Raw genomic sequence first — 144,179 nt, 5'->3', positions numbered from 1 at the left:
CATGCTAAAAAACTAAAAATTAGGATGAAGCCTACCTAAGCAACTATGGGAAAGCTGTTGTTATATGTAATGGGTAAAGGCTCTAGATATTATATAAAACACACCCCTCCAGAAACAAAATTCTTACAACAAATGGTATATTTATTTGTTACTGTTGGATTTCAGACCTGGGATAAGGAGCTGAGGTGCATAATTTATATACTAAGGCAGGCCTGGCCTCCAGGTTGTCCCAGCATTCCTCAGTCCCTATCTGGTATACCCTGTTCCCAACCCTGACCTCTCCAGTCCAGGGGCAAGTATGCCTGTCCCTCCCACCCCAGAGACTCTTCCCTATATAGTCCAGACATTTTTTGTCTCCCTCTGTTGCTTTCTTTCCACCCCACTTCTGTCACTTTCTCTCTCTCTCTTTCCCCTCCCCTCTCTCCCTCTTCTTGGCAGCTTCCCTGGCTTCAGTCCTTGGAGGCCAGTGAACTTGCCCAAGAGCGGTTTCCTAATAAACTGGCATTATATATATTTAAATCTGGCTTGAATAGGTTCATTTCAACAACAGAGAAATAATTTATCAGTGCCCCATATTATTTCAACTAAAAAAAGGTTTATACAACAATTAGCATGGTTAAATATAATTGTCGATGTCCAGCTCTTTGGCTTCTGCCCCTTTCTTGGTTCCTGTTTACAAAATTGTTCCCTCGCTCAAGATAATGGATACTCAAACTTTTGCTAAAACAGAAACTTTCTTTCTCAGGATCTGTAAGACCATTTCAAGGTGAGGGTGCGGAGGACCTATAAAATTCCAAGCAAAAACTTTAGCTTAAAATTTTTAATAAAAAGGTTAATAATTAAAAATAGGGCTGGGTGTGGTGACTCACGCCTTTAATCCCAGCACTTGGGAGGCAGAGGCAGGCAGATTTCTGAGTTCGAGGCCAGCCTGGTCTACAAAGTGAGTTCCAGGACAGCCAGAGCTATACAGAGAAACCCTGTCTTGAAAAACAAAAACAAACAAACAAACAAAAAATTAAAAATAGGTAATCATAATTTGCTATTCATGCTTATATGTAACTTGAAATCAATTCTGGTCATCTTTCTAGACTAAGGAGACAGCTACAGGTCCCTAAGATATTTTGGATTAGGATAGATTTTTATGTGATAATTTTTGTCTTAAAATTTTAAAATAAAAAATATATATGTTTAACAAATAAGATATATTTGATAAATAAGGTTCATAAATTCCAAGGTTCTGTCTACCCAGATTAACAATAACTGAAATAAAGATGTAGACCTAGCTTCTTTATCTTTGCTAACTTCATTAAGCCTTAATTATTTGGATAAACTGAGTCATACAAAAAAGTATAATAGTTTGTAATGGTGTACTATGAAAGAATAAAAAAAAATACAAAAATCAAAATAAGGTTTCCGATCTCTCTATAAATTACATTTATAGTTTTTAAATCCCCAGTCTCTCTATGGGCTACATTTATGACTTACATTTCATTTTGATACTAAGAAAGCTTCCATTCAAAAATTATAATTTCTGAGACTAAAACTTAACATGGATAAGACTGTCAAATCTTAATCTTATTAAAGCGGCTAACATCTAATAAACTATTAAGCATAATTAGGGCATGGAAGTTAATATTCAGTCATCTTATAAATGATCACATTCTTTAATGTGCTCAAAACTATGTTTGTAATCATGCTAAGTACAATTGTAATTCATTTTCAGGGACAAGCTTTTAATTTAGCTCTCTGCATTAAACCTTAAGCAAGTAACTAAAAACAAAAAAGTTTGTTTAGCTCATATATACTTAATAGATAATGGTACTCAGACTTCTCAGAGAGCTACTGAATATTGCATTTAAAATGTTTAATGAAAAAAGCTTACTATGAAAGACAGACTCCAGTTCCTAGCAGTGACCCCAAGGTCTCTAAAGAAGGGGGCACAATGACTCCACCAGGATTATGGCAACGCTAACCATTGGATTAAACTGCCTCAAGTGCCTTACTGGCCACCAGGACCCAGCCCAAACTTTGGAGAGTTGATCACAGCACTTTGCCTATAAAAGGTGAGTCAGTCTTCCAAGTCCCTTCTCCACAGGAAAGCCTCTCAGATCTTCTGGGCCTGGCAGCCAAAGACTGCCACTGTCCTGGGACCTCTGCCCACAGTGAAGCACCACTGGAGCCTGATGGGGTGACTGTCTAGGTAATGGACAAGTCTCTGTCATTTTAACTGGTATATGGGCCTTTTGGATTATGCTTCCTGCTATAATTTATTCTTCTCAGATCTCTGATGGCTAACTGAGCTTTGTTAGTTTAACAGCAACAGGCAACCTGCTCCTTTCCCCAAGGCTGCAGTCCGCTAAGTTCATTTCATATGTAAAAATCAGGCCTTGCTGTCTCCTAGGAGCTACTATGTCTCCTGCTGAGAAAGGTTGGTAGGTTTGCCTTGCTAACAGTCTTCATATTAAAGGATAAACAGGTTCCAGATGTAGCGCTTTACTGCTCCTTTATTTAAAAAGAACTTGCTTTGCAGTGGCTGCTCTCAGTAATAACTACTCATGTCTGATAAATGATTAGATAAAAAATGGTTAAAAGTCTACAAGTTCTGAGTGTCCAAGGAAGTGTGTTAAGGAGTATAAAGGTCTGTAGATATGAACACTTAAGGAAGTTCCCTGGGGGTCTGAGAAAATGATTTAAAGTATGTAAAAGCAAATTGTAACAGTATAAGAAAAAGATTTAAGGTATACAGAAAAATAGAAAATATTTTTGATTTCTTACTCCGTTCTATGGTATACTTTACTAAGACTTCAAAAGTTGAGAGTTTTAATATTCGTCAGTGGAGTTCTGATAAGCTGGTAGGGCACTGACTCCTTACTATTCAGTCACAAGCTCAAGATTTTAATTTGTCTTTGGTTGTCTTCTAAATATAGACATAAGGGTGCTTCTCATTGGCTAAAAACATCTCTACAATCTCTATATTTCTAGCTCTCTGGACAATGGAAAAAATCTTCATGTTTTTAACCCAAAGCCACAGCTTTAGCTGTGACTCAAACGTGTGAGTCTACTCTGGCTGTCTTACAGAGGCCTGTTAGCTGATTTTCCTATAATGTGGACTTAGTACAGGTTACAAACAGTGGTAATGCTAATAGAGCTAAAACGTTTATCTCTTTTTGTGAACTAAAAACAATCACAATCACGTAAGCTTCAAGAAATTGTGGGAGTCCTCGTAAGCCTTGGGTCTGCCTCTCACAGGTTTAATGGGCTCCAGCTAAGTTCCCCAGCTGCCTGTCCCTGAGGGTAGGATCTCTCTCCAACTCTCCTGTAGTCTCAGGACTCCTCCACTCCCCCAACTACCAGGATAATGGGCCTAAAATGTCCAAATGTAGGATTTTCCTTTAAGTTCTTAAGCTTTAACTTCTCTTCCTAAGGAAGTCTATATAATTGTTCCAGTAGATTTCCAATCAACTAAGCCTCCAAACTGCTCCAAACATACCAGCCTCAGGTGGCCCTTCCAAACCAGCAAGTGCCTGGGCTTGAAGTCAATGTAAGCCCGATACTTCTGACAAAACTTCCTACCAGTTGAGCCCTAGCTTTGGACCAGCATTTCATACTATTCCAAAGCCACCCATACTTCACTAGCCTCAGATGGCCCAACAAAACCTGTACAACAAACCAGATGTCCCCTGGCCCCCTCCAGGCCTTTGTCCATCATCCCAGCCTTTCTGGGCCTGACGATGTCCTAGATGAGGACTACATCATCCTTTATCATTAACAAAAGTCTGAAATGTTAGGTCCAAAGAAAACCAGTTCCCCTCTACCAAAGAAGACATGTTCCTATCACTGTCAAAAGAAACAAATGGCTGTCTACAGTGCTCAGCACATCAAAGCTCATGCTGGCCTCTAGACACCTTCAAATACCTGTTAAAATTGGAGAGTTATAAAAAGGGTTACTTAAGATGTAAGGGAGCTTAGATCTGATTGACTGACAATTAAAATATCAGTCTTTATCCCTACATAAATGTGAACCAATGATTTGATTCATATGATTTAGAGATAGTAGGAAATGATGTGGCTAAAGAAACTCCATTTTATGCTAGGCATCCATCTTGGTATTTTTGAATACCAAATGGCTTTTGAGCCATTTTCCTCTGACTTCAGTCCCTGGAAGATAACTTCCTTGTAATTCTGATTCAGTGTCCCCCTCCTCCAAAAAAGTACAGCTGTGACTATCTATTGTTAGGACTAACTACTTTTTGCTTCTGTAACTTGCTTATACATACCCAAAGGCTATCTTAAGTTGCCTTAACTACTTAAGTTAGCAAAACAGAAGTTTTTACTTTCTTGTATAGATACTGAAGGTCTTCACATGGTTCCCCTCCTTAAATCACTGAAGGTCTTCACATGGTTCCCCCCCTTAAATCACTGAAGGTCTTCACATGGTCCCCCCCTTAAATCACTGAAGGTCTTCACATGGTTCCCCCCCTTAAATCACTGAAGGTCTTCACATGGTTCCCCCCCTCTTTAAATGTTATTCCCTGTTGTAGTAATATTTAACCTCAATCGGAGGTTTCTATCTCACCTTGATCATTCAGTTCCCAGTAAAAGACAACACAACTTTTATATTTATGACAAGCCTTTAATCAGCACTGGAGCTGGGCAGATAGCTATGCTCTAAGCTATTAAATCTACTTTCCCATCAATAACCCCAAGTTATAACTTGCCATGTTCCATCTGGGCAGCTCTTAACTCCCAATTACTCAGTCCTCATGGTCATATTTTCAGGATTCCTACACCATGGCGTCTTTTTTCACTTTCCACCTTCTTCCTCTTCCTCCTGGTCTCTCCTAGGACCCCAAGCCCAGAAGCCAAACACTCTTCTGCCCAGCTATAGGCTGTAGGCATCTTTATTCAACAATCAGGGATAAATTGGGGGTGGGGGCAAAGTTACATAGCATCACTTAGGTCTATGTGCAGATTCTCTCAGCCCTGGGGGCAGCCAGGCCTGAGGGCAGGTACTTAGCACTATAGTACATAGCAGAAGACCAAACCTCAACAATTCCCCACACCCCTTCTTCATGGAAACTGCAAAATTGACTTAGAGATTGTTCATCCTGATAGCAGCTAATCAATAAATCGTTTAATTATAATTGGATTTAGTCTTGTCTTTTCCCAGGGGTCACACTCCATTGCAGCTCCCATGATAGCAGCTAGCTAGAAGAGAGGGAGAAAGACTTCATCATGTCCTGATTTTCTTCATTGCTCCATTTTTTTCTATTGGGGTAACAAAACTATGGGATGATGCCACCCACTTTCAGGGTAGATGCCATGCCTTTAGTTGATCCTCTGTGCAAACACTCTCCCATCCGGGTTTTTCTTATCTCCTAGGTGCTAGTCAGTCCAGCAAAAAATAACAACCCAAAGTCACCATTACAAGCCCCACTCCTCCTCAACTTGACACCTAAGCCCTTCTCCTTAGATTGTGACCAAAACCACTGAATACAGAGAAGAGAAAGACTTTCTAGTCTGATGCTTCACTAGACTTTGGGTCAGTTAGTTGACCCATGAATGGTTTGAAAAAGGAATGAAAAAGGAATAAGTGGGTTTAGACATATCAGCTCTGGCCTCTCTGCAGGTAGCTGGAAAATGCCACAGAACAGGTGTAACCCCCACCAAATAAGAGAGTAGAAATCATGAGTAGAAATAAAGGCAGCCACTGTGTCAGAGGCTGAGCAGAGCTGCCTGGCTGCGTTCTTCAGCTCCTCCACTGACAGAGGGACAACTGTCTCAGGACATGAACCTGTGCTGACATCTGGGACCCAAGCCACCTGACAGATACCAACATCAGGAATGTGCCCCAGAGAAGAAAGGAAAGGCAACCACCTCAGCAAAGAACAGGGGAAGGGGAAGGTAATTAGTTTTTGTGGAACAGAAGACCTGGCCTATTTCTTGCTCTGGATTTAATCAACTCAATGCCTGAAAGGTTGGGAAATGATAGAAGTGGGGAAAAAGAAACCATTACAAATGAAGGCTGCTTCTCCGGGGATCCAGCTGGCCCTGAAGGCAAAGCAAGCCAATGCCTGGGTTGCGGCTCATGGCACAGCTGTTGAACAAGAATGAATCTCTGGTCCTGAAGGGAGGCAGGGGAGGGAGAGCCGAGGCCCAAGAAGGAGCTTGAGCTGGGAATTCTTGGTGGAGGTCAGTGGTATAACCATCCACTTGGGATAGTTACTGCCAGCAGCACCGAGTAGGCCAATGAAAAGTTTTAAGTCCTTTTTCTTGATGGCCAGACCAAGAGCAGACTTGAGCCTTCAAAAAGTATCTTTGTGTTTAAATTTAGGAATATAGCATTTTAAAAGAAAAAAAAAAACACAAAGATACATCAGTTAGACAAGGGTCAGGGTAACCTTGAAATGTTCATTTCTGGCAGAGCAAGAGCATAGTGAGTATTTTAGATACAACTTGCCAATTATTCTGGCTAATATATCTATAGCGTAGTCAGTGCCATGGAAATCTCAGGTGTACTGCCAAGGCAGGTGTGGCCGTTGTGGGAAGCATAGAGGGTGGAGACACAACAGTCTAAGCAGACACAACATGGAAACAGGACAGAATGGTCTTACCTTGATCATTTCATTTCCCCATTTTTTTAAAGTTATTTTCAAACCTCTGATCTCGGCTAAGGGGTAAATACCGAGTCCTGAGGGTAATTAGCTTAACAGAAGTAATTTACTATACATGGCCCCAGAGTAGGTCTTATAAGTAATTTACTATACATGGCCCCACAGTAGGTCTTATAAAAAGGCAGCATAAGGGGCCAGCCAGGCCAGTAAGGAGGCTTATGAGCCATGATTCTAATTCAACATTTTATCGTACCAGAAATTAATCTATGCTCAGGTTGTCTTTTGTTTTTGTTTTTTTGTTTTGGTGTTTTTTTTTTTTTTTTTTTTTTTTTTTTTTTTTTTTTTTTTTTTGGTTTTTTGAGAGACAGGGTTTCTCTGTATAGCCCTGGCTGTCCTGGAACTCACTTTGTAGACCAGGCTGGCCTCGAACTCAGAAATCTGCCTGCCTCTGCCTCCCAAGAGCTGGGATTAAAGGTGTGCGCCACCACGCCCAGCTTCAGGTTGTCTTTTATCTAAATCATTTTTAACTTTTTGTAAAGTCTCTTTGTTTGATAACTCCTGATTTGTTAGTACAGAAACAACAATCCTCTCCCAATGTCAAGTAAAGTCCTCTCTGGAACGTGAAAATAGAGGCTAAGCCTAACTGGTGTGGGAAGATACTTCTGTCAGAGATTCTACCTGTACATGGAGCAGAGAGAGAGAGAGAGAGAGAGAGAGAGAGAGAGAGAGAGAGAACTGAAGGAGCCTGAGGTCTGCTTCTATCTGATAACTTCTCTGTTGTGGGCCCATTTCCCCCAATTAGGGCCTTAGAATTTGAGGCAGCAGTCCCTGCAGCATTTCTATCATCACTGGAATGAGGAGAGGGAACTCTCTCCTGTCCAAATGGGGAATAAAAGGCCCCCTCTGATCCTGAATAAAAATTCTCTTGGGGTTCACACACAACAATACTTAATACTGGATTGTTATACGGATGTTCTGAGGCCATACAGCAGGTGAGACCCATGGTACAGGCAAACTAAGTTCCTATGGGAGCAAAATAAGTTTCTGAGTTAAGAGTAACTGTGAGAGTATCATTACAAGAGGCAGAAAAGGGGGGAGCTGTATATAACTAATCATGTGTTCTACTGTGAGAGAGTCTTAGCCTGAATAGATCTGGTCCAGATGAGACAGTCCATTTCTGGTCCTGGTCTGGAGCAGGCTTGGCAAGGGAGTGGTGAATCCAGGCAGATATCCCTCCACCTTGATTGCATTTGGTGTTGTCAGGATGACAGCATGAAGTCTTTTCCAGGCAGGTGTCAATCCATTTTTCTGAAACTTCTTAATGTTGGTCCCTGGATCAAAATGAATGATGAGGCACTGCAGAAGGATCTGGAAAAATGTCTCCATCCCTAGAATGGACTGTAGTTTGGACCTGTTGGAGAGACTTGAAAAGTGACTGATCTCAATGATAGGATCTCTTAAACAGGGCAACAAGGGAATGGCTTTCCAAACATATTCTCACAGTGGGTGAATTCTGCCTTATAGGGAATCCATCTTGTCCTAAGAAAAGCCAGAGGTAACAGGTTGGACCAGTTTTCACCAGTTTCCAAAATCAATTTAGAGAAGTTTAACCTGTCCAGAGCTCTGAGGTTGGTAGGAACAGTGGAACTCCTAGATTACATTTAAGGACTTACTGACTGCTTGGCTATGGTGAAAGTGAAGACAGACCATTATCTGATCCAATAGACAGGAGCAGCCTGAGTGTAGCAATGATCACGTGGAAAGGAGTCATGACCATTGTCAGAGCATCTTCCCTCCAGGTAGCAAAGGCTTTTATTCATTCCAAGAAGGTGTCCACAAACATTAACATTGCCTTATGTGGGAAGCCTTCATCTCTGTGAAATCAGCTTTCCACTTCTCACCAGGGGCTAGCCTCTTCAGAGAAACGGTGGGGAATCCTTTGGTCTTTGCATTGGATTAACCTGTGTTCAGGAGTGATATTAAGAGGCACCCTGAGCAGCCATCTCTCAGAGATGTAGAATCTGGTACCTGGAAGATAATCACTCAGTCTGGTAAGATCCCTGGTCCAGTTGTATCTTGTTTAGTATTTCTAGGGACTGTTCCTGTCCCCTTCTTCCTGGGATTAGATGGATGGGGGAAGGAGCTGGGTACCAGGAAAAGCAATGGGCAAGACAGAAAGGGGCTCTGCAGAAATCTCTGCTGCTTTAGTTGGGCTGCCTCATCTGCCCTGTGATTGCTTTGGGCTTCAAGTGTGTTGGCTGCTTGATGCACCTTGCAATAGATAACAGCCACCTCCTTGGGGAGTCAGATTGCTTTAAGGAAAGCAACAATTTTGTCTTTGTTTTTTTAACCGTCTTTCCTTCAGCTGCCAGTAGGTCTCTGCCTCAAGTAGGGGAGTGTCCTAGAGGTCTGGGTGGCTAGCCTGACATATGTCCAGCAAGTTCCCACAGTCAGGGAGGAGGACCTCAGGGTTGTCATCAGGCATCAATGTCACAGGGTTGAGACTATACCCCAGGAAAAGTGAGATGGAGCTGATGAAGCAGTAGACTCTGGTATTGACTGATGAGAGTACTTGACACCCACTAGTCATTTGTCCCTTTGGGAGGGCTCCTGCAGCATGGGGAGCCGTTAAAGTCAGGTTCTGGCTCAAGGTGAGCTTGTCAGTATCCCTTACTTGTGTAGCAGTTGTGGCTATGCTGTGCAAACAAGATGGCACTACGGGCCTTAGCCAGAGTGCCAGGGTGTGAATCAAAACATCCTTTGAGTCTCATGAATGAGAAGGTGGAATGGTTTAGTGATATCTGGTGGCTAAAGCTGAAGTTTGGGTTAGAGTCTGTGTTAGGTCCCCAAAAGCTTGTTCCTCTGTTTCAGTCTGTTTCAAAGGCAGATCTGTCCAGTAACAAAATACAGGGTCTGAGTTATTTCACCCAACTCAAGAATCCAGAGCCTGAAATACCTACTATGGCCAGCAATTATCTTAATTGCTTCTTGGTTTGGGGGACATGGATTCCTTCTGGGTGGTGCTGAAAGTTCTCCTACCTTGTGGAGTGGTCTTGTCTTTGTTTGGCAGAGTGAGCCTTTTTCTTGGAGATGAAATGTCTGGAGCAGTTGGAGCAAGTCTTTGTGACTTTGAAACAGATGGCAGTGTTTAGTGCCTGTCAATAGAATATCATCTACATACTGGAGCAGAGTTGACCTGCGTTGTGACACCCGGAATCCTGTTAAGTCTTTTTTGTAATGTCTTTTTGGAGTGTAGGGGGCTTTTTGAACTCTTTAGGTAGTCATGTCCAGGTTATCTGGCTAGTCTCACTACAGATTGGATTAGACCATTTAAAGGCAAACATGGGCTGGCTAACTGGCACCAGGGCAATAGAGAAAGAAGTAAGCATTCTTGTTGTTCTTTTTTTTTTTTGTTTTTCGAGACAGGGTTTCTCTGTGTAGCCCTGGCTGTCCTGGCACTCACTTTGTAGACCAGGCTGGCCTCGAACTCAGAAATTCGCCTGCCTCTGCCTCCCGAGTGCTGGGATTAAAGGCGTGTGCCACCACGCCCGGCAGAAGTAAGCATTCTTAAGGCTTACTTCTGTATAGACCTGGTAGTCTGGTGAGATTTGGAACTGTAAGAGGAATGATTTCTGTCCATTTATTTGCTTCTTGGAGATATTAAACTGACTGATAACCTGAGGTCTCTGGTTTATGCACATGCAGGAAAGGTAAATTCCAAGCCAACTGCCATGGGGGTAAGGTAATTACTTTCAAACAGCCTCTTGATAGGTGGAGCAATTTCTGGTCTAGCTTTTGGCTTCCAAGGATATCACCAGACTCTCACTGATGTGGCTGTAGTGAAGAGACTTACCAGAACTGGTGGGTGGTGTGGTGCCATGCCAGGAGGACTTCTCTCAGCCTGTATCTTAGGGAATTGTTGTTGCAAATCCTGGAGCAGGGTCCTTGGGCCTGGATTTGTTTCTGCTGTGGCATCCGGGAGAACTAGAAGATATTCTTTATACAGAGAGCAGTTCAGCTGAATTGGTAGGCAGGGGTAAAGAAAATCTGAGTTTCTTGAAGAGTAAAGGTGATGATGGTGTCATGGAGTTCAAGAACACCCAGAAAAGATCCCTAGACTCAATTCAGATTTTAATTAATCAAATTTATTAAAGCCACCGGCAGGGTCACCCACAGTCTTTGGCCCAAATCAGAGACATGCTAGCCAGAGGCAGGTGAAAGAAGGGTGAAATCCAGAAGAGCTTTCCCTCTCTGCCAAGATTAGATGCTCAAGGTGACTGCAAAACAGTCCGTGAATGTCTGAATGAGCAGGTTATAAAAACCAAAACCAGCCATTAGTCATATCATAACAAGCAGATGGCCATAGTTGTACATTTCTGGGCAGGGGATTAAGGAGTCAGGGTTCCCAAGAATTTATTTTCTAGGAACTTGAGTCGGGGAAAACCAGCTATTCGGTACCAAGATGGATGCCTAGCATGAACATGGAATTTCTTTAGCTATCACAATGGTACCTAATTTTCAAAGAATATCTCTGCCCAAAAAGAGAAAGAGCAGTCCGAGTCCACCACAAAGGAGCGAGTCACCACCTGCCTGTGGCTCCCTGTATTGGCATCATTACATTGGTAAATTTGGTTTGTTTGTTTGTTTGAGGATCATTCCCTTGGATACAGAACAGTGCAGTATGAGCTGTAGGGCCTCAGAGTGAGCTGACTGGAATGCAGTCAGCATAAACCTTGCTTGCCTTCATGCAGCTCAGCAGCAGCCAAGGCATCTTGCCTGTCCTCTGCTGTAGAGTCTCAGTTATTAACTTTTACCTTGATGGACTGAGATGTCTTCATCCCTGAAAAGCCCTCTAGTTTTTGGAGATTTTCTTATGGGTGTCCAGAGCTGACTGAGTGACAAAAGCCAAATTTTACACTCTAACTTTTTTTTTTTTTTTTTGAGCTAATGAATAAAGAGATGTAAGATCTGAAGGTTTCTTCCAATCTTCAAGAAATGCCCCAGGAGACTCTTCTGGGCCTCAGTAGTTTTAGACAAATTAGTGGTGGCAAGCTGCACCCTGAATTCCAGTCATAAGATTCTGGTGACAAGTGTCCACAGCCTGGGAACCTGCATATGTATTGGGGTCCCAATCGGGCCATTTGGATGGAAACACTGCTTCAAATCGAGTAGCGTTTTAAAAGCATTCATACCAGCAGCTGAGGCCCCCCAAAAAACCTTTATCTCAATTCAGTTCTATGCCCCATGTATCCCTTTTCCTTTAGGAGTAACTGGTCAGAAGGAGTTACTGACAAAATTCCAGGTAGGGAAACGGGTGCACGGGACAGATTCCAGAAGAGAGCTGGGGGCTTGGGCTTATCAGAAAAAGGGACTCTGTGTCTTCCAGTTATGCAGATCTGAAGTAGAGAAAGGGGTATAGAGATCAAGGAAAAGGTGACGCCCTTCTTTAAACCACTGCCCTCCTGCCTCTGGAGGGAGAAGCGTCCTATGTGACAGAAAAACAGATGCTGGGACTTGAATCCAGTATGGGGCATGGTGGGCCCTTAAGCTGGGAAGCCAAAGGTGCCTTAGAAGCTGGCAGGGCAGTAGGTGAAGAGAGCAGCAGCCTCCCTGCACGGGTGCACGAAGGCCACTGTCCATGCCCAGGCTCCACTCAGAGCCAAGAGGAGTGAAGGGCTCCATCCCGCACCCTCGCTAGAGCCCACAGAGAATCCAGCCTACCCAGGCCCCGGGGGACATTGCCACATGAAGAAGGCCAGGGCTAGGGACAGACCCCCAACTGTAGGGCCTGGGTAAGAGAAGCACTGGGGTGCAAATCAAAAGACAAGGAGCTAACATCGGCAGAGGGTGCCACCTATTGGCAGAATACGGGAAAACAGCAGAATTTTAAACAGTTGGACAGACATCAGATCCGGTTTGGGACAAAACAAAAACACCAACAGCAAAATCAAGAAATCAATTAAACAAATCCCAAACGTGCCTGTCACACGTTCAATCAGCTCTCTGGGCCAGACTTGCCTTTCATGCATTCAATAATCCACAGAGTTGGCCAGTCACTCATTCAAGCAAAACCGAAACCAGACCTCACATGAGAGGCTGAACCAGGATTCAGAGTCCCCACTCTTGACAGTCCAATTTAGTGTGGAAGGGGGACTAGGAAAGAGTTTCCTGTCGAATATTGTCTTCCTAAACCAGGACGAGGGCCTTAAATATCCATCCATTTTACCCAGAAGAGACCCCCTTTTCGGGGCCTATCTCTCTTATCCAGAAGGCTTCCATGGGGGCACATGCTCACCACCCATAATTCAGTCTACAGAGTCACCTCCTACCAGTGACAGAAGGATTCCTCGCTGGGAACACAGCAGTCACTCCGGACCTCTCCGGACTCAATGAGAGGTGTGGGGTCCTGGAATGCTCGGGGAAGGAGCCTCCCCTGCAGCCTCTCCTGCACCAGGAACACCAGGAGCAAGGTTGAGTCTCATGGAGCAGAGGGTGGGAAATCTCGTGTGGCCTCCAATGTTATGATCCACGTGAGATACTTATTGACAGCCATACTGATTTAGACAATAATTTTAAGTCCTTTTATTAATAGCCAGACCAAAGAGGGGCTTGAGCCCTTCAAAATGTTTCTCGGTGCCTGAGCTCAGGGATACAGAGCTTTTAAGGCAAAGCCACACAGATACATCAGTTAGATGAGTGTCAGAGTAAACTTGAAACATTCACTCCTGGCAGAGCTTAATAGGTATTTTAGACATAACGGGCCAATTACTCTGTTCAGCACATCTGGACCATAGTCAAGGCCATGGAGATCTCAAACGTGTTGCCAAGGTATACGTGGCTTTTGTGGGAAGGGCTGAGAACCGTCTAAGGACACACAAAATGGAATCAGAACAGGGTAGTGTCACCTTTGTCTTTTCAATGGGAAGCTCACCCAGCTTGTGGTAGCCATTCTCCAGCCTGTGGCCCAGGTTTCATTTAACAAGTCTGAGGTGTGGTGGAGGCTGGGGAGTGGGTACTTTTTCACTTCATTTTTTCAGGCAGGGTTTTGCTGCTCAAAGCTGACCTTAAACTCAGAATCCTCCTGCCTCAGCCTCCTGTGTGCGTGCTGGTATTATAGGGGTACGTCACTATGTCCAGCTTGAAAATGTGTGGTTCTGATGGGTTTCTGGCAGTTCTGAGGCATCTGTTCCCGGTGCCATGGATTTCTGACACCTGCAAAGGACAAGGGTTCACGCCATAGTCCAGTGGTTCGTCCTCTCTCTCTCTCTCTCTTGGTTTTTCAAGACAGGGTTTCTCTGTGTAGCCCTGCCCGTTCTGGAACTCACTCTGTAGACCAGGCTGGCCTCGAACTCAGAAATCTGCCTGTCTCTGCCTCCCGAGTGCTGGGATTAAAGGCATGGGCCACCATGCCCGGCTCCAGTGGTTCTCAACCTTCCCAATGATGCAACTCTTTAATACAGCTCCGCACAGTGCGATGATCCCTACCATAAAGTTAATTTCTCTGCTACTCCATAACTATAATTTTGCTACTGTTACAAACTATAATGTAAATATTTTTTTGGAGCTAGAGGGTTGCCAAAAGGGTTGTGACCTGCAGACTGAGAGCTGTTGTTACACAGCTGAATCTTATGGCAGCTGTGCATGCATCCTCAGATCCTGTGCAAAGTATTAGCTGCATAAAAACCAGAATGTTGACACTATTGTTTGGTATATAGGGATAGTAGGTATAAATAAAAGAGAGAAAATTAAACAAACATTAAGTATTCATGTAGATAAGATGTAAACATAGCTCGGTATGGTGGTGCATGCTTTTAAATCCAAATACTTGGGAGATAGAGGTGGGCAACTCTCTGTAAGTTCAAGGCCAGCCTGATCTACGTATAGAGCTGTGGACCAGCTAGAGCTACATAGTGAAACTGTCTCAAAAACAAAGAAAACAAAACTAACAAAAAAAAGTGAATATAGGAATTTTCAGCTATACAAATTAGTAATATTAGTTAAATATGCAAATAAAGTGAGGGTAAAAATAATTGGGGTGTAGCTCCATGAGGTAGAGTACCTGAGGCCTGGGTTCCTCTCCAGCACCAAAGCATACCATAAAAAAGTAAGGAAGCCTCGATTAACAAAAGCAGGAGTTCACCATCTGCCTTCCCTCCGGGAGCATGCCCACAGGCGGATGGGGGATGAGCAAAATATGCTCTGATTGGGAGTGAGGGCCGAGAACGAGGGGCTAGAGGGAAGAGAGCCTTCCTCGGGAGTCTTAGGCATGGCTCTTTAGTCAAAGGCCTTCCCCACAGCGATCCATAATGAAGCAGTTCTCTGAGATGATCCTTCCTTGTTCTTATTGCTTTGTTTTTATGGTGGATGTGAATGCATACACTTTATACAGGGTGAACCAGGGATTAAATGCCCTTGGTGGAGGGATACCCAGGAAGGGAAGCTCATTAGCTGAAGGCTTAAGTCTGTTTAGATACCTCATTAGTGTGGAGAAGAACTCCCGGTGTTACACTATGTGACTGAGTGTCCATGGTCCTCTCAGTGAGGTGTGGTTTCAAGTTTCAGAGCAGGTGCAGAGACAGGCAGGGAGGGAATGGCTCCACTCCTGCTGTCAAATCTTGGAGATATTTCCCCAGCCCCTGTCCCCTTCCCCTGGGTTTGAGCTCATTCAACCTTACCAGTTCTTATGCCTGTTTGTTAGCGTGGTCCCACATGTCTTACCTCTATTTCTTAATATTGAGATGAGATGAGATGATACAAAATGAGACTAGGAAGGTGGAGATAGCCGCAGACCTGGAAGTCCTTAGACACTGACTTAGGGTTTCTGTGGCTATGATAAAGCCATGACTTAAGCAACTTGGGAAGGAAGCTCCTTTCTGTCAGTGGGGTTAGCCTGTAATGGGAAAGTACCTAATTAACTAATGCTCACAATAGTTAACAAAGTGGAAGGGCAGACCAGGTTTGATAAGAGTGTGCGATGGGGTTCAGGCTGTTCTGAGTAGCTTGGGCAGCTTCTCAGGGTAAGGGGAGTGTTCTCTAGGTGTTTAGGCACCAGACAGAGGGAAGTGGGGAGGGGGATGTTGTGAATTTGGTCTAATGCCACTTGTATTATGTTTATCTGGTCCCCAAAACTACACAAGAATCCATATATCCACATGTAGGAAACTGAGGGAACCCTGCCCCCAGTTAGTTTTGATTGATAAATAAAGTTGCCCGGCATGGAGACAGGCCAGACTTTTGGGATTCCTGGGCAAGGGACCAAAGAGGAGGGAGAGATATAGCCACCCTGTCAGGGAAGGAAGAGAGACATCAGGCCTGAGAGGTGCAGAAAGACAGAGAGATAGTCATTATGTAGGTGTGGGAAAATGCAGCAAAGGGACTAGAGGTCTGGGTCCAGAGCAGCAAAGATGGAATATAGATTTTAGTCAGTAATAACTCAGGAATATCGGTTGAGAGTGTGTTAGCCTTGTGGAGGGTTAGTAAGTGACTCAGTCATTGAGAGTGCGTGTGGATGTGCGTGTGCGTGTGCGTGTGCGTGTGTGTGTGTGTGTGTGTGTGTGTGTGTTTAATTCTGGAACCCAGAACATTGGGGCAGGTAGTAAGGAGCACTGCCACTGCCGCTGGGGTTGATTTGAGTAGTATTAATTGGGTTCTGCTACAGGGAGACGTTAGAGGCAGACAGAACTGAAGGTGCCATGGTATCTTGTATCAGAGAAGTGATATTTATAGAATAGATCTGGGAAGAGAAAAACAAAAGAAATGGACTTGTTTCAGTTGCTGGGGTTAAGATACCAACAAGGCACCGAACGGCAGTGTTCCAGGGGCAATGGAGTTTATGGGTTGAATACAATGATCCACACTTAAGATCTGGGAATCTTCAGCAAACATAGAATATCCAAAACTATCAGGATGGACAAGATCTGAGGTCAGTATTTAATGACAGAGGGAAAATGGCTGCACATGGTTCTCCGCTATTAAGGTAAGGAGGCAGAGATTTACCATCGTGGAGCAGAAAGGAAACACCAGCCATAAGCTGCTGCGTGTGGGACATTCTTAACTCCTATCATTTGCACATCCTGGCTGAATGCTGGTTCTCACACTCACAAAGAGCCTCATGCAGAGACTTTTGACTTCTATGTAAGGCAATGAGGTATATATATGCACATTCCCATGCATGCACCAAGCATATGCACTTGTGTGGTATCTGTGTATCCTTGTGATAAAAGTGTCCATTTGCTATTAAATATATACATATATATATATATATCACAAATTGTTTTGAAATGATAACTTATAAATACTAAGCTGGCTTTGAACTTGCTATATAGAAGGAGATGGCCTTGAACTATGGATCTGTCCACCTGAGTGCTAGGGTTACGGGTGTGTGCCACCACACTTAGTTTTATGAGGTGCTGAGGATCAAGCTCCAAGCTTTGTGCATGCTAAGCAAGCTCTCTGACCTACTAAGCTACACCCCTAGCCCATCATACTACAACTCTCTCTACAAGGTTTAATGTTCCTTCCTTTCAAAAACAAACCTGAAATCTTAAGAAGTAGCAACAGTAACAGTCTGACCTCCAACTTCGGAGAAGAACTGAGTGTGGAGGTCAGATTCTGCATGTGCCCCCAGTGACCCTGCTAAGATGGCTGTGATGAACATGCTGGAGTTTTTGAAGTCATTCTTTTTCAAGGATGGTCTTTGGGGTCAGATGAAGTGTCTCCAGCATCCCCTAGAATAGCCTTTTGGGATCTCTAAAGAGTTCTAATTAAAAAAAATTGTTTGTTTGTTTGTTTGTTTATTTATTATGTACACAGTGTTCTGTCTGCATGTATGCCTGCATGCCTTAAGAGGGAGCCAGACCTCATTATAGATGGTTGTGAGCCACCATGTGGTTGCCGGGAATTGAACTCAGGACCTCTGGAAGAGCAGTCAGTGCTCTTAACCTCTGAGCCATCTCTCCAACCCAAGTCCTAATTTTTAAGCTAGGAAAACAACCAGGAAATTTCAAGTTTGGGGTGAAGGAACACTGTGTCCAAACATGGATTCTAATCCTAGAACCTTCTGTGTGCTTGCTCAAAATGCACGTGAGCCAGGCACTCGGAATAGGGTAGGATATTCAGGTGGTTTCCCTTGGCAACAGCCAGGAGAGCTGAGTGTAGGGGGTTCTTTATAGTAAACAGCTCGAGTCTTATGGCTAAATTAGTGAAGATTTGTAGAGTAGAATTGAGCTCAATGGCATCCTTGAGCTTCTTTATTGAACAAGAAAAAACTCAATTGAGCAGCTTTAAGTTTGGACATTTGCTTTATGACTTAATATCATTTCCTGTTGCTGTGATAAAATATCCTGACCAAAGCAACTTAATCAGGGAAATTATGCCCCCAAATGATAACAAAGGTGTCGAGGAAAGAGAGGCTGAACCGTGATGGGAATGGCACAAGCAGACACAAAAGTGAAGAGGTCTGGGAGTCTTTGAGGACCATGCTCATGGTAGATACTCCTCTATGATGAGAATACTGCAGACACTGACAGTTAAATAGAATCATACAGTGACTTAATGGAGCCATTTTATTTCTTTTAAAACTAATATAAAGTTGGGCCTGTATCTGTGTATGTGTTTTATTTCTGTTTTCTGGTTTTACACTTTATATTTCAGTTTCTCCATCCCACTCAGCCCTGCCTTTATCTGTAGTTTCTCTTTCTGAACTTTCAGTTATATTCCCTCAAATGTGATTTGACAATGTTAAATGGAAAATTCCAGAAATAAGCAATTCATGACTTTTCAATTGAACGTGTCTTTAAGTAGTGTGATTATCTCACAGTGTCCTCTGTCCCACCTGACTCATCCTGGATCCCTTTACCCAGGCTATCCATGTTATGTGCACTACCAGCCCCTTAATTAGTAACTGCCTTGGTATCAATAATTGTCTATTACAGTGCTTGCATTCAAGAAATCCTTATTTAACTTAATGATGTCCCCACAGAGCTCGTGTAATGAGAGGAGACACCAGGGCACTGAACTTGGACAGATTAATTTTGGTACCGTGTGGCAATGATGTAGTACATACAGGAAAACATAGAGGGCCAGCAAGATGTCTCTCAGCAGGTAAGGGTACTTGACATTCAATCCTGATAACCTGAATTTAGGCCTCAGGACCCATTTAAAGGAGGAAGGAGAGAAATGACTCCAGAAAGATATCTTCTGTCCTCTACACATGAGCCCTAGCATGTAAGTGCCTCCATCCATAATCTATATGATTATACATATAGATGCAATAATAATAACAGTGATAATAAATAAAATGAAGTGTATTGTGAATGTGTTGCAAGGTGTGTGTGTGAGTGTGCTTGTGAGTATGCACATGTGTGTGTGTATGTGTTTGTGTGTGTATGTGCACATGCTCGAGTGGAAAGATCCATGGGGGGAGGGGCAGGGGGAAAAGGTGGAATGTGTCCTCCATGGATAAAAAGGGACTTCTGTGTTTTACAAATTTTTGATCTGTGACAGATTGACCAGTTTAAAGCTGGTCCCACATCATGGGTGGTCTGAGAAGTACCACGGTGAGGGAATACAGACTCTTGCTCCATGCAGTATGGAAGCTTGTACAGAGCTGGAACACACTTGCACTGGCAGTTTGAAGCTGACTGTGTGTTATGGGAGTAAGGGTGTAAGTGGTGTGTCTATTATGGCTTCAGAGACATCCAGGGAGAGATGGGGAAGATGGGAGGGTGTAAAATGTATGCACTCAGAGAGGGTGTAAATGTATGCACTCAGAGTTATGAAGACAGGTTTTACTTTTTAGGATTTTCCCCACACCAGCTCAGATCAAACAGAAACACATGTGGGTTACCCACTTGTGATCTTTAAGGCAATCAGCATGGGGCTGAGCTCCTCAGTGTCACGTGTCACATGTCACAGGGAGCAATGTCTCCTGGCCCTGGAGACCACAGGTCCTGAAATCCTATTACCTGGATGGTGTAGGAGCAGTGCCATGTTCCTGTGAGGTTGATGGCAGTGACCTGCACCCCAACAGCCATGAACTAGATAGAAGAAAAAACAGCCCAACTGATACCAGAGAGGGGCCATGCAGACTGACTCTAAACCATGCAGTCCCCAATACCTTCCCCTGGATCCTTGGCATTGCAGAATTTCCCCTAAATTTACTTGCAAACACTAGAAAAGAGATCAACAATGGAGAATCATAACGCTACGGTGACTTAAGCCTGTGGCTATGTGTACAGAGAAGGTCCAATATAGAAATCCAGCTCAGCACTGTGCACTGGTTCCTCATGCGCTCCAGGGAGGATTTGAGTGAAAAAAGCAGGTGAGACCTACATTCATTCTCCCAGGACCTCATCAAAGATGGCCCACTCTCAAGTCTATCCTGCTTGGACTTTTTAGTGGGGGGTTTATTATTGCACTAGAACTGGTTCTTGTATAACCCAGGCTGGCCACAGACTCACATATAGCTAATAATACTTCTATATTCTTTCAAAAACTAAATCCCACAGTTTCTCAGCTGTGAAGAGCTGGCAGCAAAAGCAGGAGCACTGCAGATGGACGCTGCACTCTATGAGCTGTCAAGACTACAGCTGCAGAAAGCTGGGTTCGGGGGTGGGGGAATCCCTCAAACCCTCACCAGCAATTTGAATTATTTAGTTCTACACGATCATTAGTGGGACCAATAAGATCAGGCTTCAGGTTTCTCCAACATCATCTGGGAAGCCATGTGATTAAAGTGGCAAAGGAAGAAGACCGTGGAAGCCATTTGGATCTCTGCATTTGCTGACACCTGGGAACGTGACACCTAGACACTGATAGAAGTTGAAGAAGGCTGGCCTTATTTGCTGATGTGAAATAGGATGACCCAGGAAACAGGAAAAATCGAGAGACATAGGATCTAAGTGGCTAAAAGAACAGTGTTCTGCAGTGTGATTAAACCCCAACACGAGAGTATGCTTAGTTCCCATTTTAGACGAAAAGTCTATACACCCAGTATTTTTCTGTGCTAAGGAGAGGAATCTGGCTCAATGTCTCACTGGACAATCAAAAAAATCTGTTTGTTATTGTTGTTCCGTGTTGTTGTTTTGTTTTGTTTGTTGAGAGAGAGGTTCTTGCTCTGGAGCTATGTCTTGTTTGGAATTCTCTGATAATCTTAAAACTTGGGTCAAACCTCCCATCTCTGTTTCCTGAATGCTGGGATTACAGATGTGAGCTGTGACACCCAGCCAGGAAAAAAAAAATCTATGTGAATTGCAATGAATCTGTCTTACAGCAATGACTCCTCAGGCAAAGCTATGGACGGAGAGTGGCTACACTTCTTTTTTTCTGATGTATTCTTTCAGCCTTGTGATTTATTTTTCTGTATTGAAAATTTATCCAAGCCAGGTGGTGGTAGTGGAACACCTTTAATCCCAGCACTGAGGAGAAAGATGCAGGCGGATTTCTGAGTTTGTGGATAACCTACAGAGTAAGTTCCAAGACAGTCAGGGATACACAGAGAAACTCTGTCTTGAAAAACTGAAAGAAAAAAGAAAAAAGAAACATTATCCAGATAGCTGTCAACATCTTCCAAGGATGCTGAGAAGAGAGAGGTGTGAAGGAGAACACACACACCTATGTAGGAATACTGACAAGAAAGAGGTGTGAAATACACACACACACACACACACACACCTACCTCTGCATACATCAAGCTGCTCTACTTGATGCTCAAAGCTCACATCCTCCCTGACCCACACCTACCACAGCAAGCCTCCTGAACTACCTTCCATCTTCCCACTCAATCCCTGCCGGCTCCATTATCCTCCATAAGGATATCATAATTCAAGTCACAATTTGCCAACCCCCAAACCTTCAGTGGCTTTCTGTTGAACACTGAATCAAGCCCATTGCACCCAGTGCCGCCTTGGTCTTTTCTTTCACTGTGAGTGAGGAATATCTAACCCAAAAGCAAACAAACAAATAAAGCCTGAAATGCTCAAAAATCTGAAACTTCTGGAACACTAACTTGAAATTAACATCACACTACTGGGAAACTCCATCCCTAGCCTCCCAGAGCAGGTGACAATAAAATACAGACATTCTAAAGACACTGTGCAATGCTAACCTCAGGTCGTGAGTACAAAGCATGTATTGAAACACGAATGGGTTGCTTGTTTAGGATTGATTCCATCCTAAGGTTCCTCCTTTGAATGTACAGATACTTAAAACATCCAAAAGATCTGAAATCTGAAGCTCTGGTCAGTGAAAGACTGTCTCAAAAACTAAGATGACTAAGGAAGACATGGGACACCAGCCTCTAACCGTCACATGCCTCTCACATGTGCATACTTACACTGGCACTCACAATCTGCAGGTCTAAGAGCCAGGGCAGAACTGCAGGGCTTCACTGTCCCTCGGAAGCTTGCAGGATGGATTCACGGGGAGCAGTCCCAGGAAGCCTCATTCCAGACTAAGCCTGAACATAGAGCGCAGCTGTCAGAATCCTGCCTTTTTACTCGTTAGCCAGAGGTTCTCTGGGGACCCAGACCTCTTCACACTTCTAATGTGAAGCTTCCCTACCTAACTACTGGCCTCTGGGAGAAAGGCCCGTTCTCAGAATTCAAAACAAAAAGAAATAGCCAAACCTTTGCAAGCTTCAGAGCTAGGAAACCTGTCTAAGAAGCTCCCCCCAGTGCTGGGTAAAAGGGAAGAGAGAGCAGGAACGTGCACAGAAGGTGTGCAAAGCAGGATGGAGAAGGCTGGCTGCATGTTGGTCAGACTTATGGGATGTGGTCCTCTCTGGATCATTCACTGCCTGCTTCTGCATCTTCAGAAGTGACTTCCTTGATATTTGGAAGGCTTCACAGAAATTTATCCATTGAACATCCACCTCCATTTCTGCACCTTCAACTGTCCCCTTAAAGCCTTCTCCATTTTCTGGGACACTACATATGCCTTGTTCTCTCAGTACTTCCAATCATATCTTCCCACACTCCATGATGCTTCCTCTCGCTCCACTTGGACATGAACACTGTCTTCTAAGACATGTCCTCACCCTCTGTCCTCTCCCTGCTCTGATGTGGCACACATCCAGACAGTTGCAACTACAGCTTCCTACTGGGGCATCTCTAGCCTTGTCCCTTCACTCATGCTCAGCAGGGATGCTGGAATACAGCTGCCATTACCTCGAAATCACAGGTCCCATACCTGATCCCTCAGCTGCTACACCCGGGCTCCCTTTCACCAGCACGATTTCCTCTATTCATAGCTTCACTCAAGGGTCTAATCTTGATGTATCTCCTGTCTTCTACTCACCCTATGTAGAGTCCCACTGATTCTGTGGACCATTTGTTTGAACCCTCTCTGGGGTTTGTTCTCAGCTTAGGAGGATTTCCATTGTGACTGGCTCAGTCACTGAAGGGAGTTATGGGCATCTGCAAAGCTGGTGGCTCCACACAAGACATTTTCCAGAACGTCCAGTCCCTACTGTGCATCTGTTTTCTTTTTGTAGAATTGAATGTGGGAGATGGATGGTTTATGCTTTCTGTGTGATGAGAATTCTTAGTCATGCACACTCCATTTCCACAATAAAATGTAGTTCTCCTTAGATGTTCTTCAGTTTCTTGGAGTCCCTTCAGATATAACAGAAAGGGTCTCAGAAAGAAATGAAGATGCTCAGGAGGCTCTCTGTAGGAGAGGGACCTCTCTACAGTACACAATTTAAGAAAAATCTGATTTCCTAAGGTGTGCAATTGGTAACATTTATCAGAATATAAAAGCACTGTTGTTTGCAATATAGAAGCTGTTGTGAATGTTTCTAAATGTTACCAATTTGTTTTGCTCACTTTTTGGAAGAATAACTGAACAAAGATTTAGAGAACTTGGTAGCTTTAGAAATTTGACAGGTTAAGCTGGGCTTAGTGGAGTACACCTTTAATCCCAGCACTTGGCAGAGGCAGAGGCAGAGGCAGGAGGCAGGAGGCAGGAGGCAGGAGGCAGGAGGCAGGAGGCAGGAGGCAGGAGGCAGGAGGCAGGAGGCAGGAGGCAGGAGGCAGGAGGCAGGAGGCAGGAGGCAGGAGGCAGGAGGCAGGAGGCAGGAGGCAGGAGGCAGGAGGCAGGAGGCAGGAGGCAGGAGGCAGGAGGCAGGAGGCAGGAGGCAGGAGGCAGGAGGCAGGAGGCAGGAGGCAGGAGGCAGGAGGCAGGAGGCAGGAGGCAGGAGGCAGGAGGCAGGAGGCAGGAGGCAGGAGGCAGGAGGCAGGAGGCAGGAGGCAGGAGGCAGGAGGCAGGAGGCAGGAGGCAGGAGGCAGGAGGCAGGAGGCAGGAGGCAGGAGGCAGGAGGCAGGAGGCAGGAGGCAGGAGGCAGGAGGCAGGAGGCAGGAGGCAGGAGGCAGGAGGCAGGAGGCAGGAGGCAGGAGGCAGGAGGCAGGAGGCAGGAGGCAGGAGGCAGGAGGCAGGAGGCAGGAGGCAGGAGGCAGGAGGCAGGAGGCAGGAGGCAGGAGGCAGGAGGCAGGAGGCAGGAGGCAGGAGGCAGGAGGCAGGAGGCAGGAGGCAGGAGGCAGGAGGCAGGAGGCAGGAGGCAGGAGGCAGGAGGCAGGAGGCAGGAGGCAGGAGGCAGGAGGCAGGAGGCAGGAGGCAGGAGGCAGGAGGCAGGAGGCAGGAGGCAGGAGGCAGGAGGCAGGAGGCAGGAGGCAGGAGGCAGGAGGCAGGAGGCAGGAGGCAGGAGGCAGGAGGCAGGAGGCAGGAGGCAGGAGGCAGGAGGCAGGAGGCAGGAGGCAGGAGGCAGGAGGCAGGAGGCAGGAGGCAGGAGGCAGGAGGCAGGAGGCAGGAGGCAGGAGGCAGGAGGCAGGAGGCAGGAGGCAGGAGGCAGGAGGCAGGAGGCAGGAGGCAGGAGGCAGGAGGCAGGAGGCAGGAGGCAGGAGGCAGGAGGCAGGAGGCAGGAGGCAGGAGGCAGGAGGCAGGAGGCAGGAGGCAGGAGGCAGGAGGCAGGAGGCAGGAGGCAGGAGGCAGGAGGCAGGAGGCAGGAGGCAGGAGGCAGGAGGCAGGAGGCAGGAGGCAGGAGGCAGGAGGCAGGAGGCAGGAGGCAGGAGGCAGGAGGCAGGAGGCAGGAGGCAGGAGGCAGGAGGCAGGAGGCAGGAGGCAGGAGGCAGGAGGCAGGAGGCAGGAGGCAGGAGGCAGGAGGCAGGAGGCAGGAGGCAGGAGGCAGGAGGCAGGAGGCAGGAGGCAGGAGGCAGGAGGCAGGAGGCAGGAGGCAGGAGGCAGGAGGCAGGAGGCAGGAGGCAGGAGGCAGGAGGCAGGAGGCAGGAGGCAGGAGGCAGGAGGCAGGAGGCAGGAGGCAGGAGGCAGGAGGCAGGAGGCAGGAGGCAGGAGGCAGGAGGCAGGAGGCAGGAGGCAGGAGGCAGGAGGCAGGAGGCAGGAGGCAGGAGGCAGGAGGCAGGAGGCAGGAGGCAGGAGGCAGGAGGCAGGAGGCAGGAGGCAGGAGGCAGGAGGCAGGAGGCAGGAGGCAGGAGGCAGGAGGCAGGAGGCAGGAGGCAGGAGGCAGGAGGCAGGAGGCAGGAGGCAGGAGGCAGGAGGCAGGAGGCAGGAGGCAGGAGGCAGGAGGCAGGAGGCAGGAGGCAGGAGGCAGGAGGCAGGAGGCAGGAGGCAGGAGGCAGGAGGCAGGAGGCAGGAGGCAGGAGGCAGGAGGCAGGAGGCAGGAGGCAGGAGGCAGGAGGCAGGAGGCAGGAGGCAGGAGGCAGGAGGCAGGAGGCAGGAGGCAGGAGGCAGGAGGCAGGAGGCAGGAGGCAGGAGGCAGGAGGCAGGAGGCAGGAGGCAGGAGGCAGGAGGCAGGAGGCAGGAGGCAGGAGGCAGGAGGCAGGAGGCAGGAGGCAGGAGGCAGGAGGCAGGAGGCAGGAGGCAGGAGGCAGGAGGCAGGAGGCAGGAGGCAGGAGGCAGGAGGCAGGAGGCAGGAGGCAGGAGGCAGGAGGCAGGAGGCAGGAGGCAGGAGGCAGGAGGCAGGAGGCAGGAGGCAGGAGGCAGGAGGCAGGAGGCAGGAGGCAGGAGGCAGGAGGCAGGAGGCAGGAGGCAGGAGGCAGGAGGCAGGAGGCAGGAGGCAGGAGGCAGGAGGCAGGAGGCAGGAGGCAGGAGGCAGGAGGCAGGAGGCAGGAGGCAGGAGGCAGGAGGCAGGAGGCAGGAGGCAGGAGGCAGGAGGCAGGAGGCAGGAGGCAGGAGGCAGGAGGCAGGAGGCAGGAGGCAGGAGGCAGGAGGCAGGAGGCAGGAGGCAGGAGGCAGGAGGCAGGAGGCAGGAGGCAGGAGGCAGGAGGCAGGAGGCAGGAGGCAGGAGGCAGGAGGCAGGAGGCAGGAGGCAGGAGGCAGGAGGCAGGAGGCAGGAGGCAGGAGGCAGGAGGCAGGAGGCAGGAGGCAGGAGGCAGGAGGCAGGAGGCAGGAGGCAGGAGGCAGGAGGCAGGAGGCAGGAGGCAGGAGGCAGGAGGCAGGAGGCAGGAGGCAGGAGGCAGGAGGCAGGAGGCAGGAGGCAGGAGGCAGGAGGCAGGAGGCAGGAGGCAGGAGGCAGGAGGCAGGAGGCAGGAGGCAGGAGGCAGGAGGCAGGAGGCAGGAGGCAGGAGGCAGGAGGCAGGAGGCAGGAGGCAGGAGGCAGGAGGCAGGAGGCAGGAGGCAGGAGGCAGGAGGCAGGAGGCAGGAGGCAGGAGGCAGGAGGCAGGAGGCAGGAGGCAGGAGGCAGGAGGCAGGAGGCAGGAGGCAGGAGGCAGGAGGCAGGAGGCAGGAGGCAGGAGGCAGGAGGCAGGAGGCAGGAGGCAGGAGGCAGGAGGCAGGAGGCAGGAGGCAGGAGGCAGGAGGCAGGAGGCAGGAGGCAGGAGGCAGGAGGCAGGAGGCAGGAGGCAGGAGGCAGGAGGCAGGAGGCAGGAGGCAGGAGGCAGGAGGCAGGAGGCAGGAGGCAGGAGGCAGGAGGCAGGAGGCAGGAGGCAGGAGGCAGGAGGCAGGAGGCAGGAGGCAGGAGGCAGGAGGCAGGAGGCAGGAGGCAGGAGGCAGGAGGCAGGAGGCAGGAGGCAGGAGGCAGGAGGCAGGAGGCAGGAGGCAGGAGGCAGGAGGCAGGAGGCAGGAGGCAGGAGGCAGGAGGCAGGAGGCAGGAGGCAGGAGGCAGGAGGCAGGAGGCAGGAGGCAGGAGGCAGGAGGCAGGAGGCAGGAGGCAGGAGGCAGGAGGCAGGAGGCAGGAGGCAGGAGGCAGGAGGCAGGAGGCAGGAGGCAGGAGGCAGGAGGCAGGAGGCAGGAGGCAGGAGGCAGGAGGCAGGAGGCAGGAGGCAGGAGGCAGGAGGCAGGAGGCAGGAGGCAGGAGGCAGGAGGCAGGAGGCAGGAGGCAGGAGGCAGGAGGCAGGAGGCAGGAGGCAGGAGGCAGGAGGCAGGAGGCAGGAGGCAGGAGGCAGGAGGCAGGAGGCAGGAGGCAGGAGGCAGGAGGCAGGAGGCAGGAGGCAGGAGGCAGGAGGCAGGAGGCAGGAGGCAGGAGGCAGGAGGCAGGAGGCAGGAGGCAGGAGGCAGGAGGCAGGAGGCAGAGGCAGATGGATCTCTGTGAATTTAAGGCCAGCATGACCTATGTAGTGAGTTCCTTCCCAAAAAAGGAAGGAAGGAAGGAACAAACAGAAAGATTTCAACAAGCTTCAGTGTGAAATGTCTACCTCTGATGGTTATCTTACTTAAGATGCGTTGTCCTTAGTGATGCTGGCATTGCCATCCCCATGAGACTGAACCACTACATACCTTGAAGATACTGCAGATTTTGTGAGCCTTATACATTGAATCTATTCAACTTGTTCATTGATGCAGTCAAGTCAACCAATAAGCAAATGGACAGGGCTGTGTTGAAACAGAACTTTGTTTAGAGACGTTGAGATTGGAATTGCATATACACTTCACGCGTCATCTGTTTCTCGTCTTCTGCGATACTTGTATGGCTAACCCCTTAGCTCCTGCAAGTCTTTCTTTACATTTCACCTTCTCAGTGAAGCCCTACCCAGACAGATCATTCTGCCCCAAACAGCAAGTGACACCAAGTCCCCCCACTCATTGTCCTCACCCATTTTTACCTTCCTCCTCATCTCGTGACTTCCCATAGCACTTAGGGCCTTTCAAACATAATACATAATTTACATATGTATGTTTATACTGTTCGTCCTCCCTTGCCAGATAGAAAGCTTCTCACTTGTAGAGTTTGTTGTTTATGACTTTACAGAGCCCTCCGAAGGGCCCAGAAGACTTCGAGTCACAACTGACACGGAAAGATTTGGTTGAATAATTCAATGGATGGATGAGTGGCTTGTGAAACTCTCAATTGACCACTGGTTGGGGTTCAGGTCGTTTGATACTAAAATGTTTCTCCATTATGTGGGCTTGGCCTTTAGAAATGAGGTTGTATACCTTCTATTTCAAAGGCCCTGTGGTGGTTTGAATGAGATGGTCCCCCACCCCCACCCCATAGGCTTATATATCCTCATAGGCTCGAGTCCCCAGTTGATTAGGTGTTTGGAAAGACTGGGGTGTGTGCTCTTGTTTAGAAGAGTTGTATCACTGGGGGAGGGGGGGCTTTGAGGTTTCAAAAACCCAAGCCAGGCCCAGTGTCTCTCCGCCTGATTCCTCTGAAACTGTCACCAAGCCTACATTAATCACCTTCACCTTCTTCTTCTTCTTCTTCTTCTTCTTCTTCTTCTTCTTCTTCTTCTTCTTCTTCTTCTTCTTCTTCTTCTTCTTCTTCTTCTTCTTCTTCTCCTCCTCCTCCTCTTCCTCCTCCTCCTCCTCCTCCTCCTTCTGTTTAAAGATTTATTTATTTTATGTATGTGAGTACACTGTAGCTGTCTTCAGACACAGCAGAAGAGGGCATCAGATCCTACTACCTATGTTTGTGAGCCACCCTGTGGTTGCTGGGAATTGAACTCAGGATCTCTGAAAGAGCAGTCAGTGCTCTTAACTGCTGAGCCATCTCTCCAGCACCTGCCCTTGCTTTTCCTGATTCATTTGGTATTAAACTTAACTGAGAAAACATGAATTGTCTCTGGGAGCCCGCTTAAAACTGCACTCGAGCCTGCGGAACGTTCGAAGCTTCTCATTATGCATGTGTCCCTTTCTGGCTCCAGACTAGAAGCATCTACTCTAAGCATCTGTGTTGATTATTACATTTAAACCCCCTGAAATTAGACACTGCAGTTTCTTCATTTGTATGCCCCACAGATGCAAACACTGTTTAATGACCGGCTCCTGAACTAAAATGAAACCTACAGTTGGCTTAGCTCCAAGAGCTTCAATAACGCCCCTCAGCTTGCCATGAAAGGCCTTTCTTGATCAAGCGCCTGCCTTTGTCCACAGTCTCGCCAGCTGTCACCTCCTTCCTCCAGCTTCCATAAGTGTTTCTCTCTCGGCCCTATTGTTCATTTCTTGCCTTTGTGTATCTGTTTCCAGCACAATCAGTTATCATGTTGACTGCGAGTGAACTCCTCACTATCTCCAAGCCACTGTTTCTCTCTTTTGTCCCTCCCACACTCCCTTTTTGGTCTTTTAAATGGAATCAAAGTAGACAGCCAGTCTGTCCTGCTCATCACTGCTCGCCTGTATCTGGAAAACAATTTGTAACAGAATGGGAAGGGTCTTAAATCCAGTAGGAACATTTGATTGTCTCTAGAGCACAGCAGGCAGTTCCTGAAGCAGGCAAGCATGGGAGAGAGGATAGCTTGGAACCCCAATTTGTTTCTGGTTATTCACATAGCCCCTCTTACAATGATGCTCTTGGCAGCCTTGTTCCTTCACTGGTAAGTCACACACACACACACACACACACACACACACACACACAAACAAAAAACTATTCTCCAAACAATTTACCTGGCACCTCAGAACTCCCTTAACCTCCCCAGATTATATATACTTCTCCATCTAAATAATAATATTTCTTCACCCCGAGTACCAATCACACCTACACAGCTTTTATTCAAGTATATTCTCAATGTATGGGGTATACAGATTAGAAGGGTCAAGACAGCCTGAACTTGCTTGGGGTACAGGCACAATTAAGGGGAAACTATGTCCTCTAGTAAGCTTTTAAGAAGAATCTATTTACTATCATATACCTGTGCATGTGATTAAAGCCTGATGCATTATTGGAAGGGACATGAGCAGTACTGAAATGATCGTATAACCTGATCTATCAATTGAAATAAAGGATCATTCACATTAGCAACCAGCGCCTCCTTTTTCTTGACCGGTGAAGAGACCCAGGCTGTAGCCTGAGGTACTTGGTACTTTTGTTCGCGTTGCCTGCTGTCATTCTGTAACTCTGCGCTATAGCATTGCTTCAAATAAAACTATTTTGCTTTTGCAAATTTGGATAAGAGGCCAAAAACCTGGAAGCATGCAACTTAGATCATAAGCACAGACAGCTTTGCTAAAAGATAAGAAGAAAGTTTCAAATGGGCGCTTAGATTATCAGTCGCGTTACAGAGTGGGGAAAATACATCAGGAAAGGCAAGAAAGGATGAGAGAGAAGAGATGGCAGGGCTTAGTGGCCCACTGAAGGTAGTGACTGAGAGGTTTGAGGAGAAGGAAACGCAGGTTCCCGGTTTCTGACTTCACTGTTTGGCGACAAACTGAAATATGGCATGGGGATTGTATCTAATCTCCACATCACTCCAATTAGTCCGAAAGATTATCCTGCAGGGACCGTTCTTTTCGATCTTTGTATTACCAGCGTTCAAAGACGAGCAATTAATACGCTCAAAATATTAAACAGCAACTCTGAGCCAATAAGAGCTATAGCCGACTGAAGAAAGCGTACAGATTTTTTTTTTTTTTTTTTGATTTGGTTTTGGGTTTTGGTTTTGCCTACTGTTGCAAAAAAGGAGTTAGATCCACGAATCGCAGCTTCAGACCTGCTTTCGGTCCATTGTACAACTAGGAAGCTGACAATAAAGTTTATTTGAGCGTCGACGTGCCCCGACGTGGCCCCGCCTCCTAAGCAAGCAGCGATGATTGGCCAGCGCTTGCGGGCTGAGGGCGTTCCTAAGCTGCGATTGGCTCCGTCCGCCGTCCGTCGGAGCGTCGGTCACCGCCCCGCCCCCTCGCCGCGTCGCCGGTGCCTGCGCTGCCCGCCTCACCTCGCTTCTCCTGTCCCGGCGGAGGCCCGGGCGGCCAGCGCGAGCAGCGGGGACCATGTTCCGACGCAAGCTCACGGCTCTGGATTACCACAACCCCTCAGGCTTCAACTGCAAAGGTGGGTGGCGGCCGCGGGGTTCGGCGACGGCACCTCCCCAGCCTGCCCGGACCCGGACCCGGACCCGGCAGCCGCTGCCCGGCGGCGCTCGGCAGGCTTCCCGGCCCCGGGGCGGCTCGGCGGGCACCTGCGGGGTAGGGGAAGGAGCCGGGGATGCCCTTCGGGGCGCGCAGAAAGTTCGTGGCCGGCTGCCAGGGAAGTGGAACCGTTCAGAAAAAAAGATATTCAAGTCCGGCGGGCCATTGGGAAACTGGGAGTGAGGCGGGGACCAGGGCCTCATTCCGCTGTGCAGGACGCACAGGTAGAAGCGGGGTGGCAGCGTTTGGTCTCCAGAAGCATATCAGGGTCTGTCCTGGTTTTTACTTGGCTTTTGACTCAAGTTTGCTGGGTGGCGGTAGAGCCGAAATTGGGGGTTGAGACCTCAGTTTTCTGACGTGTAAAATGAGGATCTTTCCTGAGGGTTTTTTGTTTTTTTGGAGGGGGACGATCTAAGAAAGCAGATGCATCCCGGTAACTGTACACTGTCCCCTAGCTTTCAATTTTTAATATTTGTATTCAGGGTGTTTTAATCGTTTATTTCTTGTTTATTTTATTCTATTGGCTTGCTTTAAAGTTTTTACCTGCCCAGTGCCTCTTAAACTCTAAAGGAACCAGAGTTCTAATAAAACATAGGAAACACTGTGCCCTGCATGTTTAATTCATTTAATACTCAAAACATCCCCACGAAGTAAGTTCCGTTTTCCTCATCTTGTATCTGAAGAATCTGAAGCTTAGAAAGTGTATCCGGTTTTCTGAGGCTCATCCAGAATTTGAGTCTATTGCGGTGAGCCAGGTATCTATGGCTCTGCAGCCTGAACTTTGAACTCTTGCTGACTTCTCTCGGGGTCAGTTAACGTAGTGTTTGCAGGTTAGAAAGCCACCAAGGATCACGAGGGCTTTTAGTGACTCGATATATGATGTTTCGTTGCAGATGAAACAGAATTTAGAAACTTTATCGTTTGGCTTGAAGACCAGAAAATCAGACACTACAAGATTGAAGACAGAGGTAACTTGAGAAACATCCACAGCAGTGAGTGGCCCAAGTTCTTTGAAAAGGTAATGAATCAGGAAGTAGAAGGAAGCACAGAGAACTTCTGTAAAAGTTGTACGAGGTTGAGTTGAAAATTCCTATATTCTTTTAAGACATAATAATGATCAGTGTAAATAAAGCTAATTCCATGGATTCAAACTCTGCTGTTTTGATTTTTAAAGCAAATTATATTATCTCCAACCAAGCTGTCAGTATTTGGATTAAACATCATTTTCTAAATGTCACGGCATTCCTTAGTAGGATCGTCTACATAATTTGTATGTATGTATGTATGCATGTATGTGTGTGTTTATATGTATGTCGGGTATCCGCAGAGGCCAGAAGAGCACAGCACGTCTCTTGGAGCTTTAGTTACATTAGATACGAAAATGCAGGAATATACTTTTGAGTCCTTGTCTTAGTTACATTTCTATTCTGTGAAGAGATACCATGGCTAAGCAGCTTCTAACAGAGAGCACTTACCTTGAGATTTCCCTACAGTTTCAGAGGGTGAGTCCATGACCATTATGTGCGGAGTGTGGCACCAGGCAGGCAGGCAGAGCACTGGAGCCATAGCTGAGAACTCACATGCTTATCTGCAAGGAGGAGTCAGAGAGCTCACTGGGAATTGTGGGAAGGGAAAAGATGTGGGGTGGGTTTGGCTTCTGAAACCTCAAAGCTCACCTTCGGTGACACATCTCCACCAACAAGGCCACATCTCCTAATCCTTCCCAAACAGTTCTACCAACTGGGGACCAAACATTCAAATCTCTGAGCCATGGGGGCCATTCTCATTCAAACTAGCACATACTCATTAAGAGACATCATTTCCATGCCTGAAACTTGAAACTGTCATGTTTATTCTTATAGGTAAGGTACAGATGCCCCTAAAAGCTCTCTGTGAATCATTTTGTGACTAGAATCGTTTCACATTGATTTATTTTAATTTTAGTAATATTCTTTCAGGAGTAATTGTTTCCAAACTCTATAAAAAGCCACATCATGTCATTACAGTGTCGTCAACAAATGGGAATGACAGTGGCAGCTGTTTCTGTTCTGTGTGTGTGTTTTGGTTTTTGTAGACAGGGTCTCTCTGTGTAGCCTTGGCTGTCCTGGAACTCACTTTCTACACCAGGCTGGCCTTGAACTCAGAAATCTGCCTGCCTCTGCCTCCCAAGTGCTGGGATTAAAAGTGTGCGCCACCACTGCCCGGCAGCTGTCTCCGTTCTTGTTCAGAAGCCACGTACCTGATATGCCTCTCCCATAAATGTTGACCCAGGCCTAATGCTCCTTGCCACTGCAGCTACTTCTAGTGCTTTATCTTTATTTACCCTTAAACTCTTTTCAGTTTTCAGTGGGCTTTTAAAGATCTTAAAATATAGTGCTAGTATTTTCTGTTGGTTCACTTGTAAATGAAAAAGTATGCAGAGATTAGAGACACTTGCTTGCTTAAAAGATCCTGACAGGTAGTAAACTAATCATAAATCATACGTCACCCAAATACTATTAGAAATGTTGTTTAAGGTATCTTAGGAAACACCTATTTGGTAATTAATATAGATTTTAAGTTACTAATTTGCATTCAGTACTCACAAGTGGTTTTTGATCGTGGCCAAATCTAATGAATGAGACTTGTTTGCTTTATTAAAGGAATAAAATTTTTGGTTAGAAAATGAATTTTTACTAAAACATATTAATTTACAAATTATCCCTGAAGTTTTCACTGAAAGGTTTTTTGTTAGGGTCTACTTTCAGCTCCTGAGAGACTGAAGGGTCAGCTTATTTGCCTAAAGGACTTGGCTGTAACTGACACACCAGTTCCATGGCTTGCTCTGTTATGCATTTGCATATTCCATTTGCATATGAATGATAAACTTCTAGTAATTGATTGAATTGCCCTTCTTTTAAAAGTTGCACTTTTTTTTTCTTAAGATTTATTTATTTATTATATGTAAGTACACTGTAGCTGTCTTCAGACACTCCAGAAGAGGGAGTCAGATCTCGTTACAGATGGTTGTGAGCCACCATGTGCTTGCTGGGATTTGAACTCTGGACCTTTGGAAAAGCAGTCGGGTGCTCTTACCCACTGAGCCATGTCACCAGCCCTAAAAGTTGCACTTTTATCTAACTGCCCTGTGCATTGGGACCTGGAGTCAAAGCTAAGGTTCTGCTCCCAGATCTAAGTGGTGTAGCCAGTGTTGAGTATCAGATTTTTGTAGGTTGTAGTTTCATTGTCTAAATGAGATTATTCTTGTATCTTGTCCTACCTGGGATCTCCAGTTACAAATATTTTAAAAAGGAGTATTTGATTGTCTTCCCTGTATAATTACATCAGAGGTTTAATAATGATAGATGTGGTGGTGCACACTGAAATCCTGGCACCAGGAAGGTGGAGGGGAGAGAATCAGGAGTCCTGGATATCTGGGATTCAAGGCCAGCCTGGAAGAAATTCTTACAGCTCCAAACTGAGGCCTCTGTCGGTCTGCTGTTCTGTGTTCTGTGGCTCTATGATAATGAAATAGATTTTTTTCCCCCTCTTTCCCTTCGCAGTATCTCAAAGATGTTAACTGTCCTTTCAAGATTCAGGATCGGCAAGAAGCAATTGACTGGCTTCTTGGTTTAGCTGTTAGACTTGAATATGGAGATAACGGTATGTTTTGTGCGGGATATAGGGTGGGTGTTGGCTTATGGGGCTTCTTAAAAGATTTTTATTTTTAATTGTATATGTATTATATGCATTCCTACTGTATTCAGAAGCCAGGAAAGGATATCAGATCTGCTGGAGCTAGAGTTACAACTGTGAACTCCCATGTGGGTACTGGGAATCTAATCTAGGTCCTTTGCCAGGGCTTTAACTGCTGAGACAGCGCTCGCTCCAGCTCATCTTTAGTTCACTGTTGTGGATAGTTTTTAGATGAGAAAGAAGGCTGTGGGAAGAGGTTTCTTATCTTGTATTTGCTCTTGGTTTATTTTATTACAAAAAGTGGACCCTGCTTTGTCTCTGATGCTTCCATTTTCTTTTAGATTGGAAGTTGTTTTCTGAAAAAGGTTAATAGAATTCCTTAACAAAGGAATGTTACTTGGTTAATTTGCCAGCTTCCACTGCAACTAAGCCATTGACACTGCTGCCAGCATCAGAGCCCTTGGGGTTTGGAGTATTGGTTACAGCAGCTATTTCACAGGAGATAGAAACATACTGGTGTGTCTAGTGCCAGTGCACATTAAGACAGTGTAGGCCAACATGTATGTGTAGTGTTTAATCTTCCTCAGCTATGGACAGTCTTCTGCTATCTGAAGCTTTTGAATTTGGTGCCAGTGGAAGAGGTGCCTCATTGCACTGCTTCCTTTCATCAGACACCTCAGCTTCAGGCCGAGCATCCTGCTTCACTTCCATCCTTGGGTTTGTGATTTTCCTTCATGATGCCTGTCACTTTCAGGTCCTAGGTGTGTGCTCTTGAAACCTGTCTGATATGTGTAGCTTCTCTGCCCCACCCATCCCGTTACCATTAGTCTTTGTCTGAGTCTGCTGTGTCACCTCTGTTTCTGCTGCTGCCACCCTGCAGGCTTCAGCTCTTGTCACCTTCTTCTAGTATAGGGTGGTGCCACACCCTGTTCTCAGCTGCATGTCCTCTGGCTAACTTTCTGAACTATGTTTTAGAATCTGATTCAAATTTCACTACTTTTTAAAAGTTTAGGTTGATAGAAAAATTATAACAGTACAAAGAGTGTTCTTATATCAAGATCTGAGGAGCCATTTTGGCAGTAAGTTTATTCATTACTTTTAAAATATTTTTTCAAGCTGGTCTTTCTAAAGACCAGCTCTAGTTGCACTTTCTAATCTAAAGCATTGTCACTTTCCCATGTTCATAAAATCACTCTCATTTTTATTTGAAAGAACAAAGCAAGCAGCCCTGTGGTTTCTTTCCACGATGGAATATATGGGAATGTAGGCCTTGTGACCGCAGCCTTGCTGATGTTTGGGGCCTTTAGAAGGGTCTTTCTGTCTCCTGCTCTGGCTTGGTAGCCACTGTGTGGGAGGTTGTTTGCAACAGAGTATCCTGGGGTCCTGGACCCTAGGCTGATCTTCCGCTGCTCCCTGATGGATTGATTCCTAGCCATCCTCCATGTCTTTTCTCACCACATTGGCTCCATTTTATACTTGGCTTCAGGGTTGTTTCCTGTATCCCAGCACAGTGCATTCATTAGCACATGCATTTGTTTCTCAAAGTTTCAATAAAAACTTGTGTATTAAGTGGGGTATTTCTACATTGGGAAAAGGAAAGTTGAAAGATGAATGGTATAAAAGGTATATTACAAATCTCAACTAGCCAGCATGCTTTGTTTACTCTTCAGTTTCAGCATTGCGGGAGCAGGCACCAAGCTGATTAAGGTAGCAGTGCTGGCCTTAACCTGCAGGAGGCGCTGGGGTGCTTGCCATTAAACATCTTACATGTGTTGAAATCATTGAGAATTTTTGCTTGCTCTTCCATTACTTAAGAAAACTTTATTCATATGCCAATTAATGTTATTAAAATCTGATTCAAAGTTCACTACTTTTTAAAAGTTTAGGTTGATAGAAAAATTATAACAGTACAAAGAGTTTTCTTATATCAAGATCTGAGGAGCCATTTTTGGCAGTAAGTTTATTCATTACTTTTAAAATATTTTTCAAGTGAAAACAACATGCCTTCAGAGTTTTTAATCTCCATGACATCTTAAATCCGCGTACGATACGTTTTAAGATACTGTGATTTTTGTGTTGAAAGCAGTATTTTACATATTGAAAAGACTTGGGAAGATTTGGTTTTAGTGTCTATCCAATACGTTTTTTAAACTTATCTTTCTTTTTATTTATTTATTTATTTTTATTTTTAGAATTTGAGACAGGCTTTTGACAAGCTGCCCATTGTCCCTGGATTTAATTTATAGCTCAGGCAGGTGCGTGACTTGTGGTTGTCCTGCTTGGCTTCTGTAACTGGGACCGTGCCCTGCTTCTGTTTAATTTCTAGGTACCTCATAGTTGTGCCCTGTCGTCCCTCCATCTGCCATCTGCCCCTCCCCTCTTCACCTGTTGTTCAGTTCTTCAGTCCCAAACTTAAGAGAGGTCTAAAAGACTATATTTCCTAATCTTTTGGGAAGTAGAGGAGGAGGAGGGTCAAAGGTCAGGGCCAGCCTTTGGTACATTAAAGCTTATCTCAGAAACATTACTGAGAAGACCCTTGTGTCGAGTGTACCAGTAAGGACTTGAGCTTCATCAAAAAGTTACATTTTTTTTTTTGAAGTTTTAATTGTAGTGAAGTATAATTTTTGAGTGGATGTCATAATCTGGCTAAACTACATTCAGTAAATAAGCAATATTTATCTTAATCTTAAGTTGTTATTTTACCTTGTTGCTTGTTTTTTTTTTTTTTTTTTATAGCTGAAAAATACAAGGACTTAGTACCTGATAACAGGAAAAATACTGACAACGCAGCTAAAAATGCAGAGCCACTGATCAACTTGGATGGTGAGTGTGGTGCATATGGGTGGCAGCCCTGGTTTCGTAGCTGCTTCCCACTCATATGCTGAGTGTAAGCCTGACAGGAGTGCAGAGCAGCCTCTCTCCCGCTAGAGACTCAGTTGCAGTGAGCTTCCCCTCTCCCCATCCCCTCAACACAGAATATTTGAATGTTAAAAGCAATGGTGTTTATGTTTTTGCTTCAAGTAATTTGGATTTTGATTTCTTGCTCATTGTGACACTCATTGGTCACCTTCCTGGCAATATAATTTATTTTTTTTAATCTAGTGACAAATGGTAAAATGTTTCTTTATTACAAGTCCCACATACCCTTTTAGCAATTTCTATTTAAAGCCTGAAGATTATGGAAATCACCTGAGTATAGTGTGTTAAATAAGGGTTCACCGACTGTTGCATTGTGACCTGCAGTAAGCTATTGTTAGAGCGAATGAGCTTGCATACTCCAAAGCCTCTGTGACAGGAAAGCACATCTGGGGAGAACTACCCATTGAGTGCACCTGTATTAAAATTAACAGCTTTGGGGAGAAACACTAAAAGGTGTCCTCCGTAGCTGGGCCTCGCAGACTGCTGCAAGGCAAGCTCGCCGGGAGTCAGGTTAGTCATTTATGCAGTTCTCCATGTGGCTGGTGCAGTTAGCAAGGAGGCTTCCCCCAGACTTGAACTTGCTTTATGTCGGTCCTAGAAAGTTGCTCCTTCTGTAAGCTCCTGTGTTCAGACAAGCAATTAGGATGTTTGTAGAGTTGGGTTTTGCTTATTCACTTTTAATCTTTTATAGTAAATAATCCCGATTTTAAGGCGGGTGTCATGGCTCTGGCTAACCTCCTTCAGATTCAGCGTCATGATGACTACTTGGTAATGCTTAAGGTAAGCTGCCCATTTTATTCTTGTCAGAGACTGCACATGGAGAAAAACCTTCCCCTTCCTATATGCTATCTGTTTTTATTTACATTTATAATGGGCTGGTGAATAGAAATTCAGAAAAATGTGGGACCTAGAGCACACACATTATTATTTTATGTTTCACATTATCCAGCAGTAAGCTGATATCTGAGCATTAACTGCACACCAGTGTGTTTTGTCTTTGCAGAGATAAAATGTCACTCAATCCTATTAACAATCATGCTGAGAAATACTAACAAGCCTGGGGCCTAGGGAGCTGGCTCTGGTGGTAAAGGGTTAAGCCTAAGGACCTGGGTTTGGAACTCAAAACCCCCGTATCAAACCAAACACAGTGACAACTCTAACCCCAGTGCTGGGAGGGCAGACACCTGGATCTCCAGGCAAGATGGCCAGCTGGCCTAGCCAAGACAGTGTGAGGTGCATCATACGCATCACTGCCCTCCTTTTGTTTTTGACAGATTTATCTAATTTAGCAGAGAAGGGCTAATTTGAGAAAAGGTAGAGAACAACTGGGTAACCAGCAGTGCCGACCTTTAATCTCCACACCACTGGCGCACACACCTATATCCACAGGTTTGCATGAACGTGTGTACACCTCACATCCAAAGAAGATGTTTATCAGGAAACAGATCTAGAAGTTAATGAACATGCAAGACACAGAGTGATAGAGACGGCCGACTGCTCAGTCTGCGACTTCAGTCTGTGTTATGGGGGAAATGCCAAATCCCTAATGGTGAATTTAGCCACTTTAGCAAACACATGCTCTCATCTTCAGCATCTTTCCTTTCTTGGAATACACCTCTATATCAAGGAACGCAGCTCTCTGAAAGAACTTTTCATTCTGAGAAAGGAAAACATTTCATCAACTTTCTGCTGTGGATGTGCAGTGGGGTGTGGCAGGAGGATGCAGCCTTGGAGACTTAGATATGGCTGTTCCAGATCTCGAGTGAAGCTTACTATAAACTGCTTCATAATAAATTGAATAGACTTCCCTCTACCCAGAAGGGGTTATAATTTATCCTTCTTATTAGAATTGTATGGGTTATGTGGACAGTTTTAACAACAAAAGTAGTGTTCTTAGCTTAATAGAATATTCATGTTGAATCCAGATGGACCTTTCTCACCCAGCTTGGATGCCAAAGACATCAAGTTGTTGTTAGTAAAATCCAGCTGTTTCAAAGTTTTATTTTTTGCTCAATCTAGTATGCAAATATTTCCTAGGGACAGGCCCACATAAGTTTCGATCATAAACTAAGGAAAACAGAGAATGCAGTATATTTGGGATGACTTTTACGAAACTTTGAAACTGAGGAGGACTTAAACTTACAGTAGCTTTATCAGAAAGCTTTGTACAGTCCTAGGTCTAATACATAATTATCCTGTTTGGCATTCAAGTAATCATGGTTCTATATGGAGGATATCTTAGGTTTGCCAGGCACAGAAGTGAGCATGTTAAGGCTCAGTGGTAGCGTGCTCTCTTTGTGTGCATTAGAGCTTGGGTCTAATCCCAGGGGCAGGGATGGACATTTGTGTATTAGTAATTTGGCAAAATAGTAAGTTTGGTCTTTATTGGGTTTCCTAGGCAATTCGCATTTTGGTTCAGGAACGTCTAACACAGGATGCAGTTGCTAAAGCAAATCAAACAAAAGAGGTACGTGTGTTTCTCAGATTCTAAGCCAGTTAATGGAAACTCCCTCTGGTATTGCATGCATTTAAACTTGTTATTTACACATTCTGGGCTCGGTATGATGGCACACACTTTTAATCCCAGTACTCTGGAGTCAGAGGCAGGCAGAGCTCTTGAGTATAAAGCCAGTTGGTACACATATAGAGTTCCAGGACAGCCAGGACTACATAGAGAACTGCTCCCCGCCCCCCACACACCCCAACACCCACAAAAGATGCCCATTCTGTTGGAACCGGAGGAGAAAGGTAGCTGGCTTATATGTGAATTGAACTTGATTCTTAAGTAGTGTGTTCAGTAACTGAGGTTCAGACAACTGGGTGAACAGTGAATTTCATGTCTGACGGTCACATTTCACACTCTAGAGAATCTACTAGTCCATTCTGTCTGTAAACTTGAGGCAAGTGCCAAGGGATTTAGCCTTGTGAAATGTGTTGGATTGTTGGCTACATGGTAGAGAAAGGCAGGACACACTTACTCCTTTCATGTTAGATCTAGATCTCATACTCACACTTGGGATTCTTTGTAATTTATCTCCTTTTGCTCAGTATGTCATGGCTACCTCCCCGTGAAGAATACTACTGGAATATTCTTAACCATGCCATCAATACAGATAATCCTGAAAATATCAGGTGTGGAGATACAAGTATTTAATCCTAGTGCTAGGAGGCAGGATGTCTCTGATTTCAAAGCCAGCCTGGACTCTGAAGTTAAAAAAAAAAAAAGAAAGAAAGAAAGAAAAGAAAGGAAAAATTGAATCTCCCCAAAGCCACAATGCTGAGAATGTTGTTGGGTAAGGAGGGCCAGCTGCAGTTATCAATAATGGTCTCTTCTCACTGAGGATTATGGCCCCTCCTTTTCTTCCCTCTCCCCCAAGTCCTCCAATGCCCTTTGTCCTCTGACCCCTTTAGTAAGTCCAGTAGTGATGAAGAGCCGCTGATGCAGTATAGGCCCTCTGAAACACGCTCTGCTTTCTACTAAGGGTTCTTACTAGCTTAATTATGTATGAATTGGCCACTGGAAATTGGATCAAAGATCAGCTTATTTCACCCACACTACAGAACAAGCAGCAAATTGTTCTGCTATAATAGTCGTTCATTTACCAAAATGATGTCTTTGGTTTGGAGGCCATGCTGACCAGTGCTGAGCCAGAGCTCTCTGCTTCTGTTTGCAAAGTAGAATCTAGCTTTTCATTGCTGCAGTTTATAACTTCATATTACTATTCTTTGTAGCCATTCCTGACTGTTTGAGGGATATGGTGGATTTCAGGGATAGCTGTTCCTTGGTGGTCTGTTGGCAGACAAAAAGAACCCCAGTCTGTGGTGCCAGGTGACATATAAAACCACTCAACTACAAGTCTGCTGGTGACTTTGTTCTCTGAACTTCAGGTCATCTAAGTTATTAGCTCTGTGAGAGAGCCAAGGTGGAGCATATTAGTAGGTTAGGCAAGAATTTAGCAGTAGCTAATTACTGCTAATTTCAGCAGATAGCCCAGACTTCTGAAGAGTGTAGTTTGGTATTATCATCCTTGACTAAAAGTAACTTCTATAATAAAATAATAACATTTAAATACTCTGGTAAACAAGCTGGCTGAAAAACTTCTATGTCTTAGATACGTTTGCATACTTTGTAGTTTCATTTGTAATCTGATTTGCACAGCACTTGCTTAGCTGCCAGCCCTTCTTCCTTAGCCACATTAAGTGCTTTTGCATGGGCCTGGTGTAAAAGGTTGGTGTCTCTGGTACATGTGAAGAGAACTCTTTCCTGGGTGGCTGGAAAGCTAGCTCATCACAAGGTAAATCATACTAGTCCCTAACCAAATAGCCAAGTTTCAAATGAGAAAAGTGACCCTTAACTAAATGATCTTGTTTTGTTTTAAAGGGCTTACCTGTTGCTTTAGAGAAACATATTCTTGGCTTTGACACAGGCGGTAAGTTATTTTCATGAAGTCAAGCTATTTTGAGGGACTTACTGAGGTGTAAGTGGGTGGCTGGAAGCCCAGAAATCATGCATACAGATGCAATGTTCTTGTCTTGTGATAGATGCAGTTCTTAATGAAGCTGCTCAGATCCTGCGATTGCTGCACATAGAAGAGCTCAGAGAGCTACAGACAAAAATTAATGAAGCCATAGTAGCTGTCCAGGCCATCATTGCTGATCCAAAGACAGACCACAGACTGGGGAAAGTTGGGAGATGAGCACATGAGGATGTCAGCTTCTCACCTGCTTAGTGATGGGAACCATTACACCAGCATGTGCTTGGAAATGAGATGTCTCACACTTGGAAGGGAGAACCCCAGGAGATTGACCATGTTCTAGAGATTCACCACCACTGCTTTTTCTTTAATAAAGTTGGGGAAGGAAAAGGCTTGCTTGTTTTGCTCTGTTTTGAGTCAGTGTATTCTGTTTCTACAATTATTATGCACCCTTTATGGTTACATTCACCCCAGCCCTTGACTTCGTCCTGGAGACAATATAGATATTTAGACCACAAGAAAGCTTTAAAATATTTTATTGGAATTATATAGAAAATTGAAGAACTGCTGCATCTTTGGTGTTTTACCCGGAGTACTTTTGAGGGATGCTTCTGTAGAGGCACTTGGGGAATCTTTGTAGCACCTTAGTATAAATAAAGTCTGAGGACTTCACTGGGCAGTATAAATAGGCTGGCCAACCCCATGGTCCGGCTGTGACGGGCCTCAGTGGGCTTCAGGAATAAGTTCTCATAGCCATCTGTTTGCTTTACTTTTCTTGGCCAGGTAGAATCCATGGCAAACAAAAATCAGATTCAGTGTCTTTGCTCTAGTTGGTTCTATGTTGAATGAATTTGGCCTTTTAAATAACTGTTTACAAAAGCTGATTTAATAAGCAATGATTAAAATTCTATTTTAAACTTGTGATAACCTTTGTTTTTAAAAATACAGTAGTAAAGATTGAGGTATACATTTCACAAAATATACTTGAGTCTCACTGCACTGAAAATGCTCACTTGTGTGCCAAGAGCTCATAATGGCCAATTCCTTTTCCACTGTCTTTGCCTTCGTAGCAAATATTCTTAGGACAAGATTCTTGTAAACTTGAAATCCTCCTATACATTTAGTGTTCATTTTCTTCCTGTGAGGGGAGTGGACAGCAGTGTATCATTAGTTAAGGAACGCAGCGCTGACAGTTACCTTCTCTACCCCCTGGTCCAAGGAAGCCTCATGATGCACTTTGATGGACTCACCTGTCGGACAGTACGGGTAGACTGCAGTGATCCCGTAGAGATGAGACCGCTGCTCAGGGAGATACTCATCAGTAAACTGGCCACTGTCTTTATTCACTGATATAACACCATCCCTAGTGAAAGAAGGAAGGAGGGATTCATGGATGGTCAGTCACAAGGTCAAGTTTCAGTAGGTAACAACTGGGCACTTTTCCATAAAACATTAAAAAACAATTCCGCTAAATGTGTTTTGACTCAGTTTGTCTATACCAATGATTCTAGATGTAGCCCAGTATCACTAGTATCCACCAGTATCAACTAGGTACTTACAGGAAACACAAACTACTGTTCCTTCTCCCTGGCCATTCTCTAAGTCAAAACCCTGGAACAGCACAAAGAATGTATTTAATGTTCTGTGGCCATAGGAACTAGTGGTTAAATCAGTTCCCAATTCTGGCTAGGCCTATGGGATTTATTCAAGTACTACCGTTAGGTCTTGTCAAAACTGTAGGAAGGGAAGAAAGGATTCAGACATGCACCTATGTTCTGTTTTGAAGTGTTCTTAGCGGGGAGTCAAACAGCATTTTTTAGTCTTTAAGGAAAACATTTATTATTATCTATAATTTGTTTTTCAAGACAGGATTCCTCTATGTAGTCCTGGCTGTGTAGACCAGGCACACCTCGAACTCCAGCGATCACCCTGCCTCTGCCTTTCTAGTGCTGGGATTAAAGGCACGCACCACCATGTCCTGCTTATTGATATTTTTAAAACGGAAAATTCAACTTAAAACTTCATACTGCTTAAAACTCATTCTCTAAGAACATATTTAAATACATGTTTCTTATTAGTTACTACCAAATTTCTTCAGTTTAAATGCTGCCTGCAAGCAACACCAGTAAACCTGCGGATGAAATGCTGGGATGATTTCAAGTCATAGCCCTGCAAGACGGATGTCTACTGACAGACAGAGTCCAACAGGGCTTCCAACCAAAGCTGCTGACTGTCAGACAGCATGTTCTGCAGAACCCGTTGCCCTTGCAGGCTGCTGCAGGGTGCTCACCTCCGCCAGTCCGTGTGGTAGAAGTGATCTGCGTAGCTGACGATGCTGAAGGGGTAATTGAGGTGGTTTTGGATGACGCGTCGTCCAGTTCCATCAGGCAGTGTACACTCCAGTTTTTTGGTTCCTTTTAAGACATCCAAGAAAGAAAATGAGTTCCCTTCATGCCCTGAGCAAACCACTGGTAAAAATGAGCTGCCACGTCCTTTTCCAGGGAACAGAGGCAGAATTTCAACATGTGGCATTTTATGCCCATTGCAGTCCACATTAGCATCTGTAAATCCTGCCCTAGGACTCCTCTCCACCTGGTACAGCAGAACTCTAGTTTTGAGAGTCAAACTTCGATCTTTTTGTGGAAGAATCTAATATATTGAAATCTGGCAGTGTCTTTCCAAGGGACAGGGGTCACTAAAGATAAGAATTTTTATAATTTTAAGTCTAAATTTCTAAGTTGAAAACATAACATCCAGATTGGCCAAAATATATATTTATAAATTCTAGGTATAAGAAAAAGATAATGGTAGTGGTTATTTTTACATGGTAATCCTTTGAATTTTTGAAAAAAAAAACCCTATAGAATTCAAGAATTTTCAAATTTCATATTTCTTATGAAGACTGAATTTCATATACCTTTTTAAAATGTAATATTCTGACAGCTGGATTGTGAAAAACGCCCAGCTACATATTTTGTAAATTTGAGAACTTTCTTCCTTTCTTTAGTAGAATGAGAGACACACACACACACACACACACACAGTGTCTTTAAGGGTTTTTGGTAATGCAAAGTACACCACAGAATAGATAATCCTGGGGTTAAGCAAAGGCAATCCTGAGGGAGGACATCCTCTCTCAGCATCTGTCAAAGGATCGCAGCACACCAAGTGATAACAATGGCCCAGAAGGGAGGCTAACCTCAGCTCAAGACAAGTGGCAACAGCGGCCATGACGTCAGACTTCAAAGTTTCCAGGTATTCAGTGGGGTCAGAGGGCAGGAGAGACATGCTACACAGTGGGGTCAGGGGGCAGGACAGACATGCTACACAGTCCAGCCTCCTCCCTAAGCCCCAGAAAATTCACTGTAAGAATCACTGTAAAAGGTTCTTTGAAAGCTTACAGATCTGGTATTCTGTGCTGACTGAAATTTAAACCAAAGGATGTAAAGATGGGCAAGATCTGGTTTGTAGTGATATTCCCATAGTGCTCACACTGCTTGCTGTAAGGGAAGCTTATCTTTCTCCACATCACCAGTATTACCTGCATCTGCCCAGCAGAGCAGTTTGGAGAAAGGGTCAAAGGTTAATCCATTGGGTAATCCAATATCTTTGTTGATCAGAATCCTTCTGTTTTCGCCATCTAAAGATGATGTTTCAATTTTAGGAGCTTCTCTATTCCAGTCTGTCCAGTACAAGTTGCTGTGGATAAATTTTAAGATTGTTATGAACAACTGTGCAGGGGTTGTGGCATATAGCTTAGTAGCAGGGCTCTTGTTTAGAATGTATAACCTTCAGCATCGCCCCCTGCCTCACACCCTGTGCATCAGCCACAGTGGCCACCGCTGGCTGATCATCCCCTCCTGGTATTCTCGGCCTTAATTTCCTTGAATTTGGCTGAGTTTGGTGTCTTGCTCCTGGTGAACAGTATGGTAGAAGTCATAAAATCACTTTCACTAATTTGTTTGTTTTGTTTTGTTTTTTTAATTTAATGGCTTCTGTCCAGTGCCTTTTCTTGCTCCCCAGGGGAAGTTGGATTTTATACAGCAAGCTACCTCTTGCCCAATGGCCAACAATACCCTGGGGCCTGCCAGAGTCCACACAAGAGTTTGGAAAGGGACCTTTCTAAGAAAGTCTGGATCATGCTGGCCTTGCCTGGCTAGTACCTTTGGCTATTGCTTTTTGACATTACCTCACCCAGATACCTCACTCACAGTTAATAATGTTGTCTTAGACTGCCATGGCTTTCTGACAATCATAACAGAAACTGTCTAGATCCTTGCCTCTTACAAACCTAATGCATTTGCCCAGAAACCCTTAATTTGTTGAAATCTTGAATTAGATCTTGGGCCTAGAATCCAAAGAAATGTATTTGTTAGAAAAAGTCTGTGGTAGAAGCTATAGGACCTGTTATAAGAAACTGGGTGGGATCGAGGGAGAGTTTCCTGGGACAACACTAAGTGTTTGAAGGGAAACTTAGCTATCCTATACCTGGCAATGACCTGGACAGAGAGACTCTGACCTAACATACAAAATACTCAGAAAGTAGGATCTCATTAATTGGAAATAAGTTATGCATATGGAAACAGGGTTACAGAGCAGAAACAGTGACACTTCCATGAAAGCCATAGATATCTTTTGGTTGAACCACTGGGAGCCCTAGCAAAAGGGAGAGAAACAGTTTCCTCTGCTGTGGCAGTCACTCCTTGTGGGTGACAGTAAGAGCCAGAGAGCAGTTTCTACTTGTGGCAGGCCGAGATCCACACAGTGAGCAGTCTCCTTGGAGGGGAGTGGCTAACCCTCTGAGAAGCTGTGAGGAGGGCTCACATAACATGCTCGAGCACTGGTATGACATTGTCCTCTCAACTCTAGATCTTGGAGCCTAATGACTGAACAAGGTGCCATTGTTCAGTCCCTGACTGGTCAGACTAAGTACCAGGGACTGTCAAAGAGGAGCCTCAAGGGTTAATTAAGTCCTGCGGATAAGGAACCTTCCTGTGTAGTAGCAAACCACCTTTCGGGAAGAACCTTCAGTGCCTTGAAGGGTTTCTCTGTAACTGTGTGTGTGGACGTTGCATCTCAGTAATCCTGGGGACCTCTGACCTAGGCCTGACACCCCAGTTGACGGCCTTGGCAGCTGCCACAGAGAGAACATTTTTATCTTGACGTTGTACACTCTACATCCAGAAAAAAAAGAAACAAAAAACCAAAGACCCTGCTGTGGTGTTTCTGCTCAAGGAACTGCTGAAGGAAACAACTCCTTCCTGCAGACCCATCCTTTTCTAAGGCCCTGCCTAATGATCATCTGACCCAGGCATCCTCTGGATTCTCCAGTGATGGGGTCTGGATTCTCTGTGTGACACATCCCATCCCAGGCTAACTAACATCCTTACTGAATGTCATCTTACTTCCTGCCTTGTACAATGCATGCAAGCTCAAACAAACAAACAAAAAACCTGATTTTTGCCTACAAGAATGCTTGACACCCAGCAGCGGGTCTACATATCTGGTGAATTACTGTATTTGAGTTTTTAATTCTGGTCTATCTAGACCTTCTAGACCTTCCCATGACATATATAAGAGCCAGGGTCTCCAAAACAGATCTACATGAGAGATCAAAGAAAGCCAGCTAACCCTCGGATTGGATCCACAGTGATGGCTCGTGGATTCACCAGATCTGTGTGGAAGAGGACTTTCCGCTCGGAACCATCCAGTCCGGCCCGCTCTATCTTATCCAGGCCACTATCTGTCCAGTACATTGTTCTACGGAAGTGGTCAATGGCAAGTCCTTCTGGGCTTATCAAACCTGGAAATAAAGGTAAGACAGGAGCATTGGCTGGTGTAGAAGGCGAAATCAGGTTCCTTGTCTGCTGAGCAGCTTACAGAATCCAGAGCATAAAACATAAAAGCCTTAAGCCCCAGGACAAAGGCTAACTTTTTAAACCATATCCAGTCTCTCCTGTGCTGGACCTTGCTGCCCTGATGGCACCTGGCATCAGTGGTGCTAGGGACAGGTAATATAAACTGCCAGACCCTGCAGTCTTACTGTGAACTACTCTTGGAGTGGCACTTCATTCATCCCATCCTAAACCACCTTTCTAAAGTCATCTGCACAGAATTTAACCTTCCCTTTAGATGAGCATAGGAGAACCAGGACAAAACAGGCCAATGGAAGTAACACAAAAGGTACCGCAAGTATCCATGGGAAGGAGCTGCTGACCTGAGGTAATGATGGTCTCGGGTTCGGCTCCTGCCTCCAAGCTGGCGCGGCTGATGGTCCGACCAGCAACGTCTGTCCAGTAGACCATCCTCTCCCGGCAGTCATAGTCAATCCCCACAACTATGGAGCCCTTTGAGGACCAATGGTGACATCAGAAGGATTAGGATTCCTGAATCCCTAGCCCTAAGTTCACGGCTACACAGCACTACTGTGAACAACCTGCGCTGTGGTGGTGCGGTGCTGGTAGAGCCTCCTCCCTCAGGTCAGAGACAGGCTCAGCCATTTAACCTGTATGCTTTCATTTTCTCCAACACGGCAGTCAGTAAGGCATTTATAAAGAGCCCCACTGACTACCTCCAGACAGTAAGCCCCTACAGTACTGTTAGCACTGGCTGTGAACATGGTCATTTCATGAGAAAAACCAGCCCTTTCACTGATGAGAGGAGCATCCTGCTAGGTAAGCCCTTAATATTTAATGGTGCAAAAGATGGACGCTTCCAAGTGTTACTGGCACTTTCTTAAAGAACCTTTCTAAAATCTGCTAACACATGTCAACAAGATTGCCCTACTGGGTGAATAGAATGAAACCCTCCCCAGCCCCAGGTGTAATCACCCCTGCCTCTTAATATAAGCACTTAGTTGTGCAGTATACAAGAGAGCCTGTAATTTAACAATTTGGGAGGACTGTGGTCGCCAGCCTTTGGCTGGTACAGTTTCTCCCTTTCCTTCGTGATGAATGACCGTCTTATTCAAAACCCTGAATCTGCGATGTTCCCGCTTGAGCTCCACACAGGCCTTGCTTCTTTCCATTTCTAACCCAGTTTCTTGCTGTGAAACCCCCAGCAGACACAGAGTTCAACACAGGCCACACCAGTCCCCGCCTTGCCTAGGAAAACCTCCTAGGGCTTGGCCTAAAGTAGTCACCACGAGACACTGTTGTGTGAAGAATCTGGCTCCTGTAGAAAAGCTAGCATTTATATGGGGGGACCTAAGGTCAATGGCACTTTTATTTGAAAATTAAACTTAAAAAGTCCTCCCTTCTTCTGAAGCAAGGGCACACATTCATGTAGGTGGCAATGAGCCCAGGGACTCACGGGATTCATAAACCAAGCTTCTTGGTATGAAGGTCACATTTTAGGTAAATTGCCCTACAGAGTGCTTATAATTCCCTGTTCTCCTTCAGTTCTACTATAACCATCTCCTCCCTGCCCATTTAGACATGTTCAGAAATGCAATCAAGCCATCTGGTGTGGCTACAACACAAGACGGTTAGCATGGAGAAACTTATAAAGCACTACACTCTTAAAAAGCAGGATCAGGGACAGAGCCTCGAATCTCGAAGAAAAAGGCCCTCTTTTCATCATAAGCTGGCTGCTTTGAAGCTTTCTTAGGAACAGTAGTTCAAGAACAGAAGTAAACAGAGAGAACTCTGCCCTGTACGAAATGTCTGCTCAGTGTACATTGAAGACAAGATCTGACCAGCTTCCATGGTAGCTATCAGTCTCTCTTGTCCCCACTTCAGAGAAGAAATCCCTCCTTCCACATGGAAGTGCCTTGCAAGCTCAAGAGATAAGTATACCCAGGGGCGGGGCTGCGGGACAGGGTGGGGGTGGGGCTGAATAGGCAGCACACATTCCCCAAAGCTGTACAATGGGCCAGGCAGAGCCAGGAAAAGAGTGAGTCAAAGAGACAGAAGGAAAATGAAAGGGGACAGCCTGACAAGTGGTCCTGATTTCTACCCTGATGTCTCAAATGACCACCTCCTCTGTGGTTTTTTGTTTGTTTGTTTTGTTTTGTTTTGACTTCCAAATGTCTGTGACCAGAACAGAACCCCCAGGAACCTGAGGTAACAATGATCTTCCCATAAACAGCCAACAGCTCTGAAATTCTTCTGCTATCTGGACTTTCATGATGCCCTCAGGATATAGCGGCTAGAGTGGGTTAGACATGATTTCCAGCAACTGAGCCCCACTAAAGCAGATGATGCCCAGAGGCAGGCATGCCAGGAGTCCCTGCATTGCACTGCATTTCCCTCTGAAAACCACAAAGCTCAGTTCCTCCAGGCCCACAAGCCTGAAGGCAACCTCATCCCAAACCCCACCCTCCTCATCCCAGACCCCGCCCTCCTCATCCCAGACCCCACCCTCCTCATGGAACCCAGCCCTCCTGGAGAAACCCAGTTTACATGTAGTGACAGCAGGGTCCGGGCTGCGTCCTTCTGAAGCCTGCTGCCATTGAGGGGCAAGTGGCCAATCTGTTGGCCCTGGGCATAGAGCAGGAAGGTGCCCACAGATGGAGGAGTCACATCGGGCCGGGGTGTGGGCCGGACCACGGGTGGAGCGACGGTGGGTATGCCTGTTTGTGGGAAGGTGGACAGAGGAAGGAAAAGTTACCCCTGTTCGTAAGAACCTCCACAATTACCCAGTTCTTCCTGGAACATATTTCAAAGAAAGCCTGGTTTCTGAGGGGTTTTGTTTTTTCCTGAAGATTAATTACTCATATTTCTGCCATTTACTCAAAAGATAAAGATAACTAGCCTCCTAACAAAGTGCAGAGTTTTAGGATGTGGTAATGGCAGCCAAATGTTCCCTGGGGCCCTAGGGTGGTACTGTCCCCTTTCACCCAGGGCTGGAGGGCAAAATAGCCTCACTCTGGCCTGAGGCGAGGTATTCTTATAACAGTGGCAAAGCCAGCGTTAAATCCAGATTGGGATCCTGAGATACCCTGATGATAAGTCAACCCAGCAAATTGATGAGGTGACTTTATTCCCACCTCAGAAACCCCAACAGAAAGCCCTCAGTGACACACAGGAGAGCCTGGGGCATCCTATACTTACATGCAGGCCTGGTGCCTGGCTGTGAGCGTGTGCCCGGCAGCTCTCTGCCATCCTTGTCCACACACCAACAGAAATCACTCTTTCCATGGCACTGCAGGGGGATGAAGTGGCCCAGGTCGTCACACTGGGGCACATACTGGTCATCCCTGGGTGTGCCTCCGTAGTGTTCCAGCAGGCTTTCCCTCCAACGCTCACAGACAGTCCGAGGTCTCTGGGTGGGCTCTGAGATGGAGAAACAAAACCTTGGATGGCCAATCAAGATCAGTAGAGCTCCAGGTCCCACCTCCTGATCTCCTAGCCTTCCTTTTCCTCTGGTCAAGGCCTTGGCCATGCCCCTGGACACTGGGCCAAGGAAGCACATTGTTCTCAGAAGTTCTCTGTGGAAACCCAGAAAAGAAGTCACCCTGATGTTCCTTGATGCTCCCATCTCCCAAGGCCAGGAGGACCTGGCACGGAGGCCCAGCCACATCAAGACAAGAACAAGGAGACAAGCAAGCTCATCCATGCACCTCACTCAGGCCAGTGAGATACATGCACATGGGCATCTGGCTATGTGCCAGGGCTCCTCTGATGGCAGAACACTGTGCAGACTCTCTGAAGCCTCGGTGACCCATGACACTTTAAAGCAACTCTTTTCCACCTGTCTCAAGTTCTTCGCCATCATAGGCTGACCTATGTGCCCTAGAAAAAGAGTCTGAAGCTGAGCTGTACATAGCCCTACGTTTCAGTGGCCAGTTACAAGGTGCAAGGGTGATGGGACACTGCATATGGCACAGCAGAGGTGGCATTGAGCAATGGGGAACTGCTTCTTGGACTATCCGGCTTCAAGAATTCACTGCTGTTGTATTGCTGGCACTATCTCAAAGCTGAGCCTTTCTGCCAAGCTCTTCTGTCACAATACCATCCTGTTTTCTCTAGGACTCCACACCCCCAACCGCCCTCGGATCCTCGGGCTTCTGGTTCCACCATGATTAAAGAAAGACCTGCTGGTTTCTGATGTATGCCAGTCCCTCTCACCCTGCAACTTTCTGCTAGGCTGCTGCCCCAGGGTCACAGAGGTTCTGCCCTCCATGTGAGGATGGATCTACAAAGGCTCCATCATCAGCTGTTGAAATCACTTCTTCACTGCAGTTAGATGGCCTGCAGAGCATAACTAAAGGCATTTCTGGTTCTGTCTTCATTGCTGCACCTCAAAGCCTATGTATGCTCTGCAGAATCACACAGCCCATTATCTTCTTGCTACTACCATCTGGATGCATAACCCGAATCTCAGCACAAAAATACGAACTGGGCTTCTGCTTTCTCCCAAACTTGCTCCTCGTGCCTTTAGTTCCACTCCACAGCACGTGCGTTTCCCATTGCTCAGATAAAATCACCCATATGCCCTTTTCTCACACTCCTCACATCTCAGGTCAAAAAAAGTCTTATTAATTTTACCTTCAAAAACTTTCTGACTGGAGATGAACATAGGACTGCAGGAAGCAGAGATAGGCTCATCTCTGTGAGTTCGAGACTAGCTTAGTGTACATAGTAAGTTCCAGGACAGCTAGGGCTACATAGTGAGACCTTGTCTCAAAACCAAACCAAACCAAAATCAAACAACAACAATAACAAATAAAAACAACAGATTGTCTTGACTTCTTGCTTCTTCTCCCATGTGTTGTCCTGGCTCCAGGAATCCTCTCACACTGGGATCATGGCAACAGCACACTGGCTAGTTTCTTTGCTTCCACCTTTCCTCACCAAACCAGTGTATCCTCAGCCAGCAGCTACACAGGGGCATTTAAACCCAAGGCATAAGCTTACATAGAGACCATGGCAACAGCCTTTGGGCTGGCTTTGCTGTTCCCACCTTCTGAAGCCTCCACTCCACCAAACCAGTGCACTCAGCCAACAGCCACAATGGTGCATTCAAAACCTAGGGCAACTTAGTCCATTCTTCTGCTGAAAACCCTCCAGACACTTCAAAGAACAAAGCAGGGGGGCATCACAAGCGGGATGGGGCCAGTTGCCTGAGCCTCTAATCTCAAACTCAGCAAGTTCAATCGAGACTCACAGGTTTAGGAAGTGGCTGAGCCTCAGGCTGCTTTAGCTCAAGAACAAACAGGAAGCAAAGGAGACACAAGGCAAGACTCTGTCCTGCTCAGCCCAAAGTGTTCCAGGACAGGAGAGAGAACAGCTACCCCCTGAAACACTCGTCATCCAATTCACAGTGGGATGTGCTGGGAAAACCACCAACAGCCACACTGAACACCACCCCCAAGAGCCACTCCTGTTTCTGGGGACCACCCAACATGGGTTTGTGTCTGGATGGATGCAAACACATAGCAAGCCAACTTGGGCTCAGATCCCTCCCTCATAGGTACACACCCGTCTTATCCCCCACTGCTATAAGCTATGTTATCCAATCCTGGGCTTGCTTATTTCCTGATTCTGATTGGTTAAGGTTCAAACAGTCTTGAGTGCAGAGCATGTTAGCCTCTATCCAACAGGCCTGGTTATGCAAATGAGACTAGTCAGAGATGGCAGGCGGGGCCAAGCAGTGCCAGGGCACAAAGGAATGTGCCTGTGTTACTATCCTTAGCACATGTTAGTTTAATCAGCTTAACAGAGTGCTGACCTATCCCTCCACGAGCCCACTGAACCACTGACTCTCAAACCTCTCACAGAGAACTGAGGCTTTTGAGAGGAGCCACGACCAAATCAGGATTTCTCTAGGCACCTTATTTTTTAAGGCCTGCAGAATCTTTTTCCTAAAGAACCTATTAGAAGCAGTGGGGGTGAGATGTGTGTGTGTGTGTGTGGCCCAAAATCAGTGTGGAGCAATCCATTACCAGTTAACTTATATGAATCTTTAGTTTTATTTTTTGAGAATCTTCTTTTTTTTTTTTTTTTTGAAGCTTTGGTCTTCTTTTTTTTTTTTTTTTAAGATTTATTTATTGATTATATGTAAGTACACTGTAGCTGTCTTCAGACACTCCAGAAGAGGGCGCCAGATCTCGTTATGGATGGTTGTGAGCCACCATGTGGTTGCTGGGATTTGAACTCTGGACCTTCGGAAGAGCAATCGGGTGCTCTTACCCACTGAGCCACCTCTCCAGCCCTTGAGAATCTTCTTGTACAATCTATTTTAATCATATTCACCCTTCCTCCCCCAACTCTTCCCAGATCTATGCCCCTAACTTTTATATACATGAATTTTACAAACACTGAGTTACAAATGTTGAAGAATCAAGACTGCTGGAAATTGTCCGGCTCAGTTTCCCTCATACACTAAAAGCTGAGGTCAGTGGCTTATAAATTGTTTTTATAATTTCATTACTTTTTATTTTATAATTTAGAAAGTGGCTCTTTGGATACTAGCTCCCAGATCAGGAAGTATTCCGGCTGAAGCAGCAGCACGTGTTGCCCAATTCTGAATAATTCAGCAAGAGGCTGGCAAGCTGCCCGGTGGAAGCTGCTGCTGCTCACACTGCCCGTGAGACTCTGTCCACCACGCTCTAGCACCTTGGCCATGTTTGCATGAACACCTCAGATCAGATGGATGGGTTTCTATACTTCCTCCGAAAGCAGCTGTGGAAAGAGAGCATCCCAAGACCACACTGGATTGGCTAGAAAAGGATGGGGGTCATTGGTTTAGAAGGAAGCTCAATGCATTCCACTCCGAGTTCCATACCTAATTTACCTGCTAACATTAGCACAGCCTTCAGACTGCTTTCTACACGGTTACCTAGAAAGGAGTCTCGCTTTAACGCTATGCTAGGAAAACTCTTCAACTCTCTCAAGCCTCTCTCAGTGGGCCACAGCCTGACTCAGAGACTCAGCTTTCAGTCACAACTCAACAAGGATCTATGCAGTTAGAGTCCAATGCATAAAGGATCCTGCATGTCACTTTGTATCTATATGTCCCTATGACATTAACATGCACATGGGTGTGTCTATATCACTCAAGAGTTCTTTGGAGGAAAAAAAGCTATGAGAAGATAGTAGGCAGTCAGACCCACGTCTGCAGAATCAGAGCTGGATTATAAACCACCCACGTTCAAAGCCATTCTGTCCCTTGACTCCAGGCCAGGGTGGGCATACGGGATGTCTTTGTGGCAGGAGGCTCACCTGGAGGTGGTCCACAGTGGGGCGGGGTGGAGCCGGGTGGAGTCTGCGTGCCAGGGACTTCGTGGCCATTTTGGTCCACGCACCAGCAGAAGCCAGTGCTGCCGTGGCACTGCAGTGGCACGAAGTTTCCCTGGTCATCACACTGGGGGATGTGGATCCGTGACCCAGGGTAGGCGTGCTGTGTCTGGGCATAGCGCTGCTGGTATTCACAGGGCTTCAGTCCTGAGATGGAATCTTCTGGAACTGTGTCTGAGGGAGACATAAAGGAGAAATAAGAGGTCCTGCAACCCATCCACACTAACCAGGCCCCCATAAAGTCTTCTGTACTGAGTGTTTCTTCCATACAATTGAAAGTTACTATGACATTGAAAAACAGTAAGACACTAACATTTTAAAGATTTCTTTATTTATTTTATGTATGTGAGTACAATGTAGCTGTACAGATGGTTGTGAGCCTTCATGTGGTTGTTAGGAATTGAATTTTTAGGACCTTGCTCGCTCCGGTCAACTCCACTCACTCAGTTCCTACTTGCTGCACCCCAAAGATTTATTTATTATTATACATAAATACACTGTAACCGACTTCAGATGCACCAGAAGAGGGTGTTAGATCTCATTAAGGGTGGTTGTGAGCCACCATGTGGTTGCTGGGATTTGAACTCAGGATCTTCAGAAGAGCTCAGTCTCTTAACCACTGAGCCATCTCGCCAGCCTCACTCACATTTTCGAGTCCTGAGTTCTTATTTTGGCTTTGCTACCAACTACCTAGTTATTACGAATTCCCTCCATTTTCCCCATATATCTTTACATAAATACAAATGTAAGCTAGTCCAGTTTGTTCCTCAGCCTTGGGGCCAGCTGATATCTGGGCAAAATGAAGAATAAACTGCCTGGCGTTCTGGGAGACTCTAGAGAGGACAAGTTAACTCCATCCACTCTTTGGGACCCAGAGTCTTAAGTCTAAGCAGCCCAGGTCAGTAGCAGCCATGTTGCTGTATGTTGGCCAAGCCCCATGAAAGCAGTCACCACGAGTACTGACTTTGGCTCACCAGTGCATGAGGCTTCTACTGAATAAGCTTCCCCTCAATGGGTCCCCAAACAACACCCAGCAAAGCAGATCACTCGGGTAGTGAACCAGAGCAGCCACAGGGTGGGTGAGACTCCAAGAAGCTCACATACCAGCTAGCGGTCAGTGGACATCAGGAGTCTACTGAGAAGAATCCAGAGCCTGATAAGTGCCCCCCATCAGGCCTCAGTCCAGGTTCCATCTTGGGCAGGGAGGAAAATAAGAGGGAAGGAGCTGGGAGATTCCCGAGTTTAATCAGGTCTTCCATCACTTACCAGAGGTGCAGTGAAACCCGTCCCCTCGATACCCAGGCTGGCAACGGCAGGAAAAGGACCCGGGGGTATTGTAGCAGATAGCTGCCTCATGACATCTGTTTTCCGCACATTCATCAACATCTGCAGAGGTCAGGGACAGGCAGAGAGGTGAGGAAAGGAAGGAAGGAAGGAAGGCCATGACTTCACCACAAACAGCTGTGTGACTACATGGTCAGAGTGCATGTGGCTCCAAAGTTATCAACTTTAGAACATCCCTGGGTCTGAGCTGAGACATGCTAATGTCGAACACTAAGCATGACAGAAACAAAAAACAAAATAGAAAGCATGTACTGGCAGTTTTATGACAACTTGACACTAGTCAGAGACATAAAGGGGAGGGGTGGGCTCAACTGAGATAATGCTTCTATAGGGTATTTTCTTAATTAGTGATCAGTGGGGGAGGACTCAGTCACTCGTGGGTGGGGGTGGTGCTATCCTTGGGTTCTATAAGAAAGTAGGCTGGGCAAGCCATGGGCAGCAAGGCAGTGAACAGTCCTGGTCCACAGCATCTGCATCAGCTCCTGCCTCTAGGTTCCACCCCTGCATGATGGCCTGGCCTCACTGCTTTTGATGATGAACTGTTACATGGAAGTGAGCAAGATAAACTTTTTCCTCTGAAGGCTGCTTTTGGTATCATCACAGCAATTGTAACCTCAACTGAGACAAAACCAAATCCAGGCGCATGTGAGCTAACAAACACAAATGAGACAAATGCCCAGTGGAGAAACCCAATCTAAGCTGAGCATGGGTACGCAGAGAAAAATATCCCGCTGGGTATTTCTGGGGTGTTTTTGGATACTGTGAATTCTAGATGTTATTTCCTTTCAAGTACTAACCTATACTGTAAATCACTAATTTCCTGTCAATGATATTACAAAAAAAAAGATAAATATAGGAAACAATAGTTTTTCCATCTTTGTTTGACATCTGCTCCCTTTATATTCCTGTAGAGGTACAGGTGTCAGATGAAGCCCCAAACACATTTTCAGTTTAGAAGGAAACTGATCCTTGCCTGATCAGACTGCTGTCTAAACCCCCCAACCAGAGACGGCTTTACAGAAACGCACTCTTCACTTGTACAAAGAGAAGACTGCTATTGCACTTCTGATGCACATGCACGCGAGAGCCTGAACTTACTGACCGCGGAGAAGCCCAGGCCCCTGCACTCCACACGAGCTTCCCGAGGATTTCCATAATTGCACTCAAAACTGCAAGATGAACAGCCTGAGCACAGCCAGCTGATAAGCCTTTTACCTTACTTGTTAAAGCTGGCCCAGGCTTTATCAATAGCAAGCCACCTCTTCCCCAGCCACCCCACACTCAAAACCCCCAAGAAACTCTCCGAAGCAGAAACACTGAAGCTGATGCCAGGGGGTGAGGCGAGCTCTAGGGGGACAGGAAGCCTGCCAGAGAAAAAAGGATGGTGGGGGAAACAAAAGGTACAGGTTTGACTTCCGGACCTCAGCTTGACCAAAACCAAAACAAAGCATGTGTCATACCCACAACAGCAAATGGAAGTGTGAGGAGGAGACGACAGCGACGACAACAACAACAACAACAACAACAACAACAAACCATGAGACAAGGTGATGGCAGGAAACCTAGAACGAGAAAAGGAGCTGGGCTCATTGTGGCCACGGCAGGGCAGGCACACACCAGTGGAATGTGGGACTTTATAACGAGGGTCAGATCTGAATGGGACAGACTCAGGGACAGACTCTCCCAAGCCCCCATTCTCCAGACGCTCCTACAGCTCAGGAGTTTCCTCAGCTGGTGGGCAGTCACTGCTCCTTACACACAGGCATTTCGTTCCCTGGACAGGAAGCCCTTATGCCCGTCTAGGAAGCATCTGCTTATTTCTCTTTTGCCTTTGTAGAACAGTGCCTTTGAGTCCAAAGACCCATGAATGCTCAACAGAGCAAGCTTAACTCCACCTGGAGCAGCTCTCCCTGGGCAAGCAAACTGCCTTTCTGGTTATCGTCCCCTCCCAAGATTAAGAAGGGAGTTGTTTAGTGAGCATCCTAGACAGCATCTCAGTTACCAAAGAACTGTCATTTTTATCCTAGTAGCATATCCTGTCTCTTCAAAGGCCAGCTCCAGGGCACACCTAACTGGGGAGCTGGCTGGGCCTAGAGGGGCTCTAAACTGACCAAGGAGCCAAAGCTATAAAAATGAACTTCCAGCCAAATTCAGGAAATTCCCACTATGACAGAGCATACCCTATAAGTACTTCCAGTGGTGACAGGAACCCCAAGCAATGGCAGGAAGCAGGAACTTCTGACCACACAGCCTACTGCAGGACCCCAGGGAGTCCTTTCTTAGGCTATTTTTAACTAAGGGAGTGGGGAGTCCCCAAGGTTGCCAAATCTCCTTAGTAAAGCCCTCACTTAGGGATTCTGACCAAACCTGAACCAGTCATTCTCCCGTTGTTACATTCTTCATGGATGCCAAGGGTACCACAGACAGTAATTGTCACAAATAACAAGCAGAAGTAGGAAAGAAACCCTTGAAGAAGTTTACTATCACACCCCAGGAATCCCTGACCCACAAGCTGGAGAACTGTAGGCTCCCAGAATTGCAGTCTAGCCTCATCTTGGAGGGCCTCCATGATGGATAGCTAGAGGCCAGTCAGCAGTCCCAGGGCCTGAGCTCAGAGCTGGCTTTGCATCTCCTCAGGAGCACAAACACCATGGGGTTTGCAGAGAGTCAGAGCTCGTGTCACCTGTCCACAGGTGTCAGACAGTGTCCAGACAGTGTCCACAAGTGTCCAGACAGAAGATAGGGAAGGACTTTGGCCTCTTCTCAAAAGTAGGAGCTATCTTTTAATCCCCACTGATATGAAGACGCCAATAACAATTAATTAGTGAGCGGGATGATGTTCAGGGGCTGATGGAAGACTCAGGTCAGGTCAGGAGAACTGAAGAGGAGCAGGACAGTCCCTTGTCACAAAGGCAACAGAAAAAAGGCAGTGAGAGTCCAGCACAATCTAAGCCACCACCATTCATCCATTAAACTCAAGAATCTGTTTGAACAATACGTCTGGAACCTTCCATTTGTAGCTCATGCTTTGGAGTTTTGACAGCTTCCTGCCCTCATTCTGAACAGAAGCTGCTGGAAGCAAATCCAACCACTGAATGACTGCCTTGCTGTCATGGTTTTAATTCTCTGGTGCTGATTAACCTTTAAGCTACCCAGAACCCTATGCTTTGGTCCACACGCCCTTGTCTTCTCTCTGTTCCCTAACCGTCCAATCACACATAAATGTCTGCTGCTTGTGTTTGTGTGGCATGTGGTGATCTCCCTTGGGACCTGTAATTGTGGTAGTGGTAGTGGTGGCACTAGTGATAAACATTGTTCCTTCTATGTCCACACCCTCTTGTCCATGCTTTAGTTACCCAGTGTCTCTGAGCACAGAATTCCTGAGAATAATGTCTGTACCATTCACCTGCCTCCTGAACAAAAATAAAACAGACCCTCTCTACCCTGGCTTCCTTAACTCACCTGAAACTCCCAAGACAATCTGCTCTTCCTGCAAAGTCACCCAGGTTCTTAACAACCTGGGAACGATCCAGCTCACACTAGTACAGGATGGAAACTGCTCCAGTTAGAGGGAAGACGGAAAAGACATGACTCCTTTTGAATCAAAGCCTCCTGCTAGTGACTTAAATCAGACTGAGAACCCCAATCCAAGGGCACCTTTCCAGGGAGCCTGGTTCCTAACAAAGCATGGCTGGAGGGAAACACACACATCCTCATTTCATCTGATGGAACAAAAAATGTGTGCCTCCGACTGCAAGGTTCCCCATCACAGAGCCTCTCAGCAAGGAGCCTTTTTGGCTCACAGACATGAGGACTATGAAACACCTCTAAATATGAATGCATGCACATATCTAACACGTTGTAGGTTTATTCTGCAAATGATTCCCAGATTAGCACAGACTATCATGTGGAATCTTTAGGAGAATAACCCCTCTCTGAAGCCTGCTTGGATGATTACCAAACATGGCTGTAGTTTGTTGGGGAGCCTCCAAGATGGATCTCGGTGATCCCTGTCTCATGATATGCATAATCTCCATCAAGACTCTCCTTAGAGACATACAATCAGAACAAAGTAAAACAACACTGCAAGCACCTTTGAGATGACCACTTCCATCTTGCTGGCCTGCCATAATAAAGCAAGCTGACTTGTGTCTAAACAGACTTGTCTCATGAAAGGCCCACGTGACAAGAAACCAAAGGGCACAGCATTCTATGACAGAACACAGGCTCTGTGTCCAACAGTCCTGACACCTGTCCATACTAAGTGGTGACCCTTGTCTTAAGCCTTACTAGAGATCCGAAGACTTAGCAGCTACTGCATCATGCCCACACTCCTGACCCACAGGAGCAGGTGGGCCTTGTGAACCTGTTTAAAGATCAGATTCATACCCAATAGTGTGAATGTTTAGGAAACTGAAGAATGCATCAAGATAAAGGTTTATTCAGGGAAGCTTCTAAATTGTCTAAATAGACTACAGTATATGACAATACTGAAACTCGGTTATTGTAAGAGAAAACCACGAGGAAACAAAGGTTGGAAAGCATCTGAAATGGAAAAGATCAACTACTGATCAAAAGTGTTTAGGAAAGCTCCATTTTACCGCTTACATTTCCAGACCACAGCCCATCACAGTAACTCAAAACAGGAGCTGAAGCAGAGACCACGGAGGATCAATGCTGCAGGTCAATGGCTTGCTCGCCTGGCTCACTGTCAGGCTCAAGCTTAGCTGACTCTCTTCTACTGCCCAGGCATACACCCCCAGTAGACTTGGGCCCTCCTACATCAGTTAGCAATCAAGAGAATGCTCAAAGGCAAAGCTGACTGTGGCAGTTTCTCAATTGAGGCTCTCTCTTCCCAGATAAATCTAGCTCATGACAAGTTCATAATAAAAACTGCCAGGTCTGATGGCGTACCCCTTTGATCCTTGAGGCAGAGGCAAATGGATCTCTTTGAGTTTTAAGCCAGCCATGGCTACAAAGGAACCAACCAACCAACCAACCAACCAACCTGCTAGCCAGCCAGCCAACCAACCAACCAACCAAGTTAACCAACATAACAGCCCATCTCACTAGGTGTTTGATGAAGGTGGGAGAATTTAGTTAGAACTGTTGGTATGAGTCCCTCCAGCCTACACTAGCTCCAAGGAACAGAAAGTTTCCAAACTGATGGCAACACTCCAAGACAACCACGGGTGTTCACCAGTCTGGCGCCTGAAGAACACCCTTGGACTCCCTCCTGACTCTAAAGATGCCTGTTCTCTTTCAGCAATCCCAAGGCTGCATGAGTCACAGGAGGGGAGAAGCTGTGTCTCTCTGAGGATGTATACCTAAAGGGACCATGCAGAGTCCTCAAGAGCCACCCACAGCTACTCACCAGAACACCGATGCCCAGTGCCAATGAAGCCTGGCAGGCAGGCACAGCTGAATGAGCTGCCTCCATGGTGAATGCACCTGGCCTGCCCCTCAGGGGCACAGGTGTGACTGCCATCGAGGCAAGGGTTGGGAGGTGGGGCGATCACTGGAAAGAAAGTGAGAGTTTAGAGCTGAGTTCGAGCTTTTCTCTTCATCGTCCCGCCCACAGACTAACAGCATCGGCACACCTGCGGAGCTTAAGGAATACGGGGTCTCAGGGCCTGTATCAGTCAGAATCTCAATTTTAGCAAGATTTCTAGCTCAGGGTTCATGTGCCTATTAGAGTTGAGATGTGCTAGTGTACGTTTGTGTTTAAAATATTAGACATGACAGTAAGTCGTCAAAACAGATGCAGGTTACAGCATTTCCCCGGAGCACTGCACACCTCTGACAGAGAGCCACACCCCATACAGTTCCCAGTCCCATTGGTACTCTTGTCAGCTTACTGGAGACTGAAATGTGTACTATTATCAGCCCCATCAATTGGATAGATTTGGAATTCTAGGTCTTTCAGATCCATCCAGAGAGAGTATATTTATTGTGGTTGGGGATCTTTGGCTCCTCACATGAGACAGGTACCTTTCAACATGAATTCTTTCTAGAGCTGGGGTATTACTAATCGCTGTCTGGTCCTGTGACCCCAGAATCCCAACTGAGAACATCCTCAGGTAACTCAATATAATACCCAGATGGGGAAAACCCAATGGTGACTTGTCATCATGACAGGACTGAGCTGAACTGCAGCAAAGGGCTACATACTTCAGAAACGCTACACATCAGAGCCTCCTTATAACAGGCACGGTAGAGACGTCAGTGAATCACAAGGTGGGATTCAGCAGCCTCCTAGCTGAAGGGAAAAGGGACTCTGGTACTCACAGATACAAGTGTGCTGGTCATCTGCAAATTCATAGCCACTGCGGCATTCACACCTGTAGCTTCCCACCAAGTTGACACACACAGAATTAGGGCCACAGCGGTGGAAGCCAGTGGCACACTCATTGACATCTAGGCAAAAAAAAAAAAAAAAAAAAAAAGAGAGAACAGAAAGCACTGAGACTGAGTGTTCCAGAAACAAAGGTCCAACAACTTAATTTCCCCAGCACTCTGATGCTTCAGTGGAAATAATTGTTGGCAAATGGAAAGCATAGAAATTTGAGAGTTTTGGACACTGGGCAAAAAAAACCCAAGTTGCAGCTCATCAGAAACAAAGACAACCATTTTCAAATCTTTCCAGTTAAGCCATAGGAAGATAATTTTTGAATACTTTAGAAAAGTGAAACAATTATATTTTCGTAAGATGATTTCTTTCTATAGCTCTAACACAAATACCCACCTCTAAACTATCTTCCCAAACCTAGCCAGACTCTGCCTCCGCTTTCATATGATGGTACCCAGATTAACAGAGGCTAAAATCATTGCCTGATGCAGGAAAGAGAAGGTGAAAACCAGGACTATGCGACAGAAATGGAGAACATGTCTCTTACCCACACAGCTCCGCCCATCACCCTGGAACCCAGGTGTGCACTCGCAGGTGTATTCTACACCTGTTCCCGGGTGGCACCTTGCTGTTGTGTCACAGGTGTGGCTCCCGTCATAGCAAGGATTCACTCCAACAGGGGCTGGGTCAACTATGTGCAAGAAACAGAAAAAAGTCAGAGTGACTATCCCAGAGAGAATGTGGAGGAAAGGAAGGAGACGGAGTCTCTGCTATGCTATGAGTTCAAAGCTAAGGTGGACTACTTGTATCTTGATGTTAATTTCAACAGCTTCCTCATGCCTGCTGTGCAGAGCAGGGTCTGGCTTTCAGTAGGTGTGCTTCCAGGGCAGGAAGGCCTCTCGTATCCCCTGGGCTCTCAGGGTGACTCTGTGCTAGACTTCTGTTCCCATGAGAGAGGGGAGCAAGAGACATGGGGTAGAGTACTTACATCTAGAGTCAGCAAGCAAGTTGGCCCGCAGACTCAACCTCCAAACTTCTGGCTGAGTTTGTCAGTCTCTCACTTCAATCTCACTGTGGATTAAATCTAACACCTCACAGGGTCTCAGACTCTGTCTCAGTCAGAATCTCAATTTTAGAAAGAGTCCTAGCTCAAGAGTTCATATGTGCTATAGCTAGGAAGGCTAGCATGTTGGTGCTTAGGACACTGGGCATGATAGGATGTCATCCAAACAGACCTTGGTTAGAGTTTGTAATGCTCCTGATCACTGCATGCACATGACCAACAGACACACAGACAGACAGACACAGACATAGACACACAAGAGTTCCTACTACCATTGCCACTTCCTTATCTTATTGGAGATAAGAATGTTTCTCTATTACCAGCTATCTCTATCAGGAGGATAAGTTTGGAATTCTAAGTCATTTTGAAAATTGAAAAAAAATTATATATGTAATTTTGTGTATGTATACACACCCACACACACACAGCCCTGTGCACACTTGAATGCCCAGTGTACTTGTAGAGATCAGAGGACAGCTCCATGGAGTATGCTCACTTCTTCCACACTTAGGTGGGTTTCAGAAATTGCCCTCTGGTCACTGGTTAGATTTTATCAACTTGACAGACACTAAGGTCACCTCACTAAGGGGCTCTCATTTGAGAAGATGCCTCCTGCCTCGGACTGGGCTACAGGCAAGGAGCATTCTTTTGATTAATGATTGATGTGAGAAGGTGGTCCTGGGATGTTAAGAAAGCAAACTGAGCAGGCCAGGAGGAACAAACAACACTCCTCTGTGGCTTGTACTTCAGCTCCTACCTCTGGCTCCTGCCATGAGTTCCTGACCCCCGACCCCGACTTCCCCTCATGATAGACTGTAATCTATAAAATGAAGTTAACCTTCCCCTCCCCAAATTGGTTTTGGTCATGGAGTTTATCACAGCAACAGAAAGAAAACAAGTACAATATGGCAAACTTCTTTACCCAATGAGCCATCCTGGGTCATCTTTGTGCCTTCAAAACTTTCTTTGTAAAGATACAACCTGTGATAGCTTGTATATGCTCAGCCCAGGAACTGGCACTATTAGAAGGTGTGGCCCTGTTGGAGTAGGTGTGCCACTATGGGTGGGGATTTTAAGACTTTCATCCTAGTTGCCTGGAAGTCATTCTTCCACTAGCGGCCTTCAGATGAAGATCCTCCTGCACCATGCTTGCCTGGACACTACCATGTTCCCACCTTGATGATACTGGACTGAACCTCTGAACCTGTAGGCCAGTCCCAAATAAATGTTTTTATAAGAGTTGCCTTGGTCATGGTGTCTGTTCACAGCAGTAAAATCCAAACTAAGACACAATCAAATAAATAGAAATAGCTTCCCACCACCTACTCTTCCTAAGTCTTGTGAATCCATCTCTAAATCACTTCCGGAGAGACATACAAGTCATAGATGACACTCCCTGAGTGTCTCCTCAGCGGTGTTCGGAACCCTCCATATCCAATCCCACGAAATCTGCACGATCACATGTGCAGACAGCAGCAATGGCCTACCTTCCTTCTCTATGAGGCACCGTCAAGTAACTTGCCTAAGGTTACAGTCAGGAGAAGTAGGTAGGGTCAGAAGATAAAAAGTCCAAACAGCCCCAGGCCAGGGCCCAGGCTGCCCACCATTCTGCAGCTGTCAGCAGAGAAACCTCATACAGTTACCTATCTAACCCAAAGGCACCGACAACAAGGATGCTGTCCAGATGCCCAGCGACCCCCTTCTGACTCTTCAGTGCAGAATCCAATGGGCATTGTTTGTATCTCCTGGATTTGCTCTTTAAAATGGAACATAATGTATTTCCAAGGCTGGTGTTCCCACTGGCTTGTCTTGTGGTCCTGAGGGACTGTGTCCTCCTGCCTCCTCAGTGTGGCAGCTCTTTGTCCTTATCTGAGGCGTCTGTTTTGCCTCAGTCTGTGGAACTGTAATCTTGGACACAGACAGCTTCAGGAGCTCCGTGTACGTCAATCTCTGCACTAAGTCACTCCTGCTATCAGACTACTCCATGCACGATATAATAACGGGGGTGCGGGTGGGGGCGGGTTTCTGCCTCTTAAGTCTGTGTCTGATCCCTGTCTTGGAGGGCAGGTTCATATACATCCCAGGACACCCCACCTGTACAATAGTTCTCTCACTGTTAGAAGCCAGAATCCTAGCATCTGTACATACACCTTGGCAGGACTTCTGTTTGTACTTAGTGCCAGGATTCTCTGCCACTTCTGTCTCACCCATGACTCCTCAGCCACCTTCTACAGCTGAGACCTGTCCAAAGTGCTAGTTACCGAAGCCTACTTCAGAGGGTTGGCTTCCTCCTGAGTCCTTCAAGACTCTCACTGTCTCACTTTCACTGTCCTGCTGCCCAAGTTAGACTCTTCTGTTTTGCTTCAAGTCTGTTGTAAACTGAAATGCCACAGCTGAGATAACCTCCGCTTCCTAGTAAACGGCAGAACATTCATTTTCAGCTCCCCAATCGAGGCCTGAATGTGGGGTTGGCTATAGGTCTATCCCCAGTTCACCCCAATGTTAGCTAACATAAGGGAATCTCTGCCAGACCAAAAGGAAAAAAAAAAAAGCCTGCCTTCCATCTTGGGAATGCCTTCTTCTGGACCTGTTTGCCAAGGGATGAGAACCCAGCATTGGGGGTAGCAGTGCCCAGTTAACATGGGCATGTAGACAGAGTCACGGAAACCAGTCTCTGGGCAGATTTTAACTAAGAACGGCCTCACACCAGGCCATGCAAGACAAGAACCTTGCTCTCCCCACAATTATTTCCTCATTTTAGAATACCTTCCAAAGGGAATAGTCATCTACAAACTACTTTAATTTCTAAATACCAATGCTTAGCCTTCCTAGGCAGTCCCTCTCAGTAGCCAGCTGACCACAGTGAATTCCAGGAAAGATTAGTGGGTGCACGTACGTGTTTGTCAGAGCCTATCTCCCTGCTGGCATTAACATAAAAAGAGAATTTCTGAAGCAGACCAGAGGTGACCTGCACTCTTAAACTACCATACTTACATCAATACAATCACATCCACAATTACACAATACTGATTTAACAGACAACAGTTAAAGAGCTAGCTCTAAGGGGAAATGCAGAGCCCCTTAGTGAGAAAAACAATAAAAATGTAAAAATCAGCTACTTCAGTGAGCCCTTCTGCATCCAGCCACTATGTGTAGCTTCCAGTAACATCTTGAGAAAACGTTTCCTAAAACCACTTCACTGTTCACAACTTCTGAGTCTGCCAGCTCTCTCCTCTCACTGCAAGCCAAGGTCGGTCATGCCCTTCTTAAGCCTTTTCATATTTCACCCACTTAACCTAGTGACTCCCTGAAGCAAGAGCTGGAATTCACTGACTCACTTAGAAAGAGAAGAATGGTTTCCTTAAAGGAGCCATCACTGGACTTCGCAGAATGGCCCTCTGATCCCTGCCTGGCGAGGGAGGACGAGCACCGTGTTCTGTCCTATGACAATATGGCAAACTGCTTGGGACAGAGGGCTACAGTTGGAGGACAGCAAGAGTCACAGGCTTCTCTTCCTCATTGGGGTATTGCACTATCTGCATCTTGCAAAGCCAGTGTTGGAGTTGGTCTTGTGCGCTGTGTATTCATATGCTGAGTTCTGTGCTCCACAGTCAGGCTGCAGTCTGGACATGGGCACTGTATTGACCAATGTGCTGTCAAGAATGCTCCCCAGTAATCTCTGATTGGATAAGAAAAAGCTAGAGCCTGTGACTGGGCAGAAGAGAGAGGAAGGCAGAACTTGGGACTGAGTGAAGAGATCTCGGGTAGGGACCGTGAGGAGAAGGACAAAGGAGAAGGGAAAGAGGAGGTCACCATGAGACATGATGGACCATGAGCACATGGCCAAGAGAAGCTTGCCCTGAGGACACACAGACGACAGCAAGACCCAGCTGGCATTTATCTGCTTACGGATAGACTAGTCGGGTTAGAATAGCTCAGAACCCGCCCAACACTGCCAGCAGCTTGGTAACAAGATCTGAAGTGTTTGTGTGTACTTGGGAGCTAAATGGGATAGAGTGGGGGCAGACACCCCCCTCCATAAAATTACTACTATAACACAGAGCCACGTTGGCCCACGGTTATGTGACCTGACATGCCTTCCAGATTGATGGGAGCCCCCTCTGGAAAGGCTCCTATGCAATGACAGGGGAAGTGTGCATGCGAAGCATGGTTCAATCTCAAAATGTTAAAACCCTACATTCCCATGTGATCTGGGTCTATACTGTGAGGTTCCCATGTGATCTGTGTCTATACTGTGAGGCTGTTGTGAAACTGACAGAGCCCATGTGGTGCAGCTGCACCATGTGGGGCAAGTGTGGGCTCTGTACCCAGTGCCAGGGTTTGAATCCCAGCCTGCCACTTACCAGCTGCATTTCAAACGGTTTCACCTCAACCTGTCAAGTTTTACAACTACAAAGAAATAATAACAATACACCCCTGTTGAGTAGCAGTTGCTATGGGGATTAGATAAGCTAATTCACTCAGGGCAGTGCTTGAAAACATACCATACTATTTGTTAATAGTATTTGGGTGGGAAAGAAGCTCACAAGACTAAGTAGCAATTGGTACTCTTTGCTAGCTTGCTCTCATTTGGTAAGAAGAGACCCAACGATATTTCCAAAGACAGAAAAACCATTTTCCTAAATGAGTTCATGGCATTCTATGACATGGGTGGGTTCTTCCTCACAGACCAGATCTCTCCACTTGGAGAGGGCAGAGCTGGGGATCTGTGCATGGAGAAGTGGTTTGTGTGACACAGGTGTTTTTATCTTTCTCCTCACAGAATGCAACTGGAATCTTCCTTCTTGATTTACATGCTACTCTAAAATCAAGTGGTATCTCCATGCATTAATTTCCTATGTTATAATGCCACCGTTGGCTGTCCAATGGGTAAACCCTAGCCCAGTTTCCTTTATCCAAAGCAACCAAACTAACAAACTCAGGTTTCTCCTTTCATCCAAGGTCCTGCCATCTTCTTCTTTAGCTAACGCATTGCTGAGGAGACACCCATATTGAATCTGTGGAGGCACACGGGGTGTCAGCTCCAGCAACGCTCACAGGTGCTGCTGACTCTGTGTGCAGTGTCAGCAGTGACTGAGGGACAGCAGTGGCTGAGGAACAGCTCTCTTCATATGCCTCTTGCTCTAGGGGGAAAGCATAATGAATTGGTTTAAATAACTCAAACGTCACCTTGATTCTCTGTGGATTTTCCTGATTTTGCAGCCCATCCTAGATTGTCTAGGTAGGTCATGTTTGTAAACCAGACAGCCTTTGAGGAACAAGCAGGTTAATAAAAAAATTGCTAAGAGCGTTTTTCATAGCCTCATCTCTCCAACCTCGGCCACATAGCTCCCCTATTGTTATCATGCACTACTGTTGCAGTACCGGTAACTAACGTCCATGGGTCTCATGTGGACTTAACTCCAGAGGACACCAAGTCCTGCCAGAGAGAGCCTGCACTATTCACAACAGCAAGGAAATGGAGTCATCGTAGATGTCTATTAATAGATGATAAAGACTATGTGGTGCATACAAACAATGGACTTTTATTTAGTCGTCAAGAAAACAGAAATAGTGACATTTGCAGAAAATACCCCATTGTTTCTTCTCATAAAAAGTATAGGTGTTAATTTCTAGGTAGGTGAGCCTATGGGAAACCATAAAACTAGAAAGAGGTCCTAAAGGAGAGGGTAACAGAATACATATTCATGAAAGAACGGGGTCCACTCTTTGGGAAGGAAGGGGATAAGTGGGTCAGAAAGGTAGAGACAGGAAAGGAGAATAGGAGAGAAAGATAACCCAAAGAGATAACAAAAGTCTGTATGAAAATCCCATAATGAAACCTATTACTTTGTATATTCATTTAAAAAACAAATAACAATGAATACAATTTAAAAATAAGAGCTTACACTGGAAAATGGCTCAGTGCATAAAAGCCCTTGCTGCTCTCTCTTCTAGAGGACTGGAGCTTGGTTCCCAACACGTATGTCTGCTGTCAGAACTCCAGCTCCAATGGATCTGATGCTTCTGGCCTCCCTGGGCACCTGCACTTTCCCTCCTTCCCCCAACCCCCATACACACACACACACACACACACACACACACACACACGTAATAAAAATCTTTAAACAGTATCAGGGTTCACTCTGTGTGCAAGTGCTCAGGTTTTGAATAGCACATGTATAAGAATATAGAACCCTCCATCACTGCCTGGTATGCCATGGCTTCATAGACCTTCGGAGGTCCTGCTCTTCCATCCATCTTCCTCTCCACCCTGCTCATCACTGCTCTTTTTACCAACTCTACAGTTCTCCCTTTTCCAGTGTTTCCAAGTTGGGATCACCCAGTCTGCAGTCTAACGAGACTGACTGACTTCCACATAAGGTTCTCCTGTGTCCTACTGCTGATGGCCAGGCACAGAACGTTCCTATCGGTCAGGCAGGGCTAAGGCCCAGTGAAATGTGAACCACTGAGTTGCTTCTGCCAGTTTCCTTCAGTTGAGATGCAATACTTGTCATGCACAATCCATTCAACTGAAAGGTAAATCAATGATTTCACCACAGTCAGAGCTGCACAACCACCGTTGCAACCACCTCCTAGGACATTCATAACTCTAAAAAGAAACCCTGCACCCTAACTGACTATCCCTTAGTGCATTCCCTCTTGTCCATGAGCAAGCATTAGTCTACTTTGTAACTCTCTGGGTTGCCTGTGTGTGGACACTCTATGTACATGGAATCATGCACTGGGCTGTCCCTGTCACTGCTTCTTTCACTTAGCGTGGCTGTCACACCCCACCCATGCTGTAGCACATTGAGTACCCTATTCCTTTTCATGGCTGAGTAGTGTCTATTGTGTGGGTTTAGGACTGTTTTGTATGTGCATCAGTTGATGCTCATCTAGGTGTTACCTGTGGGTAGAATGCTTCTGTGTTAGTGTTATCATCACTGCCTCAAAATACAGAAAGAAATTCAGCAAGAACAGATGTATTCTGGCTTGGGTTTCATGTACAGAGTGGCTCTGATGCTTCTGACTATGCTAAGGCGGATCATGATGGCCGTAGTATGTGGCAGACAGGAAACAGTATAACCCATGAGGTCATGATCCATCCCATCATCTACTTCTGCTGTCTACTGCCCATCTCCTGGTTTCTGGAACCTCCCCAAATAGTGTGCCACCTGGAGACCAAGCCTGTAGTGTTACTGTACTGGCTATTTTTGTGTCAACTTGACACAGCTGGAGTTATCACAGAGAAAGGAGCTTCAGTTGAGGAAATGCCTCCATGAGATCCAACTGTAAGGCATTTTCTCAATTAGTGATCAAGGGGGAAAGGCCCCTTGTGGGTGGGACCATCCCTGGGCTGGTAGTCTTGGGTTCTATAAGAGAGTAGGCTGAGCAAGCCAGGGGAGGCAAGCCAGTAAAGAACATCCCTCCATGACCTCTGCATCAGCTCCTGCTTTCTGACCTGCTTGAGTTCCAGTCCTGACTTCCTTTGGTGATGAACAGCAGTATGGAAGTGTAAGCCGAATAAACCCTTTCCTCCCCAACTTGCTTCTTGGTCATGATGTTTGTGCAGGAATAGAAACCCTGACTAAGACAGTTACATTTAGGTCTTTGATCCACTTTGAGTTGGGTTTTGTTTATGTATGAGGTGAGACAGGGGCTCTACTTCATTCCTTTGCATCTGGACAGTTGGTCCAAGATGATCTTATTAGCTACTATGGGTTCCTGGAATGTCTATTTTAGGATCAATTTGGTTTCTGCAAATAAGCCAGCTAGTTTCTGATAGAGATCGGTTAGATCAATGAGACAGTTTGAGAAGTAGTGCCAAACCAATGTTACATCTTCTAATGAATAAATCTGGAACATAGTCTCACTTACTTGTGATTATGTGTATGTATGGATACACACACACACATATACACACACACACACACATGTATGTATGTACACACACACACACACACATATATATGTAATATTTCAAGACACAAGTATTACGCTATAGGTCTGTGGCACAGTATACATGTGTTTATGTGTATGGATGCATGCACATATGGAGGCTAGAGGTCAGTATCAGGTGTCTTCCATGATTGTTAATCTCCACCTTAATTTTTAAAACTTTACTGTGTGTACACATATGCAGAGACTCACATGTGCAAACGACAGTGCATGTGTAGAGGTCAGAGGACAACTCTGGAGAGTTGGTTCTCTCATGCCACCTCGGGATCCACAAGAGCTTCTGCCACAGCCGTTCTCAGGGCTCACTGATTCGGCCATGCTGGCCAGCCAGTGAGCTCCAGTCATTCTCAGAGCTCACTGATTCGGCCATCCTGGCCAGCCAGTGAGCTCCAGCCATTCTCAGGGCTCACTGATTCGGCCATGCTGGCCAGCCAGTGAGCTCCAGCCGTTCTCAGGGCTCACTGATTCGGCCATGCTGGCCAGCCAGTGAGCTCCAGTCATTCTCAGAGCTCACTGATTCGGCCATCCTGGCCAGCCAGTGAGCTCCAGCCATTCTCAGGGCTCACTGATTCGGCCATGCTGGCCAGCCAGTGAGCTCCAGCCGTTCTCAGGGCTCACTGATTCGGCCATGCTGGCCAGCCAATGAGCTCCAGTCGTTCTCAGAGCTCACTGATTCGGCCATCCTGGCCAGCCAGTGAGCTCCAGTCATTCTCAGGGCTCACTGATTCGGCCATGCTGGCCAGCCAGTGAGCTCCAGCCATTCTCAGGGCTCACTGATTCAGCCATGCTGGCCAGCCAGTGAGCTCCAGTCATTCTCAGGGCTCACTGATTCAGCCATGTTGGCCAGCCAGTGAGCTCCAGGGATCTGCCTCTGTCCATCTCCCCAGTACTGGGGAAAGACTGACTGGTACCACCCAGCCTACAGGTTCATGCTCTGTACATATGTGTGACCTTTGGCATGGACTGTGCTATCCATGTTGTATACCCGTCATACCTGCAGGCCAGGGCAGCCTCATTGACTTTTCTATCTGGCACTCACTAACTTTATTCGCCCCAGACCTGTTCTAAGGCTTCTAAGAAAGGACATGATTTTTTTCTTTTTTCTTTTTTCTCAGCAAAATGAGATACATACCTTCAACAGGGCCAATCTGATTGGTCACAGCAAACCTCAGCACGCCCTCTTCCTCACTGTACAAAGCAAAGGCCCGGTCCACAGTCAGCTGCTGGGTGGCAGGGATGGCCAGGTGTCTGGGGGCGTGCCTGCACGCCTGGTAAGTGATGTTCTGGTCAATGTGGTAGGACCACGTTTGGTTAATAGAACCAGAAGTGAGAGAGAAACTTCGGGAACTGGAGGACGTCACGACTGTAACAAACATTTTACAGGCAAATTGGTAAAACTTTAAAATACTGAAAACAAAAATGTTCATGTTTGGTGTATCCTTCTACAGTTTTCTACCCCATTCCTGGGAGCAGGTGCCCTTGAGAACTCCCAGAGTTTCTACAGGAAGCTGGCAAGGAAAGACCTAGGACTTCCTGGAACCTGAGAGGATACAGAGCCACACTGCTGAGGAGGAGAAGGGACCACAAGTGCTGCAGTCGTCATCACACACTAGAAACAAGCATCATGGTGTCCTGGTGTGTGAACGCTGCTGGTGCTGAGGGCTGTACGCACACTGCCTAGTTGGCTCCTCAGAGCCACACAAGACAGGCACTGACTGCCTGTGCAGAGACCACAGGGTTTAGGGAATAGCCTGGGGTGTGGTAGATCTCTGACTGGAACTCAAGGCAATCCAGCTCTACATCTCTCAAGATTTGAGGCACATTCCACAAAGGAAACCAACCCCGCCCCACTCCCACCTCCACAGCTTTGCACTAGTCAGCAAGGCTTAGGGAAAAGCAAGGCACAAGGTTGTCCCTCTTGGGAGTTGCACCAAGGCCGGGCCTAGTCTATTCTGAATACAGTTAAGGTCTGTATTCCAATCTTTTCCCTGAACCCAGCTCTCAAGCTGGAAGCCGGGGGCACAAAACAGGTGCCACTCAAGACACACAAACTTCAAAACAACTATTGTGACCACCTTGTATGCAGCTAATACTGTGTATAGGTGTGCCCAAACCTTCTGACCTTCTGACATGACACTATCATCTGTGTTGGGCTATATTCAAACCTACTGTGAGACAGGGCAGACTGGATAAACTGTAAGCTAATTACACCTTATGCAACTTATCAACAGCAGAAAATGGTTTTTTTTGTGTGTGCTAAAAAATGAAAAAATTACTTTGCAATGATTTTAAATAGAAAATCCAGGATGTGAATCGATTTATATGTTGACTCCAAATCTCAGCTTTGTTTCAGAACACTGGAAAGCATCTTTCTGTGACTCCTAAAGCAAACTAAAATCATCAGCTGAAACAGTTACAGAGACCCCTAAAGTCTAACAGCCAATACAGGCCATGCCTGCAGGATCGGTTATTACAATCTGAAAATAATGTGCAAATATATTGACATTCTTGTGTATTCTGACATTCTTGTCAGCACTCTGATCACCTATATACGTTATATATACACATATGTAAAATATAACTGTGTATATGTCCTAAAAACAAGAAGGAACAAAATTCCATCAACCTCATTTGTGTTCTATGCAGTTTGGGGCATTCCATGTGACTATTCACTTAACCTAACCCTTGTCACTGTCTTGTGAGGCAGACACCACGTCCATTTTACAGCTGTGGAAACTCACACATACCTGAGTCCCTGTAATGATAAAACTCCTTGTACGGAGTAATGTGGGCTGTGAAATTCGCTGGGATGAAGGGCACCTGGCCTTCAATGTTGGTCTTAATGCTCAGATAGTTCTCTGGGTCAAGCCCCTCGGCAGTTTGAGTGATACGAACCCTCTCCTCTCCAGGGTGAAAGGTGACTTCCACGTCATGGGCAAAGGTAGCACCTGCGGGAGACAGAAACTCAGCAAGTGGGTGAGAAGACTCTTGTTTAAGTCATTCTGAAGACTGGCTGGGACTTGGATGATAAAGCGCTTGCCTATCATATCAGAGGCGTGGGTTCGACTAGCTAAGAGGAGAGTGTGTGTCCTCTCCCCAGTCTCCGCTGGAGACGGTACCGAAGGAGAGTACGCCACGCCCAGGCTCAGTTCTGGAAAGCTGCAGACCCTCTGATCTCCCGAAGGTCTCAAAGACTCTCAATTCCCCCTGTCCCGTTGTTCTCTTTAAAATCTAGCATCTTCACAGAGTGCATTCCAAAATTACACTAACTTGATACTTCCATGCTGTGGGATGATAGTCAAAAATAGGAATTTACCAGTCATTAAACCATTATGTTTCTTTCTGTAAGAGCAGAAAGCTTTCCACGTACAGCAAAACCTCTGCAATTCAAAACCTCCAACAGCCTGGAATCTGGAATCTGAGCGCGTTTCCCCAGAAATAAAATCATCCACAGAGGCTGCCCAGGTACCACATTTGAATCCTGGTTCGCCATCCACACAGAGGCTACCCAGGTACCACATCTGAATCCCTGTTTGCCAGAACTGAGCTCTGCTTACCTGTGAGGCTGAAGCCATTCTCAGAGCCTGGCTTCTCCAAAGCAAAGAGCCAGCCAAACAGACCTCCAATGGGCAGGACAGGGAGCAGGGCCTGGGCTGCTGGCTGTGGGACATGGCTGATGGCAGTGTAGGCTCTGCCATCATTGCCCACAATGTAAGCGTGTAGATCCACGTCAGTGAAGTGCACAGGAATGTGACCCACTCGGAGGCGGCCACTCACTTTCCCATTCACTCGGTGAGGTGCCCCTGAAAAACAAAAGCAATCCTTTCAGCCTTTGTCCCCATCAGGCTGGGGACAGGTGTACACAGATGAGCCCACTCTCCTGACCACGCCTCATGCTCACTCTGTGGAAACATTGCTTTACTATTATTGCTGTTCTCACTGTTGATTTGGGGTTCCTTGCAATAAGCTCTCTGTAGACGCCATCTGAGGATTCGTGATGAAATCTAGGCTAGCCTTCAACTCTCAACCCTCCTGCTTCTCCTGTCTCAACAGTGTTACAGTTATAGTTAAGTCCCTTCCATGATCGGTTCCTCACTTATGACCTAGTCCTGCCTGTCTCTCTTCCATTCCCCTTCTTCACCCTCCCCTTTAGCTCTGCCAAGCTAGAAAGAGGGCAAAATAGAAACGTTTCAAGTCACTCTCAAATTGGGAAACCAGTCCAAACGTATTTATCACTCAGTCATCCCCTGAACCCTTGAAAGTCACTGGTGCTGGGATTCAGGCATCAGAGATATAAGGACACCAAGCAGAACCCACACTGGAACTGGAAACAGGCAGGGGTCAACAATATACACGCAGCAGCCCCGGCCTGTCAATCACCTTCTGGCAGGCAGTGCTTCCCATTTCCGTAAAACCTCGACTGGCAGTGGCAGCAAAAGCCAGTGGTGTAGTCGGTGCAGAAGGCATGCTGGGAGCACCGGCCGTGGCTGTGTTCGCAGGTTTCCAGGTTGGCGCCGTTATACGTGAAGACTGAAGAATAAAGCAAAGAGCATTAGAAAGCCAAAGGATTCCAGCATAGCTACTACCAAGCTTCGCCAGACGTCACAAGCGCTCCGTAAAGTCGGCTTGGACTGTAATAAACAAATAGATTTGACGCTACAAAGATGGGAATAACATCCAGCCTGAGGGATTAACTTTATATATTCTGGCAAGATGCTCAGATCATCGCGGCCAACTAGGTCTTACTACAATGAGGGTGAGCTGAGTGGCCTGAGAGCAGCCTTGTAGACAAACCGTAAGCGCGCATTAGAGTGAGCTTTGTGAAATCACTATTTGGTGAGGTGGGAAAAAAAAGGCCAAATACTGGCAATTTTGTATGACTCAATGTAAGAGTAATCTTTTAAGAGGAAGTCAAAAGAGAAGAACTAAGAACCAAGGTCTGTCTAGCTCTTACCGAACCCAAGCTTAAAGGATGTACATACAGTTGCAGGACTGGGGAGGGAAGAGAGACGAGCAAGGAACAGGGCCGAGGAGCTCCAGGGCCCTGCAGGCTTTGTGCTTCCCAGCTTGAGGATGACTTTCATGCAACAGAAACAACCTAGTCCACAGAATCTCCACAAAACCACCCTGCACCAGAGGAAGCTCGACCCCCAAGTCTCCCACACTCTCTTCCCATTACGGAGAGGTAGCTGTGCAAGAGGGAGACGAAACGGAGGGAGCAAGAACGAGAGGAGCCTTCCGTCAGTGCCATCCCGTTATCCTCTGCAGAAGAAATGGCCAAAGTGTGCCTGAAAGTTGGGTCACAGGCAGGTGAGTGCTTTCCTCTAGGATGCTGGGCAATACCTCAATTCCAAGCACGGCCACTAGGAGGCAGGGTACTGCGCATGCTTCTGCCTCCCATCCCCCAGAGGTCAGGGTAGTCTGGAGACTCTAGGGAACGCTGATCAAGCAGGAAGGGCAAAGAGTTTTAGTGCACTTTAGCCACTGATGCTGGCCTGAGTGTCGGCTCTGGAAAGAAACAGGCTGTGGTGGCCTTCCAGGGCTATGTTTGAAGACGAGGAACAGGCCAGGGTGGAAGAAACTGAAGACTCAGTATTACTGAGAATATTCCAGGCAAGAACAAAAACCAAGACAATGAGACGATCTAGCTTCCCGATATATAACAATGCAGCCGCAACAAAGCCTTGCATCAGCAAGCACAGGTATTACAGAGCTAACATTTAAGCAGGCTGAAATACACCATCGGCTTTAACATTAACCCTCAGCTGCCCCAGAGCTGGGGGTAGCAAGTGCTACTTTTAATCTGTTTCCCAGATAAAGACACAGAAGCAGAGGATTACGGTGAGTCACCTGAAGAAGTCATGAGTGCAGCAAGCACATGGGTCTGAATTCTGAAGGTCCAGATCCTTACTGCTCCCCAGGGGTAATCCAAGTAACCCTAAGGGCTACAACTGAAGGTTAACAACTAACGGGTGTTTGCAGCATGCTGAGAGAAAACACACAGGTAAGAAGTGGTGAAGGGGACAGGAGATGGCTCAGCAGTGAGGAGCAGTGAAGGCCCAAGTTCAGTTCCCAGAACTCCCATGGGTGGTAATTCCAGCTCCACAGGATCTACTGCCCTCTTCTGGCCTACTTTTGCACCTACACTCACGTGCACATTCCCAAACACAGACAGACATTAAAAGTCAAATACTTATTGAGAAGTGCTGAGAGCAGTGAGAACATTCCTTTGGCAATTAGACATCCTGGGAAGCAGCATACTGAGGGCTCATCAGCTTAGAACACCTTGGTTAAAGAAGAAAGCTGACCTGTCAGAATGGAGTCAGTGATTGTTCTGAGTGAGCCCAGCTTGACAGAAATAGAAAACTAGTCATAACTCAACTTTTCAACAAGTGATAGGCATTAACTTTTGTTTTTGTTTTTGTTTTTGTTTTTCGAGACAGGGTTTCTCTGTGTAGCCTTGGCTGTCCTGGAACTCACTTTGTAGACCAGGCTGGCCTCGAACTCAGAAATCCGCCTGCCTCTGCCTCCCGAGTGCTGGGATTAAAGGCGTGCGCCACCACGCCCGGCAACTTTTTTTTAAATAAAAAAAAGACAAAACTTAAAAAAAAAGGCAGAATAGATCGTGACAAGAATATCACAGGCTTTTCTATGGAGAAAACTACTTATTGTTATTGGTTTAGGAATGGTGTGTGTGTGTGTGTGTGTGTGAGAGAGAGAGAGAGAGAGAGAGAGAGAGAGAGAGAGAGACAGAGACAGAGAGACAGAGAGACAGAGAGAGAGAGATTGGGAATGGATCTCGGGGCCTCCTGCATACCGGCTGCTCTTTGTCACTAAGTTATGCCCCTTATCTCAACAAAACCAGAGTGAGTAAAAAGCTGTAAGTGTGACACAGGTGTGTCAAAGGGCAGAGTTCCCAGCTCAGACAGGTGCGCTCCTGAGTCAGCACAGGTGCCACTTCAGAAGGTCACAAGCTGGGCCATCTTCAGCCGCTCTGCTCTGTGAGACCACAGGCAAATGTCACATGCACTCCCTGACCTCAGAAGTCCCCAACATGCACAGCCAGAGTCTGTCTCTTCACCTCCCTTCTGTCACTAGGACACAAAGGCGATCCAATCTTGGTGGACAGGGGAGTCATTTTCAGCTATGTCCGTTAAAAAGAAAGCAGGTTTCCACACACGGCTTGGCTTGCAAATTAAGGGAGGGATAGATAGATTTTGCTGTTTCGTTATTTTGTAAAAGCCGTACTGACCCAGACAGACCCTACTTTAAGCCTTATCAAGAAATGAAGAGAGGACCAGAGGCAGGAGAGTTACGTTAATTCAACTAAGACACTAGATGTGATCATCCCGTGAGCCACAGGCACCGTCGTCCAGCAGCTTACACAAGACTTCGAATGCAGCTCAAAGTTAGTGTGTGTGTGTTGACTAGCCCATGAGAATCAGCTTCCTCGCGCTTTCGAACTCTCTCCCCTCCCCCTCCTCACCCCCACCCCCCACCCCTGGGTGCCACAAAGGTCCCAGGTCCTGAGGAATGGTGGTCATCTCTTAGTCCCAGGAAAGAGTTCTAAGTTAATAAGAAACCAGAATGGAAAATGATAAGAGGATTCCTTATAAAGGCTATGATAAGACGCCAACACCAACCACAAAGAATGAACTTCTTACTGGTAAGCTAACCTGAGAGCCTCCTAAGGGTTTATGGAAATTTGTTTTGCAAATGGAACTTGAACCAAGCACATGCCTTTCTCCTACGGGTTAAGCAAAAGCCAAAAACACCTCGGGCAGTTTTCTTTCTTTCACACAACAGGTGAACAGGTATTTACTAAGCTCTCTAAGCCACGGCGGCAGCCGAGAAGTCAGGCAAACAGTCCTGTTCTCCTGGGCAGCAGCCTGTAAACAAATATAGCTGATCTCAGTGAGCTGGGGCCTTGGGAGTAAGAAGTGATAATGAAGAGCATGAGAAAGAAGATGTCTAGGAGGCTCCAGAGGCAGAAGAGACAACGTGAGATGTAAGAAGGGCAACAGAGACTGAGTGTGAGAAACCAGGAGGCGCTGCCCTAGGACACTGTGTTGAGTATAGGCTTCCGGGTGACTGGCTGAGACACGGGTGACAACTGCTGAGGGATTCTTCTGGAAACCCGATAGCAAAGCCCGCCCTTAGCAGGCACCTTCACAGGGAGGGTCAGTATGTTAGGAACGCTGAGATAACTGTTAAAAAGACTAATTCTGAGGCCCACCTTAAACCCACCACTTCCTTCCCAACTCTATGGGAATGTCAGGAATCTTGTGCTCCAGCCTCCACAAACTATACATGGCTAAAATGCTACGCAGCCAAGCCTGGGCCAGCAGTGGGCAGAGGTTGTCAGGCTTAATGAGCTCAATTTGCCACACACTTAACATCTGAGGTCGGACAGCTACAAAGGGCATCTTGGGGTTTTTTGTTTTAAATCTCACTTTTTCCCCCATTCAATGTTTTTTTAAAAACCTCTTCTCAGACCCTTAATAGAAAGGAAAATGGGGTGGGAATATATACAGGAACAAAGCCAGGGTGCTACCAGGGTACTTGAGCCTTCTAATTGGGAGTTTTTAACAAAAATAGAAAAGTCTTCTCTGGCCGGGCGTGGTGGCGCGTGCCTTTAATCCCAGCACTGGGGAGGCAGAGGCAGGAGGATTTCTGAGTTCGAGGCCAGCTTGGTCTACAGAGTGAGTTCCAGGACAGCCAGGGCTATACAGAGAAACCCTGTCTTTTTTTTTTTTTTTTTTTTTTTTTTGTTTTTCGAGACAGGGTTTCTCTGTGTAGCCCTGGCTGTCCTGGCACTCACTTTGTAGACCAGGCTGGCCTCGAACTCAGAAATCCGCCTGCCTCTGCCTCCCGAGTGCTGGGATTAAAGGCGTGCGCCACCACGCCCGGCTGAAACCCTGTCTTGAAAAAACCAAAAAAGGAAAGGAAAGGAAAGGAAAGGAAAGGAAAGGAAAGGAAAGGAAAGGAAAGGAAAGGAAAGGAAAGGAAAAATTCTCCTCTGGACTTGCTCTGACCCATCCTTCATTTTTTTTTTTTTTCCAGAGGCTTAAGCACTTGTCTTTAGCCGTTGGCATGCCTTCTCAGAGTGCATCCTCTGAAGCAAGGAGGTCCCATAGTGCACATCACAGGAGGACACACAGGGCACCTGCCCCATAGCGGGCAGACTTTCTGCCTTTAACAACACTGACAGCTCCCTTAAGAACAAGAAACAATGTTTTCCCCGCAGGGCAGATTCCCCAACCTCCCACCCCCCCAAATGGTCTCACCTCCCAGAATGACTGACTACATAGAGTACCATATCTGCTTTGTGACAAGCAGCAATGGCATGCCTTCCCTGCCAGGCTGCATGGCCATCCTCTATGTATATACAAGGTGTGTGAAGATGCTGGTGGCAAACCAATCAGACTTACACTAGCTGTCAGGACACTAACAGGCTCTATCTTACCTTCTGGATGAGGGACAAGACCCACCAGGGGCTTTCTGCACACAGGTATGACCACAGGTATGGAAGACTCTAGTCACAGACTGTTATGGAGGTAGCCATGGGTTTGAGGCTTTGGGGCCAGGAGGTCTGGGTTGAATGCACAGCCTGCTAGCGTTCCTCCTAGAATGGACCTCCAATGAGCAGGACACTTGTGTAACCCCTCTGAAGGCCAGAAGGATAGAAGGGCTCAGCCTCTTCCAGGATAAATGACTTCCAAACAGAAAGAAGAGGACCCCTCCATGGAACAGAACCCGCAAGGCATCTGGAGCCCAGGCGCCGGCCCTTCTAGTTCACATTGCCAAACCGAAGGAAATCATATTGAGGTTCATACAGAAGATCAGCAGCAGCAGGTTCACGAGCACCCTAAGACCCGTCAGTCAGCCCCAGTGGCTGCCTGACAACACAGGCAGTCTCTGGTCCCTACCAGCTGAAGCATCTCTGGCAACTCCTCAACTCACCCCTACCCCGGTTCCATTTCTACCTCTGTGCCTACCTTTCCAGAATGTTCTTACACTCTTCTCTTTTAATGCCTTAGATTCAGGACCCCAAGACAGACTTGAAGCATCCCTCCTTCAGTAAGATTTCTCTGACTGCAGCCACCGACACAGGCGTAGCCCCTCCAAGGAGTCCCTGACCTGATTGCAAGCATGGCTGTCTCTTACTCAGCAAGACACTACCCATTTCCAGCCTTCAACCAGGAAGTCCCTATCTCCTTTCAGTTAATTCTGAGCAGCAACCAAGGCAACAGAATCTAAAGCAAAGTTATTCTGCCTAGAGGACCAGAATATACAATGCAGCTCAGGAAAACGCCCCTCAGTCTCTCACAGAGAAGCATGCCGGGCTTGGGTAATTTCTTGGCTTGACAACAAACTCCTGGAAAATACAAGTCACCTCAGAGAGAGGATGCTCACACATCCGCTGCATTGCTGGCTCATTGTTGGCTCGATGAGTTATGAAAGCAAATGATACAAGGCCAGAACCTAGATGTGCCTGACACAGACATAATTTGAAAAGAATCTGGAATTTTGAAAAAAAAAGTCTGTAAGTGGACCAGCATAATGTGCTTAATGGTGCACACCTTTAATCCCAGCATTCAGGAGACAAAGGCAGGTGGATCAATTTGAGTGTGGGGACAGCCCAGTCTACACTGCAAGTTCCCAGAAAGCTGGGGCTACACAGTGAAACCCTGCCTCAAAACTAAATAAATATACAAATACATAATCCTTAGGGCTGAGGAGGCGGGTCAATCAGTAAAGAAAAACTTGCTTTGCAAACATTAGGACCAGAGGTTGATTCCCAGAACTCATGTTAAAAACACCACCACCACCAACAACAAAAAAACCAAAACCAAGAGAGCCAGTTAGTTTCATAAGACTTTCTGGCCACCAGTCTAGACTACTTTGCAAGTAAATTCTAAGCCAGCAAGAGACTTTATAGACAGCATCCCTAAGGTGACACTCAAGGTTGTCCTCTATCCTCCACAAGAGTGCACCTGCACACACACGCACATGTGCACACACTTGCACATGCACCCCCTAATGAAAACAGTACTAAAAAGAATAGAAGGCCAGGCGGTGGTGGTGCACACCTTTAATCCCAGCTCTTGGGAGGCAGAGGCAGGCAGATTTCTGAGTTTGAGGCCAGCCTGGTCTACAGAGTGAGTTCCAGGACAGCCAGGGCTATACAGATAAAAAGAAGAAAAAAAAAAAAAAAAAAGAAGGGAAATTTTCTGAGCCTTTAACAAACTCCAAATTCCCGGACTCAGCAGAGTGAGTCCTGCACGCTTAAAGGGGAGCTAACATTTCCTGGGAATGGTGCCTTCTCTTCAGAAAATAAGGTTCCAACAGGATCTCTCTTCAAACTACACAACAGAGCTGTGGGTGCTCAGGCCATCCAGCACCGGAAGCTGGGGACTTCCTACTCTGAGCTGGTATGTGCAGGTCTCAGTCACCCCCAGAGTAAGCCCACAGCTACTGGATAAACCTCCGGGACAGCAGAGTCTCCTCTGAACATAAATAACAATTACATGCTTCTGTGCTTCACACAGCTCACAAACACCCTTTTTTTGCACACATGAACTTGCACACATGAACACACAAAAATATAAGTTAAAATGTACCAGTATTTTTTTTTTCCTCTGAGACTTAAAAGCTTCCAGTTAGGCAATCTCCCCCTGAATGTCTTTTTCATAAACATTCTGGCATTTAGATGTCAGTATTGGCTACATTTGGCAGCTAATAAATACCACAGTTCATGCCCCTCCCGGGTTAGTTATGCCGTTACCCTCAGTTCCCAGTGGTCAGTTCCATTTCAGGCTTTTCTGAGCTCTTAAACAGCCACGCACAACCTTTGACACTGTGACACATTGTCATCTACAAAGTTCGTGCTTCAAGTCCCTAACTGAGTTAGAAAAGAAAAAGCTCAGAATGTTTTAAGTGAGTTTACAGTTTTTGCTGGGCTATATCCAGCTACCCAGGTTGCAGCCAACTGTACACAGATCCACTTTTTGGTAACTGTGCGCTGTTCTTGGGAAAATACAACCCCCAACAAAAGGCCACTCAGAAACACATCTGTACCACAAAATCCCTTTGAGAAAACCTTTGATTCACGCCTTTAAATCTCTTTACATAGAAAGAACCCACACTGAAATTTTTGGAGACTGTTAGAAGGATCTGAAAGTTCTAGAACCTTTAAAAAAAAAAGTCCATGTCTTTGGCTTTACAGAAACAACCTTTCATCAGACTTCATCAAGGCGAAAAGCAGCCAGGAGTCAAAAGCTTTTTAATGAGTCTTTTTGTTTTCAGCTCTTCTGTTTTCCAGCCTAGCTCTTCACTCTCTAACCATCCTCCAACCCATTTCCCATGTTTTAAGTCCTCTAAAGATTAGAAACAAGAGCGGCTATTTTCTTTTAAAGAACTGACTAATGGAGGTGCACAGAACGTCACAGAAATTCACATTAAATCCTGGCAATACATTTATAGAAAATCAGAGACTTGGTTGGGGGTGAAATAAGTTGTCTCAGTTTGGCCAAGATACCAATGCTCCTTCCCTAACTATTACTCTCTGCTCTGTTAAACACAAAATGTTTTCTTCCCTCCCTAAGTATTTCTCCAACTAACGCCTGAACCTTCAGGAAATGTCCTAGCAGAAGGTTCTCTTTGCTAGGTTAATGTTTTTGTCAAAACACTGACAAAAACTAAAGTTGAAACACTGTGGAGAGAGCCGTGACCTCTGACCCTTCCCTCCTGGCAGAGATCAGTGAGCAGGCCCTGGGAGGGGGGTTGGGGGGACGAAGCTGGGGCCAGTTCCCCAGTCCATCAGTGTGGATGAAAAGCTGTCCCCTCTGGGCATTCCCCGCTACGATCAGTGCGTCATGGAATGAGGATAAGGTTCCCGGGAGGTGAAGGCCACAGCTGTGAGGATGAGAATCAGAAATGACAGCAGGCAGAGGGGTCTACCATGATCTTCCCCTGCAGGCTCTTTAGCATGTTTGCCTAAATCTGCACAATGAACTCACCATAGTCAAAGCTAGATGGCTGTGCCCTCCATCCTGTAATGCCTACGAAGCCTCGAAATGGCTCACCTTCCCTGAACTTGCAAACTGAAATATTTCATTACACTTGGGAGGAGAGCTGGCACAAGTGGCCCAGCTCTTTCCCCCACTCCATGAGGCCTAATTTTTTTAGAACACATTATTAATGGTCAGGAGGCTCCAAGAAGAACTCTTCTGCCAAGATGTACTTGGCAAAGGGAATTTATCTCCTTAAACACAAGGAGGAAAAATCAGTTCCAATCTGCTTGCTAAACTTTTCACCTATTCACTCAGAAGAAAACCACAGCTGTATTTTTTTGTTTTGTTTTGGAAGAAGTTTCACTCTATAATCCAGGCTAGCCTGGAATTCTCTACATAGCCTAGGCTACTCTTAAACCTAGATGATCCTTCAGCCTCAGCCTGCCCCAGCCTGCCCCAGTCTGCCCCAGCCTGCCCCAGTCTGCCCCAGCCTGCCCCAGCCTGCCCAGCCTACCCCAGTCTGCCCCAGTCTGCCCCAGCCTGCCCCAGTCTGCCTCAGCCTGCCCCAGTCTGCCCAGTAGAGGGATGAGCACAGTTGAGTGACCATTTCTAGTTTGTCAACTCTGCTACATTTTCTTTAAACAAAATCCCAAATGCCCAGTTGTTCAATGCACTTACCTTGATCATTAGATCCCACATGGTCCTCCAGTCCTATCACATACTTCCCTCCTCTCAGGGGCGGAACGTGACCAGACTCGGGGTAATGAGGAAGGACTTCTCCTTCCAGAGGAGGGACAGGAACATCTGGCTCTGAAGGCACTGGCCCTGCCTCTGGATAGGACTGGGTGTTTCTGCCCCCAAGGTCTTCGTTTCCTGGAGTTAGGAGAGCTGCATCTGCCTCTGAAGGAGCCGGGGCTCTGGTACCCATCTGGTCCAAAAGCTCCACTGGGTCCTTGAAATCCAGAATCTCTCCCTCGCCCACCGGCGGCCCCTGTTTGGTTTGAGGGTCCAAAGAAGCCGATTCTGTTTCCCGGTAGGATGGCCAGTTACCAGGTGCTGGATATGGCCAAGGAGAAGCGCGGTCGGAATCTGGAGATGAGGTGCCGACGTCCACAAGGCCTGGATCAGCCTTTGACTTGAAAGACACATCAATTCTGCTGTGGCCTTCCGGGGCCTCCCCTGGTTCAACTGGTGGGTATTCAACATCCTCTTCATTCTCATCGTAGTAATGGAAACTGTCCTCGGTGTAGCTCTCCAGGGCTGCAGCATGGCTGAAGGAGTGCTCCAGTGCGGAGGAGCGGGCTGTGGAAGGGTCACCTCCAACCGTGGCTGGACGGACATTGTCCAGGGCAAACCTGCTGCCGATGTGAAAAGCCCACGCCCCAGGAATCCCCAGGTTGCTTAGCCTAAGAACAAAGGAGAAGAGCTGATTGTAAGCAGTCCATTCATTCTCCTTCAGTGTTTGTTCTGAAACCAAAAGACTATAAAGATCAGAGTTGAGCCAGAGCACAAACTTCATGCTAACAAGAAAACTTGTGTTCCAAATGTACTGTGGATTCACATGGACTAATCTATTAATGACAGAGGATGCTAGATATAGCAATACTTTTTAATGTCCAAGTCTAAAACAATTTTTTGCTCAACGCGGGTGAGATACAAATGTATTAATCAAAATGAAACTCAGTATCTGGGAACAGATCTTCATTTTCTCAGTAGAGTAGACCATGAACCCCCCCCCCAGTTCCCAAGAGTTTCTTTTTTCAGGGGAGTCTCACTAGATAGTCCCAGCTATCCTCAAGCCTGAGATCTTCTGCTGGGATTGCAAGCATGTGGCACTCTTGCTGGCTCAGTGATCCACTACTTCAATGTCAATGGCATGCTGTGAAGAGGACAGCCATGTGTAGGACTCCTAAGCCTAAGACAAAGCTGGAGTTAATCAAACTCTGGAAAGCTGGAACTGGCCAACGATACCAACCCTGTGCTTGCACTAAATACCATGCTCAAATTCTCCCACACTATGGAATTTCCTCAAAAGTCAACACTGAAGAATAAGAGCGAAAGGCTAAGAGGAAGTTTTAAAATTCATGAGACCATATAACAAGAGAGCTTTGTTCACTGGGGCAAGCATTCACCATTCTAGTCTAGGTTTCTACTGCGATAGCGTTTTTAAACCAGTTGAGGTTTTCTTCAGTTCTCTCTCTCTCTCTCTCTCTCTCATCATGTGCTCTGTCCACAGCCCACCACCTGTGCCCAAGTGTATGTGTGATACTGCTGTTGTACTGGTGGATTTCGTCACCGTGATGCAAACCCAGACACATCTGTGAAGAGGGAACTTTGATTAAGAGATCACCTCAACCACACAAGCCTGAAGGCAAGTCTGTTGGGGGGGGGGGGGGAGAGGAGGGCATTTTCCTGGTTAATGATTGATGGGAGGAAGAACCGCTCGCTGTGCGTGGTACCATCCTTGGGTACCATCTCTGGCTGTGTAAGAAATTAGGCTGAGGAAGCCATGGGAACCAAGCCAATAATTATGTTCCTCTCCACGACTTCTGCTTTCATTCCTGTCTCCCTCCAGGTTCCTGTCCTGCCTAAGTTCTTGCCTTGGCACTGTGACCCAGGATAGTAAACCAAATAAACTCTTTCCTCCTCAAGTCAGGTCAGTGTTTTGTCACAGCGAGAGAAAGCAGACGGCAGCTACTGTTACAGGTCACTTAGATGCAGAAAGCAAGCTGCCATCCTTTCTGCAATTTGCTATATTCACTTGCTATGGTTCCTAAAAAGGAATTTTTTTGAAATATGGTCTCATGTAGCTCAGGATATTCTCTTCCTCCTGCCTCCACCCACCAAATACTGGGATACTAGGTGTGAGCCACTGTGCCCAGTCTGTGTGGTTCTGAGGACAAAACTCGGGGCTTTATGTCCACAAGGCAGGTATTCTCCCAGCAGAGCTTCATCTTCTACCCTCACTTGGTATGCTTATAGAAATTAAGGTTGTAAATAAAACACACTACAGAAGACAAAACTCCAGGCTGTTAAAATGGCTCAGCAAGGAAACCTGCTTATCTCCAAGAGCTGAGAGCTGTACTCAGAATCCACATGGTGGGGGGAGAGCACAAAGCCCCAACTCCCACAAACTCACCTCTGACCCAGACACACCCCCAGCGGCCCCAACCCCCAACTCTACACAGTAAATGCAATTTTAGAAACTGAAACCAATCAGAAAGAGAAGACCCCCGGGGCCTGAGCCCAGCCCCACAGCAGGGGTGCTGCAGCTGGGAACCCTCTTGAGTTTGGAAGCCGACAGCTATAAAAGCTTCAAAGAGAAGGAAAATACAAATTATGGAAGAGTAAAGCTAAATAAATGCCTTCTAATGAGACATAAATCAATATGCTGGCGTTTGCCACAGTGTCTGATGGGAATCTAAGCAATTAGTTTACCCTCCCCTCTGAGGTCGTTTGGAATGCTTACTGATCGAAAGAATTTGTCTCCTAGAAAGGAAAACTGGATCATAAAACGGGACAGGCATGCCTTCCTGCCTGGGATCTTAGGAAGAGCATGTGGGAAATCCCACATTAAAGGCTCCGCGCAGGCCCTGTTGGTGAATACTACCTAATGACCACTCTCCTCTCTTCCTGAATGTGCATACACCTCACAAGAGCCCTGCAAACATGAATAACAGAGGACCTTGGTTTGAGGAAGAGATTCCAGACCAGGAAAAGGATCTCCTCCTTGGGAATGTACAACAGAGCATCCAGAGAATGAGAGCTTGGGCCATGATCCTGAGCAACTTCAGTTCACAAATGTCCTCACGGTGCTGGGCACGGGCAATGCAATGTTTGACCCTTTATGACGACAATACTTACAGAATCTGGAGGGAAGAGGCCTATGAGACAGTGTTAAGCATGGGAACACTGAATGGGAGGGCAGATCCCACTCTGGGAGGGGAGGTAGACAGTTGTCACTCAAAGTAGAGGTAGGATAATTCTGACTTGCATTTCATGTTATTCTGTTGTCTGTATTTTGTCTCATCTTGTTAAGTGTGAGTTACAACAAATCTGTCAATCACTCCGGTCACATCTCACACTGCTCCTCTCTGGCAATTCTGATATTTCTGGAAAGCATCAAAGGAGGAAATGAAGGAAGAACTGGAGTGGGTGGATCGCAGTGTGTGTGTGTGCCTGTGTCTTTAAAACTAGTATTTCAAGCACTCAGCCCTCCTTCCAAGGGCTTTATGTACAGCCTGGGGAGTGAGAGTCTTTAAGCTCCTGGGTAGGAGAGGAGAGGAGAAAGGATAGAAGGCAAATAGTTAAGTTTGTTCTAGAGTTTGGACTACACAGCGGGTAAGAAGGAGACCAACAGATACCCAACATGGATCAAGGAACAAGAAAGAATGCTGTGCATAGAGCCCTTGGAAGGAGGGCTGAGTGCTTGAAACACTACATTTTTTTTTTTAAGGCACAGGCCCTGGACACCAACAGCACCTGGAAAGAAGGACCAAGAATCACAGAAAATTAGAATGAGAATTGGCATCTGCATGGCCATAAGAAGCTGGTGTCCGTGTGTGTGTGTGTGTGCATGCATATGTACACATATGCCTGTGTATTTGTGCAAAAAGTTTGTGAGGAGAAGCAGTTGTGTTTCTCTACTAGAGTCATAAAGGCCTCACATGTACGCCCGTGCACACAGACACACACACTGCCATGCACCCACTCCGTGGATTTCCTTCATTTCCTCATTCGATGCTTTCTAGAAATTTCAGAATTGCCAGGGAGGAGCAGAGTGAGATGTGACCAGAGTGACTGATAAAATGAAAAAAATACAAACAACACAGAAACATGAAATTCAAGTGAGAATCACACTCTCTGCATAAGATATCACCCCTGTTTCTGCGCTTCGGACCTGTGTTGACTATGGCTTGGCCATTTAACTCTGACATAAGCAACTTTGTTAATTTCTGTAAAGCTGTTTGTAAAACTGGGAAGCTAGCTATGCTTAGCACCTATAAGTCCGAGTGAGTTTTAATTAAGATAATATTTGCAAACATTTTATCACAATGTTTACAGATAGAAAATGATCAATAAATTTTTGCTGAGTCACTCTCTCTGCTCACAATCTAGTTGATAAGCACAAATGCATGCAAACGGGTAAGGGTTTCCTATAACCAAGAGGCGGAATAGCCTATTGCCGCACTAGCAGAATAAGCCACTGGGGAGACTAGGAAATGGATTCGTCTCTGGCAACGCTGTGGGCAAACCGATCAGCATTATTTCGGGTGATGGTGTCTGGAGAAATTCTGAGACTTCTAAAAGCCTCATCTATTCCCCTCCCTCAATTATATTTCCTGTAATTTAATCCTCAACAATGCCTGTTTAAAAGACTAAATCATGATGCCTCCTCTGAAGAAATCACTAACCTGAAAAGCCTCCACTGAGGCAGTTATTACTAGATATTTTTATGCAGCTCCAAGAACAATGTTTTTCCTAGCAAGCCCCAATGGTTCTGCAAAAACACATATAATCGCTGCTGGTTCTGGTTTCCATGCCTGACTGACAGTGCAGGAAAAATAAAGGATCTTTTATATCTTGGAGAGCCTGAAGCTCCGGCGTCCAGCTTAGCTCCTGGTTTTGAGCCAGTGCCTTTCTTAGAAGCCACCAAAGCTTATTATCGAATGGTCTCTGGTCACTTGAGATCATGTCCCTCTTAAATGTCCTTCCAGTGGGTAACACAGGCACATACTCCACATTACTTACTGGTAGAGATTCTTCACAGACTGCTCCGTGTTAGTCAGGCTGAAATACAGTGCTTCTCTCTTCAGGTCATCCGCTTCCCCTCGGCAGAAGCCCACCCTAGCGGGAAGCTGCAACTGGACATTGTAGGACTCTTTGGGGCGGGTTCCAAAGAACTGAAGGCCATTGGCAGGGTAGAGAAAGAGGGCGTAGGTATCAGATTCATCCGATGCCAGAACAGCCTGGAAGGTGTTCAGCTGTGGACAAAAAGGAATTGCAGACATCCTTAAACAAACAAATAAACAAAAGAAGAAAAACAGAACACAGACAAGAGGCCCGAGCCCAAATCCTTTTTAGGAATTCCCCACATTGGTTTTGAACATAATCTCTTTTAGAATTCCCTTTTCAAATTACAAATAAAATGTTGTAAACTAAATGAATTATTTTAAACCTCTTCTACCAATTTTAATCAATAGTTAAATAATGTATAAGTAAAACACTGGTTTAAAACTTTCAGGGCTGCAGGATGAGGATGAGGAAGGATCAACTAACACTAAGGACGTTCGAAAAAGCCTTATGAAGGGCAGGAGAGATGGACAGCTAAGGATACCAGCTGCTCTTCCAGAGGTCCCAGGTTCAAGTCCCAGCACCTACAAGACCATGATAGCTCACACCTGCCTGTAACGTCAGTTCCACACAGATATACATGCAGGCAAAATGCCCATGAACATTAAAAAAAAAAAAGCCATACGAAACCTACTTGCCAAAATACAAGTAATGTTTAAAGGGAACTGACTTACATGGGAGATAACGCTCCTCCCATCAGCTACAAGTCCTCAAAAAGCCCAGAGCCAGGTATAGGACACCTTGCCCTAAAGGTTGGTCAAGGATGTCACAGAGACAACAATGCGAGAGTTGTCAATTGTCATTGCCCAGGGCTCCCCATCAGAATGTGATGGTAAGATCCTGTAGCTGGTGACACCACACATGTAGGTCACAGGTCTCGGAGAAACCAAACACAGACACTCATTTATGTATACATGCACACACGCACACACGACGCTTCCACCCCTGCCAGCTGCCTTGCATGACACTAGCAGATGGTATGCAGGCTACAGTCTCACCCCACCATGACTGCTCAGGGGTACAAACAAAGCCCTGGCAAGATGTACTCATGAGCACCATAAGTGGCAGGAATGCTATAAGGACCATCAGTCAATTTCTGGATGGATTTAAAGCCTGATCCACAAAAGGAAACTTCTATATTGTAAATCTGGCCAAGAAACCATGGGGGGGAGGGGGAAGACGGGGGGGGGGGGGGGGCGAAGGTTCATAAGCCCTGGAAGTGAACCATGATTATCCATACCAGTTATAAACTCATATATTAGTGCAGCTCTAGGCAGTCAATAGTGGAGCATCTTTGTGCAGTGGATGGTAGTTAATACACACATGCATAGCTAGTCCAAGGGCTGTCTGTGGAGAGCCCAGCCACAGATGCTCCCACCGGTAGCTAGTTCCCTTGAGGTTCAGAGAACACTGGAAAGAGCTTAAGGGCCAGAGGTCAGAAGGAATGGGGTCAAAACAATGTCTTGTGCACATAACATGACTGTTGCACTCATAAACTCAACAGCAGCTGTGGTGACCAGCAGGAAAGCAACCCACTCACATTCCAGGACAGAAGAGCCCACCTGGAGCTGAGAGGATGCTGACAGTTGATGGCTGCTAGGGGAGAGTGTTCTTTAGGGTTGTGGTGCCTGGTGGGTGGAGCCTGCTGCAGTGGTGGCCCCTCACCCGTGTCCCGATGGGCTTCCTGTATGCAGGGGGTTATTAGAACAAATAAAGGACACGAAGTTGTATGGACAGAAGTAGTGGCAGAGGGAAGAGTGAGAGATATTATATAAATGCATCCAGTAACTTTAAAAGAGAGTGTATTTAAAATTGTTAAGGTTGCAAGTTTCTCCAGTCCAAACTCTTCCAAGAGGCTGAACAAGGAACAAAATTAGCTTGCTCATTCCTATACCCCCAGTTCTGGTGTTTAATCTTGTGTCTTAGCATCTCTGCTATGGATCACTCATGCATCCATGCATCCATTGCCCACTGCAGGCAACACTCAGCCAGGAAGTGGCTGATCAAAAAGGCCTCCTTACTGATCATGTAGCCAAACTCCCTTTCCTCTTCAGTCTCTTTACAACAAGAGTCATCCTGTCACACTGCAGATGAAGAAAGAGACCCAGGGGCTTGCTTAAGGTCGGGCAATGGGTAGTGGTTGCAGTCAGTCAGTTCCACAGCTCTTGCCCCGCAATAGTCAGTCATCTGAACTCTACCAGACAAGCCATTCCAGGGCACGTGCTCTGAGCCAATCTCCCTTCCCAGGCTCTGCTCCACTATGCCCTCAACAGAGTGTGTAAGGGTCGCCACTCCTACTATGTGCTTTGATGCTATTGTATTCATACTTTGCTGCACCAGGAAAATCCTAACCAACAAGCACTGCCTCCTGGGGATTGAGTACTGTGAACCCCTATGGAACCCACTTTATGGGCTTCTGGTATGCATTCAGCTCATTTTAGTTTCCAGGTTTGGCTTTGAGCTCCACTCACTAGCGAGCCCGTTTGAGTATTAATTCATCAGGGCTGAGTACCTGCTAAGCCACATTACATCTGAACTGCAGGAATGAAGGAGCCAAGGTCAGTGACTATGTCTCAAGAGCCCAAATTATAGGAGAGGGAAACAACCCGGACTGGAATTTTAGGAGAGTGACTGGGACAGGCACGGTGGCAGAGGCCACCGAGAAAGGAGAGAGTCCAGGACATCAGAGTGGGGGTGGGGTGGCGTCACAGTGGCAGCCAATGAATGAAGATAAACACTGCAGGAGCCAAAGCAGACAGAGGAGAGTGATGTAGCCTGAATTAACACCCTGGTGACTTGGGAATTACTTCTTGGTATTTCACTTACTCAGTTTCAAAGGGACATGTTCTGCCTATCATCTTCTCCACCAAATAATTAGTTACGCGATGCTTCACTGTCTTAGACTCTGTAGTCAGCTTCTCTCACTAGATCATATTTGTTTTACGATTTAATAGAGAACTGGGAAGACATTTTTTAAGAAAAAAAAAATCACTAATTGGTATCGTTGCCTCTCCATTTTGCTAAACAAGACAAAACTGGACACAAGAACCACCTCAAAATTGAATACAAGGAACAAATGTGCCCTTGGGTTTTTTCTGTCTTGTTCTAGAACATCTCAAATGTTAAATTTTACCTTTATGATATATAATGCTAAAGTATAGCTTTGAGGTTCAGGTAATAGGGCAACGAAATGCAGGTATTAATATGGTTTTAAGAAAAAAGTAAAAACTATGCAACTCCACTGTCTTCGCTACTGGGCAGAGTCTGCTTCCCTTGTATTCAGTCCCTACCTGCTACTCCATTACAGCTGTTGTCCTCACCTATCTCATCAGCAAAGCTTGACCCTCCCCAGAAAGGTCAGAACCTCTGAGTTTCCAACTCAGGTACAGGCAGAACACCCCATCAGTCGGGGTGGGGGGCAGTGGCGGCCAGAGTTTTATTTCAGTCACAACAAAGTTCAACTAGGGAGATGAAAAGCAGAACGAAGAATCCCATCCTTAAATAACCAACTGTGGAGGCTCCTGGCATGTCGGCCACAATCGACATCACAAGATAAGGGAGAACCAAGGTTCTAAATTTAGAGAAATTCCATATGATAAGGGCTGTCTGTATGCGGAGATTGGAAGGTGGTGGGGAGGAGGCCTGGGGAGAAGTGAGGAGGCTGTGATGGGAGAGCCTGGCGTCTAACCTGGAAATCTGCATTTAGTGCCGTATTTGTTCAGTGTCTTTTCTGTGTCATCTTTTGGAGAAGCACTCACTTCAGATGACAAGTTTTAATTTCCTTGTCTCTACTAAAATAGGCAAAGACCAGAGGAAAAAACAACAAAAACTTCCTTTTAATATAGTTTATGATCCCAAAGTACACTCCAAAAGAGCTCCTTGAAAACTGCCCACACATGAACTGACCCCTTATCAGGGCTTCAGACTTCCACATAGAATGGCGAAGAGGCCACTTCATAGGTCCTGAAGGGCCTCTCCTCACAGACACACTCTGACTGGTTTCCAAAGGGAAAGGCCCTCCATTCCCAGAGACAAGCTTTCCAAGAGCCCTCCACACAGGTTCTGAAGGGAAGCCCTCAGATGGGCTGCCAAACCCTATACAAGAGCTCCCAACTTCCCCTGGATGCCAGAGAGGAGTGGGGCCTTCACAGGGTGTGGAGCAGTACAGAGAGGATCAGGCCCGAGCTGCCTAGCTGCACTGTCTCCTTTCCTGTTTAGAGAGAAAACCAGAAGCCTTCGAAGAAACCACCTTCCAGTGTTGCTATGACACTGGCAGAGCCAGGTGACTGAAACATACCATCTGACAAGAGTAAGACACCAGCCCAAAGAACGCCACCATCTTTCCATCAAGGGATTTGCTGATCCAGCTTTACCAAAATGATAACAAAATTAGAAATGGGGTGACCCCTTCCTGGGGACAAAGTTTGATGCTCAGTCTTCCTTAAGGACACATTCTCTGGAGTTGTAAGGCCACTGGTTCTAGCCTCCTACACTTGGTGTGAACACCAACCTCTACTTTGTGTGTTATTCTTCCTGTGGGGACACTGGCATTCACCATAGTCACCTTCGTACTGCAGAGTTAAGAAAAATGCCCAATACTTTAACAATTGCATAGTGTATCCTCCTTCATAGATAGTCTTCAAGTACACCTTAGGAGTTTTCCTTTTTCTGTTTTTGTTTTTTTGTTTTTTTGGTTTTTTGAGACAGGGTTTCTCTGTATAGCCCTGGTTGTCCTGGAACTCACTCTGTAGACCATGCAGGCCTCGAACTCAGAAATCCGCTTGCCTCTGCCTCCCAAGTGCTGGGATTAAAGGCATGCACCACCACTGCCTGGCCCTTAGCAGTTCTCTTTAACCCGTTTTCACATATCTAGTTATTCTCTATTCTCTCTGTCTTCACTGACGTATGGTAAATTATCCACACACCCTTTCTGTGGACTGTAGCTCCATAAATTAAGAAGCTCCATCTAAATCCAAAGCTTGATCAACACCCGTCATCTTTGCACCAACTCAACACCCATCATCCCATGTTTAAGCGCCCACAGACCAACTGTGATGGATACCATTGATTGTCTATCTAACAGTATCTAGAACCGTCCAGGAAACAGCCACCAGAAATGTCTCTGAGAAAGTATCTGGATTACGTTAATTAAGGAGGGAAGACCCACCTTAAATATAGATAGCACCATTTCATGGGGTCCGTCCTAGAATGCATACAAAGGGGAAAGCAAGCTTAGAACCAACACCCATCTTTCTCTGCTTCCCGAGTACAGACAGAATGTTTCCATCCTTTTCCAGAGCAAGACTCCACGCTCCCATCCTTCTAAACCCTGGATGCAGCCCAGCCTCAGGCAAGCTCTCCTGCCACTCATCCTCCATCCCCATTCCTGTGGTCCTTCCAACCCAAATGAAATTCCTCAACATACTGCATAACTCAGTTCTTGATAAAAATTGCCCCCAACTCCCAGTGAGAACACAACAGCCCTCCCTTGAAACCAAAAACACACAGAGCAACAAAAACGGTACCCATCAGCACTCAGATCTTCCAACCATAACCCCTTTGTTCTATGAAGTGACAGTTTAAGAAATCTCCGATTAACTAAAGGAACAAACCCTTTATTTGTTCAGTGTTTAATGCAGTCATACCATGGCATTCTTGCATGCCAGGTAGAGCAGTCAGCCACACCCAATGTGAGCATCACGGAGAGTGACGAGCAGCAGAAGCATTTGACACGGGAAGGCGCTACTCCTCTGAGGTCCAGCTTCCAGTAACTAATATTAAGATTACTACACCAGATGTAAGAAAACTATGTAGAAATCACAGACTCCTCCAAGCAAAGGAGATTAATGTGTGTCAAAATCTACCTCAAAAAAAAAAATCTACCAAGGCAAGAGCTTAATCTCAGGGTTTTCACAGCATTCAGAAGCCTTCTATGGGAGTGACTGAAAAACACAGCCTGTGCACAAGTCCTCACCAACAGAGCAAATCCCGAAGCCCATTCGGCCTATGGCGATTCCTGAAGAAGGACCTGGATGGGAAAGTTAAGACAGAATTTTCCCCACCTAATTCCCCAACAAAAAGAAAAGATAAGATAAACAAAGATAAAAATCAGAAAACCGTCCATTTAAAAAGTCCTTATAGAGAGCGCCAGAGGAGACTCAGCAGGTAAACCCCTTGCCTTGAAATCCTGGTTCAATCCTGGAACCCACGTAAAAGAAGAGAACGGGTACCCGGAGGTTCTTCTCCCAAGCTCTACATGTGCACCATGCTGTGTGCACACATAAATCATAACAAAACTACATACCATACATGTCATACACACATACCATGCACACGCCCCATACATACATCACACACACACACAAGGATCCTCAATGCAGTATGTACTCACCATACACAAACACCGCACACACATACACACACACCATGCACATATAAACACATCATACAGACATACATATGCACATACACCATACACACATACATATCATACATACACACATTCATACACATATACAAATGCACATAAACAGACACACACATCATGAACATGCAGACACACATTTTCATATACAACATAAACATGTATGATTTGCACACACAGATCACACACAGACATACATATTCACATGCAGCATATAAACATATACACACATATACATGCACGCACACACAAGGGAAATAACCAAATCCTTACCTAAAGGAGTTCTAACAGAAGATCGTTACAAGTCAGAAACAAAACAGCACCTTGGTTATTCTTATGACAACCCTGTAAAGTCAGTACTGTCACCTCTTTCTACAGCTTAGAAAATGAAGAGTGAGGGCTCTTGTCTCCCAAGACCACTGCTGCAAGTGTTTTCTACCTGGTTACTGACCTCACAAGAACCTTGAAGGTGTAATGGGAGAATTACTGTGCCTTTGGATGTTGCTCAGTCATGAGAGACTTCATGAGGACCTATGTTCAAGTCCCAGAACTGCAAATCTGAAGGAAGAGCGAGAAATGGTTCAGTGTGTCTGGTGTTGCTATTCAAGCATGAGGATCTGAGTTCAATCCCTAGATATGCACTGAACAAAAACAGTCACGGTGTCATTGCCAGGTCTGTAGACCTATAGCTAGGGAGGCAGCCCTGGGTGCCTGGTCAAGCAATCCTAGCTTAGCTGCTAAGTCCTGGGTCAGAGGGAGATGTGCCTGAGAGTGGCTTAACGGGAGCTGGAAAGAGGGCTCAGCAGGTTAAAGGCACTTACCATGTAAAGCCTGATGACCAGGGCTCAATTCCCAGACCCCACAAAGAGGGAGGAGAAGAGAGCTGATTCCAAGTGGGTCTATGACCACCACAGTGTCAAAACATGCACACATACACACAACAAATAAATAATTTTTAAAAGGTGGATGTGCCTAAGGAATGACACTCTGGTCTGCATGCACATGCACCTCCACACAAAGGTGAATGAGTGCACAAATGCATGTTCATTCATGTACACACACACACCCCAAAAGGAGAACCTGTCAGAGAATGTTGCTGATGAAGTGAGAATGCTAACCAGTAAACTCATCTTTCTGGGGCTGCAACCTTTATGTCAAATAAGCACTAATACACTTGGGAGCCACCACAGCCTCAAGACCCCTGAGCCTCAGCGCAAATGCCTCTCGCTCTAATTTTTTCTGTTGCAAGAGGCCAATTCAGCTGAACTCTTCTTGGGAGCAGCAGAACACTAATTTCAAAGTGACAGTGGCATCAGAAGGGTTCCTGACAAAATCTTCACTCCGGTTCATACGTCCTTTGAATACAGCTCCAAGAACTGTCATAGCACTAAAGTCACAACGAACATTGAAAGGCTTCAGAAAAGGCACAACTGTTATTATTGTAACTGCATCTATGATTCATGCATAGAAAATGGGTCTTGTATGAAAAGCGTAAGGAAGGGGAAAACTGGGCCTTTTAAGGGATCTTTGCCTCACTTAAGGCAGATTTGGGAATTATTTTCTCTTTCATGATATAAACAGTAATTATTGCACTTACCCTGTGGGACTATGTCGCGAAGACAGTACAAAATGTTCCTGATATAAGAAGAGGGGGCAGAGAGATGGCTCTCTGGATGTTCTCCCAGAGGATCTATGTTCAATTCCCATCACTCACATGATAGATAGCTCACACCTGTAGGTAATCCTGTCCAGGGGATCTGATGCCCTCTTCTGAACTCCATGGCCTCATGGAGTTCCGAACTCAACTGTCTAAGTAGTTTGCCCTTCCACCCTTACTAACTAATGCCACCAGAATGACAGTGCGCGGCTGGGGAGTGGCTCAGCTAGTGGAGCGCATGCTCAGCATGCGGGTAACCCTGGGTTCAATCAACTGGGTAGGTATGACGCTGCGCACCCATTAACTCAGCACGCAGGCGAGAGGTGGGGCAAGAGCATCAGATTCAAGATCACCTTCCATTACAAGGTTTGAAGCCAATCTGGGATTCAAGAGGACCATCTTAGAAGAGAAAGAGATGGTGTGTGCGCGTGGGGGAGGGGGAGTGGGGCGGGGCTGGGGAGGTGCCAAAAGCAAAACAAAAGGAACAACAAAAGTTAGACTCCCCCACTTCAAATCTTTCACGGCTGCCCGCTATCTGGGAACCCAATCTACAGTCCTCAGAGGGGACAACCTTTCTCTACCCTGGAGCCTTCCCACCTTAGACCCCATCACCCCTGCTCTTCTGAAAGACAGTGCCTGCCATGCCCCAGGGCACAGGCTGATACAGTCTGCCTTCTATCCTGCAAGTAACTTAGCTTGCTCACTGAAACCAAAAGGAGGGGCTTGGAAGAAGCTCTAGGTAAGGGCCTCCCATATTACCATAACAAAACGTAAATGAGGCCTTTCAGAGCGGGAGCAGTCAACGAAGGGTTTATTTCAGTGCCTACCAACATTGCATAAAAATGGCTTCTGAATTAATAAATATCAACTGTGTTTAAATAGAGATATGTGCATTATATGACTCTGTGACATATATGCCTTTTGCTTTGTTTTTTAAGATAACAAGAGAAGCTGGGAAGGCAGCAGTCTATGAAGTGCTTGCTGCGCATGCGTGAAGTCCTGCGCGTGATCCAGAGCACCCACATGAAAGTGGGGGCGTGATAGCACACGCATAATCTCAGCTCTCGAGAGAAAAAATGAGCAGATCACTAGCCAGCAAGCCTAGCCTAACTGAGGGGTCCTATGTCCCAGAGACAAGATGGCTCCCAAGCAAAGACATTTAAAGATGACCTCTGGTCCCCACATGCATGTGTGTAAACTCTCACTCATAAAATGAAAACTTTTTTTAAAAGACCATAAGAAAATAGAAATACAAGAACTGGTGACCTAGTTGCTTGTATTAGAAAAGTTTGTTTTCAACTATAAGTTATACATGATTTTAGATAAATGTTTAAGAGATAATGTATGAATGAATAAGTGAATGAATGAACGTAACAGGGGACTGTCTTCTCTAGCCCTCTAGCTGGCTGGCCTTCATGAAGGAGGTATAGTGTTTGAGTTGAGGGTATTCTGTTGGAATATATTGGAATTAATATGTCAAACCCATATACTACAAGGCTAGTCAGTAAACAAAACTGGATGCTAACCGGTCAAGTAAGAAATCGTAACTTTGACGGATGGTGGCACACGCCTTTAATCCCAGCACTTGGGAGGCAGAGGCAGGCTGATTTCTGAGTTCAAGGCCAGCCTGATTTACAAAGTGAGTTCCAGGACAGCCAGGACTACACAGAGAAACCCTGTCTCAAAAAACCAAAAAAAGAAAAAAGAAAAAGAAACTAACTTCGAATAATGTTTATTTCTAGATCTCTGCTAGTGCAGACTTTAAGAAAACATGTCTTTTCTTTTAAGAACATGGAACAATCACAACCACTGCCCGTGACAGGGACAATGGGCAAGCTTTAAACCTCTTAGGGATGATATCATGTCTGTAGTCAAGAAACACTAGGAGGAGTTAAAGCAAACACAGTTTTGCTCCTGGTCTATGCCATTTTACACCCAGGTGGAATTTCACACGAGGACTCTGTCTCTACCTACACCAGAAATGAGGCAAGCTACCCTGACCAACCATTGCCCACTTCACATGTTGCCAAGACCAAAGCTAGGAGCAGAGTTTTTGGTGCTTTTTCTAGCTAAACTGCAAAACAGTCTCCTGCAGACAGAAGTATGCAAACTGTTACAAAGGCAATGTGGAGGAAAGCTACCAGGAGCTTACTAAGAAGTGTGTGGCATCCTTCTCTACTTTCCTGTGATGTCAGCTAAGACAGTGTTGGCTTTAGAGAGGTGGCTCCGCAGCTAAGAGCACATGTCATCCTGTCAGTATGCTAGCTCAAATTCCTGTACGCAATCAGTCAAGCCACACTCAGTCAAGCCGCTCACAACTGCCTGTAAGTAACAACTCCAACTGCAGGGAATCCAAGCCCTCTTCTAGTCCTACCAACACCAGCAGAGAGAGACACATGCATGAATAAAATAAAAACCTTGAAAAGCGTTGTATAGTACTGATTATAATAAAAACACGGGAGCAACCTTAATGATCACGAGGAAGGGTCATAAGTCCACTGGGTGAGGTCTGATACAGTTGTCTCGATGTTACAGAATCACTTTCAAGAGTATACAACCCAGCAGAAGAAGCAAGGGAAACAGTATTGTGGGCACTGTGAACCCACCATTGTTAATGGCAACAACATGCTAAAGAAATAGCTGGAAGTGTACATACAAAATATGGGTTACTTTTGGTTTTGTGTGTTCTCACTGTCCTGGACCAGGCTGGCCTCGAACTCACAGAGATCTGCTTGCCTCTGCTGGAATTAAATGCATGTGCTGCCACGCCCAGCTCATATCAAAAAAAAAAAAAAAATATATATATATATATATATATATATATATTAACGGTGGTAGGAAAATAAGAGGTTGTTCCTTTTGAAACCTTCCTTAATTTTCCATTTTTTCCTTCAATGAACATATCATTAGAAATATTTGTGTACTTATAGGTGGTTCCAGAAATAAACTGTAAGGTTTATTTCTTAATTTCCTCCAGGGTTTTTGGTATCTGAGCCTTAGTCCCTCATTTCACTAAACCGACTTAGCCATTTAGGAGAGCCTTAGAATGCTCCCAGAGACAATAAATAGACTTCACTCACAAGTTGCCTAAGCACTGGTTTCATCCGGTTCAACGCCCGATCAAGGGAAGAAACTCCTAGTCAAAGCCTTAGTTCCGACACAAAATTCAGGCCATCCCTTTAATTTATTCAGCTGCAGGGTATCCCTCACTTACCTCTCCCGATGGCGCAGCCCCACGACTGACCTCCTCGTAGGCGCCCACGTGCTCCCAGGTGGCCAGGAAGGCGTGGGTGGGGGTGAAGCTGGACCCCGACAGCGGGAAGCCAGTGCGCACGTAGCGGGCAGCCAGACTCAGCACAGCTCCGGAGGTGTCCTCGCGGTACAGGATCCGGCCCCTGCTGTGACTAGTGTCGATGTCAGCCAGGAATGGGGCGATGGCTGGGAAGTCAGTAGGAAAATCATCATCTACATATTGAGTCTCCCTGGGGAAGTCCTGGGTGGAGATGATGCCGTTGGTGCCCACCTACAATAAGACCACGGGGCGGTGAGACAGTTCAGCAGGTAAGGGCACCTTGCCGTCAAACCCGACGACTTGAGTTCTAGGACACAAGGTGGAAGAAAAAGCCAGCTGTTCTCTGATCCTCATACACTCGAGGTGGCACGTGAATCCCGCCCCCCCCCAACATTTTAAAAAGGACAAAATAGTGGTGGTCGCTCAAGCCCAAGGGCAGCCACCCTGCTCCAGTCGTACGAACCTACCGTCCACTTACCGTAGAAAATAGTTGTACTCCAATCAAGGTTGAGACACAGGGTAACAAGCTCCTACCCCACCCCTCCAGTGCACTGCGACCCACAGGTGCGGCTGCTCTCGAACCGGTCCATCTTTCTCCACTATTGCACGCCCTTAAGATAGCTCTGCCGGCGTGCACAGTCCCCCACCGCCCTAAACGCAAACCCCACTGGCAGCCTCAACTTCATCTTCCTGCCTAGAATGTCAAAGTAGAGGGGCACGGTTCCAGCTCTCCCTTGAAACGATCCTTATTCCTCCAGAGTAAGGATCAAGAAGTTGCAGCGCCGCTGCTAAGCCTGGTCCCCAGCAGGGACGACAGTTAAACATGGAGGTTGTTCCACTCCCTGGGAAGAAGCTACGAGTCCCACACCCAACCGCGCACCTCCGGGAGCTGAACTTACGTAGAGGCTGCTGAACTGGGCATCGTAGAAACGCAGGGGTATTGCCAGCTTCACAGCTGCTGAGCTTTCGTCGTCGCCCTCCGGCAGCAGCTGGTCTCCCCACGACTCCCCGTAAGGAAAGAGCTCCTCAGGACGCAGAGCCCCGACTCGCGACAGCAGCAACAGCATCACCAGCAGCGATAGCGGTGATGGCGGTGCTAGCCACCCAGCTGTCGGGTCCCGAGACATGCTCACTCCTCCCTGGTTCTGCCCTCCACTCCGCAAGTCTCTGCGGGCCACACTGCCCGCCAGACTCCAACTTGGACCTCTGGTCCGTAATACGGGCCCGCCCAGCGCGCTGATTGGCTACAGCTCTCGGCCATTGACCAATCAGCGACTCTGAGAAAGTTCGCCAGCGGCCACTACATCTGGTTCTCATTAGGTTTTCTAAGACTGCTGTAGTTTGCTCGAGTGGCCGGGCTGGAAGGTGAGGCCGTTGGCCCGGTCTGGTCTAGGCTGTCCCAACTACTCCTGGGCTACCCCCAACTCTCCAGTGTAGGCTACGACGCTGCAGGAGGTGACCTCAAGGGCTGGCAGGACCCTCGGCGCGCGTGCAGCTCTGGGCAAGAGCGACTGTGCGCACTGGGTTGGCAGAGCGAGGGAGGGTAATGAGATTACACCCTGGAGTTCGCGCCCTGCCCTAGGGTCCGGGGTACCCCTCTCGCTAGAGGCCTGGCCCTCGGATAAAGAATCAAAGGAGCTTTGTCTCCATCCGGGGGCTGCTCCGCCCCACCCAAATTTCCTGCTGAGAAGCATGCCTTTGTGAAAGGCTGACTCCTAAATTCTATCCCCAAGCGCTGGCTAACCTTTGGAAGGACACTGCCACCCTCTGAAATGTCCTCCCCAGCTGTTTGCCTTCCCTGGGGAAAACCACCCTTCAGCAGACGGTGAATCCCACTTTGTGTGACCCCCTTGAGTTGGAGCCTGGAGTGAGGCGGCCAGGCGCCGGGGCGGAACCACTGAGTGTTTCTCCCAAAGCCTGGGAGTTTAGGAACTGCCCTAGCAGGAGGCCACCGAGTCGGTAACCCGAGCTGCCCTGCAGGATGGGAAACCTTACAACCTGGAAAGCAGCTGTGGGGGTGTTGGGGAACCCCCTTCATCATAAACATCCCCTCTGGGAAGCCTCGGGAGCCCGATGAGATTTTATTACTATTTTATTATCAGGAGGGTGAAATTTCCCACGTACAGTCCGTTTTCTCTCGGCTTGGCCCATCCCCCACAGGCTCCTTAGAAGCAAAGGTAGTTTAAAAAAACCCTTAAAGATACTTTATAGGACTCTCAAAACAGAGCTTTCTCTTTGTGTTTATCCAGCTATGTAATTCTTAAAGACCCAAGGGGCCAAATACTAAAATTCTTGAAGACACCAGACTGAAAGACTCTGAATCAACACAACAACAAAAAAGGCCCACAGCAGCTTGCTCCCTCTAGCTGGAGAGGGGTATGTTTGCTCTTACACAAAACAAACTCAAGTTTGCACATAGTTTTTTCTCATTTTTCCTCTTGGGACCAAATATTTACATTTTGCTGAGGACAAAATGGTGTCTCAAAGACATGAGATGATTTGACTTGTTCAAGGTCACCTCTTCCATCCATCATGGATTCTTCCTCAGGCTCGGCACATCTCCTCCATTCAGCATAACAATAGCAGCTAACTTTGACTGGAGGTCTGTCCTACAAATTAGTGGCAAACCAAATTCCAAGATGGAATCCCCACAGCCTGATTTCTTAGTGTTTCCTCCCTTGTAAAATCACCACCCCACCCCACCCCCCAGCCTCCCAGTAAGGTGGGCTAGCCTGTGAATTCTCACCAACAGAATGGGGCCATAGTGATGAGAATTCACTTCAGTGGCTTTTCTGTTGTGCCACCCAACACCATCTCTCCACTGGTTCTGAGGAAGCCATATACTGCATTCGGAGAACAATGCAGAGCAAAGAACTCCAGACAGCCTCTGGTCACCAGCCAGCAAGGAACCAGATTCTGCTAAGAGTCATGTAGGTGAGCTAGTGGCGTCTTGAGACAGCACCACAGCCCTGGCTGACTTTGTTTGCAGCCATATGATAGACCCTTGAAGCAAAGGCCTCACTCAGTTAAACCATAACAGATTCTTAATCCATAATTACCCTGAGAATTACTAAATATCTGTTGTCTTGAGACATTTGATTTGAGAGGAGTTGCTGGATGTAACAGATAAGCAAATCAGCAGGGCACTGTGCTAAGGAAACTAAGCTTAGGCAGTGGTTTGTTTGTTTGTTTGTTGTTTTAAGTGATTATTGCCACATGACTGGTGTGCATCAGAGCTTTTCTTTAAACTCAGTTTTGTCTAATCTCCAAACTTCTACCCTCAACCGCAAATTTTACTGATTCAATGGCATTTTCACTTTGCAAAGTAACTTAGGTTACTTCTCTTGATTCATCTCTGGCTGTGCTATCGGCTCTCAAATGGCACCTCCTGTATTTCATGACGCAGAATGGCTCACACACGAGTCCCCTTCCCTATGGTGGATCAGTGTCCCCACCAATCTATAAATGACCCTTTGCATCCCTCAAGACATGAAGCAATAGTCTTCAGAAAGCTTTCCTGGAAAACAGCCAGATCTAGAAGCCTCTTCTTGCTTAGCATCACGCTTACCATGGTGGTATCTCTTTCCACATCTCTCCCCTGGTCTGATTAGCCACCCTCAGTATGTTTTGGGAGAAGAAATTTTGTCTTATTCTGAGCCTGTCACGGTGCCGGTGCCTAGAGTATTCAAGGAGTATTTGTTGAGTGGGTGAAGCCAAACAAGCCACCCTGGGACTAGGACCCAGCTCTGCTGGCCCAGAACAACATTCTTCTCTGCCACCTTTTCTACTAATCAGACCTAATTTGTAATCCTCTTTACCAAGCTGCTTAGCAACCCACCCACTACTGTTCTCCAGTTTTCATCAGTCTCTCATTCATTCATGCAATATTCCCGAAAGCTTACCCTAGCGGGTAAGATAAGAGGGCTGTCACGACCTGATCCTCGACCTTACAGGCTCACCTGTCACAATTTGGTTCTGAAAATGAAACATAAATGCAAGGCTCTAACATAACATGTATTTGCCAGCAAAACAGGCCAACTGGCTTTGAAAATAAAGATAGCACTAGTTTTGATTCCCATGTAATCTGAGGACCAAGAAGTGGATCCAGCGGAGAGATGGCTGAAATGAACAGTCTTGCTTCCCCAAATCACAGCTGTGCTCAAACAGACATTCCTTAGAGCTTTTATTCTAATTTATTTTTAAGCAACTCCATGGCACCAAAAGAGAGGCTTCTTTAAAATGTCACTTTTAAAGGAGTCATTTTTAAAGTGTCATGAGGAAAAGAAAATTTCTGTCATAGCTGTTTCACTAGTCAGAGGGAAAAAATGCTTTTATGGTACCCAGAGTTTCATTAACAAGGATAGAATTTCTATGACCTGCCCAGCTGGCTGAAGAGGCAGAGGCCCCTTTCAAACTGAAGTTGTAAAGGAAGTAGAAGCGTTTAGCCCTCTTGGGTTGGGTCCTTACAGTAGACTGAACAATGTTTGAGAATTGAGATTATTTTATCCATCTCGAGCTAGGGTCTGTATCAGACACGATGCTGTCCCAATAGATCTCCAGTGACACATTCTGTTATGAATGCCATGACCCCAAGAATGACGATACTTCCTGTTATTTTGCTTAGGAAAGTTTAAGCACATCCGTCCCTCAGTGTGCAGATAGAAGCGAGTACTCAAGAGCATGTTCCATGCATCATCAGATAAGCAATGTCCATGGGTAGCCCAGGAGCATCTGCTCCATGCAAAGTCAGACTAGCACACTCTATGGGTGGCGCAGCATTCAGGGATTCTCCGCACAACTTTACTATCCATTATATTTCAAGACTGGTGTGTTGGCCTGTGAAAAAATAGAATTGGGCAAATTAGCATGTTTTCCCAGACTGAGGCTCAAGTAGAATTATGTTGGGCCGAAGAAATACCATTGGCAAGATAGTATTTGATGTAAAATGTACAGTGTATAAACTGTGAGTCTCGCAGTCTTGTCGTCTGTGTTGCTGAACGTGTAGGTCTCCTGTGATTTTAAATGCAGAGAGAGCCGATATGGTGGACATTCAGATTCGTTCCCAGCAGCCTTCCTCCTCTTTGCTTTGGACTCAGAAGCTTCATATTGTTCTGATTCAAAGTGCAACAAACCTAGGGATGGTGGCCACCGAGCTGACAGATAAATGGACTGGTCAGGCAGTCATGATCACAGTTGCCACCTCCTCCATTGCAGAACACATATCCCTTGGATGCCTGAAACTGTGTGTTATTAACTTTTTGTAAGCACTCCTAGAACAGCATTGAGTTGTTAATTAGGTGCAGCAGAAGGGGCTGGAGACAGCTCAGCAGTTAACAGAATTTGCTGCTCTTTCAGGGCACCTGAGTTTGGGACTCTGCACCCACTTCATGCAGTTCATGACTATCTGTTACCCTAGCTCCAGGGAATGTGGAGACCGGAGACATGCAGACACGCATACCTACACATAATTAAAAATAATAATAAAAGTAAATCCTAAAAACATTAGCAATAACAAAATAGAACAATTATAACAAGATGCTTTAATAAGAGTCATTAAAAACCTATGCATTGCCGGGCGTGGTGGCGCACGCCTTTAATCCCAGCACTCGGGAGGCAGAGGCAGGCGGATTTCTGAGTTCGAGGCCAGCCTGGTCTACAAAGTGAGTTCCAGGACAGCCAGGGCTACACAGAGAAACCCTGTCTCGAAAAACCAAAAAAAAAAAAAAAAAAAAAAAAAAAAAAAAAAACCTATGCATTATTTATTTCTGGAAATTTTGGGGCTGCAGTTAGTTGACCATGAATAACTGAAACAATAAAATACAAAGCTGGGATAAGGGAAGACTCCTGAATGCCTTTCCTCTTTCCTACAAGAGTCTCCTGTGTCTCCAACTCTTCCCTTCCTATTGGCCTTTCTCCTAACCTCTAAATATACCCCAGTCAAGCCATTAATTTTTTCTCTACTTCCTATTACACTGATTTTCTTCCTCTGGATTTTTAGAGCCTCTGTGAGAAGGAATTTACACTGGCCAGATGCCTTCCTTTACACTACAGGGAGATGGACTGTCCCATCTCCACCGATAGACTGCTCAGATCAAGACCATCTATGAAATCATATGACAAAATTCTTCATGTATTTTCCAGTCTTTTCCTTGTTTGTCCTCTTGGGTATTTCTGGCCCTTCTGGAGCCTCTTTCTAGAAATTCTCTGCCCCCTTGACTTCTCTGGTCATCTCCTTTTAGAGTTTCCCTTAAGGTTTTTGTCTTCTGCCTCTACTCTCTAAAAGCATATCATTATGGTGACCTGCTGCTCTTCCTGCTCCATGCCACCCTGGAGTGTACAGACTCTTCTAATGGCTCCTCCTCCCAGCTATAGTCTCAGACCCAGCCCTGAGCCTTTGGCTTTTGAACTTAGATCCAGCCCTTTGCTGAGCTTCCCCTGAGATGGCCCCTGACTTCACATACAAACTAGATCAGAGTCTCTTCTTCTTTCTTCTTTCTTCTTCTTCTTTTCTTCTTCTTCTTCTTCTTCTTCTTCTTCTTCTTCTTCTTCTTCTTCTTCTTCTTCTTCTTCTTCTTCTTCTTCTTCTTCTTCTTCTTTCTTCTTCTTCTTCTTCTCCCCTCCTCCTCCTCCTCCTCCTTCTTCTTCTCCAAGATTTTTTCTTTTATGTATGTGAGTACATTGTAGCTATACATATGGTTGTGAACCTTCATGTGGTTGTTGGGAATTGAATTTTTAGGACCTCTGTTCACTCCGTCAACCCTGCTCGCTCTGGTCAGCCCCGTTTGCTCCAGTCAACTCTGCTTGCTCAGTCCCTGCTTGCTCTGGCCCAACGATTTATTTATTATTATACATAAGTACACTGTAGCTGACTTCAGACGCACCAGAAGAGGGCATCAGATCTCATTATGGGTGGTTGTGAATCACCATGTGGTTGTTGGGATTTGAACTCAGGACCTTCAGAAAAGCAGTCAGTGCTCTTACCTGCTGAGCCATCCATCTCTCCAGCCCACCCCCTCCAAGTTTCTTCTAAAGGCAATAGCCACCCATGTTTTTTTTTTTTTTTTGTTTTGTTTTGTTTTGTTTTGTTTTGTTACCATTATCCTGCCACAGGTCCTCATTGTATGTTACCTGTTCCCTTGATAGAAGAAATGGTAGCTTAACATACTCATTGTTTATTCCCAGCTTCCCATGTCCAAGCCTTGTATAGAAGGAGAATTATTGCTTGCTTAGCTTCTCTTACAGTCAAAGGTGGCCATTGGAGATGGTATCTACCCAGCTGGCTGTTGATCTCTGGAAGGACATTTATAATTGATGTGATAAAGGCTTATATCCCACTCTTGTATCCTTAAGCACGATTGCAATGCATTGTGCTTAACCAACCATCTTCCTATGGTGAAATGGTCTCTATGAGAGCAAAACATGACCAAGTCTAACTGCAGAGAGCACAGTATCTGAGTCAGTCACTGAATGCCTGACACCACCCCTTCGCTATGAGAGAAAACACACCCCTGCTGGCTTAAGCTACTCTTACATGTAGAAGTTCCCCCGCCTTACTAACACTCTCTACCCCTGAACCTGTGCTGTCCATAAAATCTAAGCAAACCTATGACATACCTCTGTCTTACAGGCTTGCGTGGGGCTTCCCCACCTTCCCAGAAAGCTGACGCTGTCCTTCAGTTCTGTATCTCATCTGTTCTTTCCAGCCTTACATCCTCAGAACCCTGGACTGTTTCTATCTAGTACCTCATTCACAAAAACAGCTGGATCCTGGGACACCTCAGTGGATGCTGTTCCTTGCCATCCTCACCTGCAGATGTTACGAAGAATCTGCTCCTTCTGCATGCCTAATACTTGTGCATATCTGCCTCAGCCTTTCACCTAAACTATCCAGTCCTCCGGTTAGGTCTGTCATTACCACAGGCTACAGGGCTTGGAATGTAGTCTTCACATAATGGTACCCTTTTGACCCACTCTGTCTCTGTCTCTGTCTCCCCCACCCCCATCTCTCTCATGTGCTCTTATCTACCTTATGCCACCATGTAGGAATGCTTGTTTCTCTGACCATAGGGCAAGGGAAAGCTTTACAAATGATTCATTGCTGGCTCTGCATGGTCAGAGGCACATAGTATCTCTTTATCTTATTTTTCACAGCACAGACCTGGTACACAAGGCTGTTAAGTAAATCCTTGCTGATATGAATAGGAAAAAAATACTACTAAGAAGGCTTTCCTAACTCCCACACTTTTTCCTGGATAATCCACTCCCTGATTCTTTGCATTCTTGTTACATTCTTGATTGTTACTAGAAATAAATGGGACTTGGGCTAAAAAAGAAAACCAAACAAAACCAACAGGCAGACCCACAGACGAGTTATACTTAATTATGTTGTATCCGTCTCTATGTCGTCCACACCAACTCTGGTTCTTGGAGGTTCTCCTTCTTACTTCCTTTAAGTCCTTCACAGCTACCCTAACACAGTGTTCTGTACATAAGGGCTGGTGGATTTCTGGTAAGTTGACCCAAAAGTCACATCAGTGTGAGCTGTCTCCATTGGGTAGTGAAAGCAGCCATGTTTCCAGTTGTCTTTGGCTTTCTTTTGTTATATATGCCGTGCTTCTCACCAAGTCAAATCACCTGTTCCTGTTGCAGGCGACCTGCTGGCCACCAGCACTTCCTCTAGAAATTGGTTCTTGAGTCAGAACAATGTTTTGGAAGCCAGTAATAACAATAGCAAGCCTTAACTGAACCATCTATAACGAGGAGGGTTCAGGCTGGGAACTCTTTCCATTGTTTTGTTCATCCAGTGAACATGCTCCATTTTCAGATGGAGTAGGGAGGAATTACCTGACTTATAAGAACCCACTCAGCAAGAGTGAAAAGCAAAATTTAAGCCCAAGCTATCTGGCCAGTGACCTCCTTCAAAAACATGGGCATCAGTGTTACACCTCCAGTTCTGCCAGCCTGTAAAGGAATGTTCTTTGTTTTGGTTTGGTTTTGGTTTGATTTGGCTTAGTTTTTTTTTTGAGACGGGGTTTCTCTGGGTAGCCCTGGCTGCCCTGGAACTCACTCTGTAGACCAGGCTGGCCTTGAACTCAGAAATCCATCTGCCTCTGCCCTCAAGTGCTGGGACTAAAAGCGTGCGCCACCACTGCCTGGCTAAAGGAATGTTCTTGTGCTCCCTATTTTCATGAAGTTGGAATTATGCTTTCTCAACTGGACATACCTCCTAAAATTAGAGGTCTTTAAATATCTAAATTCTGTAGCCTGAGGAAATCTGACACCATGCCCTTTAAAAGCCTGCAATCTAGATTTGTTGGTGATGTTGTCATAATTTGTTAAAAATTTATTACACAATAGACATTGCAATGAGTTTGCAATCTTCATCACATCTTATGAGATAAGAAAATTGAGATTTTTGACATTTTAAGCGGCTTGCTCTGGCTCCAACAGCTAGCAGTAGCTAAATGAGAATCTGAATGGCCCCCAAAGTGACCTCACACATAAACATAGCTATGCTTCATTAATCCGGCAGCAGGAACCAGGGTTGTAAGCCATCCAGAATGATTGCAAAGTTCAGAATTCTCAGAATTTGTCCAAGCATGAGCATCAGACATTGCACCACAACCTAAAATACTAAGTGAAGAGTGGTGTTGAAGCACCAGAAACTCCAGAGTGCTCGGCTGTACTGATACAGGTGGTATCATTCCTGGTAGGGGGATGTTCATGCCATACACTCTGCACGTCTCTTCCTACTGAAATACTATTGTCGAGATGATCCTGGGCTGTAGTGTGTTCTCACCTTCTCAGTGATAGAAAGGGGCTGTGTTCTAAGGCTGCTTTTCTTCCTTGTTTTCGTTATTGTGTTGGCTAGTTTTAACTGTCATTTTTCCACAAGCTAGAATCACCTCAGTACAACTCGTTTCTTCTGGTCAACTTTAAATTGTGGGAGAAAACCAGCAAAACCCATAAGCATAATAAGGTTATGGTGAGGTAAAGAGCTACTCTATAGATAAATATCTCCACAAAGGTCAACTGAGGTCATCCCGAGCCAGAACTGAAACGTGGGTTTCAGTGAATCCCAGACAGTTGTGTAAACCAGAGTCAAGCACTTACACATTGCAGGCCCCCTAAGAAGCGCACCCCAATCGGCATCAGCTGTGCCCACGTATCGAGGACTCACACACTCTGTTTAAGTAGTTTCTAACCACGGGCATTCTCGACCGGGTGGTGATGCTTGGGTATTGTCCCTCTAGGACCCTGCCCACCCTACAGGCTTTCCTTCTCCTGGGCACTCTTGAGGTTTTAGTCACAGTCAAAACAATACACCATTTCTCTCCACTCCACCTCTGCATTGTTAGGTCAGCAGAAAGTAAGGCTACCTGAATCGCACTATTTTATCACCTCCAGAAAGGTTTCTTGGCTGAATTAAGATTAATTTTGTTAGGCTTTCCATTTTAAAATTCCATTACATTTATTTTTTTATGTGTATGTGTGCATATACATGTATGGATGTGGAGATCAGAGGACAACTTGTGGATGGTAGCTCCTTCTACCATATGTGATCCAGGCACTGAATTCAAGTCATCAGGCTTTTTGGCAAAAGCCTTTTGCTGAGCCTTCATGCCAGTCCTTAATTTTTATAATAGGTCTTCACGAGGAAAATGGACCCTACAAACAGATTTTATATTCAAGACCATTATTATTTTTGGTGAACTTTCCCATACTAATTTAAAAGGAAAAAAATCTCCTAAACCTTAAGGTAAGTGAACATTCAATCCCATGGGTGACTGCTCAACTAGGCTTTGAGAAACTGGAAAACTACAGAAATGGCCAAACCCAGGAGTTTAATGTAGAACATGTTCCGTCTGAGAACAGAACTTGGACTAGATCTGGACCCTCACATCATCATGGTGAACGCTGAGTGGACCACTTCCCCAGCCCATCCTCTGCTGCCTTCCGCCGTTATCTGTGATCTGGACCCTCACATCTTCGTGCTGAACGCTGAGTGGACCATTTCCCCAGCCCATCCTCCTCTGCCTTCCGCCGTTATCTGTGGCACAACTGTGTCTCCAGACTCCCCCTGGAAATGATGTTTTGACTCCTAGTTTCCATTCCATTGATGCCCAGTTATTTTAACAAGGGCTCCAGGTCCTAAATACATGGAGACCCAGATTCTGCCTGTTTTATTCACTGAGGCATTGCCAGTTCTCCACAAGAGAACTGCCCAGTAACCGATGCGTAATGGCCACAGACTTACTTTCCACAGGGTTTCTCACCTCTTCTTCTCTCACAGCCACTGTGCACCTGTCCTGTCATAGAGGCACAATATCTATCTCATCCTGACCGCGGCCTCTTCACAAAGTCCACATGGCCTGGTCTCTGTGAGTTCAGATGCTGCTCACTACTTATTCTGAGTTTTCAGCCTCTCCCTAGCTTGAAGGTACCCTTGCTCTAGTGTTCAGGATGAGTGTTTGACATCATCCATATGTATTTATTGTCTTAGGGTTTCCATTGATGTGAAAAGACACCATGACCAAAGCAACTCTTTTTTTGTTTGTTTGTTTTTTTCGAAACAGGGTTTCTCTGTATTGTCTGGCTGTCCTGGAACTCACTCTGTAGACCAGGCTGGCCTCGAACTCAGAAATCCCCCTGCCTCTGCCTCCCAACTGCTGGGATTAAAGGCGTGCGCCACCACGCCCAGCTAAGGCAACTCTTATAAAGAAAAAAGTATCGTTGGTGCTGGCTTACAGCTTCAGAAGTTCAGTCCATTATCATCATTGCAGGAAGCATGGCACTGTGCAGACATGGTGCTGGAGGAACTGCAAGTTCTACATCTTGTTCCAAAGGCAAACAGGAGAGACTGTCTTCTGCAGGCCGCCATGAGGAGGCTCTGGATCACAGTGGCCAGACTTGAGCATATATGTGAGACCTCAAAGTTAACACCTCCACAGTGACACACTTCCTATTACAAGGCTACACTTCCTAATAGTGCCATGTCCCTCAAGCCAAGCATATTCAACCCCCCACATGTCTATTTCGAATATTAATTGTACAGCCTGGAAGAAGATAGGGCAGAGGCCTGTCTGTGACATTATGAAGAACAAAGGGCAGGGTCAGTGTGGGGTCAGATATTCTCTGCTCTTTCAGAGTTTGGGAAGAAGTGGAGGTTATGTATGTGAAAGCCGGTTAACGTTGTAGGTGGGCACTTTAGATAGATATGCGTGAAGACAACCTGAATCACTTTCTAAGAGTTCAAGTGTTTCAGCGCATCCCAGCAGCCGCTGTCTCACCTTAGACATACTTGTGCTAAAGATTTTCATCCAAAAGCTTATGAAATCTGTAGTCTCCCCTCCCCCAGCCTAAAACCTGTTTGCTCAGGCGTGGAGCTTTTCGCTCAATCATTCTGCCACGCCCACTGCTGGAACCTGCCGCTTTGTTGTTTGGAGCCATGCACGTGGTCACCCTGCTACTAGACCCCAAGATTATTTGGCGGGAATTGGGCCCCTCTCCCTTCCTTCATAACAGAATGCCAAAATAGTAAAAATTAAGCCTTGAGCAGAGAGACCTTTGTCTTGGTTCCTTCCTTATCTTGCGCAGCCCAGCCCCTCTTCTCTTCCAGGTTTCCAAAATGCTTTTCCAGGCTAAAACCCAAACCTGTGATCTGCTGGCCAGACACAACATTTGGCGAACCAACGTGGGACTGAGAAACGGCAGAAGACATTTGGAAGAGACACTGCTGGTTTGGAGCTCCATAGAAGAAGAAAATAATTAAAGAAAATTCATACCAGAGAAGGTCGGTATGGGCTAAGCTGAAATAGCGTTAAACCCGAGCGCTAATTCACTTAGGTTCAGCAGTGAAGCTTAACAGGAGCTGGGAACTGTAACAGGCGGTAGGCCGTGGCTCTCCAAAGCTACATTTTTAGGCATGAAAAAAGAAAGGGTTTATTAAAAGGAAATTAGTAATCAGGCGGATTACATCATGAGGGAGGAAAATGTCCCAAAAAGCAGAGAGAAATTTCAGGAGTGCCATACTTTGTTCTCTCTGGGCCTTATAGCAGGAGTACTCTGTCCCCTTTTGTGTCTTGTCTAATGTCTGGTGCATCAATCTGTTCTCGTGTTCAATTCATGTATGTTTGTGTCCAGTCTGTATAAATAAATGTTCTATGTTTTATGTTAGATAATAAAGATGGTATAAAAAAACTTTATCTGCAAAGCTGAGAGTGCCACGTGCTTCAGCCAGGAATCAGACACATGGCAGGAGGGCCCCTGCTAGAAAAACTGTTCGTTTTAGGAAAAAAGGGTGAGTACACAGCCTCTTAGTTTTAGAGTAAAAAAGCTGATAAATGATTCATGATGAATGTGTTTGACAATGGGAAAGTGCCTTTTATTCTATGATTATAGCTACAAAAATAATATTCTCTAAATGGTCTAAATGTAACTGCTTCATTTGGTTCTTTTTTATTGATAATGTGCTCTGCATGTTTTCACATTCAGCTCATAAGTTGTTGGTTAAGATTAATAATTGTTACATTGCTACAGATGGTTAGTATTAAATTTGATAACTCAAATTTAGAGTCCTTCCGACACGTGGCATAAGGCAGGTCAAGAGGCTGGGTCTCTAAAGATATTTCTAGTTTAGATAATAATTAATGTGGTTCCTATCCTAAAATGTAAAATTTAAGATAAGATTTAAAGCAATGCCTCTTTATTAAAGCATTAAAGCTTGCTTTAATAAGTATTCATAGTTATTAATTGGCAGCCAAACTTTGTAATATGATGGTAATGCTTCTAATATTGATTTTAAAGATAATAAATTGTTTTAAACTTGGGTTTTGCTTTCCCAAGGTTATAGATATTATCCTAACGTTACAAAAAAAAAACCTTAAAAATTATGGTTAAAACTACCAGTGTTCCATTGACTACAGCTTGCAGTTTAATTACAAATTTAAAATTTTCTACTCATCCATATATTGTTAATTAAGATAATTACAAAAGTAGTCATCTTATGAAGATGCTAATACTGTGGCCATACAGCCATACAAAGCTCAGAGCAGCCTTGACAGGGCTTGTGTGACTTTCTTTTGTCTTACAAACAGTGCCTAAAAAAGCTCTTAAAACTTGCCTCTCCCTGCCTCTTGGCAAAGGAGTTTGTGATTTATGACTTATTTATTTTTATTTTATATGCATAAGTGTTTAGCCTGCATGTCTGTATGTGGACCACATTTAATTCTGGAGCTCTTAGAGGCCAGAAGAGACAGAGTATTGTATCCCCTGGAACTGTGGTTACAAAGAACCATGAGCTGCCATGTATGTGGGTGCTGGGAAACCAAGCCCTGACCTCTGCAAGAGCAGTAAGTGATCTTGACTACTGAACTATCTCTCCAGCCCTGAGTTTAGTGATTTCTTTTCCCTTTTCAGGGTCTCTCTGTGTAGCCCTGGCTGTCCTAGAACTCTCTCTGTAGACCAGGCTGGACTCCAACTAACAAAGATCCACCTGCCTCTGCCTCCTGAGTGCTGAGATTAAAGGTGTGTGCCACCACCACCAGGCAAGTTAATGAATTCTAATGCAAACTTTCGTGTGTACTATTTTACATAACTCATTCCAACATTGTAGCCAGATCTGCATCAGCAACCTAGTGGGAAGGTCAGGTAACATGCTCAGAGCCACCCAGCTAGTCAGTGACTGTAGCTGACACATAGAAACCATGACTCTTTGGGACAACGACCTCCTTGTAGTGGCACTTGAAGCATTTGGCAGCCATGGTTAACAATTACAGACTCAAAGGAACAGAACAAGAGCTCCCAGACTGCTAGGCTCCCGGCAGGAAGAAAGAGGTGGTCTAGTGCAAAGGTAGACCCTGGACAGGAAGCACTTGGGAACTGTAGTTCCCATTATCTTGGACCTTGAGTGAGTGGTTGTGTGAAATGGCCACTTCATTAAGACAATCTAGTCTACCATAATCATTACCCAGGCTTGTTTACACAGAGCAGCTTGTCTGTACCTCTTATTTGCAAGACCTAATTTCTTAGGTCCACTCTTCAATAGAACTCAACAGTAATACAGTGTATAGAGTAGGATTCTTCCTTAGAGAGTCTGAAAAAAAATGGATCTGACAAAGAAAAGTTTAGCCTTCCAGTTTCAGTCAGGTTTGCAGCCCTCTGTATTGTTACCTAGGGGTCCCCTCCCCCAATCTCCCTTTTCTTTGCTTCTGAATTGTTACTTTGGTCCCCTTCTATCTCTCCCCTTTTTCTTGTTCCGACTTCTTTTTTTTTTTTTTTAGTTTTTTCAAGACAGGGTTTCTCTGTGTAGCCCTGGCTGTCCTGGAACTCACTCTGTAGACCAGGCTGGCCTCGAACTCAGAAATCCCCCTGCCTCTGCCTCCCAAGTGTGGGGCTTAAAGGTGTGAGTCACCACACCTGGCTTCTGGCTTCATTCTTACTGCTCCTCTAGTCTCCACATAAACTTAAAAAAAAAGCAACCTGAAGCAATTTTACAGAATAATAATAATAATAATAAAAACATGTGTTATTATTGTATATATACATTGTGTGTGTGTACACAATGATGTTAGCTTTACAGTGCTTACAACTGAGGGGGGTACCCTCAGATACTCTAGTACTGCCTAGTATAGCATTATGAGTTACGTGTTTGAGCCTAAGCAGATACACTGAGTTCAGTCCAGAAACCTGTCAGGAGAGGCATCTTGCCCTGGCTGTAAAACACCTGTTTATCCAGTGTTTGTACATGGAAGAAGTTGAGAAACTTAAGGCAGACATGACTGAACAAGGCAAGGGGTTGGTTCCTGCAGTATGAAAGGAGAGTTGGCTGTTGTTAAGGCTTGGCACATGCCATCCACAATATGGCGTGTGCTTATGAGTGCCTGGCTTCCCTTATGAAGCGTTGGCCTCTGCCTCACCCATCTGCACTTATACAGAGTTTTCCTAAATGTAACTCTGGACTCCCAGACTTCCCTCAGGAAACAAGAATATCACAGGTCCATCACCCTTCTGGTTTCAGTAGAGCGACTGCCAGTTTCAAAGCTGCTTCTCCTGACCTGACATAGCAAGGCCATGGTGTGAGGTGTGAGGAGCCTGGCGATGTAGCTCGTCAGCAGAACTTCCCTAGCATGCACACAGCCCTGGATTGCATCCCCAGCATGACAGAATGAGAGCTCACTTGTGAAGAGATGTCTAAAGAGAAAACATGAATTGAGTATATATGTTGATAGCATGTTTCTTTTTTGAAACGGTATTTTTAGATTTACATACAATCATGCTCATTTTGATGCACAGATCTCTGAGAGTGACAGGTACTTAAGAGATGTGTGAGCAATGCCACAGTCAAGAGACACAGCTCGCTGTTCCATCCCCAATGACTTCCCTACGGCTTCCACTTTTCTCGTCTGCCATCAGACTGTGTTCTCCAACCCTCTGCCACTGCTGCTTTTTCCACATCATATAAAAGGGAACATAGAGTTTTTGACAACTGGCTTCTTTCACTTAGCATAATGCCTTTGGCTTTCATTCACAGAGTTGCACATATGCATTTGACTTTGTTGCAGCCAAGTGTTGCACCGCACCAGTGTGGCACGGCTATCCATTCACCAGTTGAAGGATAAGAGCTGCTTCCAGATGGCACTGGCTGTGAATAAATCAACCACAAATAATTGTGTGTGATTTTTGTATGAAAATAAGTGCCTCCCTTTTCCTAGAATTGGAGCTGTTGGGTCATTTACCAAGTGTGTGTTTAACTTATTAACAGTGCTTGCCACCCCTGAGTGGCTGTGTCCCTTGCAGCCTCCAGTGATGTGTAATGATTTAATCTTGCTGCGTCTGCTCCAGCATTCGGTGTGGTTGCTGCTTTATCCTCCTGCAGCCATGCAATCAGGATCGTTGACACAGAACAGTATTATGTTATGGTTTTAACTTGTATTGTTCTAACTGTAACAATTAGTCATTATTTGATGTTGACACTGTTACCTCTACATCCAGATGTTTGACATAGTGATGATTTTATTTCAGAGATGATACATGCTTGTTATTAAAAATAAAAACGATAATGGATTGTGAAGATTGGTGACACATGCCTTTAATACCAGCACTGGGAAAACTGAGGCCCAAGAATTAAGAGTTTGAGTCCAGTGTGGGATGAAAGTGAGTTCGTGATGGCTCAGGAGACACTTTCTTGAAATTGAAAAGTCATAATTTGATAATTCCATGTTCCAAAATAATAACAATAGTACTTCTAGTAGAAACTAGTAAAATTTGGGGTAAAATCTACTAGTATGGTCTAGTAATCTTAATCTTAGACCTCTATGTTTGCTTGACTTGAAATAAAGGGAAATTGACATCATGCTTTAAAAGTTCCTTTTTATGCAGAGATAAGCACAGTTAAATGTACATTTGTTGTACCACTAAAAGGTGAAATTACATATTTCATGCTTTGAGCATGTGGCAGTTATTTTAGCAGCATATGATTAATCGAATTCTGCAGAGACATGAAACAAGGTCCGGTTGACTTCATGGTGGTGCCTGAGGAAACTGAGTCTGGATAGTTGCAGTGCCATAGGGTGAGCAAGATGACCAAGAAGTACATGATGCTGTGTTATTGCTTCCCTAGGTTTTCCCACATTAAGTAAGCTGACTCCAATGTGGACCCACAATAATCTCATTAAAAGGCGATTCTTACTGCATCAGTCACTCCCACTAGCTTGTATAATATCCTCAGGGGAGCTCAAGTCCCACCAGTGTCCTCTTTTTTATTTATTTGATTTATGTCTAGTGACTTAACCTCAGACCCTGGTGTTTACTTAACTTGAAAGAAATAAAGGGAAAATCCAGTCATCCTTAGTGTTCCTTTCATCCATAGATAGGCACACTTAGTCCTAGAAGGGCTACAGAGATGTAGAAAGAAGATGGACATTCCCTCTCCCTCCCCTTCCCCCTCCCCCTCCCCCTCTCCCTCCCTCTCCCTCTTCCTCTCCCCCTCCCCCTCCCTCCCCCCTCTCCCCCTCCCCTCTCCCTCCCCCTCCCCCTCCCTCTCTTCCTCTCCCTCTCCCTCTCTCTCCCTCTCCCTCTCCCTCCCCCCTCCCCCCAAGAGTATTTAATGTTTTGGTTGTCTAAGCAAATCTCTTGCAGCTGCAGCTGTTCAGTTCTCTGTTCGTGCCAAGGACCCTTTGTTTATAGTAAGTGCACCCAAGGAATTCTTCTTACACAAGTTGTACTACTTAAGGTTTTTATCACATCCACGGGGAAGCAGAACCAGGCTCTTCTTTCTCAACATTCTTTCTGGTCAGAGCAGAATGAAGAGGATTTGATTTCTCGCACAGCAATTCTTAACCTAAGCAAGCTTGTGGTTTTCATGAAAAACTTCCTCGGGCCTGTTTCTGAATGCACCCAATTCCATGCTAGATGAGGACCCTCAGAGGGGCCTGGGCAATGATGTTTAGTCCATCTGTTGAAGCCTTAAAGTCAGAAGAAATAAAAAAGCCAAAGAAACAGGAGAAATAACTTGATCAAAGGCTGCAGAGGGACAGAAGGAGTGCCAGGCTCATGAGCCACTCAGGGCCTCTCGGCACTGTGGGGACAACCATCATGAGCCACTCAGGGCCTCTCGGCACTGTGGGGACAACCAGTTGACACATTTCCTCCCCCACCCTTGTTTTTTAACAAAGTCTTGCTATGTAGCCTGGGCTAGCCTCAAACTCTTTATCTCCCATCTTTAGCCTCTCAAGTTCTGTGGCTAGAGGAATGCATCACCACACCTCTATTGTAGACCACAGGCATGCCTTTCTTAGTGTGTGGGGTAACTATGGGGCTGTGTGTGACTGTGACTGTATGTGTGCCTGCCTGCCACCTCTCCCTCCCGGGAAAGGATCTCTCACTGGCCAAGAGTTCATAGCCTTGCTGGCTGCCAGTGAGTCTATCTTTTCAGTACTGGAATTTCAATCACAGGCCAGCACACCTGTTTGCCACCCTCCCTCCCTCCCTCCCTCCCTCCTTTCCTCCCTCCCTTTCTTCCTTTCTTTTTCTTATCTCTCTAGCCCCTAGACATACTTTTTTTGTTTGTTTGTTTTTCTTTTTCTTTCTTCCTTTCTTTTTTTTTTTTTTTTTTTTTTTTTTTTGGCTTTTCGAGACAGGGTTTCTTTGTGTAGTCCTGGCAGTCCTGGAACTCACTCTGTAGACCAGGCTGGCCTCGAATTCAGAAATCTGCCTGTCTCTGCCTCCCAAGTGCTGGGATTAAAGGCATGTGCCACCACTGCCTGGCTCCTAGACATGCTTTTAAGGCCCATGAATTTTGTTTAAAAATTAGTTGTAGGGTCTGGGGAGGTGGCTCAGCAGGGAAGAACACTTGTGGTTTTAGAACCATCCCTAACTCCAGTTTTTGTGAACCAGACTCCCCCTTCTGGGCTCCCCCAGGCCCCTGGCACACATGTATGCACATACAGGCAAAACATACACATAAAATGAGATAAATAAATCTAAAAATACTTTTCAAAAATTGGTTATCAAAAGCTGGATATGCTGGTGCATGTTTTTAATCCAGGCAGTCAGGAGGCAGAGGCAGAGGCAGAGGCAGAGGCAGAGGCAGAGGCAGAGGCAGAGGCAGAGGCAGAGGCAGAGGCAGAGATTTCTGTGAGTTTGAGGTCAGTGTAGTCTACATAGTGAATTCCAAGACAGCCAGGGCTACATAGTGAAGCCTTGTCTCAAAATTAATTAATTAAAAAATAAATTAAGTTATCTCTTTTTTGACCATAAGACTCAAAATGACATTGTTTCAGAGATGAAGCTTCTGGTAGCAGACTGTGGACTCAATTCTAGACATCTGTTTCTCCATCAGAACTGCCTTATTAAAATGTCTAAAATTTTGTTTGATTTTGAGTTTTGGTTAGGTTTTGATTTTGGTTTGGCTTTTAATGAGATAGAGTTTCTCTATGTAGCCCTAACTATCCTGGAACTCTATAGACCATGATGGCCTCAAACTCCGAGATCTGCCTGACTCTGCCTCCCAAGTGCTGGGATTAATGTTGTACATCATCACATCCATGGAAAGTTCAGATTAAAAAAAAATGTAAACACAGCCATCCCTATCTTGATGTTTACAATGTCTGCTATCACCAGTTCAGGTAACCAATGTTTGGTATCATATAGGGAAAACAATATCTGTCCCATAGCACTTGTCTAAAACTGCTTCTTTCCGGTCTTCATTAACTTCTCAATGCCTTCTCTAAAGGTCCCCTGCAAGGTGCAAGAGTCTGGTCTAGCCTTAGTCTAGACACACTTCACTTGTATTCTATGTGATCTTCACCAAACCACTTAAATTCTCCAGACCTCTAAATTCATTTTTAATGAAGTAAGGAAAACAGTAGTGTCTCCTTGAAATGGTTATGGGCGAGTCAAGTTAGAAACACCATGTAAACCTCCAGGGTAGTGCCTGGCTGGGCTCCTCCAATGGCTGTTCTTGGATGGACCTCCGTGGGAATGACTGTACTGAAGAACAGAGGGTCAGGTGACAAGACAGTGTGCTAGGCTCCTCAGGGTATTTGATGGCGTTAGTACACAAGGTGATCTTGGTGAGCTGATGATGACAACTGATGCCAGAAAGAGTAGATTTGGTACACTTCTTAACAAGTTTGTTCAGTGCAATCAAGTTGGCAGCTTGCGATTAGCCATGGTGGGGATATTTATATCATGGGAACCACAAACACTATGAAACTGCGTCTTTTCCCTACCAGAACCCCAGGTGGTAAACCCGTAGCAGATCACACTGGCAGGCTGGAAGCAGACACCTACACTGGCATCCAAGCTCCGTGCCTCATCAGCTCTTAAATCTAAAACCAAAGCTTCTTGAGCTGGCGCTCACCCAGTGTTTGGCAACAGTAGAAGATATGTGTCGTGCTGGCAAGACTAAGGAGTGCCCAGCAAAGCGCCTGGGCTCAGAGCTAAGACTCTTGTGTGCTTTGAACTACAGAGCTTTTCCTAGAGTTCTCTGCTTTCCTAGCAACATAGCCGTCTCACTTCAGAAGACAAAAACTTGCAATGTTATCTGACCATTATGCCTCTCAGCACGTAAATGTCAAAGCCATACAGCTCTGGGTTTCATTATGTTGAAATGTTTGGCTTCAAAAAGTGCTCTTTGAATTGCTGACTTAACTTTCCTAAGAAAAATCACGTAATGAATTTCCAACCATTTCTGAAATTGCTGTCAATATACCTTTGTCACTGTCTGCTAAGTATTTATTTATTCTTAGAATTATAAAGTCAAAATCAATCAATTCTAAAATGTAGAAATAATGAAAAATACTGTCCCACAATATTAAATATTTACCCAAGATTTAATTTTTTATGTATAAATAAGCATATTTCATTAGCATGAAAATTTGTTTTTTCTTTAATAAATGATGAAAATACCAAAGCATTGCTTTAAAATGAATTACGATTCATTATCAGTAAATAGTTGATGTGTATGACTATTATATATACCTGTATGTCCAGATCCATGTAAAAATTTCACAAATGAAAAGGGTTGCAAGAGGAAAAGTTTAAGAATCCCTGCTTTTGGACTAGAGAGATGGCTCAGTGGTTAAGAGCACTTGCTGCTCTTCCGGAGGACCCGGGTTCAATTTCCAGCACCTACATGGCAGATCAACAGTGTCTGTAACTCCAGGATCTGGTATCTCACACAGACATACATGCAGACCAAACACCAATGCATGTAAAAAGAAATAAAAAGTAAATAAATTGTTAAAAAGAAAGAAGAGCATCCTTTCCTTACAGCTCCCTCAGGCAGCTGGGCCTCCAGCTTCTTGCCTGTACTTGAGAAACACATATGTAAGGGGAAGGACTGTCAAAAGCCAGGCTGGAGGTCAGGGTGCAATTCCAGCACTCGGAAAGTTGAGGCAGGAAGACTCCAAGCTTAGAGCTAGCCTAGACTTTATACTGAGCCTGTTCCTTTTCCCAAGAAAGGATCATTAAAAAGAAGAAGAGATAAGATACATGCAAGACTTAAAATGTAACAGCAAACAAAATGATAAATTCTAGTTCCTGTTAAAAACCTAGAGGATACAAATCTCAGATGAACCTTGCATCTTTTACTTGTTTGGATAAACACTCAATAAAGATAAGAATACCATGTTGGAGTGAATTGGTCGGCCAGGCTTGGGAAAAGATTTGTTTTGTGGGGGAAAAATTCTATTCAAGTTCTTTCCTTGTTTCTGCTTGAGAAACTATTCAAACAAATTTGAACATCTAAACAAAGATAGTCTTAAAGCCCCGAATCCAAGTGTTCTGGGTCTCCTCTGAGCAGTTTCAACAATGTTGGGCCCAGAGCCAGAACATGTTAGAAACGTTTTGAACTCACCCCACCCTGTCTCCAGGGCCATCCTCCCCCAGAATTTGATACAGTGCCAAGAATAGGATCTTGCAAATGTCTTAAGGCTTTCATCCTTTCCCCTTAAAAACAAAAGTATCTAAGACCTTGCAATGTAAGAGGCCACAAAGAAGGGAATACTGGCATAGGGGAACCATGGGTCAGAGAATGCACTGGAAGACCACTGTCTGTAATACTCTTGCTTTGTGGCAGGAAGAGCCCAGACAACTGCACAGCTGGCTTCCTGTCTAACTCTCCAAGCTTCTCCTTCAGTTCATTCATCAAGCAGAGAGCAGCAAGGTCTCACCCCTGATGGAATCCTTGACTCTCTTAGGAGCTCAAGACTATCCAATTGGTCAGCTCTGGGATGGGCCATGGAGTCCCTTGCTCACTGTTGCTATAAAGCATGCACAGGGAGTGGTGGGAACAGAATAGGAAAGACTGATTCTAGACACTGGTGAGGCTCCGGAAACCACACCTCATGGGCTGGGGAAGGAAGGAGGCAGAGAGGAAGCTTCTGGAAGGCCCTCCTGGGTTAGGGAAGCTCTAATACTTCCTCTTTGTCACTGCTGTCTGCCTCCTTTTGTTGGCAGGGCTGCTAGGAGCCTGGAATGCTTAGTGTACCACCCTAAGCTAGTCACATATTAGTAGCAACGTGCGCATGTGTGTGTGTGTGTGCATGTGCATGTGTGTGTGTGTGTGTGTGTGTGAGAGAGAGAGAGAGAGAGAGAGAGATATTAGCACCAGTGTGTGTGTGTGTATGTGTGTTTGCATGAGTGTGTTTTATGCATGTGTGTATGTAGAGGTCAAAGTGGATGTCAGTTGTCTTCACTGAACACTTTTCACTTTATCTTTTGAGACAGCGTCTCTTGAAGAACCCGGTGCTCCCAGATTGATGAGACTGGTTGACCAGTCAGTTTTGGGCATCTGCCTGTGTCTCTGCCTCCCTGTGCTGAAGTTACAGATGTGTATGAGTATGCCATGTTTTTAAGCTGGGTGCTGGGGATCTGAACTAGGGTCCTCATGTTTGCACAGTAGGCACTTTACAGGCTAAGTGTGGTGGTCTGAGTGGGAATAGCTCCATAGTCTCATGTGTTTGAATGCTTGACCCATTGGAAGTTGAACTATTACGAGGGGTGGCCTTGTTGGAAACAATATGCCACTGCGTGTGTGTGTGTGTGGGGGGGCAGGCTTTGAGGTCTTCCATGCTCAAGCTAAGCACAAGTGAAGTCCATGTCCAGTGTGGACAGTCTCCTTCTGTTGCTTGCAGATAACAATGTAGAACTCTCAACACCTTCTTCACACTGTGTGCATGCACACTGCCATGCTTCCTGCCCTGATGATAATAGACTAAACTTCTAAAACTAAGTCAACCCCAATTAAATGGGTTCTGTTTGTTTGTTTTATTTTTGAGTAAGAATTGCCATGATCATGGTGTCTCTTCACATCAATAAAACCCTAACTAAGACTCTAAGTCTCTAATCTTTAGAATTTTCCTGGTACACTATTGTATAATAGTTTCCTCTAAGACTGGAACATTTCATCCTGCAGGGAAGCTCCTTAAGTAGGTAAACAACTCAAAATAGTTTTAGGAAGTCCCTAAAACTGAATAGATTCACTAGGTCTCTCCCTATCAGAGTAAGCATTGAAAGTTGAGAGTCCGTCTCAGATGAAATAGGGTTACCAAGAGGATTCTGAGAGGAGAAAAGTTGCAAAGAAGACTCCAAGACCAGACCAACTGCCTGGAAGAAGCAGAAACCAGCTGAGCTGCCTGGAAGAGGTTAAGACTGGAGTCTCTTGGGATGGACACTCTGCAACCTTTTGAGCTGCTAGCAGACTGTGCTGTGTGTTTCAGGTTTCCCAACTTTGTGAGCTGCTAGCCATGCTGGGGTGGGCCTTGGTGATGCAACTGTCTTTGAGTCATTTCAGCTCCTATAAGTAACCCTTAACCAATATTCCTGTAAGTAACCCCAGGAAAACTCATTGGTTCACCAAATAGGACTTCGGTGGTTGTAAGTGTTGCAGCTCTAAGGGGGAAAGGTTTCCCCAATGGAAGTGTTGCAGCTCTGAGAGAAAAGGTATTCTAGCAGTCGGGACCCAAGGAATACCACAAAATCGCACTGCACAACAAACCTCACATAAGAGATTTATTGGAAGACACACAAGAGGGTGGTTTGCATGAGGAGCAGCGGGGAACTTACAGGAGGCAGGCTTTATATAGGGGTTCTTGGGGAATGAGTTTTCCAGGGTGAAGAATTCCAGGGTAGGGATTGGTGGGATCTCAGTGCAAACCCAGGAATTAGTAGGATTTCAAACTCAGGAATTAGTGGGCTTTCAAGCTCAGGGACTGGAGGGGTTTAAGGTGGGTTTTGGTGTCCTTTCAAATTTGGAAGTGAGCTTGAACCTTTTGCCCTACAGTGGTATCTGTACTTTGGTCTGCCGTGGGTTCCCTATCTAGCTTGGGTAGATGTGTGTTGCATGTCCCCAGGAAAAGTTTTGTCACACAGCACATACCTGTAGCATTACCACACAATTCCATTGCTGTGGAAGCTAAGAAATAAGCAAAACTATTCTACTCTGTTCCACCCGCAAGAGTCCACACAGTGAAATCCTTCTTTGGAAGTTGAGGAATTTACCAATGGTGCATCTAGGGCTTGTGTGGTTTCGCTTCTTTTCAAATGTAATTTTCCCTGTTCACCTGCAAGTTCTTAGACTTCAGTTCTCCTTCTCCAACTTCACTTTGTGAATCCTGCATACCGAGGCTGACCTAGAACCACAGTCACAGTCAGTAAAGCCCCAGTCCATTTTCCATCTGTGCCACCATCACCTATTTAAAACGAAAATACAGATTCTCTGTCCAAAGGATATGGTTTTATTGCGGTGTGCTAGGAATTCTCTGCAAAGATGAGTCCTGCTAATATATTTTTACAAGGATGGTTTAAGGGTGAATTTTAGCCAACGGTGGTGGTTCACATCTAATAATCTCAACATGGAGGAGGAGGAAGTAGAAGGTGTGGTGGTTTGAATATTCTTGGCCCATGGAAGTAGCACTAGTAGGAGGTGTGGCCTTATTGGAGTAGGTGTAGCCTTCTCAGAGGACGTGTGTCACTGTAGGGGCAGATTTTGAGGTCTCCTCCTCGTGTGCAAGCTCTGCCCAGTCCAGAAGAGAGCATCCTCTTGGCTGCTTACAGAAGAGAGTCTCCTGGACACCTCAGCTCCTTCAGCACCATGCCTGCCTGCACATTGCTATGCTTCCCACCATGATATTAATGAACTAAACCTCTGAAACTGTAAGCCAGCTCCAATTTTTGTCTTTATAAGAGTTGCCTTGGTCATGGTGTTTCTTCACAACAATAAAATCCTAAGAGAGAAGGATACCTGGAATTCAAGTCTGGAATCCAAGGTGAGCTGCAGGTATGCGTAGACTAGAGCATGTGACCATGCCTCAAAACAACAACAAAGGGATGAATCTTGATGAAAGCTATCTGTGGCTTCAACATTTGATCAAATTATAGCTATAGTTCTTCATGGAAGATGTGGTTACCCGTCCCTACACTGGTCCCATTTACTTTGATAGTTGTTTGTTTGAGTGTGGACATGGTCACTTTCTCCATCAGTGAGCTATGAAGAAGTGGGTGACTGTGTACTTTGGGAAGAGGTCATGCTTGATCCTAAGGCAAACAAAAAGTAGGGAATGACTTTATTACCAGTGATGACTAAATGATAATGAATGCTGCAAAATTATTTTGTATTTATTTTTATTTTTATGTTCATTGGGGTTTTTTTTTGTCTACATTTATATTTATGACATATGCATGCTTGGTGCCCAGGGGCCAGAAAAGGGTGCTGGATTCCATGAGACTGGTATAGATAGTTGTGAACTCCCTTGTGGGTGCTGGGATTGAACCTAGATCCTCTAGAAAAGTAGCCAGTGATCTTAACCACTGAGCCATCTCTCTAGTCCCTAGCAGAGCCAGCTTGAAGCTGTGATTGATACAGTGTGGCAGAAAGTGGAGAAACTCATGAATTCTTGTTGATGTCTTTTAGATACTAGAAAACCTTACAGATGCACTGGTAATTCAGAGAGTCATCCCCTATTGCTTGGGTCAGTTGAATCAGGATCTTGGTTGCTCACAGTTGAAGTCTTGCATAGCAGGTGCAATAAACGGTTTACTTTAGGATGTACTCTCTGATGAATTTATCAGCTGAAATCACCAAGAAGATACATTTCTTAAAGTGAGAAATCCTTCAGGAATTTTATTTCTATTTTTTTTATGCCTTTAAAAGTTTCAGTCGGGGTTGGTGGTTTAAGGCAGCAGTGGTCAAAGAAGAATCAAAGTTTGCTAAGTGTGGAGTCTTCACTGCCAAAATGACATCACATTCCACCTCGGCCCAGTGTTCAGCATCTGACAGTGCTTGCAGAATTTCTTCGGAACAAATTAGTCAGCAGGTACGGCCAAAACTGCAGCTTTTGAAGATTTTGCATGCAGCAGGTGCGCAGGGGGAAGTATCCACCATGAAAGAGGTAATGCACTATCTAGGCCAGTATATAATGGTGAAGCAGCTCTATGATCAATAGGAGCAACATATGGTGTACTGTGGTGGAGATCTTTTGGGAGATCTACTTGGATGTCAGAGCTTTTCTGTGAAAGATCCAAGCCCTCTCTATGACATGCTAAGAAAGAATCTTGTTACATCAGCTTCTATTAACACAGATGCTGCTCAGACTCTCGCTCTCGCACAGGATCACACTATGGATTTTCCAAGTCAAGACCGACTGAAGCACGGTGCAACAGAATACTCCAATCCCAGAAAAAGAGCTGAAGAAGAGGATACTCTCACACTGCCTACCTCACGACATAAATGCAGAGACTCCAGAGCAGATGAAGACTTGATAGAACATTTATCTCAAGATGAGACATCTAGGCTTGACCTTGATTTTGAGGAGTGGGACGTTGCTGGCCTGCCTTGGTGGTTTCTAGGGAATTTGAGAAACAACTATATTCCTAAAAGTAATGGCTCAACTGATTTACAGACAAATCAAGATATAGGTACTGCCATTGTTTCAGACACTACGGATGATTTGTGGTTTTTTAAATGAGACCGTGTCGGAGCAATTAGGTGTTGGAATAAAAGTTGAAGCTGCTAATTCTGAGCAAACAAGTGAAGTAGGGAAAACAAGTAACAAGAAGATGCTGGAGGTGGGGAAAGATGATGATCTTGAGGACTCGAAGTCCTTGAGCGATGACACTGATGTGGAACTTACCTCTGAGGATGAGTGGCAGTGTACGGAGTGCAAGAAGTTTAATTCTCCAAGCAAGAGGTACTGTTTTCGTTGCTGGGCCTTGAGAAAGGATTGGTATTCGGATTGTTCTAAATTAACTCATTCTCTATCTACATCTAATATTACTGCCATACCTGAAAAGAAGGACAATGAAGGAACTGATGTTCCCGATTGTAGGAGAACCATTTCAGCTCCTGTTGTTAGGCCTAAAGATGGATATTTAAAGGAGGAAAAGCCCAGGTTCGACCCTTGCAACTCAGTAGGATTTTTGGATTTGGCTCATAGTTCTGAAAGCCAAGAGATCATCTCAAGCACGAGAGAACAAACAGATATTTTTTCTGAGCAGAAAGCTGAAGCAGAAAGTATGGAAGATTTCCAGAATGTCTTAAAGCCGTGTAGCTTATGTGAAAAAAGGCCTCGGGATGGGAACATTATTCATGGGAAGACGAGCCATCTGACGACATGTTTCCACTGTGCCAGGAGACTGAAGAAGTCTGGGGCTTCGTGCCCTGCTTGTAAGAAAGAGATCCAGTTGGTTATTAAAGTTTTTATAGCATAGTTGAGTCAGTCACAGAGAAGTACTAGGAGGACCAGGTCATTTATCAAAAAATCAGTATTCTTAGAGGCAGGGGCAGAAGATCACCAATTTTGATGCCAGTCTGGGCCATATAATGAGATCTTAGTCTTAAAAGGATCATTATTGAGTATCTTTTATAAATGTGACCCATTTTCATGTGTTTATTTGTATAAGCATATATGGAATTTTAGCTAAGTTTTGAGGGTTTCATTAATGAGAAGATACTTTGTTCTTCCAAATTGTAAACCCAGGAGGGAATAATGTCAATACAAACATAGCAATGCATTCTTTTATTCACTTCCAAATTATTGCAAGAATAATACATTAATTGAAAAAAAAAGTTTCAGTCTAAATGATCTGTTCTTCGCAGGCATGTTGGGGGACATGCCTTTAATCCCAGCAGTCCGGAGGCAGTCAGGTGATTCTCTGTGAGTTTGAAGCCAGTCTTGTTTATGTAGCAAGTTCCAGGATGGACAGGGCTACATAGTGAGACCCTGTTTCACAAGCCCAATAATAATAGTAATAATAATAATAATAGTAATAATAATAGTAACAATAATAATAATTTAAAATTTGTTTTGTATTACAGAACTTTAGAGTCATAGAATCTTGGTTGCTCACATGTCTGTGAGTTGGATATTCTAGTTTCATTTTTGTTTCTGCAACAAACATGACTAAGAGGAATTTAGGGAAGAAAAGGGTTTGTTTGGCTAGGTTACAATACATTGAGAGAAATCAAGGCAGGAACTTGAAGCAGAAACTATGTGGAATGCTGCTTGTTGGCTCACTCCCAGGATCATGCCTGGCTAGCTTTAGTATACAGTTTATGCCCACCTGCCTAGGGATGGTACCACCGACAGTAGGCTGGGCCCTCCCGCATCAGTTACTAAATGAAACAGCCCTGGACTGGCATGTCCTCAGGCTAATGTGACTTAGGCAATTTCCCAGTGTAGGCTTTCCTCTCAGCTGACCTTAGAATGTTGAGGTAAACCAGAAACAGTGACTTCGGATAACTTTAGATTTGCCATGTGGAGGTATGACACCTGTCCACTCAAGGAGTTAAGCTGGCCTCTTTATTTCAGTAACGGGGTAATGAAGACTCTTGCCCTCGGCTCCACTGCCTGTCTGAACATCTGAATCTGACTTCGATTAGCAACCCGGAGACCTCTACTCCAAGTTTTGCTGACTATTACAGCTTTCAGCTCTCTGTAGCCCACAGCTCATGCAGAGTCCAGCTGCAAGCATGGAGCTTGCCAAAAGCGCTATAATCCATCATTCTGCTGGAGGTTAGAGACTGCCTTTGGCTCAAGGCTGTTCAGTAAGCCTCTCTGTAATAGTATGCTTCCTTCTCCCTCTCAAGATCTCTGTTGACCAGAAAATTAATATTTTAATATCAGGATTGTAGGCACCCACTGGGATTTTCGGGTTCTTGCTTCCTGGAGCAAACTGGATGGAGACACGAAGAAAGACTCAGGCAAAGCAAAAGAATCTATGAAGAGAGATTATATTCCTGAGGGAGGAAGTGGGCCAAAGCACAGATATGTTTAGAAGTTAAATGGCAACAGTGCACAAAGGATGGGTACACACATGTGCCAGTGAGGGGTAGGTGGGCAGTGGGGGGCATTGCTGTCACGTGGTGCAGGTTTGGGGATCATTTGTACAGTGCAGACTTTCTCATATATGTTCTCTTATGTGTAGTTCACAGTGAGTCACCTACAGAAAATGCAGTGCCACTGAACCTGTGCCAGTGACTCCAGACGGTTCCACTTAGCCGCAGGCTTGAGGTGTGTATCCACTTCTTTGGCAGTAAGCTTTTTTTGTATGCTAATTTTTTTTTTTTTTTTGGTTTTTCGAGACAGGGTTTCTCTGTATAGCCCGGGCTGTCCTGGAACTCACTTTGTAGACCAGGCTGGCCTCGAACTCAGAAATCCGCCTGCCTCTGCCTCCCGAGTGCTGGGATTAAAGGCGTGCGCCACCACGCCCGGCTTGTATGCTAATTTTTCAGCCTTTGTAAAATGCATTTGGGGCCTCACACTTTACCTTATTCTCCTGCTTCAATTCTTTCTGAGAGCTGTGGTCCCAGAAATCCTCTGGGAGCTAGAGCTGAGGGGTGATGGCCTGATGTCTTACAACCACTGCCTTTATGTTCAGGGATGCATCCCAGCTTGAGAGGAGCCACAGGGCTCTCCCTAGTCTGTTATACTTGCTGAAAAAGGTCTGCCCATCCCCAGTGTCATCGGAATGGCTGTAATTCCTGTTTCACAGGAGTTTAGTCTGAACCTTCTAATTCTGTAAGGATATTAATTAGAAATATAGGCCCAAAGATTAACTGATTACACTAATCAACAATCTTCCAAGGGGCAAGAAATAGGAAGGCCATAATCAAGGAATAGATTTAAAGGTAAATAGGGGGATAGAAAGCAGTACCGGTGAGTACTAGTACTGCTAGGGGACCCAAGTCTAGTTCCCATCATCTATGTTGGATACCTTACGCCCTGTAACTCCAAGGGACTCTACACTCTTCTGCCTACCAGGGTAGCCACCCTTATTTACATGCATACACACACACCACACACACACACACACACACACACCACACACACACACACACACACACACACCACACACACACACACACACACACACACACACACACACACCACCCACACACACACACACACACACACACACACACACACACACACATATTTTTAAAATAAAAATTGCACCTTTTAAATTTTATTTGTAAATTGTGCATGTTGGGGGAGGTGTGCATGTGAGTGTGAGTTCCCATGCAGGTCAGGAGAGGACTCTGGAGTTATGGATATTTATGAGTCGCTTGACGTGACGGCTTAGAACTGAACTCATGTCCTCTGCAAGAGCAGGGCCATCTCTCCAGCTCTAACAACTAGTCTCCACATCTTTTAAAAAGGGAAATAGTGTGAAATTGCAATAACTGCATATGACTATGTTGTACCAACATAGCCCAAAGAAGAAGACCAAGACATACAGCCAAGTTACTATTGCAGATGGATTTAGAAATATGACTCACATTTGTATTTTAAGTTAATGAATACAATTTTCTTATTTGAAGACAAATTTCAAGTCTTTTAGAATTTTAGCGGTTTTCAAGTGTGAACAGCCACATCTTTGAGATGTTCTTAAAGCTGTGGTGAGTCAGAAAGGAGAAATCTATCCTACAGAATAATGCTTTTAGTTCTTTTAAATCTTGGTGGGGCCAGCATCTATCAACCCTGAAAAGGCATACATGTCGCCAGAAGTATGACCCTCCTGTACACTATACTCACGTCCTTGGCAAAGCCCGTCAACCAGCACGGCTTTAGCCACTATGACTTTTTTGCATCTATTTATTTGTGTGTATACATGCATGCACAAATGTCATGACATGCAGATGGAGATCAGAGGACAACTTAAAGGAGAAAACTCAGGTCACCAGACTTGGTGACAAGCACCTTTGCCTCCTGAGCTATCTTGCCATCCAGAGTTGCTGTAATCCGCAAGCATCCTAGCCAACTAGTTTTGGTGGAGAAGTAAGCCCTGGCTTAGAAATGCCCTCCAGCTTTTAAGTGAGGACTTCCAATGCCATGCCTTGCTACTAGGCCATGTGCAGAGCAGTCTTCAAGGCTAGAGCTGAAACAAGAGTGCATTTGGTTTGGGGGACATTCTCATCAACTCTTGTTTCTACACACACACACACACACACACACACACACACACGTCCTAGATAATTGATTAAGGTAGACAATAAAGCCCCAGTATTGGAATGGAACTTAACACCTGTTTTCTCTTTTGACTTGCCATGTCAAGAGTTACCCAGGGTACCTTGATGGTTCTCTGGAAATTTATTCAGTAGGAAACTCTGGGCAGTTTAATTTTTCACTGGAGATGAAGGTCCATCCTCTCTGTGTGACCTCTCTCTTTGCAAAGTGGGCAAAGCCCTGTTTTCCAGGATCCCACCAAGGGCAGTGACTCTCTAGTGTCTTGGTTTCCTGCAGCCATGGTAAGCATTGCTCCACTAGACTTTGTTCTTTCGGCTGGGATTTCTGTGAGATGGCTGATGATGACTGTTGTCTCCCTGGAGAAGTGTTTTCAGGGCTAAACCTTGGGCTTGTTCTTTCCCTGTAATTTCTTCCCCGGGCCTTTGGATGGTACGTGGTTCCTGTTGTTGAAAAGCCAGATTTAAAAGTTAACTCTGAGGGTCTGAAACTAGCTTCCTTCTGATGCTGGGAGAGCACTGAGTAGCAAAATAAGCGTCTAACCTAGCCATATCTGACCTTAGGGAAAATCTTAATATTGTTTGCATTTTCTTTACATATTTTGTGTGTGTGCATTTGTGTGGACATGCACACACCATGGAGCATGTAGAAGTCAGAGGGCAATTTGCAAGGTCTGGTTCTCTCCTTCCAGGGTCTCAGTAGTCAGGTCAAACTCAGATCACCAGACTTGGTAGTAAGGACCTGTATAGGCTCAGTTGTCTCATGAGGCCCCAATACATTCCTTAAAACCCAAGACAGGACTAAAGTTTTGCATCTCTGCCCTCATTTTCTGTCCATTCCATCCCTCTGGGTTACTTGCTTTACATGAACTTGTTAAAGCAGAGATGTCATTGTCCCAGTCTTTGATTCCAGCAACAACAGAAGCAGCCCCTTCAGACAATAGGGTCTTCTTTGGATGACCTTGAAGAACTAGAACCAAGACAGTGATTAACCAAGTCTTACCAAGATGTCCCAGTTATGCATGCCTCTTGTCCATTGTTTAAATTTTATTTCTCTATTTGGAATAAAGAATTTAAGTTGAGCTGGGCAGTGGTGGCGCATACCTTTAATCCCTGCACTTGGGAGCCAGAAGCAGGCAGATTTCTGAGTTCGAGGCCAGCCTGGTCTACAGAGTGAGTTCCAGGACAGCCAGGGCTATACAGAGAAACCCTGTCTCGAAAAACCAAAAACCAAAAACAACCAAAACCCAAAAACAACCAAAAACCCAAAACCAAAAACCAACCAAAACAAAACAAAACGAAAACCCCCCAAAACAAACAAACAAACAAAGATTTTAAATTGAACACATCCCATACATCCTATAGTAAATTTAGAAGCATGTTTTGAGCCCTTAACCTTTCTATACTTTCTTCTCCCTGGCCAGGATTTGAACCAATCATCTTGTTGTCTCTCATACAGTGAGTTACAAGTCCCTGTTGTGGGCATCTCTAAAGCTGTTTTTCTATTTAAGCTTGCCAGTACCCCAACCATCTGATGGTAGACCTGAGACCATCAGACCTCTTTACTTGCTTCTCCAACATGGCTACATTTATTAAATCTCTTCCTTTTGTCCCTTGCCATTACTCTGTTTTTTTCAGGCCTAGTGGGGGCTGCCAGAAACAGGACGCCTGATTAAAACTTAGTTACACTATGAACTAAAAGGAATTTGGACTAGCTTACCAAATTTACTTTATATGACTTCTTACTTGTGAGCTAATTTGCTACCATGTAAATAATGTAAGCACAGAGGCATAGGTAGCAGTACACATAGATCTACAGTTTGTCATAAAGGTAGCTTTAAAAACAAAAGGCTGTGCTGGTTTCAACTATCTCTATCATTTGCCAGTTTTTAAGATGGACTGTTGATCTAATTAGTTCCTCCAAAGAATTTGCCTAAGATCTGTGCTTCAAGCCACAACTCTAAAAAGTAGCAAAGAACAAAGCTTAGATGGTTCTCAAAGGCAGAGCCTAACCTAACTGTTGATAAGGTTCAAGCAGATGCCAGAAAGAAAGAGCTCAAAATATGAGTTTGTTGTGTAGCTCTAAGGCAACGCCATGCTGCTTAAGAAACAAACAGCAGAGCAGGGCAGCTGAGGCAATCTCCATTTTCTTCGGTCTTCAGCCAGCTTGTTGAGAAACAGGGCAGAATTCTTCCCCCATTTTTTTGGTGACATTACTGCTCTTATCACGTTTAACAGGTTTTTAGTACAATTTTCTTTCCTTTGAAGGGACTCTCTACATTCCCTTACATCTGTGCCTGTGGGTCCCTCTTCGGGTATTGCAATCACAAACAGTGGGCTTCTTGAGCCTTTACTGCAGGCAGATGGTCATTGGGATTATGAGCAAGCAGTTGATCAGAATGTCTCCTTGTTTCTCTCAAACCCTGCCTCTCTCCCACAGGACAGCAAGTACTCAGGACCAAGTACAGGTCCTTCCATGTGAGCTCAGAGGCTTCAGTCAGGGTCTGACAGTTACAGGTAGTTACAGTGTGCTCAGAGACAATGTTTCTTTTTAACCTGGGAAATTCAACAGATGATCAAATTTACTTTTCTCTAACAATCATAATCCAGGGAAATTTAGATTATTATTATTTTTTAAAAATTTCAACTTTACAGTTAAAACATTTAAAGAAATGTCATTGTAATATTGCTTTGAAGTCCTAAGGATATAGAATGAACCAATGGCACCTTATAATCAGAGCTACCCTAGTTCTCAAGAATTGATCTGTCAAAAACACCTATAAGTTCTCACTGCATAGCATCACAACATGAGACCTGTAAGACTCTCCCTCTGACGGATCCCATTTGGACCATTCTGGCTGGCCATCTATGGTCAGATAGACATGTGGTCAAGAGTCCAGTGGATAAAAAGTGCAATTCCAAATGTCCATGGCTGGACTCACCCCACAACATCAATGTTCAAATAGAACCTGATTATGTCAACCTCAGGACTGCACTGGCAACAACTAATATGCCTCCTCTCCCTGGTTTCCATTTCTCTTCCCTCTTCCTTTCTTTAAATCTTTATTTATTTGTATGTTTTATTTTGTTCTGAGGTAAGTGCCTCACTAGGAAGCACTGACTGACATGTACTCGCATTGCACACTGACTGGCCTTGAATTTACAGAAATCTACCTACCTCTGCCTTCTGAGTGCTGGGATCAAAGGTAGGTGCCACCATGCCTGGTCCTTCCTTTCTTTTTAGAGTCAATCTCACTTTGAAGTCAAAGTTAGTTTCAAATTCTCCTCCTTTTTAACTTCCAGAATGAATGCTGAGACTACAAGCCTGTGCATCCAAGCCAGGCATCACTTCCTGTCTAATACTGGTCACTTCCTGTCTCAAGCTGTTCCTAAATTCGAAGTCCTACCACTGGGTGCCTGCTTCCCAGAAAGCATATGTGGGGTTCTTGGCTGGATCTTATTCAGGGAACGACTGCACATCTGACCCAAAAGCTGAATCACATCAAGTCCCTCTCCACTGTCTGTGGATGGAAATAACAACTAGCTGCCTTTCAACCCCTTCAGGGAAGCTGCTGTGATGAGGTTAAGAGACTCGTAGTTGTGTTTTGCAAATTGTAACTTGGGTGTTCTATGTTTCTGGGCTAATATGCACTTATCAGTGAGTACATATCTAATGACTTCTTTTGTGATTGGGTTACCTCACTAAGGATGATATCCTCCAGATACATCCATTTGTCCAAGAATTTCATAAATTCATTGTTTTTAATAGCTGAGTAGTACTCCATTGGGTAAATGTACCACATTTTCTGTATCCTCTGTTGAGGGACATCTAGGTTCTTTCCAGCTTCTGGCTATTATAAATAAGGCTGTTATGAACATAGTGGAGCATGTGTCCTTATTACCAGTTGGAACATCTTCTGGATATATGCCCAGAAGAGGTATTTCTGGATCTTCTGGTAGTACTATGTCCAATTTTCTGAGGAACTGCCAGACTGACTTCCAGAGTGGTTGTACAAGCTTGCAATCCCACCAGCAATGGAGGAGTGTTCCTCTTTCTCCACATCCTTGCCAGCATCTGCTGTCACCTGAGTTTTTGATCTTAGCCATTCTGACTGCTGTGAGGTGGAATCTCAAGGTTGTTTTGATTTGCATTTCCCTGATAATTAAGGATGTAAGAGGGAAGACCAACGGGTGGATACTTCATTCCTCCTTAGAATAGGGAACAAAATACCCATGAAAGGAGCTACAGAGACAAAGTTTGGAACTAAGACGAAAGGATGGACTATCCAGAGACTACCCCACCTGGGGATTCATCCCATAATCAGCCACCAAACCCAGACACTATTGCATATACCAGAAAGATTTTGCTGAAGGGACCCTGTTATAGCTGTCTCGTACAAGGCTCTGCAAGTGCCTGGCAAATACAGAAGTGGATGCTCACAGTCATCTATAAGATGGAACACAGGGCCCCTAATGGAGAAGCTAGAGAAAGCACTCAAGGAGCTGAAGGAGTCCGCAACCCTATAGGTGGAACAACAATATGAACTAGCCAATACCCCCAGAGCTTGTGTCTCTAGCTGCATATGTAGCAGAAGATGGCCTAGTAGGTCATCACTGGGAGGAGAGGCCCATTGGTCTTGCAAACTTTATATGCCCCAGTACAGGGAAAAGCCAGGGCCAAGAAGTGGGAGTGGGTGGGTAGGGGATCAGGGCGGGGGGATGGTATAGGGAACTTTCAGGATAGCATTTGAAATGTATATAAAGAAAATATCTAATAATAAAAAAGAGAGACTCGTAGTTGGACTGAAGTCTTATTGTTTGCCTGTTCTTTGCTTCTTTTATTTTATTTTAATCCTTTCTGCTCATTTCTTAACTACTTTTCCTATGTAATTTTCCGTACTAAATTTTCTTTCAGAAATTCTAGCAGGGACCACAGCTATTTCTAAATATTAAATTGGATTTGCAGCATAAAATGCATACACACACATACACAAACACACACACACACACACACACACACACTAATATTGACATCTATCCACTTTAATGGAATCACTGCCCCAACCAATTAACTGGGGCTACTCAGAGTCTCAAGGCAATCCAAGGATGTGAGAAAATAAGGGGATATGCAACTAATTATGTAAATTTGCTCCAATTATTTTCTTAGAAAGTTATGCAAGAATCGTTGCATGATTTAAAAAAAAAAAAACTCTCCTGGGAATTTTGTCCTCCAAAATTAGACCAATTAAATCAGATTGCTGCAAGTATCTGTTCTGATGAAAGAGCTCTCTATGAATAACCCTGTGTCTATTCATCTTAAATTGTCCTTGTCCTTGCCAAGTGAAGGTGGACTGTGTTCTTCAGACATGGTAATCTAGGTTTTCCAAGCAGTCAAAGCTTCTTGCTGATTCCTTGCATTTTACTAGGAACCTCATATGGTAATTTACTATGAAGAGACCAACTAATGACTTCAGACATCCCTAGACTATAATGTATGATGCATTATTTATGTCTGATGGTAGCCCTTACCCCCTGAAACCTCTCAAAATGGAGTTCCTCCAGAAGCTAGTACAAATGTGGTGGCCAGAAGAGTCCTAAATAAGAACGTTGCTCTGGATTGATTACTGCCCAGTCTACTGATAATTAATGCATCCTGTTGTGTCTGAGTAATCATTATTTAATTAAAACTAATCAAACATATGTTCGAGACTCTCTTTCCTGACTTGGCTTAGACTAACTAAAGAGTGAATTTAACGGGGGTTCTGGTATTTTGAAGTGTGCACATGAGTGTTTCTTTGCTTTGTGCAGAGACTGGCTCCCCAATGGTAGACTCTTTCTGCTTTGTTTCGAAAGATGTGCGTTTGGTTATTGTCTTTCTCTTGCACCAACACATGACTTCCATGAAAAGGAAGATGGCCTCATTCACCATTGTCTCCTAAGTCTGCTGAGACATATTGTAGTCTGACATGTAACAGATGTCAACTAAGAATTTGTTGAAGAAATAGGCTCCGGCTTACACAGACAAAAGCCAAATTATAAGTGTTACCAGTGTTCCGAAGGAGAAGTCCAGCTAAGTCCTGGTTGGGGGCCTGCGTGTGTTACTATGGTGGAGACCAGGTAGATTGAACATATGTTCACAGTCAGGGTAGATACCTGTCTAGGGCTGTTAGAATTAGGAGCCTGGAACCCCAGCTTAGTCACGCAGTATACATTCAATAACCAAGCCTGGGTCTCGACGCAGTGTGCCTACATGGGCGTTGCAAAAACTGCTTAGGGGGAAAGCTTTCAAAGAGACTGGCCTTTTCTGCCAGCTGCCATCAGATTCACATGTATGTGAATAGGACCACAGTGATGTTTAACAGCACTCCACACTAGGATTACACTTGCATTTTCCATTCTGAATATGTATGGTCTGCCTTCCTGGCTTCATTGTAAGTTTTTGAAGGCGGCACCCAGTGTATTGGGGATTATTATTTGCCGGGTGGTTGAGTGAAAATAGTTTCCAGGAGACTAAACACATGGAATGAAGGACAGCCAAAGCAGAGTACATGCTTTCTGCCTTTGTTTATGCTCTCGAGGCGCCTGAAAATAATGTATTAAAAAAATTTAATGGTTGATGCATAATGATCATTTTAAAACCATATAAGCCAGGCACACTAATAATTGCAACACCCAAGGAACTGAAGCAGGAGGATCATGAGTTCAAGGCCAGGGTAAGCTACAGAGTGAATTCCAGGCTAGCTCGAGCAATGTATTAAGACTCTGTCTCAATCAAAGTACTTTAAAAAAAAAAGAGGGAAAAGGGGAAGGAGGGAGGAAGAAGGGAAGGGGATGAACGAGCAACCTGTATGTCACTGAATACATTCCTTTTAAGCAGTATTCAGGTTGGGAGGCCTTTGCTCCCCTCTGTGGTACAAAGCTGCGTGTATAGCGAGATCATCACCATTGCTTTGCAGAGTGATGTAAACTGCACAAAGTACTCACCCACAGAAGCCATCATTTCAAATTATAAACGCCCAGTTGCCATCTCCTCCCAGAAGGGGAGATGAACCCTCAGGGTGAATGACAGTTACACTTGGCAGAAGGCAGTGTCTCCCTGCATCCTGCAGCTCCTGTCTGCAGGCAGCATCCTCACTGCGAATGTCTGTAGACTGTATCACTCCTGTCTGCCTCATTCTCTTCAGACATATATCATCCTCACCCAAGAAGTACGTCTTACTGATTAGCTACAGAATGGAATGAATTCATCAATGAAATATTAGAAGGTTTGCATAAGTTAGATAAATCTGCAAGACATAGACATTGCCAAAGTCTCTGAAAACTGTAAATAGACACCTTTCTTCCAGCTTATCATCACCCCCTTACCACGGATGCGGTGTAGTTTGATGTTTGAGAAGTACAAATCTATTTAAGCAAAGAAACAGTTTTATTTCTAGGTAAGAACTGTAGAAGAACCAGGCCTGGTGGTGCAGGCCTATAATTCCAGCTTCCTAGAAGGCTGAGGCAGGAGGATCTCAAGTTCAAGGCGTGTGTGGGCTACTTAGAGAGCCCCTGTCTCAAAACAAAGAATGAAAAGATATCTGTAGATATATTTCAGTACATGCATGCATTATCCGGCATACATGAGGCCCACTGTTCAGCTCTTAGCACCCCTATCCACAAAAGATAATTAAAAAGCTCTGTTTCTTTTGGTCTCAGGATGGGTGGCAGCATCAGAAAATCAAAAGAATAGAGACCAGAGAGCAGATGCTCTGAAGACATCTTAGGAATGTTTCCTATTTGTCTTAAAAGACTTTTTTTTTTTAAGACAGTCTTAATATACAGCCCAGGCTGGACGCCTACTGCTGCTGGGTTTCCCTGCTTCTAAGTGCTGGGATCACAGGCGTGCACCATCGTCAGCTACAAACACGCTTCTTTTTAGGGCTAGAAGTTAAATGCTTTTATTTTTGTGGGACATTGGTAACTATTCAGCTCTGCAATAGTAGCACAAAGGCAGCCTCAGATAGGCTAATGACCCTGCCTGATCCCCAATACAGCCTGATGCCTCAGATAGGCTAACGACCCTGCCTGATCCCCAATACAGCCTGATGCCTCAGATAGGCTAACGACCCTGCCTGATCCCCAATACAGCCTGATGCCTCAGATAGGCTAATGACCCTGCCTGATCTCCAATACAGCCTGATGCCTCAGATAGGCTAACGACCCTGCCTGATCCCCAATACAGCCTGATGCCTCAGATAGGCTAACGACCCTGCCTGATCTCCAATACAGCCTGATGCCTCAGATAGGCTAACGACCCTGCCTGATCTCCAATACAGCCTGATGCCTCAGATAGGCTAATGACCCTGCCTGATCCCCAATACAGCCTGATGCCTCAGATAGGCTAACGACCCTGCCTGATCCCCAATACAGCCTGATGCCTCAGATAGGCTAATGACCCTGCCTGATCTCCAATACAGCCTGATGCCTCAGATAGGCTAACGACCCTGCCTGATCTCCAATACAGCCTGATGCCTCAGATAGGCTAATGACCCTGCCTGATCCCCAATACAGCCTGATGCCTCAGATAGGCTAACGACCCTGCCTGATCTCCAATACAGCCTGATGCCTCAGATAGGCTAACGACCCTGCCTGATCCCCAATACAGCCTGATGCCTCAGATAGGCTAACGACCCTGCCTGATCTCCAATACAGCCTGATGCCTCAGATAGGCTAACGACCCTGCCTGATCCCCAATACAGCCTGATGCCTCAGATAGGCTAACGACCCTGCCTGATCCCCAATACAACCTGATGCCTCAGATAGGCTAACGACCCTGCCTGATCCCCAATACAGCCTGATGCCTCAGATAGGCTAACGACCCTGCCTGATCCCCAATACAGCCTGATGCCTCAGATAGGCTAATGACCCTGCCTGATCTCCAGTACAGCCTGATGCCTCAGATAGGTTAACGACCCTGCCTGATCCCCAATACAGCCTGATATCTAGACACTAGAAATTGAATTTCATAGTGAGAATTATTGTTTTTCTTTTGATTCTTTCTCAATCTTTTAAGTATCTTAACAACCATTCTTAGCTCATAGACTACACAAAAGCAGGCTAGGGGTTGGCCTGTTTGCTAATCCTGAGCAGAGATTAATACCTTATTAAACAAGTGATAACTTTCATTCTTGTCCTCAGTTTCCTGGGGAGCAAAAAGCTCTACCTCAGATACCAAAACCCAGGACCAATAAAAACACCTTGTCTAAGTAGATTTCATAGTCAATCTAGAAAAAACCTGCTCCCTTCAAGCTTGGCCACAGATTGCTGCAGCTAGATGCACTCAGGTGTGTACCAGAGTTGAGATTTTTCATATCTCCTTTTGGGTTCATAAAATGTTTACAGGAACAGTCTATGAGCTGTTTCTCTCCAGGTTAACGATGAATTCCCTGGACACTGAGTGCTGGCCTCTCTGTGTTGCCCTTGGCTCTGTTGCGTGATTAGCTCTGTCTTCTTCCCATCCTAAACTCTACCTCCCCGGTCTGAGGTACTCAGTATCTAGTCTGAGGTACTCAGTATCTAGTCTGAGTACTTGCTTTTGTGAGTCGAATCTGTGATTCAGAATCAGGGTAGAGGCTATGGGAAAGTTCCTTTTCAAGAGAAATTTCAAGCTGATGGGATGAACTGGGGGAGAAGCTGATAGAGACTGGAGAAACTTCTCGGGTCCTCCCAGAAAGAGGCCTCCTCAGCACTTTGGGCCTGAGCACTGTGTACTAGAAGGTGAAAAGTGGGAGCCCTGCAGAAGCAGATGCTTGGTGCTTTCCCCTGAGCCTTCCTGGGTTTCACTGAACTGAGTGAGGCCCTCTCTAGCTCTGATTCACCATGTCTTCAGGCATCCACCTCCCTGCCTCTTCCCAGTTCTGCCAATATGAGCATTTCTGGGTTCCTGCCCCTAACACCTGTCTCCACTCCCACTGCACTCATCCATTTGAAATAGTGATGCTTATCTCCAAGCCCAAAGCTGGGTTCTTAGAGTGGAGACAAATGCAA

The 144,179-nt window shown here is 45.5% G+C and overlaps 2 protein-coding genes and 1 pseudogene across 2 annotated transcripts; 2 read left to right on the top strand and 1 right to left on the bottom strand.

Moving 5' to 3' along the window:
- Positions 1-30,678: 30,678 nt before the first annotated feature.
- Positions 30,679-42,373, top strand: Rtraf (RNA transcription, translation and transport factor). The gene is made up of 8 exons (XM_021181846.2): positions 30,679-30,837; positions 31,808-31,932; positions 34,457-34,556; positions 37,326-37,412; positions 38,200-38,288; positions 39,907-39,975; positions 41,890-41,938; positions 42,051-42,373. Exons 1-8 carry the CDS (start codon positions 30,777-30,779, stop codon positions 42,203-42,205), a joined length of 735 nt encoding a protein of 244 aa, XP_021037505.1. The 5' UTR covers positions 30,679-30,776; the 3' UTR covers positions 42,206-42,373.
- A 129-nt stretch (positions 42,374-42,502) lies between these two features.
- On the bottom strand, positions 42,503-103,364 carry Nid2 (nidogen 2). Its single transcript, XM_021181845.2, has 21 exons — positions 103,084-103,364; positions 102,107-102,415; positions 90,710-90,942; positions 85,637-86,364; positions 76,323-76,472; positions 75,500-75,745; positions 74,690-74,890; positions 73,075-73,305; positions 63,465-63,608; positions 62,857-62,985; positions 61,943-62,086; positions 56,491-56,610; positions 55,150-55,398; positions 51,037-51,258; positions 50,386-50,555; positions 48,201-48,330; positions 47,615-47,786; positions 45,525-45,682; positions 44,274-44,397; positions 43,234-43,346; positions 42,503-43,121 (listed from the first exon to the last, which is right to left on the bottom strand). The coding sequence occupies exons 1-21, from the start codon at positions 103,309-103,311 to the stop codon at positions 43,111-43,113; spliced, it is 4,212 nt and encodes a 1,403-aa protein (XP_021037504.1). The 5' UTR covers positions 103,312-103,364; the 3' UTR covers positions 42,503-43,110.
- Positions 103,365-128,895: 25,531 nt separating this feature from the next.
- On the top strand, positions 128,896-130,667 carry LOC110309508 (protein Mdm4 pseudogene; annotated as a pseudogene).
- The last annotated feature ends 13,512 nt before the right edge of the window (positions 130,668-144,179 follow it).

Source organism: Mus caroli, unplaced genomic scaffold, assembly GCF_978045245.1.
Source record: "Mus caroli unplaced genomic scaffold, Mus_caroli_1 scaffold_12, whole genome shotgun sequence".
In the NCBI taxonomy this organism is placed as follows: domain Eukaryota; kingdom Metazoa; phylum Chordata; class Mammalia; order Rodentia; family Muridae; genus Mus; species Mus caroli.
This window is presented reverse-complemented; position numbering and strand designations above follow the sequence as displayed.

Bases quoted from the DNA above. Each gene is read 5' to 3' on its own strand.
- Rtraf (XM_021181846.2), top strand. From the start codon at position 30,777: ATGTTCCGACGCAAGCTCACGGCTCTGGATTACCACAACCCCTCAGGC. The intron at 31,933-34,456 runs GTAATGAATCAG...TTCCCTTCGCAG, and splicing joins GGCCCAAGTTCTTTGAAAAG to TATCTCAAAGATGTTAACTG. The intron at 34,557-37,325 runs GTATGTTTTGTG...TTTTTTTTATAG, and splicing joins ACTTGAATATGGAGATAACG to CTGAAAAATACAAGGACTTA.
- Nid2 (XM_021181845.2), bottom strand. From the start codon at position 103,311: ATGTCTCGGGACCCGACAGCTGGGTGGCTAGCACCGCCATCACCGCTA. The intron at 90,943-102,106 runs GTAAGTGAGGGA...TTTTGTCCACAG, and splicing joins GGGCTGCGCCATCGGGAGAG to CTGAACACCTTCCAGGCTGT. The intron at 73,306-74,689 runs GTATGTGTGAGT...TGTTTGTTACAG, and splicing joins TTATCATTACAGGGACTCAG to TCGTGACGTCCTCCAGTTCC.